Source organism: Pezoporus wallicus, unplaced genomic scaffold (assembly GCF_028554395.1).
Source record: "Pezoporus wallicus isolate ANWC-B61680 ecotype Strahan unplaced genomic scaffold, APGP_CSIRO_Pwel_v1 contig_747, whole genome shotgun sequence".
Taxonomy (NCBI): Eukaryota; Metazoa; Chordata; class Aves; order Psittaciformes; family Psittacidae; genus Pezoporus; species Pezoporus wallicus.
Window position 1 is genome coordinate 797,108 of NW_026638457.1, and position 144,179 is coordinate 941,286.

The 144,179-nt window shown below is 37.9% G+C and overlaps 1 protein-coding gene across 4 annotated transcripts; it reads left to right on the forward strand.

The window, feature by feature from the left end:
- The first annotated feature begins 11,480 nt into the window (after positions 1–11,480).
- Positions 11,481–115,755, forward strand: FUT9 (fucosyltransferase 9). 4 transcript variants are annotated; one of them, XM_057410812.1, is made up of 3 exons: positions 12,895–13,032; positions 23,505–23,630; positions 114,366–115,755. In XM_057410812.1, the coding sequence occupies exon 3, from the start codon at positions 114,374–114,376 to the stop codon at positions 115,451–115,453; it is 1,080 nt and encodes a 359-aa protein (XP_057266795.1). In that variant the 5' UTR covers positions 12,895–13,032; positions 23,505–23,630; positions 114,366–114,373; the 3' UTR covers positions 115,454–115,755. The 4 variants fall into 4 exon arrangements, with proteins under 4 accessions (XP_057266794.1, XP_057266793.1, XP_057266795.1 ...); XM_057410811.1 differs by lacking the exons at positions 12,895–13,032; positions 23,505–23,630 and adding an exon at positions 11,481–11,756; XM_057410810.1 differs by lacking the exon at positions 23,505–23,630 and having other exon boundaries at positions 12,754–13,032.
- Positions 115,756–144,179: the final 28,424 nt, after the last annotated feature.

A 144,179-nucleotide genomic window follows, 5' to 3' on the forward strand; every position in this document is an offset into this window, starting at 1 on the left:
GTTTAGTTTAGAAATAATTGGTCCTTAAAAGATTTTCAGTTTTCTATTCATCAGATCCACACACATATGTATATACACTCATTTTGTAGTAAAAATGTCATTTGAGTTTGCCACAGTCAGAATTCTGATTAAAAAGAAGTGTGACAGGTCAGTCTCCATTGCTAAAGGTCAGTTTTCACTGCTGCCAGTCATAGCAGCAGACCAGTGCCAATATGGTCTGACTGAGAATATGGCCATTGTTTCTTGTAATTCTGTCCAAAATAAACAGTTTTTAACTTTAACTTCTTTTTTCTTTCTATTTTTTCCATGTCAGCCTAAGAAGTTTCTGTTTTCTACCAGGAAATAGAAACAGAAAAGTTTCAAATTCTCACTCTTTAGTATTCTATTGTACTAAATTCTGCATTAAAGTCCCTAGGACTGGTGACAACAAGCCATCAAATTATACTTGATGGGTCAGAGCCTAGTTTCCTTTGTGTGTTCTCAAAGAATCAAAGGCCAAAGATATGCTACCCCATTTTGAAAATATGTATATATAAGTAGGCAGAATAATATTTGTTCTCAAGTGAGAGGGACCTGGCCCACTACTAGCATCACTGAATATTCCCAAAAGGCATGGCTGGTTGCACCTGCAGCAGGATGCTTTTGTTCTGCCAGCCAATATTCCAAACTGTCCACTGGAGAGAGAGGGCATGTTGTACCTCTAATAATGAGACCCTCAAATCACTTCTCTGCAGGCAACTCCAAAGCCTTTTTCTCTTGCTTCTGTCCTCTGGGAGTTGTTTCCAGGGCAATACCTCTATTTACCTGCAGTGCTTTGGCCCCTCATCAGAACAGGTACAGCATTTATCGCAGATTTTAAATGCTGAGCTTAAAAGAGTATTTCTGGGGGAAAATACTAATTCAACAATCAAGAACAGGGGGTTTGGTCAAACAGCTGTCTCTTAAGGAACTTAATTTTGAAAGTGCCTCACGGGAGTCACTTAAAGACCCACCTTTTTGGCAGCAAAACCCTTATGGAACTTAATTTAATTCTTGGCCACAATGAACTGTTCTGTGCCTGTTTTGTGCCTCAGATGCAGCGGGACACACAAGTATCTTTATCGTTTTTTAGCTATGGGGTTCTGATCTAGACCATTTGCTCTAAAGACGTGGCATAAACCTACAGGAGAAAATATCCCTGACCACACGAGTTAACACATTCACTTTGCACTGATCTTGAGCCAGGATTAGTATGAATGAATTAGACCACCGATTTAAGCATTGGCTTGGAATAAATATTTAAAATATTTACATAAATAAGTACATAATCACCAGAGACTAATATTAATGTCATATCATATCCTATAACTTGATAGCAGATATAAGATGGCAAGTGGGGGAATGAAACTTCCACCTGCTCTGAGAGGTTTAGCCCTTTACAAAATGGTACTGACTTCAGTACCTAAGCCCAGGTAGGAGTTAATGAGTGCTCAGAGTCTATCCAGACTGATTTCAGGCATCTCTGATAAAGAAGGGGGTTTTCAGCCAAGTTCTTTAATCCAGCAACTCCTCCTAATTGCCTTAGAAGTTCTATACACTGGGTTTTGTGAATCTTATTCTGAGGTACCTTTCTGGTCATTAAAGTATTTCTCTAGTCATTGTGGGGAAATTGTACTTACCTAACTTGTGGTTGGGGATGCCGCTAAGTAGAACTGAAGAGGTAGTTTGGCTCACTGCTGCACTTAGCCAAAACTCCCAGTGCAAGGTCAGACCTCTGCGGTTATCATTAAGTGGGGAAAAAAATCCTCTTTAAAATAGTATTTTCTGCACTAATTTCAGATTGATAGAACTAATTCTGAGAATTGTAAATAAACTAATGGTGATAAGGATTTAAGTGGCAAATAGAAGCAAGCTACAGACTCATAATGTAGGGACACCAGGCTCATCTAGTCTGACCTGCTGCCTAGTGCAGGACAAACAATTTCATCTAATAGTTCCTGTAGCAAACAAATATTCTTCCCTACAGTGCAAGTTAGAATTACTCAGTGCCTTACCTTGTAGCTGAGCAACAACATAGCCCTTAAGAAGACATCAGTTTTCACTTAAATGCTTCAAACTTGAATAAACCCTTGTCCAAACATTAAGGAAAAAAAACTCAAACAAAATGCAAAGAAAAACAAGTCTCCACATTGCTACTCACTGAAAGGTAAAGAGTAAGTACAGCAGTTTTCTGAATTACAAAGTTGTGAGTTGCACGAGAAGCTGTATGAGTCTAGTGTCAGCCAAAGATCTATTTCTTTATTTCCTTTATTCTTCTTATACATAATTGAAGTTTTAAAGTAGGTTAATTCTGGAGGCTAAAAGGGTTTTCCTTGTGATTCCAGTCAATATAGCTTTGGATATATTCCAAAACCACTATAACTAATAGAAATCTTTCATTGTCTTAGACATGCTTTGGAGCCAACTCAGTGTCTAAAACATGCTCTAAAATACTGACCCACACAATGGACTATAAGATAAACCCTTTATGACTAATTTTACACTAACCAATAATTAAGTATTAAAGCTAAGTGGCATCTTGAAAGCCAATTTATAACCTAGAAAAAAAATAAAGAAAAGCTTAACCTTAGTACATGGTACCTAACTTTGCAAAAAGAAGCTTCCTTCTGCTGCCACTTATACTGAAAGATATAAATAAAGAAAATGCGGAGGTAATTAAAGATTGACCACAAAATGGATCAAAATCATATTTTTATATGATATATAAAATATATATATGTGTAATACATATAGTAGCTGACTCTGGACTAATAACAAACTGCATTTTCTATTAGCACTTCAGTGTCTCTCAGAAGATACAGTGAATATGTCTTTGTCACAATGAGATAGTCCTGAGACTGTTTCAGACAAGAATTCCATCTATTGAACTAATGTGATGTGAGGTTACATACCCAAAGGATCGAAAATGATTGTCAGAGAAAATTGCTGAGGCTTCATTTGTGCTTTGAGATGCCTGCTGAGTGGTTTCCCACAGGTTATATCAATTCACCACACTAATCAACAGATGGCAATAAACAAGAGTAATTTAATTACTGTTAAAGACCACTCTCTTCCTCTGGATGTAGACAGGCAACTACCAGTGACTTTAAAAGGAGCTACTGATGTGAGCCTAAGCCTAGAATCTGATTCTATGTAGTTTGGGGTTTTTTTGTTTGCTTAATGGTTTGGCTGGAAGTTCAAAGACCTAGATCATGTTTTCAGGTGTCTGTCTTTGGCTGCAGCAAAAATGCTTTCCCAAAATGCTTCATCAGCATCCTCATGGCCTTTCTCTCAAATGCAGACATTTTCTGGTGCTGGAGTACCCTCAGCATACCAGAGCTGAACACCAAAAAAGAAAACTATTTCATTTGTGCTGGAGCACCTATTGCTGTTGTAGTGTTGACATATTTCCTGTAAGTAATAGATTCTGGTTACAGATAGCTATTCTGGTAGTTAATCAATGTAGAATGAACTATCTATGACTCCAGAATAACTATGCAATGTGGTGCAATGCAAGTGCAGCATGCTAGCAGGGGTTATGGATGTGTGGGCCTGGAGGCTTCAGGGCTGTACACAACTTACCCTTTATCAGCTACTGAGCACTAAAAGAATGCAGCTCCTGGAGATCAGTGAAACTGATTTTAGGGGTCACCAAGAGAACAAGGGAACAAGTGTCTGACATATGTAATATACATAAAAGATACATGTAATATAGCACATACAACAAATTCTATAGGAACTAGAAATTGCAGGTCAGTTAAGAAAGAGTTAGGTGTAGGCTTTGTTAGAAAGCATGAATAGCCCCAAATATGCACTTGGTTGAGGAAGAAAAAAACATCAACATCACTCTCCTCCTGGCAAAGGACTGGAGATGCTGAGTACTGAAGTAACCAGAATATTGAAGTAAAAGGGAAAAGTAAACAATGGCATACAGTGACTGGAGAAAAAAATGAGTTAATGAGTGAAAGATAAGTAGGAAGAAAAAAAACCCTGTAAACATCCAACCCAAGGCATAAGGGGACTGATTTATAAAAGTGCTGAGTGCTCACATCTGCAAGTGAAGTGTACTTGAGATGTGTTCTGGCTGTACTAAGTGCTATAGCAATTCTAAGTATTCTGAAAATAAGTCTGCCACAGGCCATATTTTTAAATATGTTTAGGCATCAAAAATTGCAAAAATCCTGCCTACAGGGATTTGCAAAAGGACCTGAGAAGTTAGAAGCCTAAAATCCATGAGGAGGAGCTAGCATCTCCTTAGACTAATGATCTCCTTGGACTAATTTGCCTACCTGAACTTTTAAGGTTTCAAAAAATCTGCCCCAAGTATCTGAAAGCTGGCAGCCTAAATAAATTGATATTTTTGACAGCATTTGCCTAAGTCACTCTCTGCTTCACTTCCTTTTGTTTAAAAAGGATAATAATACTATCTTGTGTCACAGGGCTGTCAGGAAGATACATTGAGCCAACGGCTTTGAAGCATTCAGAAACAAGAGTGAGCAAGCTATTGAAATATCTTAGCATCTGATCATGAGCAGACTTACCCCACAGTGCAGTGTTTGGATAATGTAGGCAGAATACAATTCAAGCTATACCTAGTCAGCAGAATCAAGCTTGTGAGGATGATTCTGAGGGGTGGGATCTGTGCTCTTCTTTTTCTTTCTTTTTTTTTTTTTAGGAATATGTCAATTAAAAAACATCAAAAAGTATTAAAAAATATACAGACATCTCTAAGAAACTCTTCAAATGTCACACCATCATCTGAGCAAGAGTGACTTCAGCAATGCAAGAGACTCATCATCTCATCAGTTCTGCTATCGTAATTCATAAACTACTTCGTGTTTCAAACAGAAGTTTAAAAGGCAACTTGATCGTGGCTCATAAGGACCCAGAGGAGAAGAATTCTGATATTTGGGACACTATAATCTGACAGACAGCAGCAGAACAAGATCCAGTTTCTGAATAAACTGGAGACAAAAAAGTACAAATTAGGAAGAAGAATCAAATTTTAGCAAGGAGAGTAATTAATCATTGGTGCAGCTTGCCAAGGGAAGAAGCAAATTTGTCCTAACTAAGTCTTTAATTCAACATTGAATGACTTTGCAAAGAATAGGACACAAACAATAAATTTTGATGCTAGATAGCAAGACGGAAGAATTAACTCCTACCTGCAGAGGAACATTGTCTGTCCTGGGATATGCAGTCATCCAGACCAAGTCAGTGTCATCTCCTCTAGTCTTAAAACAAATATGTCTACACTTGATTGCCTTTCATGATGAACCAAAGATGGGCACATACCATAAGATGTACAGCACGCAGTCACTGATCTTTATGAATGTAAATTAAAACACTGTCCTGAACTACTCTATCATAAATTAAGTAATAAGCTGGGCAAAAAAGAAGGAAAGATTAAACTACATTATAGTGATAATTGTTTACATTCAAGCATATGCAATTGTTTGCATTCAAGCATATGCAACGACATTTCTGGTCTTTGCTTCTGTTGTCATCTGCTTGCATTTGCTTTCAATGCCATTATTTCAAAATAAATGAAGGTTTTAGAAGTTCCAGAGCCTATAATCCTTCTCAAGGGTAATATAGATGATAAGAATAGATTTTTTAACTTATTTTTCCCAGCATTAAACATAAGTAAATATATAAATAAATGTATGCCATTAGTTTCAAAAGGGTTGTGTCCCTTTGTATTAACCATGTATTTTCATCTTAATCTGTATGTTCCTACAATTCAATACAGTTTAAAAGGCAGTTAGGAAACCTTCATAGAGAAGCCACTTTATGTCGAACACTCTATCTGGGACATTCTAGCCAATTAAGAATGACAATAATTGAGATAGTAGCAACTGATAAATGGGAAGAGAAAATTCTCATGCTAGCCACTTTGAAAATCTTGCATTTTCACATATCTTTTGGTTTTCCCCTGAATAAAATTCCAGAGGGGGATTTAGAGTTCATATAAATTCAGGCAGTGGCATCTAGACTGATTTGTAACAGGTTATTCAGTTAGGCATTTAGAAAGAACATGACAGGACGCAACCTTGCCACTTGTTATTCATGCTGCAAATAGTCTTGTTGCAGTCACATGACTCAGATTCATCAGACACAGTATTTATATATTCAATATTATTCAAATAAAGGGGAGATAATAAACTGAAGGTGGGATGGGAGTACTGCTTCTTTTCCAAATTCATTAGCTAGTTTTGCAAGAGAGATTTACTCCCTGCAGAGACCTTGCCTCACTTATGTCCCTAGGCTATCACAGCCACAACAGTAATTATACAGATTAGTACTTTTTGATTTTAAGATCTTGACTGATCTTCTGGTTTTGGTTTTAGTAATAGCTGCTAGGTTTCTGGAAAGTGTTTCCTCAGAAAAGTAAATTAAACTAGACTTTGTGAATATTTATGGCCAGTGTGACTGGTCATGTTTCAAATGCACCAATGGAGTTTTGGAGTTTGTCTGTACTCAAAATATATTCATTACTATGTGGATTTTACTCAAAACTGTAATCACTATCCAACTTGTTCTTTAACTTTATGCCCTCACCAAAAACCTGAAACTTTTCCAAATATATTTTCTTAGAAGTTTCAATCTATTAGATGCAAGAGGATTTTGTGCCTATCATTTCTCTACTGATTCATAACGTACATTAATGCTTTTATATATTTAGTTTCAACCAGCATAAACAATTTGAAATATTCTACTTGCTCTGCAAATTTGCAAAGATTTGAACGTTAACTTACCATTAAATTATCTTTGACTGTATACATACTTAAGGTGGAGGTGTCCAGAGCACCAAGTAGGGATTTTTCACCACATTTCCTGCAGTCAGCATGAAAGAAGTTTCTCAGATCCCTCTGTGGGCTACTAACTTTGGCTTGCCTGTATACACAAATTTTCATGGCCGCTTCTTACTCCATTGCATATTTTTCTTACATCAAAGGAGCTTGAGGCTTTTCACACCTCCCAGCTGTCTAGCCTATGTGAATACAGGATTTGGAGCCAATACATTCTCATTATTACTAGCTGTTATGTGGAACCATACCGGTGGACCATGATTCTGTTGTCCTACACACTTTAAAATGTGAAACAAATAGATGGTTTGTGACTCCAAACAGCTCATGGTCCTTCCAGGCGAATGAAGCCAGAAACGTTAGAGAAGACCTCAGAACAAAAAGACAGATCTAAAATTAATCATTAACCATTGTAATGAATTCTGAAGAAAAACACAAAGAGAGAACAGAGGATTAGTTCTCACGTGGGTGAAAAGACTTTTAAAGTTTAATATATCCCTCTAAGGACACTGTAAAAATGGGTACTGTGGAGTTTAATGCTTTGCTTGTCTCCAATAGCTTGTCTCATATAGACAGAACCAACATAAAAAATGCTCATTTTTCTAAGTAACTGTAGGCTCTGCCCAACCAGACTGGGCTCTGCATGAAAAGGGTGTATTTCTTTCCCCTCAGTGTTAGCAGTAAAGACTGCCAGACAAGCTGGGACCTCAGATGTTTTCTTCCAGTGAGGTGCCCAATAACATTTCCAATATTCTGCTGTCTGTATCAATCTGATATTAAGCTATACCTACATTGTAGACTTCTGCTGACATAGCTTTGTGAGTCACTGATATAACAATATCTTCCAAAAACTGCTGTTGTAAACCCACTTGCATTTAAAACAAAAATAATAAAATCCGGAGCTTTAGATCTTTTAGCAGTTGAATTTGCTCAGCTGTTTAGCTTGTTTAACTCAGAGGTAACCAAATAAAATATGCAATATTATTTTATCTTTCACAAGATAAGCTGTATCTTTACTAGAAAGAGTTACTGCTGTGGTATACTACTATAGGAATACTTTTAAATCATTCCTAGTGAAGACATGGTCCTTAGTGAACAACCGTGTTGACGATACACAGAACAGACTAGAGGTTGCAGTGTAGCTGTATTGACTCAGTTACACTAGCCAACGTTCAAAGAAAATGGTACATTCTTTATTTCCAAAATCCACAGATTTAATATTGAATTATTAAAGAAAGAAATCTGCTGATGTGTGTATGCTCCTTTTTTCCTGCATTAAGCTTAATTTTAGTACACTACTGCTGGAATATATATAGATATGTATATATATATGTAGCATCAACAGTATAATACTGGCACTCAAGATAAGAGTCAAGGCAGGAGAAATACATAATTAGATTTTTCTCAGTACATCCATCTTCATTAATCCAAGAGCCCAAAGTCATTATTATTTACCCAAGAATCTCCTTGGAGAGCAGAACTGTAAAGATTTACTGCATATCATGATAACCTGTAAGTATATTGAAGTTCCTTAGTTCCATTATTTGTCCCTTTTGCATTTGACTGAAATAGGAAGAAAGTTATACCAGTTCCTTTATGTTCAGTTTTTGATGATATCTTCTCTCTCTTAAATTGTTCTTGTAATGGAAAAGGGGCAATTGTATTTCATTTCTTCTCTTTGTTTCATTTTTCACTAGATGATATAAGCTTACCAGTAAATTTCTTTGTGTTTGGTATGGGAAAATGAAGAAATTCATGACAGAAAGTCTTAACTAGAGAAGCTGTACTTTTCACAGCTGTCCTCAGTGGAGATTGATACTTGAATGCGAAAAGTATGTCTCTATAGGTAGTGGCACCCCAGACCAGTTTGGATTAATGAAGGAAATCCTTGCTTTATCTTGGCCTGTTACAGCACAACACTTTTCCAGGATCAGTCCTATGAGCCATAGTGCAAAAGCATTTAATTTTAAATCTGTTTGTCTGTATAATGTGAAACTGCTATTTAGCAAAAAGCTTTACTCAATAAAAACGGCACTATGCACACACACACATAAACCCTCAAACCATGAAACCACCCTAGTTTACCGTAGATTATGTAATTTCACTTAATCTTTGTTTTTCCTTCATAAAACATATGAAGCAAACAAAATATTTGGTGAATTAATGAAAGCTATAATAAAGCCCACTAGCTACGTTGAAGATATTTTTTAAAGTGCTTTATTTTATTTTCTCTAAAATGAAGGCAGTAGCAGATACTGTCAATGCACCTAAGAATGGAGACTCAAACCACTTGTGTGTTGGAGTTAAATGTGTCCAACCTGCTGTAAAGTAAAATCTGAGAACATACAAGTCTTCCTCGGATTCAAATATTAGTAATATTTTGTGTTATTTTTTATACTAATCATGTCCAAAGCCTCAGCCTGGGTTCAACTCCTACTGTACAATACAGTTTCCTTCTGGATCTAGGATCCTATTCATTGTCCCACAACCCTGCAAACTGCACCAAGGTCATCAGGTACTGGCATTAGTCAATCCAGGAATTGGGGCCAAATTAAAGGCAAGCCATAACTGACGAATGTCAAGTACAGTAAGCCAAAGGATGATAGATTTTTAAATGATGCAGTTAACTCGCAAGCCAACAATCAATTACAAATAGAGAAATGCACACAGGACTCCAACGAGCAAAAGAAGCCCTGCGCCTGTAAGCACTGGTGGGGCTAACTTTATGGAAACATCATCAGTGGAAGAACACATGTTTCAGCACCGCATGTAAGTTTTTAGTAAATGCTTAAATGTTCTTATTCATGCCTTACATAAATGTTCAGACCACGTACGGTAAAAAACAAATCCTCATCCTGTTTTACATAGTTTTGATAAATATCTACTTTTGGAGTTGCGGAGATGTTAGGGGAGGGGATTGTTTCATTTTGGTTTATTTTTGTAATTGTGTTCTGTTTCTTTTGACCTTTATGATATTCTCCTTTTAAAAAAGTCAGTTTCTGTTTTTTTTTTACTTTTAAAGCATCTATTAATATCCACATTTTCCATTATGTGAATCAAAACTTTTATCAAACTGTGCTCTCAGAAAATATGTTTTGGAACCTTCAGAAAACAGCACATTTCCAGTCTGAGGTGACAAGCTCAGCATCCAGCTTTTGCAAAGGCAATTTATGTAGCAATGGTATAATCACAAAAGGCGTACATATTCTCTCCAATGAGAAAAAATGTTTACTGCTTTCATGAAAAGGTTTTATAGAAGAAATGCAATCTTGTATCTAAGAATAAAGCAACTCACTACAATGACTCTGAAATGTAAGGGTTAATGCTTGTATTCTTCATAAACAAAATAATGCTATAATTAAAAAAGAGAAAATCTTGATAAATCCTTGTGCAGAAACAAATCCTTGCACATACATATAAAGAGTATGCAGGAATCTAAAGCGAGCCCTGTAATTTCCTGGAGATCTGACGAATTTCCAACAAAATAATTTTGGTGAAAAAAAAAATTCTGTGAGCATGTATGTGCTTGCTTTGATGCAGACTCAATTTGTAGTCAAAGCTAGGAGAGAACTAAAGTAATTCATCTGAGAACAGACGGGACCTCAGTGGTTCTTTTTCTGTTGTGAATCTCAGGGAAAAAAATGTTTACACTCAGTCTCCCATTTCTCAGGAATCACTTTAACTAGCAGGCTACTATTACACTGGGCTCAGTTGGACGTACTAGAGCTGTTCATCAGCAACTACAGATTAAAAAACAAACAAAAACCAACCTATATTAACACCTGCATTAAATATACTAAAACCCCATATTAACTATTTTAAGAAAAAAAAGCTCAAATTCCTGTACCACTCACACTAGATAAGTATTCACTCTAAGATGTCATTATCTATGCAAAACCCAGATCATTCCCACTGCCTGGTTTCCCTTCCCTGACATCTCTCTTACTAGCCTAGAGCCCTTGCTGAAGGCACAAAAGGGATGGAGTCAGCAAGTATGGGGGAAGTGGCTGAAATCCACAAGTTAAAGGGGTGCTCAGATCTAATCCCCAGACTGAGACCGGAGAAGAGAAAACCACTGAAAGATTAATTTGTTGAGAATTTCCTTGTGAGCAGCAGCACCTTAAAATGAAACTTTACGTCTTGCTCCTCCTGGCTTTGCAGATGCCCAGAATTGAACCTAATATTTTCACAATATCCCCTTTTCCCCTCCCCTTGCTACTGCATATGGTGGCTTGGTTGAGCCTGTGGAAACCAGAGGACATCCTCTGGCCATGTATGTATTTTTGCCAATAGCTGTAGGGAAGCGGAAGCAGAAGCAGATCCCTTGCTTTCTCTCAACAATTTTATGAAAAAGGTGCACAGCTTGGCTTTTTTCCTTTTCCCAGCTTAGCTTGCTAGCTCTTACAGTGGCATGCAGCGCTGAAACCTGTGTTCGTCCACTGATAATGTTTCCATAAATTTAGTCCCTCTGTTTGTAGGGGCAGGGCTTCTTTTGTTAACCCCAACAATGAGCTCACAGTAGGTTGAGCCAATTCCTACCGTGACTGCAGAAATATTTGTAATTGTCTTTAGTGAACTTTGGGTCAGGCCTTTCTTTCGGAATAAACCTGTTAGAAGACCAGACCGGTTCTCTAATTGCCTGTAGCCCATACAGCAAATCAGCAGTTGGAAATGTGGAGCTGCGTGGAAAACTACCCAATCTCTTTCTTCCCTGGCTTCACAAGTGGGAGCTGTTGATACCTGCACGGCTCTTGGTACAAGGCAGAGCAGAGCATCGAAAGTTAATAATCCACAAGCCATTCAGAAACGTCTAGGACAGAGACACTGACACCAGGGAATCATATGTCTGCACTGAGCAGCTAGTAAATTGTTTACTTGGAGGGCTCATGAGAAACACACAGATGAACCTCTGAAGCCACTACTTGGCAGGTAAGGCTACTGATGTACTTTAATGAATAGCACTGTGTTCTCATGATCGTCGCTGTATCTTTTCCTCAAATGTACTTGCAGCAGTTTATTGACATTACATAATGCCCGGAGAGTTCAGAGCAAGGATAAAGAGTTGATGGCCAGCTTTGGTGTGCATGTTTATTTGACATACTTGATTTACAGGTCTCCTGTTTACACGGTGCACTTTGATATGTTGTTTCTTTTATTTTTAATGTTAAAATCATTACTCTTAATCCTAAATAAACATCCAAGAAGTCTTTTAGGTTTCGGGTGAAGATTTGAAAGACTGCTTTTAAGAACTACTCCGGTGTATGGTTCGTTCCTCATACAGTCAATGATGACCGTAATCTGTGTGTTTTCCTCTTGTTTACCGCCTTTTTTCCCTACCACAGCACTGGTTTGTTTCCTGCTGCCGGGTGGGGAAAAAAAAGACGGAAAAAAGGAAGAGCAGAGTAGAGGATGGGCGAGGGCTAAACAGGTTTTCCCCTCGGAGTTGGGGGGGAACTGGGGACCTCCTGCCCTTCAGAGGAGCAGGTCGTCCTTCCCGTGGGAACCGGGAAAGCGGGAGGGGGGGGGGGGTGGGCGCTCCGCGGGCACGCGCCGGGGGGCAGCAGCGCTCCCGCGCCCACCGGCGCTGCCTGCGATCCCGCCGCGGCTCTGGGGGTTCCGGGGCCACCCTGCGGAAGAGGGAGGACGGGGGTGGGGGTGGACACCGACCATAAGGGGGGATCGCGGCTCCGCGTGGGGGGAGCGTACGGACCGAGGAATGGCGGGATGGACGGGCGAGGGATGGAGGGATAACGGCTGGAAGGACGGACGTATGGAAAGATGGAAGGGTGAAGGATGCAGGGATGGGAAGACGTGGGAAGAAGGGATGAGGGGCAGAGGGAGAAGAGATGGAAGACCGAGAAAATGAGTACTGAGGGAGAATGAAGGGATGAAGGGCTGGAGGGCTGCAGGAGCGAGCACCCGCCCTCTCCAGCTGCTCCCCCTCCGCGCGCGCCTCCGCGCCCCCACCTCCCCCTCCCCGCTCCGCCGCTGCGCGTGCCCGCGCCCGGGGCTGACTCTCCCTCGCATCCTCCTCCGGCGGCGACGGCGGCAGCGCCGGGGATGGGCAGCGAGAGCGCGCCCAGGAGCAGCCCGGGCCCCGCCGCTCCCCCCTGTTCCCGCGCCCGCTGCTGCTCCTGCTCCGCCGCCCCCCGCGCCCCGGGGGCAGCGCCGCCGCCGCGCTACCCGCAGCCCCCGCCTCGGACGGGTGAGTCACCGGGCCCTGCTTCCCCTCCCTCCAAAAGCACCTGCCGTGCACCCCTCTCTTCCTTTCCCTGCGCCTCCCATCCCGGAGCGGCCCCGGGGATGAGGGGGGGGAGGCCCCGCGCTCACCTCTGCCACCGCCCCGGGGCAAAGGATGGGGGGTCCCGGCCCGGACTTGCGACCCTCGCCCCCCGCGGTGGCGGAAGGTCCGCGGGCAGCCGGCGTGTCTCCGCGGTCCCGGGGGCTGCGGGGGAAGCGGCTCCCGCCCCGCTGCCCGTTCCCGCGGGGGTCTCACACACGCACAGCCGCGCACATGGGCACCCCGGCAGCCCCGCTCCCATCCGGGGCCAGGACTCCCCTGACCCCATCTCCACGCCGCCGTGCGTAGCACCCCCCTCCCGGGGGGGCTAGGGGGACAGGGGGCCAGCTCTTCAACTTTTGCGAGGGACCATTTGAATGCGGGGTGGGCCCGGCTGCTTCCCCCGAGTACCACCCGGGGGGCGGCGGAGGGTCCCGGTTCACCCTCTCGGGGCCCCGGGAGCAGCGGAGCGCGGCCATTCCCGCGGGCCACGGGGGGCAGCTCCGGGTGGGACTCGGCTCTCGGATGGACTTTTTTTTGAGCCTCCCTGCAACAAACAGTGAAAGAAATGAAGCTTGGGGGCGGGGGGAAGAGTCCGTGCTTGTTTTGCTTTCGCTGCCCAGAGCCCGCAAATGATGGGATGCTGTGGCTGAAAAGCGTTTTCTGGATTTTATGTGTCATGATGCGCACGGGTGGTTGTAGGTAGTGTAGTAGCTATCCGTATCTCAATAGTTCCCTGTCGAAGGGTTGTTATGGCAGCAGCACTTCTGCTTTCTTTTATTTACCATCTCTGGCTCAGAGCAATGTTAAAGACCTGGAAACTGCCTTGGGAAAATAAATAAAAAAGAAAAACAAAACAAAAATAAAGCAACAACCTTTTGCCTCTTTGCCAAATAGCCAACAAGTATGCACAGAAAATTTACACCAAATCTTCACTCCCTTCTCCAGAAGCTGGTGCTGTGATAACACTGAAAACTGACGGAGGCTGGTGGAAATCATTCTTTTTTTTTTTCCACAATTCATGGTTTTGTTAAATTTTGTTGGAGTTTTTGCTTGGGTTGACATTGGGGTGTTTTTTTTTTGTTTGTGTTTGTTTGTTTTTCACTTCTACTTTTTCATTGTAGCCTTTCTCACAGAGGATTTCTTAGTCCTGCATTGCACTGGGTAAAGGGATTCATGGTGTTCTACATACAAGTAAAGGACAACATTTGCTGAATGAAAAGCTTGTAATTCTGTAGGTTTAGCTTTCCTGTACTTGCAGGATGATGAGTTTTCTTGAAATAGGAAGGGGAATGTGCATGATACTGATCAGAAAGGTTTCATCACATTTTAAATGCCACAGCTGGTGGCACCCAGAATCAATAAGATTTAGAGGTTGTTACAGACATAAGTTTCTCTGTCACCTGTGATGGTCAGCCTGTTGTCAGCCAAACCACAAACAGTTGTGAAGGAAAATGATTCTGATTTCAGTGTAGTTACTACTGTTCTATTGAACCAGCATTTAAACCATGAAGCCTTTGATGAGGACGGGTTTTAAAAACATATGAAATAAATTGGTAGAGGTCTATATTACTTTGTAGTTTTTACTCTGTACTTGTGTAGGTACCATCTGTTGTCTTCAACTGGACTTTGCTTGAGTAAAGGTTAAGCAGTAAATAATAAGGGCAGAAGGATTCTGTCTTGGAAGCTCCCACATTTTTATTTCAGACATAATATTTGCAGACTAATATTGATATTGCAGGATAAAATGTTATGGAATTGTGATACCTTGTTTCCAATTGTGCATTTTGCAATAAGTTTGGCTTATCAGTAGGAAAGGAAGATGAGTGTGTAACTGTTTGTTTAAGAATGAGAAAATGCTGTCCCAGGGTGATTCATGTGCTGAAAGAGACTAGATTCAGGTTAAATAGGTGAACTAAAATAATGTAGTGCAAGTGATCCATAACTAATTTTCCTTGCTTGTAAAGAAAACAGGCGCTCTTGTCATCTTCAAACTGAATTCAGAGAGATGTTGGAAGAGAGATTAACACCAGCCAGATAGATATTTTTAATGACAAAATAAACTCCTGAATAAACCTCAGATATTTCTGAGGGAATACCAGCACATTTCTTCATATAACTGTGGTCATGATTCTGAACCCAGCTAAATCAGATGAGAGGATGAGAGTCTCCCTAGGCACTGTTGTGACCAGATTCAAAGACATCTGCTAACCATTTTTGAGCAACCAGAATGTGAAAAGATCATTTGTATTTTTCCCTGTTGCCATAGCTGGAAGGATCTATTTCATGTCTCATATAGAATATTCTACACTTTACCCTTCTGGGCTGTACTCAAGCCCATAGTTCTTACCTGTCCAAACAGCTCAGCTGAGATAATTCCTGTAAGAAAGAATGATGTACATACCGTGAGGGACAGTTTAAATGAAACCAAACAGTTAAATAACAGTCAGGTTTACTGGAAAAAGGGTTTGACTTCGAATGATATTTTCATATCTGTTACCACTAAAATTTCATTTTAGGTGTTGGGAATAGCATGTTAAAATGGCATTATTGGGTTTATAGTTATGATATGAAATGACTAGCTGAATTTAATCAAGCTGGAGAGCAGATGTTTCCAACTTCAGTGATTTAAAAATATCCTTAGTGATTTAAAAATAACCTTAAATTGTAATGAAGAAAAGACAAATTTGGACACTCTGAAAAAGGTTATAGCTGAACTTACTTGATACAAATGAACCAAGAGATTGCACTTATTTAACATTATAGAGAGCTAAAATAGAGCAAAAAAATGAAAGCTGACAAAACCCAGTCATGATAGGAAAATACACAGTATAAACCCTGAGAGACTACTGTCAAAATTACCCAAGAGGTTCCAACTTTAAGGTTCTGGATCCCTTATGGCAGTCAAATGGAAAAAGCCCCATTGACCTCAGTAAGTATTAATGGCTGGAGTGTATTCTAAGAGAATGGATGGGTAAAGTTAACTAAATTAAGTACCACAAGAATTCTGACAGATAGTTCCTAAACTCAGATTGGAAATGTAGGGATTTTCTTTGTTTAGGAGGAAGTCCTGGCTCCACCGAAACTGAATTGGAGTCTTGCTATCAATTTTATTGGGTCCAAAATGTCACCCTGAGAATTATTTTTCAAGTGACTTTTGAAATACTTTGTATATTATGTTTAATTTGGTTTTAATTTGTGTGATATTCTATTTAAACGAAGTTACCTTTGCCAAGCATGAGCTATTAATTAGTTATTAGCAATCATTTTCCCTTTCCTTTCACAGTTTTTTAAATGTCAGTTTTTCAGGAATGGCAGGAAATACAAAACAGTCTGCCTGTAAGAGCGCACTCATAAACTGAATAATTCAAAGCCAGCACTGTCATTGTGCAATCACTTTTTTAATATGATGCTGTCAAAGTCATAAAAAAAGAAAATCAAATGTGACATCATAGAAGACAATGTATATAGCTGTCATGACATCCCAATGTTTTAATTTCCCCGCTTATACTTAGTGTTTAATGAAGATAGACTTTTCTTTTTCTCTTCTGGGGAAACTCCTAATACAAAACATTAAATGTTCAGAAAAAATGACAAGTATATTTTCTTAAAAAGAGAAACACCTCTTGTGAAAGACAAGTCCCCAGTGTAAAGGAAATTAAATCCTAAAAGGAGACAATGCAAAGCATTAACGGGGAAAAACAGATAATTTGTAGCTAATGAGAAAAACTATCTTCAGGTAGGTTTTCTAGAAGGTGGAAGGTATGATTTTGATAAAGGACAGTTTATTAACTGTTCCTATCTAGGTATGTACCTTTGTGTAAAAAAAGACACTAATGCAGTTTCTCCCTCAGAAATCATAGTCATTTCTGTGGGGTCTTTCTGCTGTTTTTCCTCCTAAATTAAATATATTTAATGCTAATGAAAAGTACCAGATTGGGAGAAATGGAAAATGAACATTGTTTTTACCCAGCATCTGTGAGGCATAGAGAGCAGCAGTGCAATGTGGTGACCCCACACTGAGCTGTCATTTCAGCCTGTCTTGGCTGGGTGTTTGACATGGAGAAAATCTTCACATACCGAAATCTTCCAGGTGGCTAAGGACCTCTTTTCTCCAGAAGCCCAACATATGGAAGAAATTTGCCTAGAATGGGATTTTATTTGTCATCCTCAGCCTCTGCCATCTTTAGAGAAACTGGGCCTGGCTGTGGCTCCATGGGTCCTGGGCAGATCCTGTGAGGGGCTCAGTATACTCAGTGCTGGTGCTTTTGAAAGTGCGGAGTACATTTTCAAGATCCTCTAAGAAATGGAGTGAAATACCCAGTTTGTTTCACAAGGGCTACAAACCAGCTTTTAAGTCACAATGATTTTCCATCACTACTTCATGTTGTCTGTATTTGAAGCGGTGAACTAGAGGTGAAAGGTTCCAAGAATGTGATTACCAATCTCCTGAGACATTTAGTTCTTCAAGCATATCTTACTGGAAATACTTGTATTTGTATTTCATCAATGGGGGCAGAGAGAAAAATGAATTAGTAACATACATATTTTTCTTTTGTTTTCAAAAAATCTTTCACACTTTTTTCTTTTTTTTATTTTTAATTTGGTATAGAGTCTGCTAATTCCATGTTGCCAGCTATTCAGTTCTGAAACGCATATATAATCCATGAGCAAGCAGCCCTATTGTTTATATTTTATTACCACATAATACTGTATTTTTTTATCTGACAGTAGCCAATGATTTAACATTACAATCTCATACCTGGCGAAAATAAATCATTCCAATACTAATGTTTGGTGTGTTGTATTTTTCCCCCTAATGTCTGCTATTCGGCAGCAGAAAATTTCAGAAAACATATTAAATAAATATAAAATAAAAATCTATTATTTAGAACGGATCTCTCTATATAATGGTTTATTTTGTATAAATTAAGCTTACTACTCTTTTGGAAAAAAATCCACTTAAAACCATTGTAATTGTTTTATACTGCAATCTAAACCTACTATGTAAAGAAAGCTATTGAACTAAGAGAAGCCACCAATTGCACACCAAAAGTGAACATTTAAGTGATAATCCAGATGTTCAAAGGTCTCTTGTTTTTTTCTGCAGATGTCTTCTTCTTTTAGTTTGTCCAGGACAGCAACTACAGCAGTTTCAAACTGAGAAAGTGTGTTAGAACTGAAACTGCAGGAAAACCTGTTTTCCCATTCCATGGGAATGGAATAGAGGAAGAGATCTGTAAGGAATAATCTTTGGAAGACACGATGACTTAAACATGCTTTTCTTTCAAAATTACTTCTTATGTTTAAGATGTGTATTGAAGAGTTTTAATTTTGCATTTATCTAGAGTCTTTATTATCGTTTTATTTACCTAATAAATCCTAGAAAATATTTTCTTCATATATCAACTTCCATCACAAAGCCTGTAGCTAACATTAAAGCATTAATCATCATTTGCCATATTAAAATGCCCAACTTAAAATTCTAAACAAATGACAGATGTAGACTTCTTTGTAATTAGCAAAAAAACAGTATCAAATTTTGTATAATGCTTATATTTGACTGCTGATTAGTTTGTTTTAATGCTAAGAGTGAGTAATGCTTAAATATTCTTTAGGAAAATAGTTAATGCTGAAAAGCATAAATTTAGTCAGAATGTAATACTTGATGTCTTTCTTGCAGATTTGAACTACAATTTGAGTTAGAAATCTAAACTACTTTGAACGAACTCTGCCTGTACTTAATCACTAAGCATCTGGTTTGCATTTTTGTCTTTACATTTCCTTACAGCTCCTCCTGCAGCTTTTTTTTTTTTTTTTTCACCTATTTTTTCACCCCAGATGGAAGCTCTGGGTAGGAGTTCAAAATATTTTAAAATAGACTCTGAATTATTAAGCAGTATTAACTCCCTGTATATTCAAAGACTTTCTTCAGATGAGTCGCCACATCTTAGGAAGTCAGGTACCAACAGCAGTACCCAGGGCAGACTACTAGCCAAGGACAGATGGATGCAGGTGGCAAGTAGACCATGCCAGGTACCATGGGGTGAAGCAGGCTTCATAAAGAAACAAAACCAGTTTTCTCTGCTTATCAGGGTGACATTTCAGAGGTTTTTGAAATTACAAATGTCTCCTTTTGAAATGAATGACACAAATTTAGAAGTCCTCAAAAACCAAAGTTTGTTCCCGGAATTGCTTTGGATAGACTGAAATGTTCAATATTGTAATACACATCCCAGTGTATAAGAAACAATTTAAATATTTATTTTTTTTAAGGATTTTTTTTTTGTTTTGAAACCAATACTTTAGCAAAATCAGTTCAATTTCATGGAACATTGTGATTTCAATGGAACTGCATATTCTGACAAGAGGATTTCAGTGAAGTTTCTTCAGTGGCTTAAACTACAGAAGAAGAAAGACCTTCCATAAAATTGAGTGTGCTGAATGAAGGCGTCAATCCTCAAATTGTTTATGTAAATGTAGAGCTTTAGGAATATGTGTATTCCAATAAATTGACTGACTGTGTACACCAAGTTACTCATGTGACAAGTACTCTGACATTAGAACTGAGTCCTTTCTATTTGACGAGGCAGTGGAGGTCTTGGCTTTAGAGGGAGACAGTAGAACTGATAATAGAACTTGATCTGGAATTCTCCATCAAAATTATTTTTCAGTAGAAATAATTCATGCTTTGAACTTAGAATTAGCATTAGTATGGGTCAGTAATAGAAGAACCTAATTTAATTTTGAAAAGCGGAAAATCACAAAATTTCAAAATTAAGAACTTGAATTTGAAAATATTTTATGGTCACTACTGATGAATATTGCATTAAAATGGAATGGGAGGACATTCAACTACACTTAGAAAGCAATCAAGTTATTATTATTGTTATTATTGCCTGTATTTTTATCTTTGGAATAAAATTTATCAGCCAAAGCTATCAGCCTAGGGCTATACCAATTGAGCAGTTTATTTAAGCTGGCAATACAGGATTTTCACAAACTTAACTGCGTAAGACTGTTATTCATAAATGCCATTTTGGAGCATAAGAATCTTGCTAATTCTAGAGCTTGACAGAATTATGAGAGTTTTAAGTGAGAATGCTTGCCCCAAACAACGTTTGGGTTGGGTTTAGAGAAGGAATCAAAACTCACTGCCTGTACATTCTCCACACCTCCCCTGTAGCTATTTACCAGTCACCCTTGCTGGGCAGCATGTGTGGGGAGCAAAAGAATGATGAGCTGCTTCCCCAGTAAAGCTTCCTGGGGGACACAGCCAAGATTCCCTGTGTCTTGACTTTGATGAGCCTGAATGCTCTGTGCATGCCTTCCAGACCTGCTGGACCTCCAGCGCAGGCCCATGTGTGTGTTTGCAGCAAGCAGATAGTATTTGAGATTCTAACTAAAGGATATTAAAGGAGAAAGCAATGAGAAGATTGCAAAATAGCATTTAAAATATTTCAACAGTTAAAATGCACATAGCTAGGTGAAGTGTGTGTCCTTCAGTCCCACTGCAATGAAGAACCTTTTTTCCACAGGTATCCTAGGGCAGGCAAGTGCAAGCAGCTGAGAGCATCCATATTGTTACAGCAATTGTAACAAAAAGAACATAAACTAATAATTACGTTTGGTTTTTAGATCATTCCAGGCAAGACAAGTTTAAGCTTTACACGACAAATAGCACCAGGAGTCAATAGGGAGGAGTTCCAAACTGATTGCATGTTGGAGTCAAACACAGAAGCACTGCTATGTAACCTGGGGCTGGGAATTTTTACACAGTTGTTAATATCCAGCATGTGCTTGAGAGTAATTTGATTTCATGTAATTAATGAAATAAATAAAAAAAAGTTTGGTATGTGAATGTACCTATAAACTACAGTGTGAAGAAGTCAATTCAATGCAGTAAAAAGAAAGCAGACAACCAAAACCTGCCAACTACATCAGTGGGTAACCAAAGAAGATATCAGCAGTCACATCTTTTTCACATTTACATGATTACAAAATATGGAGACAAATGCCACTCTTTAAAGTATAACTTGAAACTGGGAGACTACCTGTTATTAAAATAGGTTGCTTCATCCCACATTATCTTGACACTTTCAAATAAGCCTAAATTTAATTAGCTTTCACATCACCACATTCCTCTCAATCTTGTTATGTGGCAAAATAGACTAGCTGTGGAGACAACTCACTTTCTCAAATAATGATTTTGCAACCATATTATGCATACTGTTCATCACTGAGGAGCAAAATCTGTTTTCCTTAACACCTAAGGTACACAGGGAAAAAAAATGTTATGAGTCTGTTGCACAGTTAGTAATGAAGCATTCAACCATATGAAAATATCATTTTGTTTATGGAGAATTTTACAGTTTTGCCAGTTTTTTATTATGAATAGAACAAAAACATAAATTGGATGTTTCTACAGATTAAGAAGTTATTTTTTTTTCAGTCGGTTATTCTGCTTGTAGGACAATCTAGTTGTAGATAAATTTAGAAGATTGATTATGATAAGACCAAAACAATTTATTTTGCATGGTGAAAAACAAACACTGCAGTGGAAAGCAATTTCAGAACAGAAACTTGAAAAATATACCCTTTTCACTTCTTCACATCAATTTTTTCTTGAAATTTGCACAATTCCTAGAAATATTCTGATGTAAAAACATCAAAGTATTTTTCATTCTTCTCTGAAAATAATTCATGCAACTCTAGATCTACAGGAAGAATATGATATCTTATTAGATGCAGCTGTCTGTTTTAAGGTATATAAAGACAATAGTCTAATCAGCTGAAGAGAATCACTGTGTCTTAACCATATAGCTTTTAAGTATATATACACAATTATCACACTTATATAGGAATATACATATATATATATATATATATGCATACACACACATACATACATACATTCCTCCAGGTCCATAATAGCAGCTGAGCTCCTCAGGCACCCTACCTTTTTTTATTTTTCTTTTTTCCACCCCTAATAGAGCAATTCCCTGTGTGGGTTTATGGATTTATCTCTTTTCTTTACCTTTCTTGGACTGACCTAATTTGTAATTCTTTTTGCTCACATTACTATGCAAATAATATTTGTTCCTTTTGCCAGGTAGTTACAGAATATGTCATTTTTATGTTTGTGCCCCATTCCTGTAAGTTCTTAATGCTGTGTAATACTCATGGATTATCGGTAGTTTTCAGGTAAGTAGAGAAAATGACTCCAAAATTATGTCTCTCTGAAGGTCAGAGATGCACAGCTAGAAATGGAAGCTGAGGCACTAGGTTCCCAGTCTGTAGGTCTGGTCATGCCTCCTCTTACAGTATAAAATTATTTTTGCACAGATTTTCCCAAAAATATGGAGAACAATTTTGATGCCATGTGGGTAAGGTAATACATGATAATCACAGGCTATTTCAGCAACAATGAGAAAAGGCTGGTATAGCCTTGAGAGAATAGTCACTGGCTGGTCTAGATAGTAAACTGTGCTATCAACTGGTATGTGTATTGTTTTAACCTTTCTAAAAAGTATTGCTTCAGAATAGTATTTTCCTCCTGCTTCATTACTACCACTATCCCTTTCTAGGCCATTTACTCTTAGTTATTACTGATCTTTCCTTAACTTCTGTGATACTTTCTTCCTGCCTTTGTTTCTTTTACTCTTCAGATATGCTTTATTGCAGTTCTTAATTTCTCATTTTCCCTTTGCATAATTTACCAAATTGTCACTTTCTACTTAATTATTGAAAAGTTATTTTATCCGCCCCAGGAAAAAAAAAAAAAAAGAAGAGGGAACTTGGGGAACTTGGAAGTTTTCACTAATAATTATATGTGATGACTGAGGGCAAAATCCAGGCAGAGACTTACAGCTAAATACATTAAAGGTTTTAGGCAGCAGAAATCTGACTTGGACATATTTGTCTGTATTAGCAAGTAATTCAGCACAATAGGAGAAGACTGGTAGATCAAAGCAGCTGTTGCTGAGATTATTATATTTAAGGCATATGATCAATGTGTTTTACTATGGACTAGATTTAGTTTGGTATTTTGGACCAAATGTTACTACCTTGTATGTAGTCTGAGGCTGTTCAAAGGACTAAATACTTCAGATCCTTTTGTCCTCACTGCGAGTTGTCGTAGATTTGGTACAGTCTATAAGCAGAGCTTCTAATTTTCTTTGCTTCAAAAGAGATCTAAACCCATACACACCGAGACTGCTTTGCAAACCATACCAATGTATGGTATTTGGGAATCACTACAAACCCACACAACCTCTCCCAGTCAAATGACAGTCTCCTAGGCTCTGAAAAGTAAACTCCACTGCCACCTTGCCCCAGAGTTGCCCATACCTAACTCATTATTTAGTCTTAAAATTTGTGTTTGTGTGTGCCCTCAGAAGAATCTTCAGCTTTCTGAAGACTGGACAAGTTCAGGGACTGTGTAAACCTATCACTGCACCAGCTCATGGACTAAGTACTGCAACCAGGTACCCATTCATTGGGCAGCTCTGTCAGGCACTAAGGTGTACAGTCATTAGTCTCTTTTGTGTGGGAAAACAAATATTTCATTCCCCCATTCTGAATATAGAGACATGGTTGCTACAGGTGTGGCCAGTGTTTTATAGAATCATAGAACAGTTAGGATTAGAAAGGACCTTAAGATCATCTAGTTACAACCCCCCTGCCATGGGCAGGGACATCTCCCACTAAAACCATGCCACCCAAGGCTCTGTCCAACCTGGCATTGAGCACTGCCAGGGAAGGAGCATTCACAACTTCCCTGGGCAACCCATTCCAGTGCCTCACCACCCTAACAGTAAAGAACTTCTTCCTTATATCCAATCTAAACTTCTCCTGTTTAAGTTTTAACCCATTACCGCTTGTCCTATCAATACAGGCCCTAATGAAGAGTCCATCCCCGGCATCCTTATAGGCCCCCTTCAGATACTGGAAGGCTGCTATGAGGTCTCCACGCAGCCTTCTCTTCTCCAGCCTGAACAGCCCCAACTTTCTCAGCCTATCTTCAAACGGAGGTGCTCCAGTGCCCTGATCATCCTCGTGGCCCTCCTCTGGACTTGTTCCAACAGTTCCATGTCCTTTTTATGTTGGGGACACCAGAACTGCACACAATACTTCAAGTGAGGTCTTGAGAACAGAGTAGAAGGGCAGGATCACCTCCTTCAACCTGCTGGTCACCCTCCTTTTGATGCAGCCCAGGATACAGTTGGCTTTCTGGGCTGCAAGCACACACTGAAGCTGGCTCATGTTCATTTTCTCATAGACCAGCACCCCCAAGTCTTTCTCTGCAGGGCTGCTCTGAATCTCTTCTCTGCCCAGTCTGTAGCTGTGCCTGGGATTGCTCCGACCCAGGTGTAAGACCTTTCACTTCGCATGGTTAAACTTCATCAGGTTGGCATCAGCCCACCTCACAAGCGTGTCGAGGTCCCTCTGGATGGCATTCCTTCCCTCCAGCGTATCAACTGAACCACACAGCTTGGTGTCATTGGCAAACTTGCTGAGGGCGCACTCAATCCCACTGTCCATGTCAGCAACAAAGATGTTGAACAAGACCGGTCCCAACACCGATCCCTGAGAGGCACCACTCGTTACTGGTCTCCAACCAGACATTGAGCCATTGACCACAACTCTTTGCATGTGGCCATCCAGCCAGTTCTTTATCCACTGAGTGGTCCATCCATCAAATTGATGTCTCTCCAATTTAGAGACAAGGATGTCGTGTGGGACAGTGTCAAACGCTCTGCACAAGTCCAGGTAGATGACATTAGCTGCTCTACCCCTGTCCATCAGTTTTGTAGCCCCATCATAGAAGGCCACCCAATTGGTCAGTCAGGATTTCCCCTTAGTGAAGCCATGCTGGCTGTCACCAAGCACCTTGTTGATTTTCATGTGCCTTAGCATGCCTTCCAGGAGAATCTGCTCCAAGATTTTGCCAGGCACAGAGGTGAGACTGACTGGTCTGTAGTTCCGTAGGTCATCCATTTTCCCCTTCTTCAAAATAGGAGTTATATTTCCCTTTTTCCAGTTGTCAGGAACTTCACCTGACTGCCATGATTTTTCAAATATGATGGACAGTGGCTTAGCAACTTTATTTGCCAGCTCATTCAGGATCCGCAGATGGATTTCATCAGGTCCCATGGACTTGTGTGCGTTCAGGTTCTTAAGATGGTCTCAAACCGCATCCTCTCCTATAGTGGGCCTGGGGTCTTCATTCTCACAGTCCCTGCATCTGCCTTCTAAGACTTGGGTGGTTTGGTCAGAGCCTTTGCCAGTGAAGACTGAGGCAAAGAAGTCATTGAGAACCTCAGCCTTCTCCAAATCCTGTGTAGCCAGTTCTCCCGATAGCTTCCGGAGAGGGCCCACGTTGTCCCTAGTCTTTCTTTTATTTGCAATGTACCTTTAGAATCCCTTCCTGATATCCTTCACATCCCTATCCAAGTTTAATTCTGACTGGGCCTTAGCTTTCCCAACCTGGTCCCTAGCTTCCTGGACAACATCCCTGTATTCTTCCCAGGCCGCCTGTCCTTGCTTCCATCTTTTATAAGCCCCCTTTTTCCCTCAAAGTTTCCTCAGCAGCTCCTCATGCATCCAAGGTCTCCTGGCCCTCCTGCTGCACTTCCTTCTACTCTGGATGCAACACTCCTGAGCTTGTAGCAGGTGATCCTTGAATATCAACCAAGAGTCTTGGGCCCCCCTGCCCTCTTGGGCTATATCCCATGGAACCTTACTAAGCAGGTTCCTGAAGAGGCCAAAGTGGTCGCTTGCAGTCCGGGGCAGTGAGCTTGCTGCACGCTCTTTTCGGTGTCCTGTTTTGTACAACCTACACCTTAAAGGCATCTACTTTCAGCATTGGGAAAGTGTCTACGGTTCCCTGCAAGGAAGCACATAAGATAGATCTGTCTTTTCTCCAAAATAATTAGAACGAGCTGCTAATTGATGCCCAAATATCCACTAATTAGAGCACTTAGCATTGAGGTGGATGATCTTTTAAAAGCGTACCACACTTCTGAGTTGGAGAAAAAATTGCACTCATAGGCACTTTCAGGTCAGAAGCGTGCCCTAACTACTGACTGAATGGTTATTTTAGGATAAAGTTAGTGACATTCTCCTCTTGAAACTTTGCCAATTTTGGTAATTGATTAAATAGCTAATGGAAGAGGAACTTAAACCTGACCCCCTTTCTTCACAGAAGAGTGGACTGACATTGGTCTATGGAGTCAATTGCTTGCTATTTGGCTGAATAAATATTTAAAAGCAAACTGAACCATTCCAAGAGGGGAAAATTAAACAGTTATCTTGCCAAATAACAAGTACTTTCTGGTTAATGGGAGTCAGTCAGTCTCAAATCTAATACTCTCTATAGATCAGATTAAGTGGGGTTGTCTGTCTCCCAAGCAAGAATTTCATTTACTGTGTTTTCAGAAAGTCTTGCTTTCTTGTTTCCTACCTTTTCTTTTTCCTCCCCCTCCTCCTCCCCCCCCCCCCCCCTCCCCCCATGTGTGGTCTGGTCTGGCAAGTATGTTCTCAGAAAATGTATTGGTGCTCTCTGCAGGGCAAGACTGATGCCCCTTGCAAGCAAGTTCATACTCCAAGAACCTGGCAGGGTCAGGGCTTGAGGGACATGGCATGAGAGTACCATGAGCTTGCCCATGCGGTTGTGTGGGGGCTGGAAAGTGTTAGAGCTGGCTGAACTTAGCATTGTCAAAGTGGCAGCTAAATCCCTGGATGGACTTTATTCTTTATACTTCATTTTAAGGTGTTATAAAGCAATGCTCCTAAGCACCTTTAGAAATACAGAGCTGCTAATAATGGAAACCTTCAGCAAATGTAATGTTTTATATCAAGTGTTTAGTATCCAGTTTGTGAAACTGAACATCTCCTTTCACATAGATATAGTGCAATGAGTGATAATACGGCTTTCCCACAGTGCTTCACCACTGTGTCTCTGTTTGTTACTAGAAGGTATTCAGGTCTGTGGTAAAGGCATAAAATAAGTTAATGTCCAGAGGAGTAGAAAAATGTTAGTTCAGAGAATTATGCTTTGAATGAAAGTAAATATCTACCACTTTCCCATAGATATTAATTTTCGGCAGACTATTTACTTGAAAATGTCTTTGTTAGCCTTTTGTCACTATTTAAGATTTTTTAAGTCTTTGTGGCAGAGACTTTTGTCGTGTTTGCTCCGATATCCTTGAAAACAATATGTCTTAACATGGTAACTTGACTTAATCCAACCTATGTTATAGATCTTATTTTACAAAGCAAACTCTTACATAAGTTTCTGTGGCACTAAAAAACCTTTGATGAAGTCCTTAGAAATCTGATTTATTCAAGTTGAATTAGTCATTCATACTTCCTAATGCTCCTTGAGCCATTATCAAACCATAGATATGATTCAGTGAAAGCCTTGATGTTTGTGGTAAGTCTTCTTTGGTATAGATGATGGAAGAGAAGAAACCTTTGGAATTTATTACACCCTGATTAGACTGAAACCTTTCTGAAGCAGGAATAAGTTGACAAGAACATTAGAATTTCCCAGATAATTATCTTGTCAATGGCTGGAAATCTGTTGGTGGTAGGCAGGCAGTAGGAATATGTTTTATTACAGACTCCAACATAAAGTGTTTTCTTGCAAAAATTTAATCTAAATTGTAACACATTGGAGAGGATTATTTTTCTAATTGCAGCTTGTGGTTTCATAGCTGCATGTATAATTTTTCTATGATGAGTAGCCTGCAATTCTTTGATAGACCAATTTTGACTTGTATTCTTCTGAGACTTACAGTCCAGTGACTAGAATATATCTATTTTACACTATCCTAATTTTACAAATTATTCTTGGGTTTATGTCTCTTTCTGACTTCTGGAAAGGCTAGCTTTTCTGTCTGAAGCATATATATGCCAGAATGGTCTTATTTCCTGTTAGTCAAATCCTCGGCTGCTAATCTGTTGCACATTAATACACCCGGGAAAGCCAACTTTAAGTATTTGCATTTTGAAATCCTGAGTGTTTTTTTAAAGGCTGTGAATGAAGTTAGAGTTGTGCCTCTGACTGTGAAGTATTTAACTAATTTAAAATATAGCCTAATCTTCCATGTGAAGCCATCTTTTAGGTTTAGGTACAAACATGGCAGTGTATTTTAATATCAGGGTTTTTTTTTTCTCCTTTTTTGTCACTAGTAATCTGCACCTTTGCCTCTCATTTTCTGTATTTTCCCATCTCCTTTAGTAGTATTTTATCACTGAGGGAAATGATCCTACTTGTAATACTATAATTGACCCAAAGTTGTGAGTCTGGAGAGGTTCACTCATGAGTGGCTTTCCTCCCATCTAACTTCTGCCACCAAAACTAAGCTAACATTTGAGGTATCCTCTGTAGTTAGGAGGGAGAAAGACATCTCCAGGGGGAAATTGACTGCACTTTCTGGACTTCTGTCTTAAGGTAATTTGTCCCTCTATATAGGAGAGAATCTGTTTAGGACTATAAAGGAGCTTCAGTTGAGTACCATGGAGAACAACTTTCTTAAAAAATGCCATAGTATTAAGACTATAATTTCTATTTATATAAGACTTTCAGTTTCCAGTGTAATCACCTGTGATTGACTTGAGCTGTGTGTAGAGAACAGGAAAGGAGCCAGATGAGCTTTCTGTGCTATCCCTACAGTAGGGAAAGCAGTGGAGTATGGTACAGAGATGTTTGAGCTGGCAGTGCAGAAACCATTGTGGGACTAGAGCAGCACAGATGTGTTCATGCAGCACTGCACACTGAGTTAAAAAATGTTGCTGAAACCAGCTTCATTCACTGGCACAGTACCCAAATTTATATGAAATTTGTTTATAGCAAACAGACCAATAGAACAGTCTTTATATTTAGCAGGGTTTTTTCAGTTTACCATTTTCTTCCAGTTTCTTACTTGGTTTTGAACAAATCATCATAAAAATTCAGCAAGCTTAAACGCATCTTGTACAAGTTTGTTTTCTGTTACAGAATACATACTCTCCTGGGAAGCAGTGCAATCATTCCTTTTTTCCAGCTATTTTTATATGTAAGCTTATCTATATTAAGGGCTACGCCAGTCGTAGAAAAAGTGAGAGCATCCTGATACACAGTTCTGGAGTAGTAGTAGTGATGTAACTTAATTTAATTACAGAAAAGTCCTTTCATTAATTTGTGTGAATGAAGACAATCTGAATACTAACAGACAAGTGCATACCATTAATTACTGCTAAAATGAAAGGATACACAATACAAACCTCACAATAAATGCTCATAGCACTATTCCAAAGAAGATTTCTGAAGTTGTGCATGACATATCAATACATCTTTTTAGAACTGCAAGGCTATGGAGGATAAAACTGCAATCTTCTCTGAAAGCCTGCAATGCAAATCTGAATTTCTGTGCAGTTACTATCATTTTGACTCCTAAATGGAAATAATTCAAATTAGAGCTTGTAATATTAGTGCTGCATACTGTTTTTTAAGAGGAATTGTTTTGACTGGGTAGAATCAAATTTGTCTTTGCCAAAGGAAATGTCTTTTACATTGGGATGAAGGCTGTTCCCCATTTTGGTTTGCTACTCTTTTTCACAAAGACTGTACTATGTTATTTCACCAGAAAGTCCTTCTAGCTTGGGAAATAAAAATCTGTGTGTAAGGAAATCCAAAACCAATTATACAGAGGCTCAATTATTTTCATCACTGCTATTCTCAGCAGAGGTGTGTTGGGAGTTGATCTGCTGAGAGGGAATTGCGAATGCCCCTGCCCGTGAGCTGTCAGGACAGCATGAGCATTTGTCTATTTTCCTAAGTTAAATTTGCTACAGGAGAAGAAAATGGAGACAGCAGGTTTCAGATCCATCTCTGTCTTCTTGGACAGAAAGCTGACTTCAAGTCTTTTATATATACACAAGTGCTTTACTGGGCTTTTTGGTTAAATGTAAAAAGACATACAAAAAAAAAAAGGAACTAAAATTTGTTTTATAACAGCAGTATATTCACTTTACACTTACAAATTTGCTGAGTAATTTCTGTACTGTTTATGGGCACATGAAAAGACTTGTGATACCTAATCTTATTATTTTATGATATGTTCTATGCTTTTTTTTTCTCTTAGTGCTCCAACTTAGAAAATCAGAGCATTGCATGAAAATCTGAAAGGCCATTAAACAGAACAGAAGAGAAAGCTAGGAATATACATGGTACACTTTCTATGCATAATGCTTCTTCTAAGACTAATAAATATTATTGTTTTCTCAGTTATGTTAGCAAACAAATATTGTTTTAATGATTTAGGTTAGATGACATGTTTTAGTCTGAAACAAATTATGAACAAGTTATATGAGCATATACTAATATGAGCAATAGAACTGCTAGATCACAGAAGTTAGAACTTTCAGCTAACGGAGTGATGGGCGATGAAAGTTAGCTGTAGCAAAAGGATGACACTGGATGATGTGTTATGAATTCTAGGTTTCTAGGTGTCATGACTGTAGATGACAGCTTCAAAATACATCCCATAACAAAACAAAACAAAAATAAGAAAACCATATTTTGAAAGGTGCTTAAATCACATAATTTTGAGCAAATCTCATAGTCTCTTATAGCTTGAATTACCATTTTTTTGGGCTCTTTTGACATTTCTGCAGTCCAGTCTGTACCTGTGTGGCAGTTAAGATGGAACCTGGAGAGTCACAATGATTTTCAGTGAATCCACTGAAGTCAGATAAATTTGTGCTTCAAAAATGGGACAGGAGACTTTTTTTACACATACTTTTTATATAATTTGAAAAATCTCCAAGATTTTTTTTTTCTCACCCTTTTTGAGAACTATGAAGTTGTGCAGAAATAAAGGCATCTTTCTGGCTTATAAAAGTTTTACTTGTTGTGATAAGAAAGTAAGGTCAGTAGGAATAAAATGGCTGCATTTCTACATGGAATAGTTTTCATGAGCAAACTGTTAAGAAATTATTGTTTTGAGATAGAACTTGAACTGTCTTAACCTTGGTGAATCTTAATTCCAATTTACCTCCCATACTCTGATGATCATATACTTAGGTAGGTACTACTATTGACATCAGTGTGATTACTCACCAGCAGGAATATAAATCAGGGTGGGTAATCAGTATGGAAATCTCTAATGCTATAATTATAATATTTTCCAAAGTAGTACTTCCCTTGACTGCTCATCTTGCTTCATATCTAGAGTTCAGCCTTACACTTGAATCTTCAGTTAATATGTCTTTCTGTTATGGGATAATGTGTGGGGAATTGGCGATGCTGACTTACTATGATTTGATGCCATGAGCTGCAGCTTTTCCAGAGCAGCTGCTTTTCCTAACAAACATAATGGTCTATACTAAGCCTTTGATTTTCTGCATATTTTACTTGTTCATTAGGTCTTGCTCTTTGTTTATTACTGTTTCATTTGTTGTATTTATTCTACCGTGTGTTTCAAGATTGTCAAGTATTTTCAGCTGTGTTTTCTATTTTGCTTCTGCAGAAGTTGCTGAAAGTTTGGACAAGCAGGTTTAGATTAGAATTTAAGAAAATAATGGGAGAAACGGGTCAGAATCACTGGGTACCCAGCTGAAGCAAAAACAGCGGAGGTGCAGAAAATTAGGGGTATATGTTTTTCTACTGCAGTTTTGAGAGCTAAATGTCTGCACATGAGCGCATGCCACTTACTGCAAATTGTTCTTCTGACTATCGCTTTCACTTGGAAAATACTCAGGTCCTTGGCTGTGTACTGCCAACATTCATTCTGAGCCCTCCAAACGGACAGAGAAGGTATTGTTTAATATCTTGTGCATCTGATGATTTCCCACTTTCACAGGAGAGGTTCTTGTTTGAGTTTTCCCTAAGAAAAAGAGGTAGCAGTATTTCCGTGACTTACGCTTCATGTTTACTAAGTAATTTCTTTTATCATTAATTACAATGGATTGCATTTGAGTTTAAGCTTTATGTGTGTTTTACTGTTTTAGATACTTTTTACTCCATAAGCGTCTGTGCATTCTTATTATTAGCACCGTGCTGTAACAGATTAAATACATTATCTACTTGATAATTTTAGAAATTAAAAATATTTTTAATTTTTTCCTGGTAATAATACCCCCAAGCAATAACCATTTCTATTTTGAATTTTATTCCCATACAACATTCTAGACTATGGTATTCTAAATACTTATAAAATCAATGATTTCATGACAATATGAAATTCTTTCCAATATTTTCAGGAAAACTTTTGGTTTGCTGTATTTTATTCAGATAATTGAATTTTATGGCTTTTGTTACAGTCTCATTAAATTGGAGTCTGGCTCACAGGCTTTTATTTATTTATTTATTTATTATTTGTCAAATGGATTTTGAAAATAGAAAAGCTCAATTTGTTTACTGTGATACCTAACTAGTGTGTAGGCCAACAGCGTATCCTCTGAGTGACTCAGGGACCACTGTGCTCTTGTCCTATTATATCTATTGAAGGATCATCAGCTGGCTATACAGATAAATATAGATTTTTTGATAGATTTCAACCTTTTTCTTCTGTTACTAAGAAAGCCCGTGAAGAATTTTAAGCACCGAGTTACCATCCTTTTGTGAACCATTTCTTATAAAATGCCATTGAATGACATTCAGAAGGCTAATGCTGGACACCAGACTTCAGAGTAAGGAGAGAATATTCAGTTTTTATGTGTATTTTGACAGATTTTATGTTCCTGAATGCTAGTCATGTTTTGCAGCTCACATAATTTTGCTTCAGACACTGGCAAATATTATCAAAGGAAGCATATTTTGCTTCATACTCTTCCTGCTATTTCAGTTTTGCAGTCTTCCATTTAGGGAGCTGTGCAAGCACATAAAATAAGTGCAGGCCTCTAGGAAACCCTTCATAGCATCATTCCCATTGCTCTGTGACCCAATTTCCTTGTGGAAGGTTGTAGCATCACAGATGTGTTGGAGCATCCAGAGAAAGAAACAATTATTGGTGTCCTGAAGATCTGCGACTCCTAGCTCTTTGAAGCTCCTCATACAGGATCACAGCAGCCAGCGCAGCTACCCTGGGTGCGCCCTCTGGGCTTACTCTGCAGACACCCATCAGCTGGAGGGCTGTCATGAGGAACACACCAAAGAGAGGAAGGGAAAAGTTTAACCTCACAGTCGTTCACTAGCACTATGCCAGGCTCCCAGAATAATCTGGGAAGTTGTGGGATAGTAGATCTTCTTCACAGAGAGTGTAGAACCAGCCGTGGTCTATATGCTTGTTTTGAAATGGAGGGAAAAGGCCCCTGTAACACCTATCCTCCAAGAAATCCTGATCATCTCCTGTTCACAGCTGTTGAATAAAATTGCTTGATAAATTATTTTCTAACTAAGGAAATTATTTGTTTCGCCAAATCCAGAAGAAACCCCATCTGAAATTCCTAGCCAAAATATTCCACAATTGGCATTTGTCATCTTTGTTACATACTGTTTAAGGAGACATTTGATGTAATTTGATTTCTGTGTATTACAGCCATAGTATGGTTATCAGCCCATTCTCCAGAATTTTTCAAGTCTTGCTAAAAGTGATAAATTTAAGTCCTTGGAAATTAAGATTATTTTTATGACTCTGTTCACTGGATAAAAAAGGAAGTTTTTCTTCATATAGCTGCTTAGTGAATACTAAATGAAACTGAATTATACTGAATATACATATATTTAATTAAATAATGTGAAACTTTACATGCATAAAATTAGATCTTTAATGCTAATTTTAAAAAATTGCTTGGGTATGGTCAGCATAATCTATTTTTTATTAGCACTTCAGATTTATTCTGGTTTTGATTTTTACTATCTCTTTACAGCAATAATCATTTTTATTTATTTAAGAAAGTAATTAAACTCAGTTCCGCATATATTTTTAGAGGTAATATAAAAAGCTCCTGCTGTGATAGCAAATGCAAGAAATCTGCTTTCTGGGTGAAATTATTGCACTGATGATTAATAATCCATTTTTCTTCTTTAACTTTAGAACTTTCTTATTTATACAAATAACTTGATTAAGAAAAACCACAAAACATAAAAACACCCCCCAAAAAAACAAAACAAAATCAAATCAAAACATCATCAGCAACAAAAAAAACAAAAAACAACAAACCCTATTGTCCTGGGTTCAGCAGTAGCAGTCATTTTTCTCCTTCTTAGTAGCTGGTGCAGTGCTGTGTTTTTGACTTTTGGCCTGGGAACAGCGCTGATAACACCAATGGCTTTAGTTGCTGCTCAGTAATGTTTACTCTGACCAAGGACTTTGTGAGCCTCATGCTCTGCCAGGGAGGAGGGGAAGCCGTGAGGAAGCAGAGACAGGACACCTGACCCAAGCTAGCCAAAGAGGTATTCCATACCACAGCACGTCATGCCCAGGATGTAACTGAGAGTTACCCGGAAGGGCTGGGAGACTGCCGGGTAGGACTAGGTATCGGTCGGTGCTTGGTCAGGCTGGGTATTATCGGTTGGCAGGTGATACTGTATTCTCTTCCCTTGTTATTTCCTTTATCATTATTATTATTGGTGGCAGCAGTAGTGATTTGTGTTATACCTTAGTTACTAAACTGTTCTTATCTCAACCTGTGGGAGTTGCATTCTTTTGATTCTCTTCCCTGTCCCTCCGGGAGCAGGGGGCAAAAAAGGGGGGCGAGTGAGAGAGAGACTGTGTGGCTGACTGGGGTTTAAACCATGACACCCACCAAAACAGTTTCTCACAAAGTTTCTTTTGAATGGAGGTAGTTTATATTTCCATTCACACTGGCTGTTTTCCAAGCCTTTAAAAATCCATTGACTGAAATAGAAAAAAAACAAATAGAGCTTCAGTGATTAAAATTCTAGAAATTTTCTTAATCTTCATTTGTTTTGAATGGATTTTGTGGGGGGCTGTAGTTTGTTTTGTTGTTTGGCTTGGGTGTTTTTTTTTTTTTGCAAGGAACAGAAATTGTAATGAATAATGACAAGTTTAAGATGTAACACTTCTTTTTTCAGATATCTATAGTTTAATGTGGACTCATCAAATATTACTGTAGTTGAGTGATTATGAACATACCTGCTCTGCCATTTTCTCAAGGAGGTAGCATTTCCTTGTGAAACCAGTATGATGAAGTCTTAGTTTGGTTTGTCTGGTTCTTAAGAAAATTGAAAGAAACTTGGTTAGTGAATGACAACTTTATGTCTGAGATGATTTGTCTCTTTATGATTAAAGATTTTTATCAGGAAGAAATTACAGTGAACTTATCATTCAAAGTGGGTGTTTTAATGACCTTTCAATATTGTGCTAAGAGGTAGGGATAAAAAGACTTTTTTGCTGACTAGAAACACTGGCAGCATCTAACAAAGTGAGAATTTACATCCAGGAAAGGGTCCTAAGGAAAACAAAGGCAGAAAAAAAATGAAATAAACCAGTTTTATCCTTTCAAAAGAGAGAAGGTATTAGAAGTATTGAAGACTGCAACAGCCACTGCAGATCAATTGTTGAAACCACAATGGCTGAATTGTGGAAATAATTTCTAAATGTGTTTCCAGATAGTGAAATAGAAATTGCCTTTAAAATTAGTAAGAAAGGAAAGTAGATTTATTTAAAAAAACAAAAATCTTGATGTTTGTTAGCATAAATTCTAAGGGACAAATGATTTTTGAAGCAATAGGTGCTACATACCTAACTTATACAACCTGGTTTCTGAAGTGTGTAAATGCGCGTGTACCTCGAATTCTAGCCAAAATCGCCTTCTGAGGGTAGTCACATATTAAATACTTGAAATGCTTGAATACTTTGCTTAAAAAAAAAAAAAAAAAGGAAAAGAAAAACCCAGTGTGACTGGCAGCAAAAGTGATCATGTCCATGTCACTTATAGCAGATTTACCCAGGATTTTTCAGTGGGAAAAATGAAATCTCTTTTATGTTAAAAGTAGGTTCTTCTTTAGGAAACAAGGAAGTAGGCACTGTCAGGGAATGGGACCAGATATAATTTCCAGTTAGATGGCCATCTTTCATGTCCGTAGATATGAGACAATGCCAATTTAAAATGATAGCTGTTCCCTGTGCATGTTTCATGAGCTAAAAATTCCACACCAAATTTTTCTGGGGAACTGCAGCACATGAAGCCTAGTCATGGAGCTAGAAACATATTCTCAGTGCTAAACATATTCCTCTGTTCCAGAAAATCTAAGAAAACTTGTATATTCAAATATATTTAAAGAAATCATACATAATAAATCAAAAATTACTTTAGTAAACTTCTGAAAGTAGTCAAAGACATCAGTTTCTCTATTAGAGGAATTAACCAGACTTTCAGATTCAATGCTAAACTGTTGTTCAAGTATTACATTACATAAAAAATTATTATTTTTGTTTGTTTGTTTCATTTTAATGACATTAACAGTGACTGGTACTTAAATTGCATAGTTAAGTAAGGGATAGTCCTTTTTCTAGAGAATCTGTGGGATCTGTTAGAATCTGTTCATGCTTTGATTTAGGGATCATCATTGTCAGACACAGGAGGTGGCTAATACCAAGAATTGAAATTCTTGTGTACTAGTCATGAGCACTAGGAAAATTTTATACTGGCTGTAGAAAGTGTTGTGGAAGGGAAACCTCCAAAAACGGGATTGTGCTTGACCCTCTTTGCAACAGCCCCTAACTCGTTATGACTAGAGCTGGCCAAACAAATTAATGGATAATAAAAATAATTTCCACTAATTCTATTTAAAGCCAAATATATCAGGTGGCAAATTGTTTCTTTTTAATCCTAAATGAAAAAATGAGGCAGGGCTGTGTTTAGGTACTGAAGTAGGCAAAATATTAACTTCTAAGTCTTGACTTATTAGCAAAGACACATGAATTTTTTTTCATTCCAATTTGCCTCTTACTGATGGTCTTACTAGCAGGGAGCAGTCTGTTTAATGACTCTTCTGCAGTTGTGGTATTTTCAATCTTCCTTTTTCTGTATCATTTTTAATGATCATAGCATTAAAAGCTAGGAAGAGGAAATATCACATCATCTAGCTTGACCCACCTCCTTTTATTGTTTGATATTCAGCTTCATTATCTTCTGCCTTTAAAGGGTCAATGCTAGAGCCTGTAACTGATCACATTTGCTTTCAGCTTGGGAAACCTGAGGTGCTGTTACTGCATTCAGTTTTGTTCTGTTTTGGTGGCCTTAGCTGTCTCTAGGTAAAGCTTTCCCCATTCCAGAGAAATGAAGTGCCTCCTGTGAATAGTTCCCTTAAACAGGCTCCTTTTGTCTGAGGTTGTCTCAATCAGCAGAATCAGCAGTACAATAAGAGCGTCAGTTTAATTTTTAGTAGGAAATGCTTGACTTTTTTAACAAGAGAGGAGCACTTGGTGTTGAAAGAAAAGCTCTTTTCATGACCACTGGAATTAGTGGACAGGGACGGTGAGGAAGAGAACTAAGGGTGGGAAACTGGCTTTCTTCCAAAACAAGCAAAAGCTACATTTAAGGACATAATTGAATGATTTGGGATTCCTTTAAAGAATTAACCCAGCATAACCTTTTAAAATGAATAAAACCTAAGTGTGTAATAATCCTGTGTGAAAAATATATAAACGAATGTTTGAAGTGTTAATGGATTAATTTACAAATATTTTGAGATGGGAAAGCAGGCAACAACACAATTCCCATCTGGGTTTAAAACATGCACACAAGGCCAATTATCTACAATGAAGTAATATCAGAAAAAAAAATGAGAAAACTTAAAAAAAATTAACATCTTGTCATCACACTGACTTCACTGCTGCTTGCTTAATATAAAAGGGTGCTATCACTTCTAGTTCCTTTGAGGATAGGGAAGAAGCTATTATAGTGCAGAATCCCTTATGCCAATGAGAATAGAGCTTAAAATAGATTGAAAAATGTGTGGGAAAAGGAGGCATAATCAAAACTAGTTTCCCTACAGAAACGCTTCATTTTTTTTTGTATCCCAGCTAATGATGTATTTTACACGCTTTTCTGTTTACCTAAAGAAGATGCTAATAGTATTTTAAGTCAGCACAGAAAGGAGAGAAACTAAATTATGGCTAGTTTGCAGAGAACTCAAATTCAATAATTGCTACATAAAACATGCTTAAGCAAAGATATATAAAAACCAAATAAAAAGGGGCATTCCTATAAATGCTAAATGTCTAATTAACAGAGAATCATAGCTGAATCTATGACATACCCTGAAGGATAAATACTGGTTTGTGTGTGTAGAAACAGGCGTGGGAAGCAAATAAAATAAGAGCAATTCATCACCAAGGCACAGTGAGACTTGTCAATAACCACGCAAAGGCCACCACTCTAATCATCTTTGTAAATGATTGCTGCATAACATAGGATGATTAATGTAAAGCATGCCTCCTTGAATGGAGGTTTGTAGTTAGGATAGGTAGAAGTGACTATCAAGTGACTGGCAATATTTATCTCATTCTGATGCATGATTTTTCTGTTTTCATGAGTAGTCCTGGCTGTATGCTCCCAAATACTGAAAGTGTGTGTAATGCCCAGACTGGAGAAGTACAAGGTCAATACACATTTCAAGAGGTGGTCAGCACCAAAATGGGAATTTGGGTCTGTGTCATCAGGGAGGCAGAGATTTCTCTGCTGGTGACTAGGGCTTTTTACAGCAAGAATAAGACTGGAATGCTGAGGAGGTATTTAGCAGGAAATGTTAAGAAAAAGGATTTTGGGATGTAACGGAAAGGCACACATACTGACAACACCAAACTTGACAACCCTTTTGGTGAAGCAATTTTTCCTAATATCCAATCTAAACTTCCCCTGACACAACTTGAGGCCATTCCTTCTTGTCCTATTGCTTGTTACTTAGGAAAAGACACCAACAGCCACCTCACTCCGCCCTCCTTTTAGGTAGTTATAAAGAGTGATAAGGTCTCTTCTGAGCCTCCTTTTCCTTAGGCTAAACAACCCCAGTCCCCTTAGCTGCTCTTAGAGGGTCTTTCACTGGATTTGTTGCCCTTCTTTGGACACACTCCAGCACATCAATGTCTTTCTTTAAGCAAGCAGCCCTAAACTGAACGCAGGATTTCAGGTGTGACAACACTCCACCCAACTTGGTGTTATCTGCAAACTCACTGAGGCTTCACTCAACACCCTCCTCCAGATAAAAGCATTAAACAAAACTGGCCCCAGTACTGTGCCCTGAGCCCACCTGTGACCAGTCCCCAACTGGATTTAGTTCCATTCACCGCACCTCTTTGGGTTTGACCGTGCAACCAGATTTTTACCCATCAAATAGTACATCTGTCCAAGCCATCAATAGTCTGTTGAATCCAGGAGAATGCTGTGTGAAACAGCATCAAAGGCTGTACCAAAGTCTAGGTTGACAGCATCCACAGCCTCATCCACTAAGTGGGTCACCTCACAGAAGGAGATCAGGTTAATCAAGCAGAATCTGTCTTTCATAAATCCATGACGACTGGGTCTGATCACCTGGTTGTCTTGTACATGTCACATGATGGCACTCAAGAACATCTTTATGTGAAGATAAATTCTTGAAATAAACCAGTTTAATTGCAAGGTTAGTCTAATGAATGTAAAAAGATCAGATCAACTGTTTAACTAACTACCATCCTCTCCAAAACACCCTGAATGTTCCCTTTTCCATGCTTCATGAAAGTCATTCCAAATTCACTGGAAAAGGAAGCAGTTGCATCTTATGCAAACTGTTTTAAGATACATTCCCATTCACAAATATCTGTGTACTATATTGCCAAACTTTTGGTGATTAACATATATTTTTAAGTTTATAAATGATAGCTTTGTTTGATTATAGTATAAAGATCAAGAAAAGCTACCACAAAAAAATGGCCTCTTTATTACCCAATTTTCAATGTCTTCTCGAGCAGAATGTTGCTGAAGGTCCTGCTTTGCTGCTGAAGAGACAGGGAGCAGGTAGTGTAGCTCCCATGGGCTTCAGTAGAATAAGATTTCATTTCTAGAACCTGAATTCCATGTCAGATACGTGACACAGGAGAAGATGTAAGAGTCAGAGTCTGATATTAATCGTGAAAGGCCTACTAGTTCCCAACATTTTTTTTTTCACCTTTTAAGTTTCGGAAGTTGAATTTTCTGACAGATACATCTGTACTGCTTACCTAATAATAGAAATCGTCTGTGTAATTTGGAGCATAAAAAGAGGTGGGTAAGCCTTTGAGGAAAGCTATCTAAGCATGCAAATGCTGCTTGTAATTGGTACATAAATTTAGATGATCTTGTTGCATATGTATTTCCTGCTTAATGGTGATATTTAGAAGCAATAAACTTGCTCTGCTTCTAAACTTTCCAGGCTCTAAGCAGCAATCCTTTGATGCATTTGACTTTACATAGGTTTTACAAGGGCCTACAGCTAAAATTGACTGTTATAAATGGAATGTGTTATTTCATCCATCTGCCTTTTTCCACAAATGAGAATAATAATAAAAATGCAGGACAGTATGGAACAACAGTTTGTAAATAATTCATACTTTTTTGTCTTGTGCTGTTTCAAATTTAGAATTAAACTACACAGATTAAGCTTTGTCTCTGCTGTCTTCTGCGTAAAATGGTTTTGAGGATAGACTTTATTTAACCTCTTACATAGAACGTATTGCTTCTTCAAAACTCAAGTTCAGGGTCACTTCTGCAATACTGTCCTTCATCCTCAACACAAAGCAAGCTTAAGTGGGTTCATAAACACTGATTTAAATTTTTTTCAGGATTCTTGTTTCTTCAATTAAATATATCAGTCCCTGCTGAACTCACCAACAACTTCTTCCAACTGCAGCTCATTTTTATTCTAATGCTAACTTTACTTAGTTCTGTCTAGAATTTTCCTTCTCCTTCCATCCTATTTTTTCATTAATTAATTCATTCTGCTCTGTCCTTCTTACCTGTTAGTTCTTCTTCTCTGCTGCACATTGTGTAGCTTCCATGCTTTTTCATGTTTCTTCTAACCCTTCAGACCATGGTCCTATAACTAGCTACTCCTGTTGTTACTGTTTTCAGTTTATCCAGGTCATGGAATTCTGGTAAATCCCAAGATTGAAGTGATAGTGAATCCTAGTCCACTGATGACTGGTCACATCCTCATAAAGATTAGTAATGTTAACATGATTTCTGAGGCAGTGACCGCAGCCAAGTCTCCCTTTCTGGGCTGCAGGGGTAAATCACTTTCTGTAGCACTGTAAAGCACATGCAAGGAGCAACAATGCTTTGATAAAGCTGAAACCAAAAGAAGATGTCTGGCTGTTAGCAAGACGTCTAACATTGTTAGCAGCAATCTAACATTATATTCACTATTTCTTATTGAAACCAAAGCTCATACACACCAAAGGAGATTTGCAGAGCAAATGCTAAGTTAAGATGCAGTTAACATATATGGTGATGGTGCTAATGATCACTTTTTGTTACTATTTTTTTTACAGGTAGCAGCAGTTACAGATTTAGTCCTCATCATTATAACTCTTGACAGTAATTGTCCCATTTAGTTTGTGTGCAGGTTTTACATTGAAATATCATCGGCTGATGAATAAATGTTCCAATAACATCTCAACTATATCAATTGTCACTGCATGCAATCATGAATATAATCATACACACAAATAGTTGCATTGTCATTAAATCGTGATGGTATCCTGGGCTGCATTCAGAAGAGAATTTCCAGCAGGTCAATTTGTGTTTTGGCAGCAAATTCTGTAGCACTGATGTTTCAGTAAACTCTTTGCAACACTTCTGTTCAGTCCTGTGGTCCATAGCAAGATTATTTGTTTAAGCCATGGGACCCATCATCACTGCTACAGTAAATGATAGGTCACTGTCACCAACAGGATTTGTTTGATTGTTTGATTTACTTGTAACTAACTGGAGAGATCACAAAACCAGCAATGTTAAAGAGTTAAATTTACCAACATCAAACTACATTTTCATGGTATAAGAAGATATAAAAAGGAATCTTAATCTGCCTACATATATCCAATTAATATTATGTTTTTAAACACAGGACATAAAGAGACAATGGATTTTTTTTCTTTAGTAGAGTATAGTAGACAAAAGGTTTATTTTTATATTCTTTCAGAAAAGCAAGCATTTCAGATGCAGTTTTGACAAACTATAATTAGTATCTATTAAAATATAAAGGGAGAACAGAGAAGAAAAAAGTGTTAATATCTTAGAGTAGTCATAACTTTTTTCCCTAAAAAATACTTGTAAAAATAGGTTTGATCCATTAGTATCTTTTGAGTTTTAAAGATTATTGCAATTTGCAAAGAAAAAGCATGAGAATCTGTTTGCCATATAAAAAAAAGGAAGATAAATAAGAATGAATGATGTGTATTAACAAAGAGACCCTGATCCACTCATTGCTGCAAGAAGGTAACCTTTTTCTTCTGAGTTTTCTAACATCTGCTTAAACTCTTTATTTTCAGTTTTACCAGTATACAAATCCAGAGCCTTGGGGCCGTTCCATGTGTTCTCGGTTGGGCATGTGGTCCCAACTGCTGCAAAGCTGATCTCCAGAAGTAATACCATACCTTCAAGTGCCTTTATGAGACTGCCTGTTAGTGAGAAAGACATTACTATTGCTACGAGAAACACTATATTCTCTGAAATAGAAAATATACAGTAATTGCAATAATGCAACTAAAATATAAAAATACTATAAACATGAAGCAAGAATTTTATTTAAAAATTCTTCAATTTATAGAGTACATGTAAAATAAAGATAAAACTGAAATCAATATCTCTTTTATACTTTCTTTTTATACAAATGCCTGCAGCTCAGGTAATTTATGGTTCATGACATTGATTAATTAGTAAATAATTCTACATTGTATTGGAAAAATAGTAAAAAAAATCATTTAGAGAAAGTATGTCTTTCAAAAATTCTCAAATTTAACAATGTATCAAAACAAACAAGACCACAAACCCTTTCTCCGTCTTCCCAGCTATTAATTTCTCCAGGAATCTGATTTTTCTAGGGCAGTCTAACTGCTGCCAATCCTTATATTTTTCATATTCAGAAGCTTCCTGTACAAATAAGCATTACTCCCAAAGCATATGCCATCAGAAACCTACTTTCGATAAAAGTAATTCCTGGCTGCAGTGCTTTTGGATATTGTGTGGCAAGAGGAAGTCTTTCTGGTAGGACAATGGTGAGCTGTGGGGAATTTTGAACTCCTCCAGCTGACAAGCAGCTGATGTAGTTTACAGAGTGTTATTTCCAGGCCCATCAGCTACAGAGTTGGATTCAAAGTTGCTCTGATTTTCTGAGGCTTTTTGTGGCCAGAGCCCAGGCTATCTAAACTGAAGTCCCAGAACGAAAACAGTGATTGACGATTTAATTCTACTGGCAAAGGGAAACCTTCTCGAGGACATTAAATCTTATTAAATAAAAAAAAGTGCTTTTGCTGGGGCCAGTCTGAGACTGAGAAATTGACTTCTCCAGGAGGCAAGGACTGGCGCAAGCTTGAGTGTCACCTTCCTTTCCAAGTGTAAATTGGATTTCCTTAACCTTTCCTTCTGTAACATAAACATTTAGACAAACAATCAGACAAGCATTATATGTTGTAAAACAAAACATTGCATAGTAGACACATTTTCCCCTGGGGAGAGGAATGAAAGAATAAACATGTAACAAGCATTAGTCACATTGCTTAATGCACTACTGGAAGACACTCAAATATTCTTTCTGAGTATTCTATAAAGAGAAATAGGAAGCATAATAAATGTACTATATAACTTGTCAATCTACTGCATTCTGAATCAGCCCAAGCTAAAATGAATTTTAAGAGTAGTTCCATGTACAGTTGAGGAAGGCAGCAAAATCTCATTAGAAAGGCAATTCTGCATTTGTCTTACTAAGCCCAGGTACAAAATGTATTCCTGATGTTTTTTCTAATAGAATTCTTTAGTGGCACCTGTAACTGGTAGATTGTCAAAAGCAGTCTTGATTGGCAAACCTTAGAGGCCTACCCAGAAGAAGACAGGATAGTGTCCTCATCATCATCATCATCTGGCTGTTTCCTAGCAACCTTTTAGTATGATCTGTTTTATTTCCATTTCCATAGGGACTGATTCAAGAGCAGTTAACAACTGCAGCATCTAGACACAATTCACCTAGGAGCAAAGATCATCCAGTGGAACCTGGATTGAAGTAAATCAGAAGTTACTTCTGTGCTCAGCAGAAAGTTCTTGGAAAAACTTGCTGCTACACAGGTGAAGTTTCCATCTCTGGTTGAAAGTTCATATCTACAGTCAGTCACTTGCAGTCTGTAGTTTATAAGCATTACTTTGTTAGAGTAGAAGAGACTATTTCAGATGGAAGGGACCTAATAGTGATCATTGAGTCCAACTGCCTGACCAGTTCAGGGCTGACCAAGTTAAAGCATGCTGTTAAGGGCACTGTCCAAATGCTTTTTAAACACTTACAGGCTTGGGACATCAACTACCTCTCTAGGAATCCTGTTCCAATGTTTGACCACACTCTCAGTAAAGAAATGCTTCCTAATATCCAGTCTAAACCTCCCTTGGCACACCTTTGAACTATTCCCACATGTCCTGTCACTGGATCCCGGGAAGAGGAGCTCAGCACCTCCCTCTCCACTTCGCCTCCTCAGGAAGCTGTAGAGAGCAATGAGGCTGCCCTTTAGTCTCTTTTTTTGCTAATAAAGCCCAAAGCCCTCAGCTGCTCCTCATAAGGCATTCCTTCCATCCTTTTACCAGCTTTGTTGCCCTCCTCTGGATGCGCTCAAGGACCTTCACACTTTTCTTGAACCGTGCAGCCCAGAACAACATGCAATAGTTAAGGTGAGGCTGCAACAATGCTAAATACAGTGGGAGAATCACCTGTTTTGACTGGCTGGCTATACTGTGTTTGATGCACCCCAGGATGTGGTTTGCCCTCCTGGCTGCTGCTGACTCCTACTGAACCTGCTGTGAACCAGCACCTCCAGATCCCTTTCTTCAGGACTGGTCTCCAGCTTCTCCTCTCCCAGCCTTTATTTGTTGTTCCACCGTAGGCACAGAATCCAGCATTTCAACTTGTTAAATTTCATCCCATTAATTTCATCCCGTTAGAGCCCAGCACTCTGATCTGTCTAGATCTCTGTGCAAGGCAGCTTGTCCCTCAAGAGAGTCAATAGCACCTCCCAGTTTGGTATCTTCAGCAAACTTGCTAATGGTGCATTCAACTTCCTCATCCAGATCACTGATAAATATATTGAACAGGACTGGCCCTGGAATTGAAACCTGAGGAACACTTGCTCATGATACTTAATTACGCTTTAGAGACGACCACTATTAAAACCTCTACTCTTTCCAGTTGACCTGGGGTGTACCCCTCCAACCTTGTCCATTACACAAGTGTTTCGTACCTCATGTTAATTAGACAGTACAACAGGTAGAGTGAGCATCAATCATTCAGAAACACAGATTAGTTCTTCAGCCATATGAATTGAAGAGATTAAACACCTCACTATCCTATGTCACACCAGGGCAAATTGGTGGTCTCGGGTATGTACTAGTCGAGTCTAGGATATTGAATGTTCTTCAGTGGTTACAGATAGACACTGAGGTCTATAACTGTGCTATTCTTCCAGAATTATTTTTTCAGACATAATGGAAGTTTGTGCTGAAAACAGCAGGTTCTCTAATAGAGGCAGGTTGTTTAAGGATTTTGATTTTGTACAGGATTTTGTTAATTTGGTTGCTTATTTATTTTTCTTAAATGGAATATTTCTCTGCTTCTCATCACACCTTACCCCTGGCATGGGATTTTCAAACTACATTAGGCAGAAGTCTGCTCTGTCACAATTCCTTCCTTAGACCAGTTGGTGGTAAAAGGTCAAGCATGTCACATCTTGCCAAGAATGAATCCAATCTGTCACATTTATCTACTTTTCCTAACACTTGTTCATGTGGTGTCATCTTTAGTAGAATTTAATTTCTCATGTGCATTCCACTACAGTCACTGGAAGTTGTCATAACATGTAACAGAGACCATGAGCTGTCCCTAGAACGAAACACCAAGGCTGTACAGAGAAGTCTGCACATGTGTTTCATTGATCAGATTTGCAGAATTTTATGTAGGATCTCCAGTGCTCATTTGATTCTACTTATTTGACTGTGCTGGGCAGTTGGGGAGTCTTGGCGGAGTTATTGGCATGGTATGAGGAAGGATCCAGATGCATCATGCATCTTCAATGCTTCATGTCAGTGCTGAGTTCTACAGGCTGTGTGTTCAGTGAACTACTCAGTATTGTGGTGCTAATAGTGCTGTACCAGTGACACAGAAGAAGACAGGGCCAGAGCTTTACTGAAGCTGTGGAAAAGACAAGTGTAGCCCAGCAAGCGTCCTCTCCACTAGGGAAAATGCACACGCTAGTAAGACAAAATGGAGGGGGATGGGAGGAATTAGTTCATTAAAGTATTTACAGGTGCACTGTAGGAATTTCAACACATATATGTAATGACTCTTACTAGACAATAAATTAAGCAAGATTCTGCCAGACAGTGGCAAACCTTCCATAGACTTCAGTGGTTCCAGGATTTAATTAAGTCATTTCAAGCACCACAGAATTAATGCTTCTCTTTGAAAAGCAGTAATTCAGACTTTGAGAAGGTAAAATACTGTATTTCTTGTTTGTAATGCATGAAGCGAGTCACAAATTTTAGGCTTAAATTTACCTCTCAGCAGTGTTATAGCACTTTTTATTTGTATACATTATTTATATTAAAGATGCAGTTTCTGAGAGTGAGGTTTTGTAGGAAACTGCATGCCAACGTAAAGCACCGCTGACTTCTCTTGCTCCTTTGCTAGTTCTGTTTTTATTACCATCTTTGTCTTTGAAGCACACCTTTGAATTGACTCTTGTACAGAATCACTGAATCATTTAGATTGGAAAGGACCTCTTGAAAACACCTAGTCCAACTCCCCAGCACAAGTTCATCTTCCTTTACCATAACTGTGGTTACTTTCTACCCAATTTGAGTCCTGGGGGCACATCATCTGGGGCCCTTCCTGAAAGCCAGGAGTGAATGGTGCCAGGGGTCTGGTACCTCTTGTCCCCTGGGTAAAGCAAGGAGTATTAACCACATCTGATGGAGAAACCCTCATACCCTTGCTCAGTCAGTGTGGAAGGGTTGGGGTGGTGTGGGGCAAGGGCAGCTCTGGAGGACAGCAGGGGCTAGGGGCCAGTCTCCAGGTCTGATCTCCCTGCCAGGGTGCTTTGCAGGCCAGTAGCTCCCTCAGGGCAAGGGCACTGGGGCCAAGGGCAGGCACAGTGCAGGGGGGCTGTGCCCACACTGCTGGAGTGCAGCCCCGCAGCACCTGAACCAGCTGAGCCAGACAGGGTGGCAACAGGCCCTGCTGACAGGCTGATGAACATTAGCCAATCCAAGGCAACAATCCAGGGCCAAGGAGAAGCTGGGAAATCCAAATAACTGTTCAAGAGCAGGGCTGGAGACCCTGGAGAGTGCTAAAATAGGGACCTGTGTTGTGAGCAGGGTAGGGGTAGTCCGGGAGGATCTGGGCGGGGATAGTTGGGTCCACCAGTGCTCTCAGCCCTGTGAAGGACTTTCTTTGGCACGAGCCCACTTTGGGATGTATGAATAAATAATGATAATTGGTTGCTGCAAAGTAAAAGAGTGTTCACTGAAGCTGCGGAAAATTGAGCAATGCCATTTAATTTTTGCTAACCAAAATAACAGCTGAGAAAAAATAAATCATGACAATGGCTTGTACTGGGAAAATGAGTAAGTGATGCCAATGTAACTGCAAGGTGGTCTCATTAACAGCATGATTTTATTGAAGCTTTGCACAACAATTGATGAAGGACTTCTAATATTGCTTAGAAAGTGCAAACATACATCTCTTAAAGTCCACTGGATTTTGTTTTAACAGCGTATTCCCTGGGGAGCTGAATTATTTATTGATTTGTTAAGGAGAACAACGATCTAAATGCAAGAACTGAAGTGTATGTAATTGAGATCCAATTGGAGGGACATTAACCTGCTCACTAAATTTAAGTGCATGTTTAAATTGTGCCCAAGATTAGAAGAAATTCTTTGTCAGTTGGATTCTTTCACTGCCAGAAAGTACATTTTAAGAATGAAAACATGTAATGTTTTCCTTTTTTTAATATCTCATTCTAAAAGTGTCTGAGCAGCAGAATGTATTTTTAAAATGACCCATTACTTGCTTACTTAAGACTATAACCTCAGAGCATATTGTAAGTACCGCTACAGCTAATATGATTCACTAATGTAGCTTTTCTGGCATGTCACATGAAAACAGAGGTTCTAGGAGAGTAAAGTGATGAAGGATTTCAAGACCTGGGAAAAAAATTGTGAATCGGTATGCTTTTTAGTCTTAGCACTGGGAGAGTTCAACACATTTTGCTACAGTCAAGAGAAAAAATTATTGTAAATGATGTGCTGTTAACCTTTAAAAGTAACTTTCCTTTAGCAGGGGCGGTGTTCTGCCAGCATCTTGTTATACTGTCTGTTCCTCTGAGTAATTGAGGCTGTTAAACTACCTCTTAAAAATTAATTTCTCTTGCTGATAATGGGACCATCACTGGTCCCCAGAAGAATAAACTATACTAGAATTGACTCAGCCTGGAATTACTGCCTTCTACTAGTGCTGTTTGTTAGTAAATAGTGAAGAAGTATTTGAGCTTTTTAAACGAAAAGTGTTCTCATCTGTTTGATTTCCACAAGATCTAATTAACTGAATTCCCAATTGGGCAGTTTGGGCAGTTTTCCTTCTACAAATTAAATAATGTCAGTAGGTTGATGTCCCCCTAAACAGCTTGTGAATCCTACAGTGATGCTTGCTTTGATGCTGCTTGCAAAGCTACTAAAATGCATCCAAAGTGGTATTCTAAATGATTAGCTGGGCTTTACATGTTGTGCGTGGTCATTTCTCTGTAACTATAGGACCTTGCACTGGTAAATGATAGGCTCATATAAATGTCTTCAGTCCCACTGAAAGAAAAATCAATCCCACATTAAGTGTGGGCATAGATATGCTGTGCTAAAATTCTTTTACATAAATAGGAAACTTTAAGTAAATAGGAAAAAACTAAACAAACAAACAATGCAATGCATTTGTGGATGGTAGATGCCTAAATATGTGATATTTACTTTATTTTACTTATTTTTTACTCTTTGACACACTCCTCTCAAGTTGATTTTTAAACACTTAGTTTACAAGGCTGTGGCAGTAGTCCTGTGTTGGATAATGACACTGTATTTTAAAGAACAATGGTTAAATGCCAGTTAAAGCAAAAGGGACATGACTTTGCAAGTCCAGTCTACAGAACAGTATTTTCCATTTTGAGTGAGCATGGAATTCAAATTCAGGAACAGTCCTAAAGTAGCTTGTTATCGGCCACATTTTAAGATTAGAAACATGTACGCTTGCTTTAAAGATGGTATCAGAACCTAGGACTAGAACTGCAATCATTGTATTCATGCCTAGAAGATACATATTTTCCTTCAAACACTAAACTGTGTTAGAGATAGTTGATTTGATCAGCTTTCAAAAAGTGGGCCCCCTTCTCTTTTGCTCTCCTCCTTTCTCTGCATTCCATACAAGTTACAGTAGGGTAACAGGAAAAACCCAAACCCAAGTCAGGACTGCCTCTTCTATAGAACAGTTCACTAACACTTTCTGTCATATTCATTTTCTTACAGGTAACAGGAAGATAAAAATACAAAACTGCAAAGCTCATAAGCAAACTGACAAATTTTGTCATTTTTTTACTTTACTTTTATCTCATTCACATTATAGGTTCAAACATCCATGGCTGGGAATCAGGATTAAACAAAAGGTATTATTATTATTATTATTAGGAACAGCTAAAGAAACATGGCTTCCTTCAAAGATATAAAAAGCTTCCACCAAACTATAGACAAGCTCTAATGAAAACATAACTTGCTTCTTTCCAGATTAGTTTGCAAGCTGCTAACAATTTCTTGTCATTCTCCATTCTAGAAGAACGACTAAACATTTTGCTTCTGTGCAAACCTATTAGGTTTGGAGTAGGAATAGGTTCAGAAGGAACAATACAGCTAGCTGTGAATAATGAGGTCGCCTGATTCCAGGTGACATATTTTAAGAAATTACCATCAGTATTTATTTGCTCTGCATTTTTTGTGCCATAATAGCAGGAGTAAGTTTATATTTTCCTCCTGTTCATGACACCCTGTGGCTCAGCGCATCATCCTAAACTGAAATGTGTGGATTTTATATAAATGTCATAGATTGTGAATTGTGGCAACCCAGAGGTTGCACTTTCACTTTTGTTAGCAGTAACAGACAACAGTAGGTCAATATATATATAGAAAGACAGCAACATCTTTAAAAGCCGCTGTTAATCGGTGGGAGCTTTGACTCCATACTGATACAATAAAATGAAAATAAGGCTCAAGCATGTGTTGCAATAGCTAATTATTAATACAGAGATGTCAGCATGAGCAGAAAAGCAGTAAAAGACCAATCGCATGAGCTATATTTTCATTAAGGTGAAGTTATTTGGCATCTGGGAACAAAATTGCCTGGAGAAGGAGATGGTGGGTGTCTCAACATTGCACAAGACCAAACCAAGAGAAAATTTGAGAAGAATCATCTTCCAGTCCATCCAGCAGTATGACAGCTCATGAACTAGGTTGCATGCTGAGAACCTTAAGAAGACTGGGAGAAAGATGTGGAGAAAGAAGCAGCTTTCAGACAGACACCTTTCGTCATCAGTGCATTTCTTGAAATCCTTAAGCATCTCAGCTACACTGCTATTTTAGAGGGTACTGTTGCCAACCCATCCATGAGCTATCATAACACGTATGTATATTAATTGCCAAAGGTGTCAAACAAATCCTTCTGCATCTTGGCTTTCTTACACGACAGCCTTCACAGAATATATTTTACTTTGTTATAGGCTGCTATACTTCAAGTGAAATAATATACTGGGTTTGTGCCATTGACTTACAGCCTGTGCATCCTACTTTTGCCAGTAGATTTATGCCTTACTGACAGTAGGCACAGACCATAACTATGTATTTCCCCCTTTCGTTTTAGTGCAGTAAAATTAAAATGTCTGATTAAAATATCCACAGACTGGCAGGGACAGCGGTATCACTACAAGGGAGGTTCTTCTTGTGTTTGGAAATTACCTGAGGGGTTTCATATGGTCTTTTAATTAATTTATAATAACTTCTGAGTATAAATGACAATACCAAATCAAGTTATGGAGACAAAATGCCCGCATGACATTTGAATTTTATTCAGTAATTTGACAAGCCTAGTGAATTGGGATTGCCTTAGCATATGGCAAAGATTCAAGAAATTTCCAACATGAATAGAATAGATGACTGAGATGGCATTTTACACATTACGTTCCTTGAGACTTTAATCTACCGGAACATATGCATTACTACAGGCCAAATTTTAAAGAATGTGTGATTGACCTTGTTTCATCATTACCTGTACGTTCGAAAGATGATGCCAAGATTACCTTTGTGAATACATTTACAGGCAGTTTTTTATACCCATTTAGAACGTACTGAAGGTGCCTGCACAGTGGTGCAAGTATAATTATACACGCAAAGCAAACAGCAAAAATGTTGCATGTGCAAATTTATTTTAAAATTAGATTTCTGGCAAGTACATGAAAAAGGATTGAGACTATGTTATAATGTCTGAAAATAATTGTCACTAAATTTAATCAGTTACATGGAATGTGAATAAGTCAACCCAAGGTCAGCTTAAAAAGGAAATGAATGATTTAAGCAGCCATTGCAAAAGACCAGATGGCATGACTGGGAGTTTAAAAACAAGAAAGGACAGAGTTCTTCAAAGCTGTGTTAATTTGTTAATGTATGTATACTGGAATAATGTAAATGAAATGCTCACGGATTATTTACAAATTAAATTTACTAATTTCCTAACTGCTGAAGGGAAAGAATGGAGATAAAAGGCTTAAGCCACAAATAACTTTTTTTTTTGTTCTTATGAAGAAAGAGTCTATATTTTGTCTTCAGATTTTTCATATTGTTCATAGATGTCTACAGCTTTTCAGGCTCCCACTACTCATTTCAGAGTGCAAGGAAGAGCAGGAAGGCTGCGTGTCTGCTCCTGGACTTCCTGCTATCCTCCTTACAGAGATCTTCAAGGCTATTTACGTCTTATATCTCTTTATCCTACTTTTTAATAAAGATAGCAGAATACTCATCTAAGAATAAAGCAGGCATAATTTATGTCAGGTTTCTGTCAGGTTTCACTCCAGATTATCCATTCCCCTTGTGCTCATCTCATCATCACACGTCTGCTCCAGACAATAACTTTCTTTATATTCCTTGAAACCATTTTTGACTTTGCTGTCACTTAAGACATTTGTCCTTCTTGACACCAAAGGACACTGCATTTGTAATTTAACTACTCTTCTATGCATGAGTTAGTAGATCATAGTTGTAACGAGCTAAAAGCCAAAAGCTAGTCAGAGACATTTGTAAGAGCATTGGACCTGAAGCCAAGTACTCCTTTGGAAGCTAGCAAATAAGGGAAAAACAGCCACTGTTTGAATAAAGCATGACCAGCAGCACTTTCGTCTTTGACTATTTCACCTGATTAGACTGTCACGTAGAAAAATAGTTTTCAAAGAAGATTAAAAAGGGTAGACCAATAACAATAGAAGTAGCCTAGAAACAACAATAGCAAAGTCCTTCAGGGTCTCATGTCATAGAATCATAGAATATTTAGGGTTGGAAAGGACCTTAAGATCATCTAGTTCCAGCCCCCCTGCCATGGGCAGGGACACCTCACAATAAACCATGTCACCCAAGGCTTTGTCCAACCTGGCCTTGAACACTGCCAGGGATGGAGCATTAACAACTTCCCTGGGCAACCCATTCCAGTGCCTCACCACCATCACAGTAAAGAACTTCTTCCTTATATCCAATCTAAACTTCCCCTGTTTAAGTTTTAACCCGTTATGTCACCAGCCATAAACAGGAAGTTATAGTAACTTTCTGCTTGCTGAGGTATGCAAAATAGGCATAAATACATTTCAGAAACCAGAGGAAGTGCTGATACGGCTTCTGTATTTTTACTGTATGTAACAAGGTGTGAGTGAAGGAGGAAGATGTATAAATATGCATGATGGGAACAGAAAATGGCTTCAAGGAAAAAGACTTTTTCTCCCTCACTATTGTGAGGGTGAGATTGGAATAGTGGCTTGTCATTTAAGAGCCCTTTTCTATATTACCACTCAGTTTGTTAGCTGCATTTAAGTTCCCTCGTAGGATAACATTCCAATTTGACATCAGCACCTTAAAAATCAGGCATCTTAACCTAAGCAAGGTTTTTTTTCCATAACTTAGGCACCTTGTGAGGAAAATGAGCTCTTATGAAGAATTAAAATCATAGGATAGCTCAGGATGGAAGTGGCCTCAGAACATCTCCAGTCCAACCTGTTTTTTCCAGTTGGGCCTGGAAATCCTCTAAGGATGGAGACAGCACAGCCTCTCCAGGCAACCCATTCTGCTTGTCTGGCTGTCCTCAGCAGAAAACATTTCTCCTTATATCAAGTCTGAACCACTCTTGTTTCAGCTTATGTCTATTGCCTTTTGTCCTTCCACCGTTCATCATTGTGCAGAGACTAGCTCACTTTCTCAATGACCCCCCTGTAGCTACTAATGGGCTGCTCTTAAGTATCCTCAGAGTTGCCCCTTCTCCAGCTGAGCTCCCTCAATGTCTTCTCACAGGGCAACTGCTCCAGCTCACTCTGTGTCTCGGTGGCTTCTGCTGGGATTGCTCCAGGTTATTGATGCCTTCCCTGGACTGGGAGGGTGGGGAATGAGGTCAGGAGGAGGAAGAGCCTCAAAAATGGATGCTATATCTAGATGTTGCCTATTAAATACTGAATAAAGGAGAGTAGTCACTTCTCTTGATCTTCTGGCTCATCTCCTGATAATAAAGCCTCCAATGCTGTTGGCCTTAGCTGCCAGGGTGCACTGTTGTTTCACATTCAGCTTCCTTTCTTCCAGGATCCACAGGTCCTTTTCCACAAACGTACTACCCAACCAGTCTCCCGTCTGTATCATCATAAGGGATTCTTCCTTCACAGGTGCAAGACTTAATATTTTCATTGAGTTTTAAAGGTTCCTGCTGGCCCATTCCTCCAGCCTGTCTAGGTCCCTCTGGATGGCAACCCTGCTTTCAAGTGAAAAGACCTGTGTCCTCCTTTTTGTGCCATACGCAAACTCGATGAGAGTACACCCCATTGCACCCCATTGCTTCATCCAGGTCACAAACAAAAATGTTAAAGAGGAAATGTCCGAATTTGGACCCCTGTGATGCTCACTTGTTACTGGCCTTCAACTAGCATATAACTTATTAAATGCCATCCTCTGAGTCTAACCCTTCAGCTATCTTTCTATCCATAAAGTTTTGCACCCAAACAGACCATGATGTCCTAATTCACTACAATAACACTATCAGAGACAGTTAAAAGCCTTCCTAAAACCCATGCTACTAACATCCACTGCTCTCCCCTTGTCTACAGATCCATTCACTTTACTAAAGAAAGCAATCAGGTTAGTCATGAATGATTTACCATCTCCCTACATCGACTGTAGAAGTTTACATTGATTACTGCTGAAATTATATATTGCTGAAATTTTATACTGCTAAAATAAGATCAAACAGATCCTCAAATCCTAAAATTGGTCTTTCATAGTTCTAGGAATTATTGCTCCTGTTGTCCTTTGTAAATACAAGATTTTTCCTCACCAAGTGTCCAAACACTATCAGCTCTTCTGTATCAGCAAATGAAGTGAAGAGGTTTCAAGTGAAAAAAGTGTGGTATTGTTTTCAAAACAGAAGGTCTTCTGACAGACTGCATAGTAATTGTAACATTAGGTATCCTGCCATTCTATTGGCTCCTCAGTACAACTCAACTTCACAGAGCTATCAGAAACACAAATGCTGATTAATCATGTTTAGAATTTTTTTCAAGTTTCCCATTTTATCTTCCTTTAGAATAATTGGTAATGCTCCCATAGCTTTTTGTGAAAATTAGGTTAGGCTATTAGAACAATTCAGAAAACCCACCAATGTCTCATTCGGTTTTGCAGTGCTTGAGAACAGTGGTTTAAACTGGAAATTGGGTTGTTATGAAAGAACAGAGAAAGCTTTACTCAGAAAAGGACTGCTCAAAATCTAGAAACTAATTTCCAAATCTAGAATAGAGAGTTTACTGGCCCTTGTGAAATAGGACCTCTACAATACATTTGAGGAGAGTATAAGGACAGAAAATCAGCCAGTGCATTTACCTGAGGATTTGCTAAGAACATTCCAAGCTTAGACCTAATTTCTAGCACTTAATAATACACACACCCCCCCCAATTTTAAAGTGTACACTAAATAAAAAAAGTTATGTTGTGTATATACAGCTAAGTACCAAACAAGACTCAAAAGCTTATATTGTCTCTATAAATCAAAGATCTCTAGTTTACAGTTCCAAAGAGTAGGCTGAAAACCCAGCTTGAGCTCTGTTACTCAAAATAATAAATCATTGGACTCAAAGTCTCCCTCTCATAAGGAAATATTGGAGAAAATAATCTATCTATAAGGGGAAAAGTAAGGAGACAGACCTATAACATAATAATAAATTAGGATTATGCAATAAGAGAGGTCTAATGGGTGTCATGTTACTTATAGCTCCAACAAAAAACACCGCCTACGGGTTATAGATAGGCACATTCAAAGTTGAAATATGAGACGCATTGCTATCATTGAGAGAAAATAACCATTGGGGAAATTTATGAAGCAAAGTGGTAGATTTTCTGTCCATCATACAACATTTTAAAATCAATATTGGTTTCTTTCTAAAAGGTGTACTGTATTAAACCACAAATTCTTGGACTTGATGTAGATGTTATTGGGTGAGGTCTTACTGCGTGTGTCACATCGTATCCTGGACTAAATGGCTGCAATGTTCTCTTATGGCCATAAATGCTATGAAGTGATCAATGACTTTCACAGGGCTGCAGCTGTGGAAAAAAGTAATGATTACTTATGGTTGAAAGGGAAAGGAGACACCATGTGATCTGATAAGCCTATTCAGTCAATAGTGGCTTACGGAGACACTGCATACTCCTAAGGCAAAAAGTGACCATAACCACCCAACCTGTGCTTTCTGCTTTTAGATTCAAATTTTAATATATATAAACAATGGTGCTTTTACTTCACGTAGTTTGTGATCACTGCTCTATTTTACTAGTTTTCTGATCTGTCCCTTTCCCTCTGAATACCATTTCTTTTTCTTTCCCCCTCTCCCCCCCAACCTTTGGACTAATGCATCATTAGCAACTTTGCATTTATTTATGATTTAAGGAAAAGATGGTTGAAAATATGATTGAATGACAGAACTCAGCACCTCTCTCAGTCATAGAATCATAGAATAGTTAGGGTTGGAAAGGACCTTAAGATCATCTAGTTCCAACCCCCCTGCCATGGGCAGGGACACCTCACACTAAACCATGTCACCCAAGGCTCTGTCCAACCTGGCCTTGAATACTGCCAGGGATGGAGCATTCACAGCCTCCCTGGGCAACCCATTCCAGTGCCTCACCACCATCACAGTAAAGAACTTCTTCATTATATCCAACCTAAACTTCCCCTGTTTAATATTTAACCTGTTACCCTTTCTCCTATCAATACAGTCCCTAATGAAGAGTCCCTCCCCAGCACCCATATAGCCCCCCTTCAGATACTGGAAGGCTGCTATGAGGTCTCCACTCAGCCTTCTCTTCTCCAGCCTGAACAGCCCCAACTTTCTCAGCCTGTCTTCATACAGGAGGTGCTCCAGTCCCCTGATCATCCTCGTGGCCCTCCTCTGGACTTGTTCCAACAGTTCCATGTCCTTTTTATGTTGAGGACACCAGAACTGCACACAATACTCCAAGTGAGGTCTCACGAGAGCAGAGTAGAGGGGCAGGATCACTTCCTTCGACCTGCTGGTCACGCTCCTTTTGATGCAGCCCGGGATAAGGCTGACTTTCTGGGCTGCCAGAGCACACTGAAGCCAGCTCATGTTCATTTTCTCCTCGACCAACACCCCCAAGTCCTTCTCTGCAGGGCTGCTCTGAATCCCTTCTCTGCCGAAACTGTAAGAACTCATTAAAGTTCATGAGTTCAGTATAATCTCCTTTGCACTTTACACAATATCAATAGCTTCTCCGAGAAAGAAATGAAGAATTTATTTATAATTTTGCTTTGAGGTTGGAATTAAATTCCTTTTGAGATTCATTATTCTTCAGTTTCCTAAATCTTTTGCATGTGTTAGGACTCAGATAAGGTTTTTTGTGGGGTTTGGGTTGTTTTTTTTTTTAATAATACAATGAAGAATTAGTGTTTTGTTCAGACAGAAAAACTCTGGAAAGACCACAGTCTGACCTTGTATGTTGTAGAATCATAGAATAATTAGTGTTGGAAAGGACCTTAAGATCATCTAGTTCCACCCCCCCTGGCTAAATCATATCACCCAAGGCCTCGTCCAACCTGGTCTTGAACACTGCCAGGAATGGAGCATTCACAACCTCCCTGGGCAACTCATTCCAGTGCCTCACCATCCTAACAGGAAAGAATTAACTGTTATATGCTATCTTAATGTTATATGCTATCTTAATTACTTTAGCTGTAAATTAGCCATCAGGACTTCCATAAAGTCTGTCTAAAAGGTCACTTGAATACTAATAAATTCTCTTGTCTTCTTTAACTGTTTTTGGTACACTAGGCTGTGTAATGAGAAGTGACTGAACTTCCTTTGCGACGTTGACTCTAAACCAATTTTTCTCATCAGAACTGTGTATTACATGGAGCTTAAGGAAAGTGCACATTTTAAAAATATGAATAAGATGTTCTCAGTATTACTGGTGAGGAACCTTTGTATTTTTTTCATGATGAATATCAATTTTTCCTATTGTGTGTATGGAACTGTGACAATATGCCAGTGGAAGATGTATTTACATATATTTTATATATATATATAAATATTATCTATTTTATATCTATTTTATATATAATACATATATATAATTCCAGGATCCTGAGGTGAAAGGAGATGGGAAGATGGAAGGAATAGCTCATATTTCTCTGCTGCTGTTGCTGAATGTTGCTGAATGAGGAAGACTATTCCTTGCCTGATCTCACTCAAAAATGTGTTTAAAAAATTAAGTATATGGCCTACCTGCCTGAATTGATATCTTTTCATGTTTCATACCTCACAAAAAGATTTCTCAAGCAACTGCATAAATGGATCTTGTACATTCATGGGAATTACTTTGAATTACATTATTATGATAGGCTGAGAAAGTTGGGGCTGTTCAGCCTGGAGAAGAGAAGGCTGAGTGAAGACCTCATAGCAGCCTTCCAGTATCTGAAGGGGGCCTATAAGAATGCTGGGGAGGGACTCTTCATCAGGGACTGTAGTGATAGGACAAGGGGTAATGGGTTAAATATTAAACAGGGGAAGTTTAGGTTGGATATAAGGAAGAAATTCTTTCCTGTTAGGGTGATGAGGCACTGAAGTAGGTTGCCCAGGGAAGTTGCAATGCTCCATCCCTGGCAGTGTTCAAGGCCAGGTTGGACAGGGGTGTTGGAACTAGATGATCTTAAAGTCCTTTCCAACCCTAACTATTCTATGATTCTACGATTCTATTACCATAATGTACAGATGTAACAATCACACCAAAATCCTGCCAGTCTTAAAAGAGCTGACAATTCAGACATGATTTATAGAAGTGCAGATAAAACAGTACAGTCTTACTCTGTATTGTATCAGCGATGTGTAGTTTAAATGATTCTTAATAATATGCTTTTATAATACATGATAACAGGTCTTCTTATAAGGATTACAAAGTATTATATGAATCTATGCCGTTACTGTCTACATAGACTGATATGCTGTTAAACTGCCAAAGATGTAGCTCATCTGCATGGACCTCACACCAAACAAATTGATAGAATTCCATGAAAAGTTGGGCAGAATCGTTTTACCTTCATTTAAGATTATAAACCTATATAGTGCAAATTCTGAAGGACTAAATAAAAGAATAAGCATGAGTGCATTGTCTGATTAATTATTCAGTATTTCCTGTAATTTTACCTGGTTACTGGAACTTTACTTAGCATCTGTAATAATTATTTGTGGGGGGGAAAAATAGAATCAAAAAGATATATTCATAGCTGTTGCTCTAAAGGGTATTGAGAGAAATTTAAATCCTGAGCCTTGTGAAACCTGATATATGTGTAAAAAAGATCAACATAAATTGATATAGGAAGAAAAGATTATGTAAGAAAACTTCATCACAGGTGAGACTACTTAGTAGAAAGGAAAAAAAAAGTTTTGCAGTCAGAATCCATATATGGTCAATAATTTGGACATGCTGTGATATTTGTTTTAAATAGCAGATTCATCTAAAAGTAGTACCTACGAGGCTAATTAGAGCACATCTCATTCTAAGCATGAGCAGTAGCATCAGCTTAAACCATACTACAGTGCTTTCACTCCTGAGTGTTTGGTTACAAAGCCACTGGTACTCACAGGATAAAACAACATATGCATCCTCATACATGATATAGAGCAGTAGGGTAACCATCTGTGCCACAATGCTATTTCAAACAACACTATGAAAGGTATGTATGCAGCTCACTGCTGCATCACATAGAGGTTCCCAGCTCAAAGAAGCAAGCTCCAGAGCAAGAATCATCAGAGTGGTGACATCAGTTTAGCCAAGTGCCACAGTAACTACACTACATATCAGAAGAGTAAATCTCGTAGGCATATTCTCTGATGTTGAAAGCATCATAATAAGATCAGCAAATAAAGGAGAGAAGTGAGTCACATGGATGTTTGGTGACTTGCCATAGACTTCTCTATGAGTGCTGTCAAAAACTAGGCTAAGGCCTTTCTCAGTACTGACCTTACTTTGGTCAAAATGAACACCACCATTATTCTTCAGTCCTGCTTCATATGCTTTGTCACCAGTGCCTTTGTACTCATGGATTCAGAAGTGACTGTACTGAAGTGTCTTGAGCTGATCTTCTCATGCCCTTTTCTGTTGAGAGGGAATATTTGCATTTTGCTGAACTAGAAGGGAAACATTTGCTGAACCTGAAAAAGAAGGGGAGACTGGATGACAGGACACTAGGGCTACATCAGAGCTAGTAAAATAAGTGAGTCACTAGCATGATCCTTCACAGCTCAGTTTTTACTGTGCTCCCTGCTTTGATTTTACCTGGTGCTAATAAATTCCAAAACATGGTTTGCGGACTGGTAAAACGCACAGAACTAGCTCAATTAGCTGTATTGATAAATCTGCTCCATTTTAAGAGAAATAGGTTTGTGCACAGCCATCTGAGCATAAGCCATTCTCAGGCTCTGGCTTGTATGTGACTAGATTCATCGCAATAAGCTGTCCTTGAATCAGATACTTGAACTGGGTCTTCAGTGTCTGACCATAATCCTCCAGTTCTGGGTTAAAGATAATTTAGACAGGAGGAATCTGGTCATGCTTCTAGTTTTGACCAGAGGTTTTATTCTACAGCATCCAGATTGCAGAGCACTTCCCTAAAAAAAAAGAACATTTCATTGGATTTGTTGTTTCACTGAACAGCTTTTATTCTGACAACTCATGATTTTCTTGTAGAAAAATACAGATTCCAAATCAGCTCCAAAGAGCTTCATGTTTTGTTCTAAGAGCAAAACATTACTTACGTTTGAATTACAGTTTTTTTTCAACTCTCTATCCATATTTACTCCTTTTATTGTGTGCAAAAAGCAAAATTGTATTTTACTGTATGTATCTATTTTTAAATCATGCACTACAAACTTATTTTGAAGTATTATTGATCAGCCACAGCTCATCATTTTGAAAAAGGAAATAAAAGGCATAAGGTCTTCACTAATGCTGTTTTGTGACTCAGCATTTATACACAACAGTCAGAAGTTGGCTCTCAGAGTTGCTGCAGCACTACCACATCTGAATTTAGGACCCTCTTTGGTAAAGACATAAGTATATGCTTGCATGTACACTGCCAAATATGATTCTAGTGTAAGAAATATGAAAAATACTAAACCAGTCCATCAGCTGCTTCCATTAATCTGCTATGTTAAAACCAAAGCTCACTCCTCTATACATCCGTGTTGCTGAGTTAACATCTAAGGACAGCATCTGTATCTCCCAGCACTGGCAATATATGGCATCTGAAACTAGAGTAGCCAATACATTCTTTTCTAATGTCTCTTTATTTTATTTTATTTTTTTCAGGTGACCCAGTATTTTGTATCTCCTCCAGCAATTCTCGTTACTACCCTTCCGTATCTCTTACGTACTCGTTCTTTCCTCTTGCCTTACAGCCTTACAGGATTTAATAGACTATAGTACTCATGGCAAGTCTTTTTAAGAGTAGGTTGGATATCACAGAAACTATGCTAGGTTGTTTCTAAATCATGTTCTATCTTTTGTAGTGAAGTCATTTTACAGTTTAGATACAGATGTAGAGCAGAACTACACTGGGTCTACAAGATGCACTGTCTACATCTAGTTCCCTTCTAGATGATTCAGAACTGAAATTAAACTCCCTAGTTGACAGCCAACATTGATCATAATGTTGACTTTTAAGGAACAACTCTCCTCTTCCATCTCAGGAGATTGTTCTAATTCCTTCACTACAAAAAAAAAAAAAAAAGAACAAACCAACATGTGGTTGGTTCTACTTATACATTATTTTTTCTCTATGGATCATCTCCGCCAACTAAATAGTGCTATGACCTTGGAGCACTTCTTCATACATTCTCCTGTCTCCTTCTGGCCAAGCTGAAACTTTTGTCCCTTCAAATTCTCTTTATTGAAAAAAGTGGTGTATCCAGGAGACGTGGTAAACAGATGCAATTTGACAGAAGTAGCACAGCATAGCATAGCATAGTATGGCATAGCATAGCATGCATAGCTAGCATAGAAACGGAACTTTATAAACCTTTATATCTTCATCGGATATAGCTCTGATACTTCTCAATTTAAAGGTCATGGAGTTTATATTCAAACAGGGCTCAAGGCTTCAGAAAATACCCAGAAATAGAGAACTATGGACACAATCTACATTTAAACTCTATATTCATATTGAAATAATACACTTACCAGTACACATACCTTGGTTTCATATGCATGTCTTTCATCAGTACACACATTTACAGAGAGTAAATCTTAAGCATAAAAGAGATAAATTCAGAAATTGATTTTGTCTTGACCAGTTTTATTATAATTCACCCTGTGCTACTGAAGCAAATGAAGTTTTGCCTTAGACTCTACTGAGAGCCATTCTGTAGACTGTACCAGTTAGTAACTGGGGGAAAATGAGGAGAATTCAGGTATTATATCAGAGCAGGCCAAAGGTTTCAGTGAGACTGGGATGAAATAAATAATGCATTTTAGCACATCAGTCATGGCTGTAATTTAATTCACATCATATTCATAAAACTAGAGTATTCCACAGCCTCAGAGGTATTGATCTCAGAGTTCTACAGAAATAGAGCTTATATTATATTTATTTAGAGTTTAAGTTATATTTATTTCTCAGCAAGCTCATTAGAAATTTACTGGTAATATTCCAGGAGAAAGTTGTGGTGGATAATTATATGTTGATATGGATTATTTGAATAAAAATTGTATTTATCAAAATATATGCTATTAAATATGGTACACATTTATCCAGATTAGTTACACTAATAACTGTTGGCTGTGGACCAGAAAAGAACTTCAAGAACAGCAAAAAGAGCATATAGGATATATTATACACAGCACACAGAGCAAGATTTAATTTTAAAGGCTGAGTGGTTTCTTTCTCTGTTGGTTACCCTTTGTCATGTTCAGCTAATGTGCTACCTACTGCCCACCCCTTTCACTGTTCAAGACTTTCTCTGAAGTAGAATGAAAATTGCAAGGCTTTCTGAATAGTTAACTGAGTTTATTTGACAATAAGTCTAAAATAATTTCAATAATCTACATTGTGAAGGAATCTTTTTTCTAACAAGTTAGAAACATCTGTTTTGAATTGTAAGAAAAATTAAATCAGTTTCTGAAATTTCATCTAGGAACAAAATTTAGAAGGCATTTAGCTTACTGGAGCTCGGGCACTTACTAGGATCATAATTTACAGGAATTCCATTATGAACTGAAACTCTGTCTTAACTGGGGAGCTCTAGTTCTCTGTCTTCTCTCCCGTTGGCCCCCACCTTTATTAACACATGTGTTTACCAGTGCAGAGTAGTTCCAGAACAGACATAGACCATCACGGTTCTGATGGTGTAGGTATTTACACCAGCTTAGCAGATGTGTGAACAGTTACATGAGATGTAATATAGTGAGATCAATCCTGAACTGATCATGTTTGCATATATCTTGTGTCATTTGATAAAAACGGAATAAAAACAAGACCTACCATAGTCATTGCCATTACTACTTACAACATGAAAAGTCCTGGGGCTTCATGTTTTGAGGCTGAAACAAGTCTCTAGCTGTAAGATATGGAGAAAAGACCTAAGTGAGGAAAACATATTTGGAAAAAAAAACAGCGTGTTTCTAAAATCTTTCTCTGAAGTACTGTAACATTGGTTACAAAAAGAAGCAAGCGATTGCAGCAGAGGGCCCAGGAATCTGCTATAGAACAGTAATTCCTATTTCATCTGAAAGCGCTTTAGAGTTGTAAAGGTCATTTTTTTGCAAACTGATACTTTTAGGACTAGATGACCCAGGTAAGTAGAGTATAAATGTAAATCAACTAAAGAGCATAGATGTAAATTGAAGATAAAGGATCAGCCCCTTATGTAGTGAGCACTGTTAATTAGAGTCACAAAAAAAAAAAAAAACAAGGAATTAAAACAAAAACAAAAACAAACAAAAAAAAAGACACAAAACCAAACAGCTTGGAGGTAAACTGCAACATCAGGTTAATGGCACATATCAACAGAACAGAGAAGTTCAAAGGTGAAAAAGGAAGAACAGCTTTTTCACTTGGAACAGCAAAAGCGATATAGACAGGTATTACCCACAAGCAAATTGGCTAAGGCACTGACATTAATTTGAGAAATGACAGTCTGGTTATTCCTTTGCTTGTTTTTTTCTAAACTCATTAGCTAGGTGCTTGAGCAAATTCACACTCAATAATAAGTGCTTAGTAAATTGCTCAGTCCCTGTGACATGTTATGGCCCAGAACCAGAGTTAAACAGAAAATAGGATTTTTGGAGCTTTTGAACAAATGAAAATGTGATCTTGAATCCTTTAACAATGTTTTTTTAATTAATAGAACTTACTTGCTGGAACCAAATTTTTTAGGCAGGTATATGAATTAGACTTACCTTTCATACCTCCGTACTCATAATCCAAAAGTTATGGGACAGGGAACAGGTATTGGATCTGGGATTCACTGAGCAGATGAATAACTTCATCCCCATTAGCATCACAGCAAAGTTGATTGCAGTACCAGATGGTTATGAAAATGCTTGTTTGAATTCACTCTTGACGTGAGTTCAGGCTCTTGACCTGAGTGAAGACAAGACTGTGTCCCTTTGGTTTTTATTTTTTTTCAGGAAATAGCACAGCCTTAGATAAAGTCCCTTTTTTGGAAACTTTTTAGATTAGTGTTCTCTGGTAAACTAACATAGTAAATGAAGCTAAATTATTTGAAATGAAATGTCACAGTTGTAAAGATTCCACAGGTTGAAACTAATCATACATACCAGAATCCTTGCATTACAAGATTTCTGTATTCTTGTAGTGTTTTGTATTTGAATAACGTTGCTCAAATCAAATATTATCTCAGGCACTATTCCCTCTTTATCCTATAGGCAGACACTTGCACATATTCTTGGAGGACTACATTTTATTCTGTGCCCAGTAAACAATTCCCCTGAAAAACCTCAATAATCGGTCCGTGAGTGAAACACATTTCCAACTCACCATATAGGCCTGTAACACAGTATCAGTATGACAGCCCATTTTCACATTGCTCTTTAGAGCAATGTATTTAGAAATGAATTGCAACTATATTTTCTTCAGGAGCTATTTTCCTTGATACAACTTGCTTCCTAAAACCTGGACATTAAATGATGTGTCTTTGCACTACTTGTTTATGTTTCTGGTTTTTTTCACACAGATTAAAAATCTACAAGCATTTGTCACTATTATATTTATTGTTATTCCTTCAGTTCTAATTCCTCTTTGCTATTCCCAAATTTTGTGCTCTTTTTCACTGCCATTAGGATTATACATGTGTGCACTCCCTCCGTTTTATTAGCCTACAAGTGCAGAATTCAGTGGTAATACAGTCTGCATGCTCTGTGACTACCTCAATTTCTTCAGTGTGGGTACCTCAGCCTCAGCTTCTTGGTCTCGCTTCTTCCATGACCCTTTCTTTCCTCTGTGTTCTGCCTATATACCATTATCAAGATAGCTACAGATCTTCTACCCTATCCTTTAAATCCCTTCTCAATAGCTTCATTCTTCTGGGATGCCCGCAAAAATCTCATCCATTGTTTATCTAATTAGCCATGTTTTATCCATTCAGATAGCATGATAAATAATCTTGACTTGGATTATCCTGCCAAACATTAGCCAAATTGTGACAAATGTCTGATCCTGGTATGACGTGAACACTGCTATTCTATTGTTGCGTCTTTCTGCCCTCATTCCTTGTTCTCATATTCATTATATTACATGGAAAATAATTTGGCATGTTTTCTTTGAATAATGATCCTTGTGTTTCAGCACAAATATCTGATTGTCATTAAACTGCAATATTAATTAGTCTTTGCAACTGAAAACATAAACATGTCAACTTGAAAAGATGAAGTACATTTTTCCTTATATTTGCATTCCTCTAATTATAAATATGGCACTAAGTATATATTTTTAAATGCATTCCATTCATTGAATATTTTAATAATATTTTTAAGACATATTCAGTACTTTGAGAAAGTAGTGTCTACTGTTTTCAGTCAAGAGAATAGATAGCAAAGAAACCCAAAAAATTATGCTCAGTATACTCAGTATTTGAGCTACACAAGAAAGAATTATGAAATAGAATATTAGCAGATTGCAGGTCAGATAGGGATTTATCTGCAAAAGAGAAACATTTTCTGCTAATGGTGTAAGAAATGTACACAGTGACAATTACTAAAGCATGTGTCAGAACAAAGGGAAGATCACATGAAAGTGATCAATATAAATTGTAAAAAATGTGGTTCAATATGAAATGTATTTAGAACTATGAAATGTAGCACTAGCATAAAAACATTAAAAAAAAAGGAACTAAAAAAGGTAGGTTGCATAATTACAAGATCATCTGTGTAGGGCTGGAGGTATAATAGCATTTTATCTAAGAAATGGCATGTGATCTTACAAATGAAGACACCTCTCATCGCACTTCAGAGAACACGGTGAAAATGTTAGCATTTAACTCCAAGAACACAATATAAAACTTAAAAGCACTTTTGAAGCACTGCTTTATCTCATGGAGGTCTTTCTCTTTTGGGATCACAACATCCTAATTAAAATGCCTTTGCCTACACATACTCCAAAATGTGTCAGGAATGCAATTTCAAGAGGCAATTTTCCTTTTAGTAGAGTGTGTGTTGAGTCACACAACAAATGTGTCTTTTCTTCCTCTTTTTGTTAGTGTGAACTACCAGTGGGATGGCTCTTAGTCAGCAGGACAGGACCTGTCCCTTCCCCCCCTGCATTGTCAAAAGTCCATTTTATCCCTAGTGACTATGAGGGAAGAAACACATGGGACGAAAGGGAAGCTGAGGTCTTTTGGACACCATTGAGAGTCTGGGATAATTTGTGCATGATGGCATACATTGATGTCTCATCTTTCTCTTCAATAAAGATGTTAATAGAATATTAATGAAAATGATGGCTATTAGGGATCTTAAAAAAAAAAGAGATGAACAGAATATTTGATTAGGGTCTAATGTGCAGGACAGTTGCTTGCAAACATCTCTGTGGAGTTATGTTGTGTTTTTCCAATCTGAGCTGTAACTTACCCATTTTACTGAGCATTTCATGTTTTAAAAGCTTTCTGTTCATGGTATGTTATCCCACACCTGCTCATTTAATTAATTTTTAAAACCAAATTAAATTCTGATGTGGAATTTCAGTACCATATGGCCTGAACAGTCTTCCCATAATGGGCAGTATTTCTTTCTTTCAGGTATGTGCTTGCCACTTTACTTAAATTTTGTTGAAGCATGATCCCAAATTGTCTTGGAAAGGCTGGCTAATACAACACCTAGGGCTTTACATTGCACCCATGGAAGTAGGGTATGACCACCTATTGTATTAAAATGTCAAAAATGACAATTCAAATCTTTGTGCTTTAATATCAGACTTGAAAGAAGATATTCCATGTTTTAAAATCACAGCATGTCTCTATGTTAAAAAATCATCAGTTTGAGACAGAAACCAGGCATGGTGACTTACATGCACCAATAAAACCTGTTTTCCTCTAACTTAGTTTATTTCAATATTTTCATCAAAAGGCATGCAGTACTTCTGTAATAACTTGTATATGATGTATAAGTACTTCAAGTGCTCATTAAAAGTATCTTTTCAATCCCCAGTGCAAATCAGTTCTTCCTCTCCTGAATAAATCTTAGTAAATATTTTGCAAACAAAATGTCCTCATTACTTGTGACAGTGACTCCTATTATCCTTAATTACTTGCTGGATTTTTTTTTAAATCCTACAGTATAGAATTTGCAAATTACCCAGTTTTACAAAAATAGCTGTCACCATCTTTAATGTAATATGAAATTAATTTCAATTTAAGAAAAGTGATAATTTTTGCATTTTACAATGCAGGTATTTCATATAGTAACTGTTTCATTAGAAGTCTGAAGCATCACAACTCTTCTGATAAAAAGTATATACCCTTGTATTTGACTATCATTCCAGAAGCATGTTTCTACTATGACTTGAGAACATAGCTGTAATAAATAGTTTGATACCTGGTGTTTGTGTATAACTTGCATGTAATTACAGTCTTCTTAGAATGAAAGTTAAGCAGTGCTGTGACTTGTTTACTTTTCTGTTTTCATATTCCAAGGGGATGAATTCCATAATTAGAAATTTGTAACATCTTCCACAGGCAATTTAATTTGCACGTTACTCATTATTTTAGGATAGTCACAATAGTCTCTTAATTATGCAGCCTGTGGTGAAAGCATGCAGTTGACAACCGAAACACAGTGTTTAAAATTAAAGATCAATTCTGATATCAAATTATACGGAAAGAAATATTAGAGATTTTCTAGCTCTGAAAGCAAAAACTCAAAATATAATAACAATGATGGCTCATATATATATAACATTTTAATTATGATATTGCCTTCCTCCTGTCTGTCTTGAGCAAGGCCTCTGCTGATGTTTCATGACACAGGTGTTCCATTTATCAGTCTTAGAATCCAGATATCTAAGGGAGGGTGAGGACTGTTCCCTTCTCAGATGAACCAGCCTCCAGAAAAACTGAATTTTTCTCCCTTCCTCTTTTCAATAGGCTGCATGCTTCTCCCACTCCATGCTGTTATCTCTCATGAGATATTACAGGTTCCAGGACATCCAGTCCTAAGAGTAATGAATGTCAAGTCATGGATTAGAATAAAAGGGAGATGAGTCTGTACCAAAGAAGAGAAAGGAAAGAGGGTGCTGGAGAGTAAGCAGAAAAGGAATGTGCAGTTCAAATATAGAGATAACATGCATAACCTCCAGAAGGTAAAAGGAGGTAAAGAGAAAACACACATAATAAAGGAAGCATTCAGAAGGTAAAAGGAAAGAGAATGCACAAAAAGAGGATTTTAATCCATATTTATTATTGGTACAGAGATTCATAACCCAGCACAACAAACATAAAGGAAAATCTGTGTCCACTTTTAAACCAAGTTAATCCAATTCATAGCAAATTTGCTTTTGCACCTTTGTTATAATGATAATGTATATTAATATAGTATGTACAGATTTTAAATGTAGATCTTCCAGGTGCACTGCAAGTGCCTTTCAGTTCACTTTATAATATTTTTAGAAGAGAAGAAGATAACAAGAAAAAAATATCAGCAGCTTTTTTCTTTTGGCTAAACCTAGGTATAAATTTCATAACCTTGATAAAGGTAATTACAGGATAAAATTGAAGTCCTTTTATTTAAAACAGTTTTGTGGATGGCAAATCAAGCAAAAAAGTTAAATTTTATAGTTTCTGAAAGATGTAGTTTCTTCCCTTCCATATCTTTACTTAAAACAGAAAAGACTACTTTGCCTTCTGCATTGTTATGCTTGTTGGATTAAATAGATTCAAAATGAAGCCTGGGGAAAGTGCTGCTGCATTGTCAGTCATTTGAGCATGATTTACTTGCTTTTTAAAATGACTTTGTAGCATAACAAGAGTTCTGTATTGCTTGATTAAATAATACACAGAATTAATGGGATGAATCATGTTCTGGGGTGCAATTCATTTAAAAATGTATTTTCTTTTCTTTCTGCTAAGACTTTTTGTTTGTTTGTTGTTTTTTAGAGATTTTATAAATTATACAGGTAAACCAGAAAAGAGTAATATCATTTCCATGTGCAGCTCATTTTCCCTTGGTTGCACACTGAATCATTTCAGCTGCTACTAGGATATCACTGAAAGTGCTCCTCTTCGCATAGACAATAAGATGGAAAACCAAGCACTTAAGTCACTATACCTGTGAGCAGAAATTAGCTTACCTATATATACCTATATATATATACATATATACATATATATATACACATATAGTTTGGTTTTTTTTTAATTTTTTTTAAATAAAATGCAGCTGAAGTCCTGAAATTATTTAAGTCTATGATACATGTCAACAGATTTTGGTATTAAATCTAGTACTCTAACAAATTTCGTGGTTACAGTCCTCTCTGATTTCAGCTCAATCTAATACTCTCCTTTAAGTCCGTCAGTATATTCCAATTGCATAGACCGTGCAAGATGTCCCATTTGAACTTGCAGTTTCATAGAATCATAGAATGGTTTGGGTTGAAACGGACCTTAAAGGTCCACTACTTCCAACCCCCCTGCCATGGGCAGGAACATCTCCCACTAGACCAGGTTGCTCCAAGCCCTGTCCAATCTGGCCTTAAACACTTCTAGGGGATGGAGCATCCACAACCTTGGGCAGCCTGTCCAGTGCCTCACCACCATCATAGTAAAGAACTTCTTCCTTATCTAAATCTAAATCTCCCCTCTTCAGATTAAAGTCATTCCCCCTTGTCCTGTCACTACATACCCTTGTAAAAAGTCCTTTTCCAGATTTCTTGTAGGCTCCCTTTAGGTAATCCTTCCTGTGCTTTGTACTTCCTCAACATTTATTAAGAACCCTAGGCTAATTCAGGTAGAAACGGACCTCATGACATTTATAGACCAATCTCCTGCTCAAGACAGTCTCAGACCTTATGTCATGCCAGTTTGGTCAGGGTTGTGTCCAGCTGGGTCTTGAAAACCTCCCAGGGATAGAGGATGCACATCTTTGAGAAGCATGCTCCATTGCTTGCCTGTCTTCAGCATGAAAAAGTTTCTTCTTCTGTCTAGATTGAGCCTCCTTTTTCAGTTTATGCCCATCATGTGTTGTTCTGTCACCATGTACCACTAGAGTGGTACATAGGTCTGGGGTGCTTCTAAGTGCCCCAAAAGCCACTTCTCCAGGCTCAAAAAGCAAGTCTCTCAGCTTATCTTCACAGGGCAAGCGCTCCAGACCCCTAAACATCTTGGTGGTCCTTCAGTGAACTGACTCCAGTTTATCAGTTTGTCCTGTACTGAGGGACCCAAAACTGAGGGACCCAGACACAGAATTTAGGTGTCATCAGGGTGCAACAGTGGGGGACAATAACTTCCCTTGATCTACTGGCTATTCTCCCATGCAGACCCAGATGCTGCTAGTCTGCTTTCCTGCCAGGTCACACTGATGGCTCATGTTCAGTTTGCTGTCTGCCAAGATCCAGGTTCTTTTTGGCAGAGCTGTTCCCCAACCAGCCAGTCCCCAGTATTTTGCTTACTTGTTCCCAAGGGAAAAAATAAAGTTTTACCAAAACACCCCTTACCAAGAAACACTTTAGTCATATAGACAGAAGTCTTTGAAAACTTTCCCAGTTGAAGAGATGACAGAGTCTCTTGTCATAGGAAATTTGGCTTTCCTGATACCCGGCTCATAGAGAGTTGCTGTGCTACATGTGAAAAATATCAGCACTGAACACTGAAAGAACTTTATTTAGGTTATGGTCTGGGGCACAAACATGGCTTTATGGCTTTACAGGCACAAGAGACTCCTGCAGAAGGAGTTGCATCCTGTGTGAAGTGCAGCAGCCTCATAGATGGTGTAGCTGGTGTGCATGGGTAGTGGTTTTCAACAAATCAGCTGAACAGTGAGAACTGGAGAACTCCAGAAGGCTAAAGGCATTCTTAATCCACAGTAACACAAATTTTTATTGAAAGTTCTATTTTGGATGCCCCCAAATGACCATCACTGCTGAGTTAGCACACCTTTGGGATTTGCTTTTCTTCAGAATGGGGCTGTTTCAGAAAGACGCAGGATCTGAACTACATTTGTTGAAAGCTGTATCAAGTTTGTTTGAATTATCTCTCTTTCCTAATATGCTAAATCCCACTCATTGGTTTTTCAGTGCCAGAAATCCTGGAGCCATGTTTGCCATTGGCAGACAGCTCCATTCATATACATGCAGTGCTTTTCCCTCACTAGAGTATTCAAGGAGTCTCTTCTCATCTGAAAGAGAAAAGGTGAACACCTTCCTCCTGGCTTTTTTTCTCCTGCAGATGTACCTGCCAAACTGCAATTCGTATGATAAACCTAGGAATGTCCTCTTTTACAGTGCGTTAAAAGATCTTCCCATCAACTCAAGACACCAGAGAATACCTTCAGTATTTCATTTCAGGTCAACAAAAGGGTTTTTCTCCAGCTGACGCAATGTTTCTGTGGTCACTAGAGTGAGATGTCCTTCATTTGTCCCCATACAATAGCTGATTATGGCAGATGAATTCAGAGACTTAAGCACTAATTACAGTGACCAAGGTTCAGTTCTTTCCACAGTCTCATGCACTGAATTTAGACAGAATTTTTCCTGTCTCACAAGCAACTTAGCATCGTAGATATGTTATCCTTGCCCAGTGCAAGAGATGATCACTGAAAAAAGGCAACTGCTGCAGGCTAAGGCCAGCCACTATAGCGTCCAGCACCACCAATTCTTTCTTCCAGCTTCAGTTTAACACAAATCTGCTAACAAGTCTGAAATTAAAAATTTAGTCTTGTTGTCTCTGTATGGCTATAAAGCATGCCAAATTCCATTGCTGTCTTTCATCCTTAGTCACTGTTTAGCTATAGATTTGTTTTACCTTTCTGATCTTTCTCATAAGTCAGTTCCTCCAGAACTCTTTATTAATTTGCTTCCACTTCATGTCTTGCTCTGTTTTCAACAACACCATGTCCAGAACTGTGCCTTCCCCTGAGGTACAGAGAATTATTCTCTTTTTTAATTGTTTTTTTTTTCTTCTTTTATTCTTTTTTTCTTATAGTACATCTTCAAAACAAACTGTTTTTTACATTCTGAGTTTATTTATCCTAACATGAAAACAGGCTTTACCTACAAAAACATAGAAAGTAGTCCTGAGCTAGAGTATATTTTTATTCTCTGCTAACCCTGAAAATTCTGGCAGCCTCTATTCTCTTCACTATGGGTGACAGCTTTGCTCTTTGCAAAATAGACACTTTATTTGTTTGTTAGCTGGTCAAATACACTACTGGCAATTTCGGAGAACTTTGTAAGACTAAGCTGAGTTATACTGAGGAAGAACTGAGACAGCAGTGTTCATTTTGCATAACGATTCTAGGTCTTGCATTAGCTTTATTCCAGATTCTTGAGGCACTAACTAAACATCTAATACCAACTCACAAAACTCAAACAAACTGAAAAAGAAATCTGAGACTTTTTTTCCATTCAGGTTTTGAGGAGTGAGTGGTATTTTTAAATATTTTTCTTGTGTCTTCAGAGATTTCCAATTAAAATTTTGAGGAAATCAAACTAAAAGAGCAGTGTCTCAAAAATGAGAGAAATGTAATGTGTTAACCTCTTATCAGTTCTTCCAAACGTAATGATTTCATAGTAATTTCTTCCTAATTAAAGTGTCATCCATGTATTTTTTTTAGAGCTTCTTTTTTAGAGCTGTTTGCTGTCATCCATTTTAACCGATGTCAGTACCTTGTCATCTTTGTCACAAGCTCCAAACCTTACAGTTGCCTGAGCTCCTCTCAGGCAGTGCAGTTTCCCCAAAGTCACCAGGGACCTCTGTGAAATTGATCAGGAATTCACCAACAACATACTTTTGTTTGAAATCACAACCTTAACATTGCCTTTTTTTTATGTGTGGAATTATTAATTTTCAGTGGAAATGGTAAAAATGCCAAATATCCTTTATCTCTATTAACATTTGCTTTCTTGGTGCTCTATTTTTATCTTCTCCTTTGTGTTCTCTTGCTGATTCATGTTTTATAGTACATCAGACACAATAATGGTCATATGCCTCGTACCTGATTACTTTTGTGTTCAAATTTGCTGCAACATTTGCTGGAAACTTTCCTGCATTACAAGGGCAACAAATAATCTTCATAAAACAGAACAGATGGCAGGCACCTTTGTCTTTATTATGGCATTGCTGCTCTAGAAATCTACAGGTCCACTTACTAAGGAAAAGATGGAGCTTTGTTCACTGAGACCAATATCTACTGCTTGTTTCACACTGTCTTAAAATTATGGTAAATTTGTCATCTTTTTATGGCCCGGTAGCTTGGGTTTATATGTGCAACTGCCTGTTTGCTTTTATTTTCTCACTTAATTTTAATAAGACAATTGCAGACTCAAATGTAATCTCAGAATAGTAGCATTTAAAAAAAAACCATCCTGTTGCTATCTGTTTACAGCTAACAAACTCATAGTCAGTTAATATCCATCAAGCTGTTGTGGTGAGTGATGAGAACTGAGCAAGGGTTCCTTATAAGAGAGAGGTCTCAGTTCCCTCAAGGCAGGGTAGATCAAAAAAGATACGGTGATTATATGGTCCTTAGGATTTAGCTTACATAGATTTATAGGAGTATATTTTTTGCTTCAGAATGCAGCCAATTACACCAAACAGGCTCTCTTCTACCAAAAACTAGCATAGCAGAGTAACAGCATATGAAAATCCCTCCAAAGTTGCTATTGCTCTGCCTTTAAACTTCAAAGCTCAAATACTGATCTCTTGCAGACTAACTTGGAAATTCAATCAAGTCACTTCTGTAACCTGCAAGCTGAATATACAGATAGCCACAGATAAACATACCTGGAAGATAAATAATTACAAGCTATGATGAAGAGCAGAGGAGTTGCCTCAGAGGCACAGAAAAATATAGAGAAACATGATGATGTCAAGTCAATGCATTCTGACAGCAAAATAGAAAAAGTTTCTTAGCCTATATGATACACAATGAAATCACCTTCTCTGGGAATTTTGCAACTTTAGAATTTAGTTCAGACTATTCCTTTGTATGTATCACACTTCCTACAAATGTTCACTCACACAAATCAGTTCTTGACCCACAGAATATAGGTTAAAGAATGTCACTTGGTTTCGAAAGCCAAAAACACTGCCAGGAAGAAAAGGCCAGAATCAAGGCTGTTTGTCAGTCTTCAATCTACCCTCATATGAATCCATTTATTAAAACTTGAATTACATGATTACATCCTATTTTCCCCAAATGACCTCTGACTCACTCTGCATAGAAGTTGTAAAGTGATTGAGGAAATAAAGCATCAGCTGTTCAAAAGGCACTATTGTCCTGAAAGAAAGCTAAAGTCTTTTTAGCCAATAACACAAAAGTGATCCAAGAGAAACTGATTTTCATTTGACAGAGGCGGAGTGGGAGAATATTAAGAAGCGGCATCAAGGTGTCTAAATACTGATAAATATTTGACATGGAAGTTGATTGGAATTATGGTTTCTTAAACAAGATTTTGAATATTTGTGTACTTACAGAAAGTTTTAAAAGGATCAGGATGTATGACTTCTATTAATGTCAATAGTAGTTGCACAACTACATGCCTCTGCACCACCACAAATATTTCTCCATATTGTATTTGATAATGGGGAATGTCATGCACCATTTGAAACAAATGATAAGACAGCCCAGTTACACAGACAAATTATGAAGTAATTGTCTAGTTGTATTTAACTGCTACTCAGTAAGGCAGCTAGAGAAACAAATGTGCTGCTAATTTTAGTGCTAGGAACATAGAGCATGGCAACACTAGGATAAGTAGATTGTGGATGATCAGGTAGTTCATTATATGGAGCATGACTGGAAGATCATTAGATACAGGAAAGTATCCTGCTCCTATTCAGCCTCAGATGACAGCATTTTTCTCTGATCATGATTTACTGTCTTACTACCTTAGGAACATTATTCACCATCTGGAAAAGTCCATAGATCACCAAACTCAGGAGACAGGATCTGAAAAATAATGCCAAACACTTTGATCACTTAGTCCAGAATAAACCGTGGATGAATCAAAAGCAGTCAGTACCACCATCCAGAACTTTTGACAATGTCTTCTGAAGGCAAAAAGAAGAGGTGAAGAAGTGGCCTTAGAGTCAGCTTGACAGACCTTGACAGACAAGGTCATGTCATTTCTAATAGCCAGAGCTAATAATTCATATATTCATGTTTGGGTGTTTTGTGTTTTTTTTTTTTAGTTCCTTGCCAATTCATAAAATTTCAATCATTTGAACTAGATTTTTCTGGCAAAAACCACCCAAAAAAAAAACAAAAAAAAAACCAAAACACAAAAAAAAAAAAAAAAAAAAGCAAAAAATCCCCCACGCAAACCCTAGTTAAACCGATAATGTGACATGCCAGACCTGTGCAGACCGAAAAAGACTTAAAGACTTTCTCTTTTTCTCCCAGATTCCACAGGTCACCCAGCACTGTGACACTGGGGACCGAGTACAGGTCTTGTCTCTTGTGCATATTCTCCAAGTTCATAATGAAGTTGAGGGCTGATTGCAGTAAGAATTGCAGTAAGAGACAAAATTAATCCACCTTAGATTATTATTATACACATTTCATAAACTGGAGGTTTCTTGGACATTTCTAAGCTATTAGGTGCTTTACCAGCCAAAGCTCACTTCTATCTGTTACTAATCAGCAGTTTAACATCCACCATAGACAGGCCTAGTCAGATTGATTCATGAGTGCCTCACATAAAGTCTGACTACTCTGCCTTTAATCTAGAAAGCAAACCTCCCAGATCAGGAAGTCTGTTTTAAAGATATTGGGTTTTCCAGCTAGCAAACCATTATGTTATGAATGTACAAACTAGTTCTAAATGAAAGGAAGAAAAATCTTCTGAGGTAAGACAGTCATGTGGTAAAGTTCCTGCAAATGATTTAAAACATAAGGATAATAAGTGTCATCTGATTGCTGCGCTTGCAGAATCTGTTAGAGTGAAACAAAGAAACTTTTACACTGTGCATTACTCCATTAGTTATTTTATGTCCAGCTATGGAGCTGTTTCATGCTTTGAAAAATAGTTATGCTTTCAGTTGAAATACCTGAGCAATCTTTGCATTCTGCTATTCACAGGCATTTAATCAGTAAGCAAACAATTTTGTTTGTCTTCCCAGTTTCATTGTAAGAAAGATTTCTTCTGTGCACGTCTTTAAATGAGTCTCAAGTTTTCTGTATTGCTACCTAACCTGTTGGTTTGGTTTTATTTTGTCTTCAAAAATTTTGACCTGCATTATTCATTTTGTGGTTTTCTTTCAAAACCAGTTACCATGCAGAGGTCGCTTCAGTTTTATTTTAATAAGTCACTAAGTAAGTATGAATTTGAACTACAACTTTAATTATGTGTGTTAGTACAGAGTATTTAACAAAAACAACTACAGAAACAGATGGTTGAAAGAGTAGAGAAGTTGACCCAGGCATGTCATGTCATTATTGTTTGAAATCTGAAGCAGGTAAGCTTTGATCCTGCAAAGGCATGCTCAGAGGTTTAGCTTAACTAACATCTCTACAATGCAAAGTGACAAGAAGGTGCATAAACCTTTCTAGTACTGTAGCATAAATGTGTCCATAATTAAAAATTAATGTGAAAGGACACAGTGCCACTGTTTAACAGTTTTGAGAGAAAACAATGGAAATCACTTGTTAACTCCATGTTGTTCTCAGCTTATTTTACTTGTTAAAGATAAGTTTCATAGAAGTAGATGTAAACATAATTCTCTACAAGTAAAATCTTCTGTATATAAAACCTATGTTACATGCTACCTGTGTTACATCACTTAATCTTTTTAGGTAGATAAGAGAGAAATACATCAAAAAGTCACTTGTGCTACTTCTAATACTGCCAACTCATGTGTGTCACATGTCCCTGTTTTAAGGAAAAATAACAGGAAACAGTGAGCAGAATGTAGTTGTGAGTTATATAGTTTGCCCTAATACATACAGATTAAAATTCTAGGACCCACACAGGTAGCACTGCTGAAATATAGCAGAAATATAATGTTGCTGTGTATCCCAAGACAGTAGTTCTCAAATTCTAAACTAATATTTTCCATAAATGTCAGCCTGTCTTCACTGTTTGTGTAGAGTATTTTTTCCCTCTAAGGTCGTGTAGCGTTGGATAGTTGCCAGCCTCTTGGTAAATAACTTGATCATGCAGTCCTTATTCAAACAAATCTCTTGTTGATTTTTATTAAGCCTGTTCTGCTATCTATTGTATTTGCCTACAAGTAGCTGCAGTGTCTTGAGAGAACACAGGACACAAACATGTATGCTGGAGCAAATATTCATGTAAACCTTGATTTGGGAATTGATTTTGGAATTTATCATAAACCATTCATGCAGAACTTCCAGAAGGATGTCATGTCATTTCTTTAATATATTATACAATGATATTTTTCACGTTACAGCTACCTAAGCAATATTCATTTTTTTTAGATGGAGGTGACAAAATTATTAGCACATATATGCAGGTGTGAAGAAACACATGTGTATGTGTCTTAGTTTTGCTTTTTGCAAACCAAAAATCTGGTGCTTGAATTCAAATTGTTCCAGAGCAGTGTTCTCTAAATATGTACACAAAGATTATTTTTGTCTTAAAATTATTCCTATGAAATGATTTTGCATGTAGGTCAGTAGAATTGCAAGAATACATGAATGTAAATGATAGTTCCTTTAGAAATTTAATAAAATAAGGAACAGTAACAACTTTATGGTATTTTGAATTGTGAGAAATACAAAGTGATTCTAGTTATTAATTTATAGAAATTGTTTGCCTGCTCTTGCAAACTATACTAAAATCTATTCTGTGTCTTGAAGTAACTTAGTCAAGAAAGTATCGTTAAACCATCTTTTTTATGAGCTGGGTAGATATATATCATAACCAGTTAAATAAAAGCATATGAAATAACATAAGAAAAAATATTACGGATTAAGAGAAATAGCAAAAAAGATCAGTTCTAGGAAAAAAAAAAAACAACAATAGGATCAGACTAAATTGAGACAATAGAAAAGAAGCATAAAACTGAAAAAAAAATCTTAGATATGGTGAATGCCATTTCAACTAGAACGATACAGGAAGTTATTTGATCTTTTTAAAGTAACAGAGAAGAACTTGTGGTAGAAATGGCTTTCTGAACTTTTCTGATGAAAAATGTGGACTGACTGTGAATCAGCTTAATAATGCTGAAAAAGAAATTACCTGAGGTTGAAGCAGCAGATTTGTTTTATAAAAAGACTAGAATTTCACTTTAGTCACAAATTCAATTTTTTTTTATATGATTACTTGCATTTATATGCCAGCTGAACGCATAGGCAGCAAAAGGAGATAAAATGTTATACAGTTGTAAAGCATTTGGTCTTAACAAAGACAATTATGTAGTGTAGCATACCTTTTTGTAATAGAACACTGGGAAGTCTTACTCAGTTTTTCAATGATATTTAGACCATCACTGGATTTTACAGAGACGTTTATTGGTATTTTTATGCCTGTGTGAACCAAGCAAGAAATCATCAATAACCACCACTTTAATATAGAAGGGCTTTCAGGTCTCAAGAGACTAGTCCCATTCTAGAAAGTATCATGCAGCCTCATTTCCATCAAAAGAATTTACATAATGTCAAGATGAAAACCAAATAGGTTTTCTTGGATGAAGCTGGAGAAAGTGAAAAAAGGCTTGCAAGACTCACAAAGGTCTTTCCTGAAGAGAGGCTTTCCCAGCAGACCAGAATCAAATAGGAACCTCGTCATTTGGAGCCAAAGTAGTCATGCCAGTTGTATATATGAGTTAGAAAGTAAGGGAGATAAGTCTATACTAACCTAGATAGATGTATCTTGAAATTCCTATCTGCTACTAATCATTGTGTACCTGATTTTGTGTCCATGGCCATCCAAATACTTTGTCTGTGCTCAGTGCTAAATTCATGAGTAATTTTGCTGATTTTAAGTGTAAACATTCAGAGGGTTCAAATAGAAAAAGATAAACATCTCCAGGTAGCAACTAAGCTTCACAGGCAGCTTCTGTTTTAAAGATGAGTGTTTCAAGGCAATGTAACTGTGATGCCTCCTCCTCAACACAGGGCAAATTTACTTCTTATCTCTTCAATTATCTCCAGGTCAAACAGTACATTTACTGAGTAGTCACAATTGAGCACACTGGCAGAAGACCTCTAGCATGCACTTTCTCATGCGAATGTTATAAACACAAAGCTCTGTGTTCCCAAGATATGCAAGATACAAGCCTTTCAAGCTTTGGTTTTGAACTAACATCATGTCTTTTATATTCTTGGCCACAAGTTGCAACAGGGAGAAAAAAAAATAGGAAAAGTTACCTCATCAACTTCTTTCCACAATGAGTCACTGCTTTTTGACTTGGACAATCTTCTGCGACTACTTGTTCCAACTGAGTACTCTAGTCATGTGTCTTTCACATCATAGGAAGCAAAGACCAGTCAACACCCACGCTGGTAGCTAAGTTCAGGTGCTGGGCTTCAGGGTTCTTATTCTGCTTTAAGAAATATGACTACCTATCACCTTAAGATGCCTACTTGTAACAAATAGAATTGTAAATTTGCCCTGCTCTGGAAAGGTTTACGCATAAAAACGTTTCACTTTCTGACAGGTGCAAATCCCTCTTGTAGGCTTCTAGACATCTTGTTCATTCAAGGGAGCATGGACACCTGACTTCCTATTGCAAACCCTGCTCCAGATTCTCCACTTGTTAGCAGCACACTGCACTTTTCACTGCAAACATTATTCTTGGTTCCAAGTGTGTAACTTTTAGGTATCGCAGCATTAAGCTGTAGTTGCCTGAATCCTTTTCTAGTTAAGACAAGTGACACTGAGCACTGTATTCTTCCATTCTCTAGTTTTCCTTTTCGCTAGAAAAAAAATAATTACAAAAATTGTCATGAGAGTTGGATTATAATCAACCTATTGCAGAAAGAAAAATCATAATTCTACTGAGAAAAAACAGAAAAAAAGTGGTCACTCCACTGCCTGCAGCAATTCATAGAAGATGTATGAGTTCAGAGCAGAGGAAAATGCACTTAACTCCTGTGCAGAATTTGTTTCAAAAAGTGTTTAAGATGATATCACCTAGGAGACAAGTGTTTAAAGTGAAGAGAAGGGAGTAGTTGTAAGATGGAAAGCTGATTTGTGAAATGTAATCTGGGATGGAAATTTTCAGTTTAGGGAAGATTCTAGTATGCTGGGGTAATTTTTAGGGCAATTTTGCATTTAGATAATGTACCTGTGATTCAACAGAGAAAACTGATGGGAAAATGAGTAAGGAAATTATTTAAATCAGGAGCAATGTAATTATTGAGACACAATTCATAGAAATAACACCCATGGGATTAGTTATATGTGTCTTTTAAACTCTACTTGTTGAGTATAAATGCCTCTCATAAAGCTCTTTCCTTACCTGTACACAAAGACAACATATCCTGCAGGGAAAGCCTCTTCATTGAAAAATTCAAGGTGAGAGCGACTTCTCTGTTATGACCACACTACTGAACTCAGAAGAGATGATGGTGGCTTTTGAGGCAGCCAAGACAGTATCCTCTCAAGTTCTAACACCGCAGAAGCTATGTGCAAAGCTAGTTGACTGCTCAAAAAGCACTGAGCTAATAAATAATGCAATTAGGATTAAAGAATTTGGATCATTTCAGGGATTCAGCAAGCACTGAGCAAATAGAAATCAGCCTGGAGAGACTTAAGACCATACTGGGGAATATTTGCTACATAGAACAATTATAAATTACACCGGAGAGAAAGGGAATAAACTAAGGAGCAGTAGTGAGCGCATTGACTTAGTGTGTGGACATAAGGACACTGTGTTTCTTTTACACTATCCCTTTTCACCATTAATCTGGATTGACACAAGGCATTATTTGCAAAGTGTTTGGACAACCCAAATGGTATAAACAACAGTGACCCTTCAACTTGCTAGAGAAAATATTCAGTTCCTCCTTTTCCATTGCCTTTGTTGTCATGATAAGGCCATCCATGGCCACTTGTTCCTCCAAAGGAATTTACATTGTGTTTTCTTGTGATTGCTGCTAAACCTCTTACCTTGGGTTTTTAACTAGTCTTCTCAGTGCACATTCCTGCTCCTAAAAAATAGAGCTGCCAGAATAGTCATGTCAGTCATTATGGCAGGCTCACCTCTGTACTGAAGCTCTACCTTCTTGCCCTGTTTCCTACCACGTCAGGGTCAGCCTTTGTGCTTTTGCCATTGCACATCACCTTGGAACATGTCCATCCTCACTCCCTTTGCTGTTATGGCTGGTGGCAAACATCTTCCAGATTCCTTCTAAGCCCCTTAATGCTACAATAGATTCCTAAAGTTGATCTTCCCATTAACATCTAAGGACACACTGTGTGGAAAGAAACCTTTTTTTAAAAAAAAAAAAAAAAAGCAAACAAAATAAGTACTGGAAAAAAACCACCAAAAAAAACAACAAATAAAAGGTAAAAAAAAGAGTAGTCTGATGTGAATTTACCAGCAATCAGGATGGTTGATATAGATCTATTTTAAGCTTTCTAAAGCAATTTGGACATGCATAATTAAACACATGATCTTGTTGACTGAAAAGAGGATTAGTGCCCAGTGTGCAGTAACCCAATTCACACACTCAGGAGAGATAATGTGTTTATTCAGGTCTGCATGCTCGATGGATCTTTTTACAAATCAAGCACGCCAATGCCAGCTTTCTCGTTACATATATACACAGAAGTTACAAAGTAGCACACTCCCAGTTACAATGGTCTAAATCCATTGTCTACATATAATTATAACGTTTGCTCTGTCATTCCTTCTAATCACCATGCATGCTCAGAGGAGGGGTCTTCCCCTGAACCAGGATCATTTAGACCTGTGGGTGTGATTTTTAGTATTATAATGAAGGCAGTTCACTTCAGGACACCTGAAAAGTTAGTTTCATTGCCAAGTCAGGTAATCAAAAGGCCACTTTGCCAAACTGTCAAATAACTCATCCTTTAGTACTACCAATCCCGAATTTTCTCCTTTGATCTTTCAAACAACACCAGGATCTGGTTTTGCCCATGAATTCCTTATTGTTTCAAGACGTTCACTTTGTCCCAAGCATAAGATGCAGTAACCATGTCACTATGGCTACCAATTGCAGGTGCACAATATACTAAATAATCATAGAACCATAGAAGAGTTAGGGTTTGAAAGGACCTTAAGATCATGTAGTTCCGAACCCCCTGCCATGAGCAGGAACACCTCACATTAAACCATGTCAACTCAAGGCTCTGTGCAGCCTGACCTTGAACAAGGCCGGGGATGGAGCATTCACAACCTCCCTGGGCAACCCATTCCAGTGCCTCACCACCCTGGCAGTAAAGAACTTCCTCCTTATATCCAATCTAAACTTCCCCTGTTTAAGTCTGAACCTGTTACCCTTGTCCTATCACTACAAGTCTGTAATGAAGAGTTCCTCTCCAGCATCCTTGTAGACCCCCTTCAAATACTGGAAGGCTGCTATGAGGTCTCCACTCAGCCTTCTCTTCTCCAGCCTGAACAGCCCCAACTTTCTGAGCCTGTCTTCAAACAGGAGGTGCTCCAGTCCCCTGATCATCCTCGTGGCCCCTGTTCCAACAGTTCCATGTCCTTTTTATGCTGAGGACACCAGAACTGCACACAATACTCCAAGTGAGGTCTCACGAGAGCAGAGTAGAGGGGCAGGATCACTTCCTCTGACCTGCTGGTCACACTCCTTTTGATGCAGCCCAGGATACGGTTGGCTTCATGGGCTGCAAGCGCACACTGAAGCCACCTCATGTTCATTTTCTTCTCGACCAACACCCCCAAGTCCTTCTCTGCAGGGCTGCTTTGAATCTGTTCTCTGCTTTGAATCTGTTCTCTTTGAATCTGTTCTCTGCTTTGAATCTGTTCTCCATGCAATATGCTTGATATACCAGTCTTACCTCTGTTATCTTTGTCTTATCTTTTGCTGCAATCCTTTATTGTATCTTAGCTCAGGCAAAACTTTCCTTGTGGCAAGTTTTCTGCCTGCATGTGAATGTTCTTAATGCTAATACAATCAAATTTCTGTTCTGATGGGGTCGTCCAGGAACTTGCCAAAAGATATTTCTATGGTATTTTACAAACTGTAAGTGGCACATCAGCTGGACAAACTCATACACCTTTATAAAGGGGAGGATTCTGTGCTCATGCATTTTTTTGCAAAATATTAAAGAATTTTGAGCCACTTCATGACCCAAATCAGATCAGTTATGGAGTAGGCTCTGTCTATCATCCATTACATAAGGTAGACAGCACTCTTAATAGAAAAGTTCAGGGCAGATTTCACTGAACTAATAACATTCATAATAAAATATATTGTATACAAAGAAGTATTTCAGGTTTCCAGATGATTGAAGTCATCTCTGTGTGGTATGGGGTGGAGGGGAAGAAAAGTGACAATTTTTCTAGTAATATATAGCAGCACAGATTAGAGCCATCAGGAAATGACAAGTTACGTTTGCAGTCTTAACCTTCTTTTCCACGTATGTTTTATAGTACAGTCACTATTTCCATGCATTTCAGTATTTCTCAGGTAATGTAATGCCCTCTAACTCTATGTCTTTTCTATACATATTAGCTAACATTTAAAACAAAAGAAGTCTTTAAAACAACACCACAAAAAATCTTAAAAGCCCAGTCTGAATCCCCAATTTTGCAGATACCGCTGAAGAGACTTATCTTTAATTATTCCATTTATGATCTCTGAGAAAATTGAGCTTGCTAACTCAGTTCCCAAGCTCACATTTACACAGTCAAAAATACCTGAACAAATGCATATATTAAGCAACCTGACCTTGACTCTGTACTGTCTACATTATACTAGTGATGTCTTTGTAAACTGCTGTTTCAGCTGAGCTAACGATTATGATTCCTAGATGAGATCAGACTGAAAGTTCATGAGAATGCAGGCGAATGAGAGCTAATACGATATGAGATGAAGCAAAAGAGAACAAAGACACACACTCACTTTTTACTTCCCTGGCGGGGTAAACAGGGACACTGAGATAAAAGTCTGTTGGAGCAGAGGGAGTGGAAAAAAATACTGTCTGTAAATGTAGAGAATTGAGAGGTTTTGTGCTGTAATTTTACAATATTTTGTGTTAGAAACTGCTCAGGGTATCCAGAAGACTTCTCACTGGTAAACCTTACTGTAGCGAGTAGCTGTTAATTCCATTTTAAGTTAGCATGTTTACCTGCAGTACAATTTTTACCTTATAAGCACGTGTCTAATATATGCTCTAACCCAAGAGTTATCAACTGCTTGAAAGTAAGGGTGTGCAAAATCATTGTTATCTCCTGGAGCTGTGCTCCGAAGCGTCCTGTGCATTTGGTGCATTTGGCACAAGCCTAGCTATATCCTTAGCAGACCAAAAAGATGCAAGCTTCAATACTCACTTGAAATCCTTGCCCTACACAGCAGCAAGCTGGGAATATTCAAAAGACTTTGACCTCAGTTTTGAAAGAGAATGTGGCATAATCCAGAGAAAAACAAAGACTAATCAAGAGCAAAACTCAGGCATGTACTGAGATAGTCAACAGCAGTGAACTAAGTGAAATCTTTTAGTGTGTATGAAGCATACAAAAATCAACATTTTTCATATTTGTAACCTTTACAAATGTAATGAAGTTTGAAAAGACCTAAACTACAACTGAAGTACTTAATGGGTTCAAAATGCCTAGGAAAGGGTAAAAAAAAATTGGAAAAGAAGCTATGAGTCTGCAAAATAAGATACCTGATGTTTTGCATGTTTGGTTGTATTTCCTGGAGTTTGTACTGGAGAGGTGTGACAAACATATGGGAAACTTTGACAGAACAACATGAAGAAAAGGGATAAACATGTTGTGCCTTTTCGTATTCTAATTGCGTTGCTTCCTTCTGTTACTTCAAATCACATCTGACAGTTAAGATTAATCTGATAGATTGCAAATGCATATCCAAGGCTGTAAATGTAATTGACGTGTTAAAATATAATCATATTCATTTGACATATTGGCAACTTGTCCTCCTAAGGGCATCCCCAATTTTCTGACCTGTAAGTTGGAAATAGTGGAGATTTTTCCTTTGCATTCTTAGTTTACAGAACACACTTGGACTTTATTTATTTTGCGGTTCAGATCTGTCATTTTCAGTTGTCATGGCCCGTGGCTCTGATGTCCATAACTGTCATTCAATAATATGAAATTGTACTTTCTTCCTCCTTTTTTGTGAATTTCATAATGTTCACACCGACATATGTTTAATTCTGTTTGAGCTTGATATAAAAGATTATGATTCTGTCCTGAAAAGACACTGTTTTTCTTCGTCACGGTAAAACTTATTTATAGGTTTACATGTTACTAAAACCATTTTAAATGATAAAAATGAAATTATCATTTTAATTAAGTAAACAGTAATCTTTGTTTCCTACTTTATAATTATTTTATTCTGATATTTTCTTTGCCACATCACTATCATAAAGCGTATTTGGATCTGTGTTTGTTGTGAATAGCTTTAATTTTCTGGTTTGTTTTTTTTTTTTCATTTCGTGTTTACAATGTCCTCGTGTTTACACGATGGAATTTAGATCCTGGGTTAGTGCTGGGAATTAACCAATAACAGGCTCCTCGTAATCTGCAACACAATAACTAGTGACACTGTCTTTAAATCTTTATTTTGAAAGAAGCTAGATAAGACATGTACAGACAAAAGGTGTATATACACTACCCTGCACCTTATACCAGTTCAATTTATACAATTTAACTGAGTCTATAGACAAGGGGTAGAATGCTTCTGATGTCATTTCATTTCATACTTACTACTCATGACAATACATCTTAGATATTTTATGTGATAACATTAGATTTTTCTCTGTGCCAAAGAAAATGCTTTTTATAATGATATTAGACTTTTCTGCATGAAGATGTGGATTTCTTTTCTTTACTGGACAAAAAGATGTTAGCCCTAGGATGACTTTTCACATTGGGGAATCACCACATCTGGGATCTTCTTCTCAAGAAGCAAAAGCCGGCAGGATTTACTTAAGAGATCTTGATCCTCAGATTTCATAGGCTCTGAATAAGGCTCTCGGGTGGGCTTAGCTGCCCTCAAAACATGAATTTCTCTTCTATGTGAGGAAAATATAGTGAAATTTCATGTTACATTTTTCTGGCTGCCTAATGTATGGTTTTCTCTGAGCAGCAGTCATACCAGAACTGAGCTGATTCAGAGCAGCTGGTTTCACTCTTTTTCATGCTGTAGAACTAGCAGGACTTTGTTTGTTCATCAAGACCAAGAAATAAAAGTTTCTTGGGCAGCTGGGGAAGAGAATCCATGTTTACTGCAGGGCAGGACCTAGGGTTATCAGAAACAGTTTCTGAGTTCAAAGGCAATACATATATGTAAAGTACCAGAAGAGATTCAAGTCACAGGTGGAAGATCTTTCCTAAATGGTATTTACATAGGTGAGGGTATTTAAAATTATCTGTGTTTATACCGCCACACTCAGAAATGGTGGTCACAGAAAGTAAAAAAATAAGGAAAGTCATTTAGACTGTTCAAGCCTAATTCAAGCTTCATGAACCCTTATAGACAGATCCTTTCATATAGTGTAATCTTTGCTTGCACCAGCATTGCAAGATCATAGGCTAATTCTTGTCTGTTACCCCTGGTTTAAACATCACAGTGGATGGTCTCCCAAGGCTCACGCAATTAATCTTCCTTTCACAGGGGATCTCTTTGTTCATGAAGACATGAATCAAGTGCATTTGTAAAAATTTCATATTAAGCTATGAGGTTGATGTAACACCCCCCCTCCCCCCTTTTTAGTGTCATCATCCTCACACATAAGAGTAGCATAGGTAAAACTGTTGGATTTCTCTCATCTATTCTAAATCTGTTTGGTGCCTTCCTATGAAAGAGTGGAGTCTTGCTTTCTCTTTTTTCTCCAAAATGATTGCATGAGTTCTTTGTTCTCCGAACTGTGCCTCAGCCCTACAGTAAAAACCACTTTTCCTTCCACGTATGTAGGAGGAGACCACAAATGAGCTGTAAGCTAACTCGGGCTTTGCTGTGTGCCTTGCCCATAGTCAGGAGCAGGACGTTGGTGTGTAGGACTCATCTTAGGATATGGCCAAAGATATATCAATCCTATACTCAACACCTCCTTCATTTTAATACCAGAAATGATACATACCACCTTTTTCTAGTGTGTGTTGACAAATCAGGTGGGAAGTTAAACTGTTTCAGTACTTGATGCAACCCTTACATCAGGTGTTTAAAGAAGTTGAAGACCTTTGCCAACATACCCCAATCAAAGTAATAATTCATGAAGTACAGGCAATAACATCGGAAAGTGTTTGGATTAAAAAGACCATTTACCTTTGTATATTGAATTTTCAAAGACATTTTTGATAATTACTTGTTGGTTCAAAATGAGTTCTTGTAACACCACTCTGAACAATTCATCAGTGTCAATTAGAGTGCGTTTGGCACACCTCTGGTGCATATATGGGGCCTTTTTCTTTCAATTACTGCTTGAGAGGTTTGCTTAATATGCTATCTGAGGTAGCCAGATTCAGCAGCTGTGTTGGCTAGATCAGTGTTTCAGAAGCCCAGCATCTTCAAAACAATTTTTTTTCTGTTGCCTGTGAGCATACTCTTCAGCTCTGACAAGCAGCAGAAAGTTGGGTTTTTTTTCCACCTCCTGGACCTACATGCTAAGCCTGCAGTCAATGTGCTCTCTGTTGGTTTTGGTTATTTTTTAAAATGTTAGATTATGCTAAGTATACATTATCCAGGAGATACCCTGAACTCATCCTTCTGTGGAAATGGCAGGTGCAAGCAACAAAAGTAGGCTTGCACATTACTGATCTCTGTTGCCTCTAAGAGTAATTTGGATATTAATTAGATTTAAGAGTCAAGAGAAGAACTTTACATTTGTTGCTCAGTACATTTCAGGAAGGGTAGTTGTTGGATGAAGGGCTATAAAAAATGAAGATTTTTCTACAATAAATTAGCAAGGCTATAATTTCAGATTTTGGTAATAGAAAAAGAATGTTAATCATCCATCATAATCTGCAATTCTATGTGTACTCTATCTGAAGATCTAAATACTAAATAATTAATCCCCACAACCTCTCAGCAAGTTGACTGTCCTTATTTCCATTTCATAGATAAACTGTGGAGCAGAATAATTAAATACTTTAGTCAAGGTCACACAGTAAGTCTGCTGAAGATGTGAAAATAAACTCAAATTCTGCTGATTCTCATTTGGATCTTTATCCAAAAAACAGTCTTTCTTCTGCAAAGTCTCTCTCACTCATGACACATCTCATGCATAGTCTAAATTAAAAGCATCATTAAAAAGTGAACTACCTTCTGTCCTTTAAAAACTATTTGCTGATTTTAATATTGAATATATTCAAGCAGTCTTCTCATGTGATTATGATGGCAAAAAAACAAAACACAAATCTGAAAATAATCATGCTGTTTTTTCATGTTTTCTTGGTAAAAACAGCCAATAACACCCACAGAAGACAAAGATTATCAAATACAGAGGTTTAATTAGATTCCACTTTCAAACGTATCAAAGCCCTAAAAGACTAGCATTTACATTCTCCTTTTTTATTTCTTCTCCATAACATTCTATGCAAACCTGTTGTTATGAAAATTAAAGCACTGTTTGAAACATCAAAGGCTCTATATTTTTCTGAAGAAAGGGGAAGGTAGCTTTTAAAAGCATGTTACACAACAATTTCTAACCTCTCATTTTCAAAAGTAAGTAGAAGGGTTGGAAAAGGCAGTATTTGAAGGCATAAATGCTAATTATTGAATACAATAACACCCAGAAACTATAAAATTCACCCTGGCATGTTCGTTGAATTTTTAAGTTCTGACATAAAAGGAAAACATTTGACCTATAGGCACTTCATGTTGCTAAATTCAAGCATTTAGGCACCTGTGAGACATTACACCCTCTCAGCTGCCACATAGGATTCCCCTGTCTGGAGATCTCTGCATCCCAAGATTTTGTCAGTGGAGTATTCACCTTAAAAGTCCATATATTGGCTCTTGAGCTCTGAGGAAACAAAGCACCCTTTTACAATTATTGAACAGTTGAAAGCCCAGGATTATACAATTACCCTGCTAGGATTCTCAAATCATAATGAGTTCTTCCTGTGTTACCTACATCCTTGGGCTCCATTGCCGTTTTGGGAGCACGCCTGAGCTTCACGAGTCAGCACGGAGAGAGGGGAAGGATATCTGTTTGACATGTAGCTCAAAGTGCTCGCCTACAATTCCATGATGTTTAAAATCTGTTTTATTTGAAATTTTGAAGCAGAGATTTACGCCTTCTGTAGGCTCTCACATAAAGCTGCTGTATTCTGGGATACTTCACAGATGGAGGACGTTTGTCGCCACAGCCACAGTTTTGGTCAGGTTCATGTTTTGCTACAGTAGTGAAACAATTAAGTTTCACCTGGAATGCACGACGGCCTTAATTTCTATATGTCTTCTAGGATGTTAAGCTTCTTTACTAGAAGATAGGAAGCCAAATCAGACATAGAAGGGGTTTGGATTTGATTTGCCTGTTTTCCAGACCAGTGTTACAGAGAGCTGCTCCTTACATCCCCTACCTGCCAACCCAGAAAGGACTGACCTTGCTTCATACACTTGACTCCAAGAGGATTGATGACTCTACAGCCCAAGGGGAAATAAAAAATAAGTATCTACTCTCCCTCCCAGACAGTTATTTTATGATGAGCTGAATTACTTACTGAGATGTCTAGCTCTCTCTTTTAATATAAGAAGTAGACTATAAAAACAGCTTTGAACAGACATCTAACTTTTTTTAAGAAATTGAAGACTCTAGGTTAATTAAAATGCCAAGGTTTTGAAAATAGTGGTGGATTTCTAAACCATATGGATGACAAGATAAGTTCATAAAACTATATTATGAGTTTACAAGCAGCATATTCTTACAGATTTGCAACGGACAGTTTCATTGCAAGGAGCTACCGGTGATCACATCTGTAATTGCTCTGAATTGGAAATCATGATCTGGGGAAATAATCTGAAGTAGCTGAGAGAAGAGAACTAAGGAAGGAAGTAGGGCTAACTTTTGCCTTATGGACAGTAGAGTCCATCACAACCAAAAACTTAACCAAACAAACAAAACCAACCAAACTTAAACAAACCAAACTTTACCAACCAAAAACAAAAATAATCTTTTTCAAATTATTCCTTTGTTATTGTGTCTTAATAGCAACAGGCCGCAATGGCATAACACAACAGTAACACGCACTAAAGAGTTAAAATAGGACAGATGTCCATAAATACTTTCTTTTTTTTTAGTACTGCATATATGCCACACTCTACTGCTTTTTCTTTTTTCTTTTTATGTTTTCTCTTTTCTTCTTTTTCTTTTTCTTTTCCTTTTTTGTTTTTTTCTTTCTCTTTTTCCTTTTTCTTTTTCTTTTTTCTTTTTCTTTTTCTTTTCTCTTTTTCTTATTTTTCTTTTTTCTTTTTTCTTTTTCTTATTTTTCTTTTTTCTTTTTCTTTTTTCTTTTTCTTTTTCTTCTTTTTCTTTTTCCTTTTTCTTTTTTTCCTTTTCCTTTTCCATTTTCTTTTTCTTTTTTTTCTTTTTCTTTTTTCTTTTTCTTTTTCTTTTTCTTTTCCTTTTTTGTTTTTTCTTTTTTTCTTTTTCTTTTTCTCTTTTTCTTTTTCTTTTTTGTTTTCTTTTTCTCTCTTTTTCTTTTTCTTTCTTTTTCTTTTTTCTTTTTCTTTCTCTTTTTCTTTTCCTTCCTTCCTTCCTTCTTTCCTTCTTCTTTTTTTAGATCCATGCAAACTAAAAAGCAGTTGAAACATCTCTGAAAGTAATGAACAGATGAACAGAGACTGCTGATACTATCTACTCCTATGTTTCAGAAAATGGAATGATAAATTGGGTCATTTTCCTGTGATGAATATATCTTTACTTAACATTTGCTTTTTTATAGCATATTGTTTGTATCTTCACAAAGTCTCTAAATACACAATCTACAAGGGGAGACGAAACATAAAAATAATAGCTGTACTGCATATCAGCTTGGAGTGTATTTACCTACTCTGCTCTTCCTCTGTATCCATCTATCCTTTCTTAGTATCACCTTGAGAGTAAGAATGGTTTCTTTCAAGCATTCAAGTCATATTAGAATTTATATTAGAGGTTATATTCTACCAAATATTAGAGGTTATATTCTACCAAATGAAAAAGCTTGGTGTCCATCAAAAAAGTGCATGTCAATCTTTCTGATGGCAAAGCCTTTACACTTAAGTGCTATGTAGTGTACTATTACCAGTGCATATGTTCTGTGAGCAAAGTTCTGACCTACTTGCCCTCTTGCACAAATTAATAGAACTGCTAACAAACTATAATTTCTAAGGACTGTCACAGTGTTTGTGCTGTATAAGTTTTATCTTGTATAACCGTTCTGGCCATACTCAAGAAGCAAGCCAGCTCTGCTCCGAGTTGTGTTTAAGGGCATCAGTGCAGACAGTCCTCCTGAAGGACATAGATTATAGCTTGTGCTCACATGATATCTGAACCTAAATGGCTTACTTTGTGCTTATTTGGAGGGCACACGTGCCAAGGCTACGATCCAATGATTTCATGAACTTGACACTGATATTAGAAAGTAAATTGATTGATTACTTTTCCCTTTTTATTTTTCCAGTCTCCTGGATCTCATCTGTGCTGATTTGCAAGCCCAAAGCTGTCACAGATCCCAATTACTCAATAGAGAATTCAATCAGTACAAGGGAACCGGTCTTGGTTACACTGAGATAAACCTCTCCCTGTTTGTATAGAGGGAGATTTTATTTGTATAAGATAAATCTTTTCATTCATAGCAAAATTTAATACCAGCCCAGTCATTATTATTTCCACAGTTACTTGGAAAAGGAGGCTTGTTTGCAGGCTAATTATGCCTTTGATATAGCAGCACTTCCAAACCTATGCTGTAACAGTCAGCAGTCCTTTGGAAGCAATTTTAAACACTGATACCTTGATTGAGTATTAAGATTGAAAATCAGAGGAAAATCTGTGGAAAAGAGTAGAATGTGAATGGGGAACACACACATTTGGGAAGACTTGCTGCAGATCAATGACCTATTCAGAACAGAGAGTTCTGATGGATTCCTGCCCAAGAACAGATCCCAGATCTCTTTTAGCTACTTATAGCATAAGCAGCTTTGAAATGATTGGGTTTTTTCATTTCAGGATAACTTTCCCCAGAAGAATAAAAGTTCGATGTATTTTTGCACTATCACAAACTAAACATTCTTAATTTCACCTCATGTTTTAGAAGTGAGGGCAGTGATTTCAGAATTGCTGGCAACCCACAGGCATTGTTTTCTTTATCAAATGGCAATCCTGTGCAAACAGCAGTGGCATACATTCTCAGGGAGGAGAAAAGCTTAAGCAGCAAGAATCTTTGCTTTACCAGTGTCCTAGTCCTGGAGTACTAAAAAGAAAATGGGACTCTAAGCTACAAAACTTCATGGCTCATTTTAGGAGGAAAAAAAAAAAAAAACAACAAAACAACAAAACAATCCACCCAAAACTGTCCAGAAAGTACATCACAGCACATCCCAAATAGCATAGCCCTGACATGCACTAAAACATCATGGGATCATCTAACCAATGGCAAATTTCTCTAAATTATAGCAGTCATCCTGTGCCAGTAATAGTGTTAGAGCAGTTCAAACCATATCCATGCCATATCTCTGATGAGTTCCAAAATACAAAGAATTTCATTCAAGCATTTTTCTTCTCTGGGTCTACTCAATTGCTAAACCAGTTCCTAACGAAGCCTTGCAGCCAAGTGTATTCAGCCTAATTTTGCTCAAGACACAAAGTATTCTGCAGTCATGGTTTGGATCTGTGTGACACATAAGGAAAAGAAAAAAAAGTTTAAAAAAGAGCATTTGTTTGAGACTATTTCAAACCTTCACATTAAAAGTCCTCTGCCTTGAGAGGACAAGAAGCAAGTTCCTTAAACTGTATTGAAAGTACCAAACAGTGAAACTCCAGAGCTGCTTTCCCACAGTCCCATAACAGGATTTCTTTTAGTCAGTACTGTGTTTTTTTCTTCTCTAGTTTTTGGAGTGCACCAGGTTAATTTTTGAAACTTTGTTCGACAGCTGCGATTCCTAGAAATTTATTTCTTCAGGAAAATGGAAGTTCTGTGCATTCACAGTGCTGCAGAACCCAGGAACATAAGGCTTCCTGGGGAAAACATTTTTAATAAGCCTATGGTGTGGGAATTTTTTTGTGGGAATCCATTTGCATGTATGCAAGCACACAGGGAAGATGCCAACTGACATAAATTATATTTTCTTGCTGTTTCTTTACCATCATTCAATGTTATCAGGTTCCAGGGGTGAGATGCACTGAAGTCTGGCAATTCTCATGCATATTTAATTTCTCCTCAATAGCTATCTAAGCTAGAGCAGTTCAGAGTGATGTGTACCTTCCTGCTGTATTTAGCTGTTCAAATCTATGTTCTACAGTGCAGTTGGGATGTTGCACTGGCTAAGATTATTTAGAGATGTTGCTCGGCTGCCTGATTGCCATAATACTACTTGCCTCATCAGAGATATTTTGATTGGAAATCTGCAGTATGACTCACAAAGGACAATGTTGATGTAATTAGGATGCTAAAATGACAGTGACAGAGTGTTAGTCGAGCTGTGGGAATGACATTCAAATAGTAGGTTTCATCCTCTGTATTTACAATGGAAATACACCTTCAGACTTATGATGTGTGGTAGTAAACATCTGCCACCATTAATACAGAGAAAGTGGGCCTTATTATTCAAGACATAACAACAGCTTTCAAAGCTGCCAAGCAAAAGGTAAAGTGCTGATTGAGGACCAGGGAAGCCCACATTTGTGGGAGATGTGCCCGTATCTTTTGGCACTTACAAGAAAGTCCTTCTGGTACCCCTCTTTATCACACCATTGAAATTGTTCTGTTTAGGAGACTTTTCCACCAAAGTCCAAAAGCACAGGGCTAAGAATTGTCTTCACTGTATAGAAAACTGGCTGGATGGCAGCACCCAAAGAGTGGTGGCAAATGGTGTCACATCTAGTGGGCAACCAGTCACCAGTGGTGTCCCTCAGGGCTCGGTATTAAGGCCAGTCTTGTTCCATATCTTCACTGATGATATGAATGATTGGATTGAGTACAGCCTCAGTAAATTTGCAGGCGACACTACGTTGAGTGGGAGTGCCTGTCCCTGCATTTGGGCCACAACAACCCCATGCAGTGCTACAGACCTGGCAAAGAGTGGCTAGAAAGCTGCTCAGTGGAAAAGGACCTGGGGGTGTTGATTGATGCCGGCTGAACAGGATTCAGCTTGTGCTCAGGCAGCCGAGAGTGCCAATGGCATCCTGGCTTGTATCAGAAATGGAGTAGTCAGCAGGGCCAGGGCAGTCTTCATTTGCTTGTACTGGGCACTGGTGAGTCCGCACCTTGAATCTTGTGCTCAGTTTTGGTCCCCTCACTACACGAGAGATACTGATCTGCTGGAACGTGTCCAGAAGAAGGCAATGAAGCTGGTGAAGGGTCTGGAGAAGCAGTCTTATGACGAATGGCTGAGGGAACTGGGGTTGTTTAGTCTAGGGAAGAGAAGGCTCAGGGAGAACCTTATTGCTCTACAACTACCTGAAAGGAGGTTGCAGTGAGGTGGGGGTTGATCTCTTCTCCCAAGTAACAACTGATAGGACAAGAGGAAAGGACCTCAAGCTGCATCAGGGGAGGTTTAGATTGGATATTAGGAAAAATGTCTTCACAGAGAGGGTGATCAGGCATTGGAACAGGCTGCCCAGGGAATTGGTAGAATCATCATTCCTGGAAGTGTTCAAAGACTGTGTAGGTGAGGCCCTTAGTGACATGGTTTAGTGGTGGACTTGGCAATCCTGGGGTAGCGGTTGGACTTGATGATGTGAAACTTTGCTGATTCTATGATTTATTTTCAAAGCCTCCTTTTCTTTGCTGTATCTGAGTGATTCTTCTCCTTAACAGCTACAGCAAGAATTAATTTAGTGTGCTGTTTTCAGCTGGATGTCAGGCCAGAGCATGTCTCTGGTATGGGCTTACTGAGGAGCATAGGAGGAAGTGACTTGGTGGTTCAGAGCAGCATTATGTGGTGGCAGCACTGTCACCTGCATCTCCCAGAAGACCTGAGAAGCAGGGCTAACTGGGGTTAGAAGCAGTCAGAGCTGAACAAAGGTGGAAGAACATAATGCCTCTTATTTCCAATGAGGCATTTGCGTAGTAATCTACATGAAGCCTGCAACCTTAGGTGCAGAAAATATATGCAAAACACCGGTATTATAACTAAATTAAATGGATTTTAATACATGCTCATTAATCAGGCAAATTTTTCACCTGAAACATCAGTGATCTGGATCCTGCAGACATTTTTAACTTTAAATGTCTGCTGCTGGGGGAATGAGGAATAACTCTAATAATGAATAATAAGCAGAGCAAGGCTGGTATGAAATGCATGTAAGATTAAGAAATAAGTTTGCAGGAAATGTCACGGATGTAATACATGCTGCACCGTATCTCCATGAAAGAAACTAACACCCTTAGTCAAGTATATACTTGTAGGAATGGAAATTAATTCTGCATGGCAAATAACACAGTAAACCCATAGATCTTCAATACTGAATTGATAATACAGAATAAATGACACAGTAGGAAATCTATATAATACAAAATATGTTTAAAAAAACAAATAACACTATCAAGAAACTGCCTCTATTCTTCAATCTTTACTCTGGGACAGTCTAGAGATCCTGTTTTTCCTGAACCTCTTGAAGTCTTAAGGTTTCCAGTTCTTTATCTAGCTCTAGTTATCTGGGCACTGGTAATCTTTCCCCTCTCTGAGGAGTAATACCAGAAGAAAAAATAATGCACTGCTTCCAAGTGCTGTTATCCCAGCCTTCTCACAGGACTTTATTCCAGGATTTCCATATGTGTAATAATTGTTGGATTAACATGCTGGGCCCTATCAAGAACACTCAAAGTTCTGTTGATATGCCTTAAAATGGGCAAATACACAAGAAATAGTAAACTCTAAATCAGGACAAAGGATAGGAAAAGTGACACTGGCCATAGTATTTGATTAGTTCAGTAAGTTGTTAGGATATTACTGCAACTGCCAGATTTCCCTAATTCTGATAAAGGGTGTGATATTGCCCCAAAAAGGAATGAAGTAAAGATGAAGATAGGGTCAGAGGATGAAGAAAAGATCTTTTTTCAGCAGCAGTAGAATTAAAAAAGAAAGAGGTAGGTAAGTAAGAGAGGGGGTCAAAGATGTTCTTAATAAGAATCACAATGTCTGAGACTGAGACCATGAAGCTATCATTATCACCATCCTGTTTTGGAGGTGATCAGTATAGGACCAGTGAGGAGACTGAAATTTTCAAAAGGAACCTATCTCAGAGGTATTGTACATGTGCATGTTACAGGTACAAGCTCTTTAAGGCACATCCTTTGAGGTACCCTTATCTAAAAGCTATGGGGACACTGGGAAGCATGGTACTCTTCTGGGTGCTTGCTGATAGAGCAACAGTTGCTGGATTATCTACTGATGGAAACTACTCAGGCTACATCTGTATCAAGGAGAGCTATGTTTCTTCTACCCTTGCTTTGCTTTAGAGGGTGATCCAGTTGTATAACTCAAGGAGAAAAACATGGTGGTGTTGTCATATCGATACTGACAGCCCGTGACACTGTGTTCCTGTCCTCCAGGCTTGACGGGGGGTGAGAAATCTTCCATATGATACCCTAAAGGGTATCATAAATTGATAGGTGGAATGATTTCTTTTCCTCTGAAAATTGTTGTGATATTGAAAATGTTCTAATTTTTATCACCGTTAAATTTCAAACCATTTCCTCCCTGATGAGGTGAGCAGGTATTAAAGCAGCTATGGGCTTCCCTGAAAATTTATTCAAAATCTTACAAAAAATATCCCCAAGAAAATGTTAACAAACATGACATTCTCAAAACAAATTTTAGTCTTGACGAACTGACAATGGACAAAAAAACCCACAACATTTTGTGATCAAGTTTCCTTGAATTTTCATAGATCAAAATATAGTTTTATGCCTAGTTCATCAGAATCCAAAATCATTTGAGAACCAATGTATGGAGAGAGAATAGGAAACAAAGGGCACTTAGTTCACCTTGTCCAATGAAAACAAGAAAGTAATTCCCAACATAGTTTATAGAAACTGTCCAGCAAACTTGAGCTTGTCCTCCGCTACCAGAGAAAAACAGCTTATACACTGCAGAAATTTGTAAAGTAATAAAAATCTTTCCTCTGCATTTCAAACAATAATAGCAGTGGAAACACTGCTATTGTTTTTAGCTTTTGTAAATCAAGTTATTTCAAAGCTAAATTCTGTACCACTTTGCCTGAACACTATCTCTTTTATGTAGTTTCTCTTATATGTGGCAGTTAAATAAAACAGTGATGTAAAATCCCAATGGAAAAATAAATCTAGCTACAGCAATCATACTATCAACACATCAACTCTACAAAACTCTGTCTTGCTTCCTTGCACAAAATGACAATTTAAAATATCCTTCCAGAAGTCTCCTGGGAGATTATCATATTTTATTCTCTATTTAGAAAAGAAAAATAAAATCCTTGAGAACCTATTAGAAGTCTCCTAGTGAAATATTTACAATTCAGCTCAGCATTATACGACAGTTTCAGAGAAGATGAAATGTAATTTATTTCATTTTACTTTCATCAGCAAGTAAAGGTCAGCCATCCAAAACCAGCTTTTCTGGATGCACACATTTCCTTTGATATCATCTTAAATAACTCAGAAATGCAGTCAAATTCCAATATCTGTCAATCACACACAATTTCTGTTAAGTAATCTTTTACTCTCTGTTTAAATGCTTACCCCATGGACATTGAATAAATGCTTGCTTGGCATTCAGACAAACAGCTTAAAGCAGGAAGACTTCCTTTGAGCTTTAAGGAATTTTATAAATATTTCATTAGTACCTGAAAATCTGTGTCTTGCAGTTAATTTTACAGTATTTGGAAACTAGAAAAAGCATTATGCACATGTAGTTACACTTAACAATCTGAAGTAACTCACTTTATAGAAGTACTCCTCAGATTTTTAAACATAGACTTTCTCCTCCTCTGTTAATCAATTGTTAATAATAGGTGTCACTGGGAGCTCACTAGGAACTGCAGGCAAGTTCAGAAATAACTTGCAGATACACTATGCTAATATACTATTAAGCATACACCCAATATATCAGGGGTTTTTTTTTGTTCCTTTGGCAAACATACTAGGTCTTGGCATATTTTACTGTTGAGATTGTAAAAAATAATCAAGCATGGTTGATTATTCTTGTGACTGCTGCTGTGATTGTCCTCTGCGTAAGTGGTCTGCTTTGAAGCCATATTGCAATTCTGAAAAGGATTCCCTGACTGCTTTCCCTCACTGTCTGTTCGTTCAGTTCTTAGACATTTATGTTTGCACAGACTATTAGAATCATAGAATCATAGAATAGTTAGGTTGGAAAGGACTTTAAGATCGTCAAGTTCCAACCCCCCTGCCATGGGCAGGGACACCTCACACTAAACCATATCACCCAAGGCTCTCTCCACCCCGGTCTTGAACACCGCCAGGGATGGAGCATTAACAACTTCCCTGGGCAACCCATTCCAGTGCCTCACCACCCTGACAGTAAAGAACTTCCTCCTCATATCCAATCTAAACTTCCCCTGTTTAAGTTTTAATCCATTACCCCTTGTCCTGTCACTACAGTCCCTAATGAAGATCCCTCCCCAGCATCCTTATAGGCTTTGTTTCAGAATTTCTCTGTAGCTTCACAATGATATTCAGCTCCAAACGAAGGTGAGGGCTAGACCACCCTGGGGTCCTGCAGCATTAACCTTTCCTGCATTCAGCAACAGTGCTTCCAAACCAGCCAGAGCTCCTGCAGGAGCCTGAAATGGTTCTCACGCTTTGTAAAGGGCCATCCGATTTCTAACATGCTGTGAATGTTTTCACTGCCACCAGCAACTGCATCTTCAGGCTCTTTGCCACTCCTTCAACATCCAAGAAATAAAATCATGAATTCACTTTAATTATGTGCTCAAACAGATTGACATAAGATAGAAATGACTCACAGCTAGGTTTTCAACCTCAGGTTTCTAATGAATATGTCTGGTTTCTAACAGTTTGAAACACGCATGTTTTGTTCTACTTGTTTAAAGGAAGCAAAATGCATTTGGTTAATATGCGTATTACATATGGTGTATTTACCTATTACGCAGCACATATTAGCTGCCACCTGATGATTATTCCATAATGGACACCAAAGACAGTTATGAAAACTCCTCCTGCCAGCATCTATATTCGCACAATGCCTTCTTTGTTCCAACTTGGCCAAACTTTCTCTAGTGGTAAATCAGTCTGCAGGATGAATAAAGCTCCATGAAAGAAACCCTCTCTGTTGCTGAAGGTTGTGGTCTGTAAGAAAGAGACTGATCCTACACAGAAGCCGAGTTCTGCTGAAGGTACATTTCCCAGGCAGGCAGCTAGTCTTAACAGTGCTAAGAAAGCAAACTGTATGTGTGCATTCAGGTCATCCTCTTCTTGCATGCAGGACAGAACAAAACAACCACCTCTGTGAGTACAGAATTGTTTAAATAGAATTAATTCCCATGTATTCTATTTACATTTTAATCTTCCCTTTTGGCATTGTACAGCATGATTATGCAGAACGGTAAATTACAAACCCAGATGCTAAGGTGTCGAGCATGACATAGGAACCTGAATGGAATAATTCAGAAAATGAACAGAAGATACTAAGATTACATGAAAGCAGGCAATATGTTGAAAAAACAAACAACAAAAAACTCCCCAAAAAACAAACTTTGAAAGAGTTTATTCTACAATGTCCTTAGAATTTTTTATTTAAAAAATAAAACCAACAAACTAAACATGAACGTAAATCTTAGACCTTTGTATTGCAGTTAATATTAAGCCACTAGAAATAGCTGCTTGAAAATAATTATCATAGTTGTTATATTCATGACTCAAAACCTAGAAGCATAGAAAACTTTAAAGAAACTGACTGGTAATAAAAATTGAGCTGATTATAATTGCTGATACTGAAAATACAAAAAGGGGTATAGTACAAATGGAAACTAAATTGGATTTTAAGAATCCGTTCTCTTTGAAGCTTTCTGTCTATATCAACTGTGTCAATAAACATGCTTGTTTGTTTATTAGGAAAGATTCTTGAGTAAATCCACCCCATTCCCCCATGTCATATTTCAGCAGCAGCTGCCTTCTATTCCTTGCTAGAGTTTTTCCAAAAGTCTAAAGGCAGATTTCCCATCTCCAGGTATTTATACAGAGGTCTCATGCATCTCATGCTGTAAAAAATCTTCAGGACTGCAGTAGTCAGCTTGCTGCTGTGCTTTTGCTGAAGTATTTGAGAGCACTGCCTTGTGTCATGGCCTTTCTGGTAAAAGAGTTAAGGTTCATAAGACAGAAAAAGATATTATTTCTCAAATAATAATAATCCTCGTCTCCACTTTCCACCACCTCTTCCTTCCCTGCCTCAGTGCTTCAGTGAATTCAGTGCTCTGATTCTCTCCCTTCTATTTGCCAGTATGGCAGTAGTAGTCGCTCCATTGCCTTCTGCACCTACTGGCTGTCACATTGCAAAGCAGTAGCACATCTCACTGCCTCTGTCCACATGCAGCAGGTTGGGCAGTAGTTCCCTAGGTATTCATTAAGCATACGTGTACAGTACATGTGTATATACTACATACATACAGATAAATGTAAGGGTATGCCTACGAAGAAACATAAAGCAGAATTGGTAAGACACATTTCAGGTGTCTTTAGATTCAGGGAATCTAAAGACTTAAGTGTGCTTTAAATACCACATAAATGGTGTATATATTTATATTTTTATTTATATTTATGTTTATACTTATGTATATTTATATTATTTATAAAATGGTGCAGGTGTGAAAACTGTGAAGCACATTTAATGGATGATTAAATCTTTCCTAAGATTACAGATTGTGTGTGCCTGTGTCTATGTCTGTATATGGGAGTGTTTATTATTTGTAACTTGTTCCAGTGTTTAGGTTCCCTGAGCTCTGACTTACGTCTGTCTTGCTGTTTCCTAAGTTGCCTTAGGTTTTTCATTTCTAAGTTAACTTTCATCACAAAGGAATATCTGTTGAGCTATTTTTCTCACTTCTGATATGTTGCTGCAATCAACTGAAAGAGCAAAACCTTAAGCATTCTGAAATTAATAGGTTTTGCAGTGTTTCTTTGAGAAAGATTGAATCTTTGATACTTCTTGTCTTTCAGTAAATCCAGCTTTGCTGACACTTTCAACTATAGCTCTGAAAAAGAGTTGTGGTTTCTGTGATTGTACAGATCAAGGTGTCATTGACTTTAATCTGATTAAATCTTCCATTTCCCTTTACTAATTTACTGCAAACAAGATTAGGATGTGTTTTCAGAGATTTGAAACAAAAATATGTGCCAGATCTGAATAAATGTGATATGACTAGGTTTTGGTGACATTTGTTTGAGGGAAAATATTCAACAGACAGACTCAACTGTTTTGATGTAAACTGAAGTCATCACTGTCAAATATCTGTTAAAATCTTAGTGATATTGTGAAAATCACTTTATCTTTCTGGGACTTGATTTCCATGCCTCCTTTACTACACATAAAGCAGTTTCAGGAATAATTTTCTAACTGTGCTGTGATTAAAACTTCTTTACTGCTTGTAAAAGTCCCAAAAATTCTTTAATGGAAGGCATTTCAGAAATGGAACTATTGTTATTACTAGAGCAAGATTTTATTTTGCTTGTAACTTGTAGATTTCAAAGGAGGAAATATGTCATTAGCATCATGTTATATGTCTATGAGATAGAAAATTATTGACACTTAAATTAACATAAATTAAATCCCACTCAGCTAAACTCACATTAAACTGACAGAAGAGCCAGGAAGTCCTCGTACCACTTTGTCCTCTGCCAGACTTGTCAGAGCACTAACAGGCTCTATAACTGCCCTGGTAAAACGTACAGTACATATATTCCAGCAGAAATTCCATTTATCTTGTGTGGGGGGGGAGACTTTGTGGTATTTTAATCTTTGTTCTGTGAGACATCTGACCACATGTGATCATGCAAACCAAAAAACTGCACTCAAAAAACAGCTTGTGCACCAAACATTAGTATGTCTGGCTGTCTGCCCAAAAGCCTCCTTAGGCTGATTAGAACACCTACCTAAAACAGGAAATAATTTAGGCACCGAAAGATGGAGACTTGCAGCACAAGCAATGTGCTTGTGAGACTGCCGAGAATGGCACATCCAGTGCTCTGAAGGAGTGGGATTCAGAGCTGGGAATCCTCCCCTGAGACAAGGTAGCCCCAAATCCCTTTCTTTTATAAAGAAATTAGGGAATTACACCTTTTGGAGCACAGTCAGAGGAGGATTCACAAAAAAAAAAGAAACCCAGCCCAGTTTTAGTGAGCTTTCCAAAAAAAGGAAATTCAAACCACCTCTGCCATCGTTAGAGGGTTGTCAACTGCACAGGGAAATAAGTTGATTCTGCTCTCTACTGATGTAGTTGTGGCCCTGGAAATAAATCATTAAGGAGTCAACAAGCAATAGACAGAAAGATACCAAGGGAAAACATCAGTTTCTTGATTAGCAGCTACAGCTCCATTAAGGAGGAAGGATTCTTCGTCTCTAATCCTAAAGCTCCTCACACATTTTAAAATTGACAACCATTTCTGCCTGGGAGCTAGCAAATCTTTAAGGAAAGTGAAATAACTAGGTCTGAATTACTATAGGCTAAAGTAGGATTCCATATCTAATACGTTATAGCTTTAACTACTGCTTAAAAGGGACTTCATCCTATGTCTTTTTCTTTAAAAATCAGACAAAAAAAAATAAAAGTTGTTACCACCACATATAAGAGGAAATCTGCTCTTGTAGGTGCAACTACATCGTTAGGGCTGAGAGCTGAGTTAATAGCTTGATTCACTGATTCTGAGTGGCCCTTCCCTCTGAATAATGAGCCCCTTCTGGGGATGTGCCAGCAGCAGGCTGCTAAGTGCACAAGAGCCTGAAAGGCAGAGGGCCAGGGAGAGTTTAAGCATGACCACACTAAAAGCCAAGAAGCAGAGGTTTTCAGGGTTGCAGTTTCAGAGCCAGATGCCAGCGTTTCCCCTGATCCCTACTAGTATTGCCTGTTTCAGGGCTTGGGGTAGACTAATCAACCAGAAGTTTAGGTCCCTCTTACTATTCTAGTCATCAAATCATTCCTACCCACATTTGCTAAGCTGTATTAACTGCAGGGATTCACAAACTGGTTGCAAAAGCAACTGCCTGACATGATTTTGCTTTACACCGCTGTCCTTAGAGCAGAATACAGAATGAAATAGAGTTCTGCTGACCTCTTATCTAGCTCCTTTTTTACCCATTTCCAATTTATTTCTCTTACTCTCTCTTTTTTCCCTTGTATTTCCTCCTAGCTATCTCAGCTGACTTTCCTTAGAAAGTTACTTTCTGCTTAAGATGGCTATATAAATTCTTCCTCATGTAGGAACAAAGGAAAACTCTTTCTTTGCCCTGTTTTTAAACACTTGGTTTTCTTTTGTACAGTAGGGTTGTAGCAGAGAACAACTATGGGCTGCAAACCTTAAGATAGGAAAAAAGACTGCTTGGCAAATTGTATTTCTAAGATATAGAAAGTAATTTTATATTAAATTGTTAATATAGTGGTAAAAAATTTATTAATTCATTGTGGAATTTTTGCTCTATTAAGAGTAGAATAATGTATGACAGTAAAACCCAGTAACTGAACATCAGAATTAACTGCTTTAACTTACACCACAAATATTTAAGCTAAGAAATAGCAAATAGCTTGAGTTTTTTCAAATGAAGTATGATCTCTGCACTAACAACTGTTCTGCTTTGTACAATGTACTGTCAACAGCCTGTGCAGAATATTCTTCATTCCTGTATTCTAACCTTGAGAGTTGCTCTCAGAGGCATCAACGCAAACCAGACAGTAAGTGGTAACAGGAAGACATCACCTTAGAACATCTAGGTGTTTGTAACTACCAGTGGATTTTTTGACTGTTGTTCCTTCAGCCCATTCCTCTTATGTATTTACTATTTCTGACGGATATTCTTTTCTACACAAAAAGTCTTCAATGACTTTTTGTTAAGCTTTGTATTTCTCAGCTTCTCATACTAGTAGTTCCAGCACTCTGCTCTTCTTTTTGTGATGCACACAAAAAGACACGCAAAGAAATTGACCATTGTTTTCTCTCAACTGTGATTTTGCTTTCTCACAGAAGTGTGCAGTGTGAATGGTTTAAGTGTTGTTATTTTTGCTGATGCTACAACATACACTATCTAAAATATATGTTCTGTTTAAACTATGCTTTCAATCTTTGTATTTAATGTTTCAGCTTTTGGAGGATTTTATTTGTGTTGTGTGTATGCATTTACTTAAACTTCTCATAATATTATTAGGAATGATTCTGAATTTACTTTGTATGGGTTCTTTCTTCTTATGCATGAGGAAGAAGCCACTTGGACTGGACTCTTAAAAGTCTTCTGTTCTTGTTTGCAGTGTCTAAACTTGTCTATTCTTTGTAGTGAATTACTTATTTGTTTGCTCCAGTAAGACAAAGCACTTTATTTAAGAGTCTTGTTTTAGAATCACCAGCCTCTTTCTTTAAAATGCTTAGGACTACCAATACAAGGCACCTTAAATACATAGCTGGTGGTCTGCAATGGGAAAATTATTTTTCCAATAGTCCATTAATTTAGTGCTGCTATATTTGCGCACACATGTGCTCTACATCACTTAGTTGAAATGCACTTTTCCCAGATGGAAAATAACCATCATTTTTTGCACTCAGTATGATATAAAGGATTTTTATTCTCTGTACGCAGACTCTAATCTGAAACTTTGAGTCACTAATGCTCTTACACTGAAAGAGTAGTGAGGATGTCTGCTTGAGTCATTTAGACAACAACTAGTAGAACATGGCTAAAGTCTCTTGGCTATCATGAGTTCTGTTGACCAATACTTGGTTACTTCTTTGTTCAGAGTAGACAAGAGATTCAATTCAGTTGAATTGAATTCAGGATTTCTAAACCAAACGTCCATCTTTCCACCCTGTGAAGGGAGGAGAAAGGGAAAAAAAAATAAAATTAAAAAAGTCTTATTTGCAAAGATTATGGACATATTTAAAAAAAAAAAATAAAATAGGCTTATGAATCATCACCTCTCTTCACCACGTTTCTTCTGACTGTATTAGTAAATGCCATTCTCCCTTTCAGCCATAGAGCATATTGCAATTGGTTCGAGTACATTAGGTGCTTTCTTTTCTTTCTAGGGCAGATGTTATCTCTCTGGTAACTAGTACCCATAGCACTTACAACTTTGCAAATTACAGCAAGAACATTGACCCGCATCCTAAAAAAAAAAACAGTTACATCAGTAGGGATTCTAAACCAGAGCTATAATCAGTTTCATAAGGAAAAGGTGCTAGGCAGGCAGAGAAGTGAAATGTTAAGTAGAGATTATGAGGATTTTATGGTATTTTTTTAGCGGCCTCTCGGGATTTCTTTGTAGGCTACAGGGCTGTTTCAGGAGTTATGCTGCCACTGGCAGAATCATCCAGATCTATGCAATTGTATCTGCAAAAAACCGAGCATTAAATCCCAATTAAAATTTTTGAGTTTGCCTAAGCAGCAAGATTCAGCAGTGTAACTACGGCACTCAGTCTAATCATACACAAACAGCTGCTGCTTAGAGCTCCAAAAGTCTTGCTTTGCCACAGAAGTCATGTCCCCTACAGTAAGTGTTCACTATTATAAGCAGGCACCCTTCTGCTCTTTCCTGATTCTGATTTGTCTGATTTGCATGGGGAGGTGTTTCCCATTGTACAAGGAACTATATACCAGGAAATCAGCCAGAAGCAGCTATGATCCTAGGATGTGGACTTGAGACTTGAGCACGCATACACAAAAGCCTATGATTCTTCTTCTGCCACTTCATGCTGCCTGTTTGGCTTAGCTCACACCATTTTCACAGTTACTGTGAGTTAACCAGGACTTTCTGGTGGGCTGGTGACGATCACAGATACACAGCTTGTGCAGGTATGTTATTCATATTTCAGCTGCTTGGTTGCAGTTTTACAAGCCAGCCACAAAGCTACAGAAGAGCTCTTTCTGCAGTTCTGGCAGAATCAGAGAGAACAGCAGTTTGCTGTCCTCAAGCCACATGGAAAAGAGAAAGAAAGAAACCATTTGCTTCTGGAGCAGCTTTTCTTTGTTCAGCTTCATTTTTTTGCAGAGCCCTTTCAGGGTTTTTGAAGGAAGTGTGGATTGTCTTATTCTGCAGCACTAGGATGAGTTTTGTCTTCACAAAGATAAAAATCTGGCAAAGCAGATAAAGTTAGCTACTAAGCTATTGTGGTGAAAAACTCCCTTTTCTGTAGCTAACCAAGTATGGAAAACCACCACTCCTTTCACAGAATGCTCAGTCATAAATTAGCTGTGATGTGAGCAAGCCAATGTGGAAGTTAGGATAAAAAAGATCCTGTATCTGTATGTTACCAAGGCTGCAATGCTGCTGAGGTTTCTGATAGCTTTGTGCTATGCATGTATTTTCCAGTTGTGCCAAACGGGGGAATGGAGAGTATCCATGTTTCTTCTGAGACAAACCTAAAAGGTCATAATTACAAAGAGGCACAACTACATTGTGAAGTGGGGTGTCCTGACACTAGTACCAGATTGCCTGGAAAAGTTCCTTATTGATAGGATTTCAATTTTTATTTTTTTTTAATTTATTTTGATATGTGGCAGTGGGGGTGAATATGGGGTCACTCCAGTATGGAGAGCAGTGCTGCAGCTATTTAGTCTGTTATTCTGAGACACTCTGTATGCCTGGCTAATGCCTTTTGCTGTACAGTTGGATTGCAGAAAGGAACCACTGAGCTGTTGCCTAAGCAGCTGGAGAGTGACAGTGTGTCGCTGCCTTGGGGAGGAGAGGGTAGATGACAATCACAGGGGAGGGCTTGGGATTACTGAGCCATAGCAGCATGCTGTGTGCTGAACAGCAACTGGGAGAAGGTTGCTGAGAATAGGGTTTTCCTCAGTAAAGCCTGAGGGGACAAGATTCAGAAACTGTCTAAAATCAGCAGTATCCCAGCTCACAGTTGCCGGGACGCTTTACATTTAGCCTTTGAAAATAGGGGCTTTTTTATTGTTGTCCATGCAATTTTCAGCTTCCTTCACATTTTCACTGTGCACAGCATAGTTGTTTCATAGATTGCAATACAAGTTTCAAGATGGGAGAATTTTTTTACTCATTTTTTCAGCAATTCTTTGAAGTTTTAGGCTGCCAATTTATGCTACTATTAGGTGAATTTTACAATAATCTGTGGTTTAATATTAACACTGAGCACAAGGCTTGAAGGAATCAACTGACATGGTTTAGTGGTGGACTCAGCAGTCCCAAGTAAAAGTAGGACTAGATAATCTTAAAATTATTTTCCAGCCTAGTTGATTCTATGATTCTACAGTTCTACGATTCTCTGAAAAGTGAGGTTATCTAGCCCACCCTCTGGACCTGGGGGCAGAGTCCGATGTCTTATCGTTTAATGGTGTTTGTGTATTCTGCTCTTAACAGTCCCCAGTGGTAGGTTCAGCTCTATCCCTAAGCAGTCTATCTTAATGGCTACCTGTCCTCAGGGTGCTCTTAGATAATTGTTTTAAAACTGTTGAAAACAAAAATTACCACTATTGTATAAAATGATTCTGTGCTGTTCACAAAGTGCAAATACATAAAACTGGAATCTGTGGAACTGAACAAATAACCAAAATACAAAGGAGGAGGAAAGGGGAAGAAAAAGAATGTTGCAAACAATAGAATGAAAACATGCCATCTGAGGTTAGCAGCTCATTCATCTTTCAGCCTTTAACTCTATGCAACTCTGTCAAATCTTTTCATTCATACTGGGCTGCTTTCAGAAATCTGTGGGACAGGAGTGGAAAGAACTGTGTTTGGGTAGTGGGGTGAAAATCCACCATTCCAGCTGAAACAGATGAGCAATAAGCAGGAGCAGTGAGAGTTAATTCCAATAAAAAGAAGCATCCTTCATTCTCAGAGGGCTAAAGCAAAGCAGTCTGGGGCACATACAAACAGCAGCAACTTGGAGATAAGAAGTCCCACTAAGTCTATCCTGAGGCAATCAGTTTTCGTTTAGTACTGCAGGTGAAAAAGCTCCAGTTAATTGGAAGTGTGGTCTAAGAAAACACAGTTCTTAGCATAAATGCAGATATGCCATGACCAAAGCTGATGAAACGTGCCAGAGGACAGGGAGAGCAATTTCAAACAAGCCTTCTTTCTAACAGTTGTTTGCTTGTGATTTTTATCAGTTCCCACTGCATTTGACTGTCCTTTTACTACTTAGAGCATCTACCTAGCTACCTGTTTGCTTCTAAACAGGCCTACACCTCTGTTTGCCTCTGTGTTCTTCTGCTCCAAAATCTTCATAAGTCCTCTGTGCCAGAAATGCCCTGTTTGATGCCAGGAGTGATCTTCAGAGATTATCTTGAGGTTTTTAAGTATATCTTCTTGAGTTATCCTGAGACCCAGTGATGATAAAGATCATTTAAGAATTCTAAGATGAGAAAAGTAAGAAGTGATTTTTTTTTTTATTCATTATTCAGTATCCATGATTTCAAAAATCTTTTCTTCAGCTTACTTTTAAAATTATGCCTTTACCTTCGGAAAATCTGTTCTAGACTAGCATATAGCTCTGCAAGTAGTGATATATTTTGGGCTACTGGCAAAACCTTGAAGGTATACCAGACAAACTGATGAAAATATATACCAGGGAAACAGGTATTGATTTTATTTACCAAAAAGGGTTACATTTTCTCCCCTACACAGTGTTAACATAATCAGAAAAAAACCCTCCTGTCTATCCCAGCTGGAATAAATGAGAAGTCACTATTGTAATGAAGCCAAGATAAAACAGTTTCCATAAATTTCCATTTTATTTCTTAGTGAACATGATGCTTTCACAAAATAGACATATTTTTGCAAGCCTTGGCTGGTGTACTTGGGGTTAACACTGTTGGTACCCCATTATTACCTCCCTGTCTGTGTTGCTAGTAAATGGAATTGCTTGCTGATGGAACGCCAAGTTTTGCACTTAAAAAGGAGCCTTGCTAGGTTTTGTACTGAGAAAAATAGTCTTATACTGATGAAATAGTATACTTTCAACTTGGAAAAAAAAGCATCTAGAAAACACTTGTTACGCCATAACACTCTAAAATACACTTTAAAACAAAACTATCAAAAATACCAAATTCTTCCGGTTGGCAAAAGTCTCAGTAAACACTTTTTTTTTTTTTTTTTTTTTTTTGGACAAAATTTTTTTTTCAGAGTGGGTCTGGCATGTCAGAAATTGATGGGGGAGGGGATCCACAAGAAGGAAATTTGTGATTCTGTGGTAGAAGGAAAACCATGGAAGAGGACGGGTGAGCTAAGGTTACTTGGCTGGATGTCTTCTAACTAGTGTTTCCTTAGAGACACCTTTATTGTGAGAATTACTGCAGGAGATCAGTAGTTATCTTGGGCATGAAAGAGAAGAAGGAAAAAAGAAATATGGAAAAGACTCCACATTCTGGAGAATATCGTGAAAAAGATATTCCATGAATTCTAGTGGACAAACAAAAAACTGCAACTATACTTCCTAACAGTACAAGTTACTTCTCAAGATAATAGTATTTGTCAACGGGTGTTTACGTCATGCCTTCACGGTATTGTGCACAGGACTCAGTCTCAAAAGCCATGAAGGTAGAGTTTGCTGGCCCATTCCATAGGTTCTTCAATCTGCTTTATAAAGCACAAAAGTTATTGTATCTGAGGTTAGCACTTCATCCTGAAAGCTATTGCTATTCCCAGTATACAACTTCACAGTTATTACTAGAGTTAGCACAAAATGGAATAGAAAAATAGAATTTCATGACAAAATTCTGTCCAGCTCCTTGGGGTTTCCGAGTCTGCTCAGGTCTTCTGCTTCCTTTGCAAATTTCTCATTCCAGGTTTTAATGGGTCTTGCTTTCACAACCTTTTTCGACCATCCCATTAGCAGTAGCTTCAAAATGAAGCATGCCAGTGATGCCTATACATCTAGTGGATGAATGAGTCTGCATAATAAATGATTAGTTCTCTGAATCCAAAGGATGAAAAACTAGAAAATATTACCCTGGCTGTAGGCCAGTGTTTTGGTGAAAGGCAAAATATAAGAAACACGATCCCTGGTCAGGAGGGGGCACATGAGTTCACAGGACAGCAAAGCAAAGTGAGAAAACAGATCTGGAAGGGGTAAAATAAGGATATTCACCTGTTCAGTGTTGCGAGATGTTAATACTTGTATTCTGGGTAACGCAAACAGCAAGTGTTTATCCTCACATTGGCATTGCAATTCAAAAGCTTCCTACACAAATGCAAAATCGTGATACACTAGAATTTAAAGCAGAGAACAGACTACATAATATCTGGTTATTTCTGATGTAGCAAGAATTGCCGTGTGATGATGCAGGGCTTTTTATTAGTTAGGAGAAGAGCTTAGTGTAAAATAATCCCTATCAGAGATGCTTGTGTCAAAGGACTATTAGCTGGAGGGTGACTAAGTTACAAGGCACAATGTTAGGGCCCTTTTCTGATTTCTCATCCATTTAAATCCTCAGAAAATGATCAGTCTCTGTGAATAGAAACCTTTCCAAATCAATTGTTCAGATTCAGCTCATGCTATCTGTTCATTTAAAAGCTATACCTATTCTGTGTGTTGGTTTCAATACGACAGAACTGAAGAACGAAGTTACACGAAGATTGGCTTAGCCTCTTTTTTTTTTTTCCTTGAGCTTCATCTCCTAGAGCTGCTCAACATAAATCCCTTCTTCCTCAGAGACCCAGTTCTGACTTCCATTATAATAAGGCAGGGAAGCAGCCTCTTGCTCTTGTAGGTCAAAATCTCCCTTCTAGACATGTTTTCGAGCAAAAACCAAAATAGACTAAAGAAAGCCTATGTGATGTTGCTGTAAACCCACGTCTTTCTTTCAGAGGTATTTAAACTGATGAGGATAAGTGCAAAAGCCATGGACGCTGCAGTTCCTCCCTTTTAATCCCTTCAGGATAGTTTTGCTAAGAGCAGAGAGGACCTGCTAAATTATGTCCTAAAAAGAAGGGCCCAGACAAAAGAGACTCAACATGCCAGTACATTTTATATAACCGTGTTGCATGTTCACACCCAGTAGGGGCTACCGGGGCCCCCGTGAGGAGAGACCAGGGCTGCCCTGTGCAGGACACAGCCAGTTCCAATTGACCCACCAGAGGTCATGGCTGGGCCCTGCAGCCAAGATGGTGGCACCCCTGGGGAAGTGTATTTGAAGGCAGGGACAGGCACTGAGGAGTGAAGGGAAAAAAATGTGAGAAACAACCCTGTGAGCACCAAGGTCGGGGAAGAAGGAGGTACTCCAGGCACTAAAGCAGGGATTTCCCTGCAGCACAACCAAGCAGTACCACAGTGGAGCAGTACCCACACTGCACCAGAGTGAGGGGATATGCTCTGAAGGAACTGCAGTCAATGGACAGTCCACACAGGAACAGAGGGTTTTTTCCCGAAGGGATTGTATCACATGGGAAGGACTCATGTTGGAGTGGGGGAAAAATGTGAGCAGGAAGAAGAAGCCCAGAGGAATGTTGTGGACTGACTGCAAACCTCCATCCCCATCCCTCTGCACTGTTCAGGGGCAGGGAGGAGGTAGAGGAGTTGGGAATGAAGAAGGAAGTTGAGCCTGGGAAGAGGTTGAGGGAGGTATTATGTTAACTTTTGTCTTTGTTTCTCACTATCCAAACCTATTTTAATTGGCAATAAATTACATTAATTTTCCCAAGGTGAGTCTGTTCTGCCTGTGACAGTAATTGGCAAGTAATCTCCCTGTCCTGACCTCAACCCACAAGATTCTTGTCTGATTTTCTCCCCCTTGTCCTGCTGAGGAGATGTTGGAGTGCGTTTGACAGCCAGCCAAGGTTAACCCACCACAATAACAAAAATCAGAATTAAGACCATTTGCTGTCCCAAAACAGATAACACACTGTGGCTAATTCCTTTTTCCTCAAGATATAATGTTAGAGTAAAGCTAAGCTTGATATTTCCTCCTTTTTCATTTCCTCAACAGCAAATTTGAAAACATTTTGATGTAACTGTAAGTGCTACACTCACACATTAGTTTTCATGCTCACGCTCTTTACATGGTTAAATGTTTTCATTTTTAGAACACCTCCAAGTTACAGGACTACATTCAGAAGCAAAGGTTAACAGTAAGCAACCACTAACTTTACTAGATTTCACAAGAACCTTGTGGAAGAGAAGTTTGGGAAGGAGCTTTATCACTTCCCTTGGAAAGAGACAACCAGAGAGAGGATAAAGGAAGCTATGAGAACTCCTCACCTCTTTTTTTCCATGGAAAAAATGGTAGCTCACAAAGATGCAGCTTTATCTCTACTTTCTCTAATTCTTAACACAGAACTGTGGCATAAAAACATAAATACTTAAGGACTTTTTTTTTACTAATTTTTCTTTATGTGGGAACTATGGGAGGCTGCATAAGGGAACAGAGAGAGAAGCTGCCCTATTGCTGCTCAGTTGCTGCTTTCCTTCCCTAGCTAATTCAGGAGTCCTCTGGAGAAGGCACGAATGTTCATCCCTATGTAGCCTTTAGGCACGAACTAGTTTTCTAACAGTATTACTGATTCCAGAATTAAGTTCCAGTCCTTTCCTTTTTCATTCCTTTAATCCTATATCCTCCATACATATATGCACACAAATATGGGTGGACAAAATCTGCAGCATGTTATCTCTTACAGGCACAAGGACAGAATCAAAGGGTAATTGTGTCTGCTTTCTCTGTGTTTCTTAAAATTCTTGGCCTAGGTTCTAAGCAAAAAGACTTCTCAAGATACATACTGATTTATACCAAGTATAAAATGCATTAAAATTCTGCTTTTAATTAATGTCAATTAGCTTTTAATGTGAAGAGGAGAAATATTGTAACTTTGTTATGAATAGAACCCCTACCGTCTCCACTCAAAGGAAATTTCTGAGGTTACAGCTTGGTGATACCAGAATCCTATCCATTTTGATGTCTGATATCTGATTGCTCTAACCAGACATATAATATAATTATGCCATTATGATCATATTTAATTTCTATAGTAAAATATATTTCAATTATAATTATTTCATTATACTTTAACAGGACATGAAATTTAATACCTGATGTTATTTTCTCTTTCTTTTCTTCTCTTTTTTTCTCAGAACAAATTATGACATCGACATCTAAAGGAATTTTCCGGCCATTTTTTATTATCTTCATTGTCCTTGGCTGTTTCATGGCATTGATACTAATTTATATCAAACCAACAAATAGCTGGATCTCTGGTCCCATAGAATCAGCCAGTTCAGTTTTGAAAATGAAGAGCTTTTTTTCTTCCAAAACTGATAATCTTAATGAAACTACTATTTTGATCTGGGTTTGGCCATTTGGTCAAACATTTGATCTAACATCCTGCCAAACAATGTTCAATATCCACGGGTGCCATCTGACTATTGACCGCTCATTATATAACAAATCCCATGCTGTTCTCATTCATCACAGGGATATTAGCTGGGATCTGACTAACTTACCTCAACAAGCCAGGCCACCATTCCAGAAGTGGATTTGGATGAACTTGGAGTCTCCAACTCATACTCCACAAAAGACTGGCATTGAACACCTCTTTAACCTGACCCTGACTTACCGGCGTGATTCAGATATTCAGGTGCCTTATGGCTTCATGATGGTCGGTACAAGTTCTTTTACATTTGAAGTGCCAAGTAAGGAAAACTTGGTCTGCTGGGTTGTAAGTAACTGGAACCCTGAGCACGCTCGAGTCAAGTATTACAATGAGCTTAGCAAATACATTGAAATCCATACCTATGGACAAGCCTTCGGAGACTACGTCAATGACAAAAACTTGATTCCAACTATTTCCACTTGCAAATTTTACCTTTCCTTTGAAAATTCAATCCACAAAGATTACATTACTGAGAAACTTTACAATGCTCTTCTGGCTGGATCAGTACCAGTTGTACTGGGCCCTTCTAGAGAAAACTATGAGAACTACATTCCAGCAGACTCTTTCATACATGTGGAAGATTTTCTCTCTCCCAGAGAGCTGGCAGAATACCTTCTGATGCTTGACAAAAATAACAAGATGTACCTTAGTTATTTCAACTGGAAAAAGGATTTCTCAGTACACCTTCCTAGGTTCTGGGAATCACATGCATGTCTTGCTTGCGATCATGTGAAAAGACACCAGGAATACAAGTCCGTTGGAAATTTAGAAAAATGGTTTTGGAATTAATTAATTGGTGTGTGTATGTGTGTGCACTTTCTTGAAGAAGCCAGAAGAAACTTCAGTGCAAGTGGAGAGGAAAGAGAAAGAAAAAAAAAAAAGGAAGGAAAAGAGAACATTATGTCATGGTTTATCAGCTATCCTCTCTTGGCTATCCTATTTATATTTTGTAAGAGATTTTAAAAGATCAGCAGCAGCAGTCATCAATACTTGGTTTTAAATTATAATGTACATACTAATTATGTGCACTGAAGAATACTTGATTGTTTACTATGATTTTTAAACAAGATTTTTCTGTGAAATATGTCCCAGTCTTACACTTAAAGTAGTCATTTTTAACAGTTCTCTTTTTTTTTTTCTTTAACATTACATTTGCTGTTTAACCTATCTGGAAAATGAGGACACAACTTTAAATGCCAGAGAGAACTTTAAGAACATAATTTGCTGTTCCAGTCTGAAATGTGTGTAATATTAAAAAGACAGTATTTTATGGTTCTTCTTACATTTTAAGAACACAGTAAAGTTAAATACCTGCCATTAGTCCAATACGATCAATTTCACTCCTTTTTAAGGGTGAGAAACCTAGAAATATAATTTCTAAAAGGTATGACAGCAGTAGACAGTCTTTGTTTCTAAAAATAAGATGTGTTCTAACAGATCTCTCCATTAAGTTATGTTAGGAATATGTCTGTTCTTAGTCTTTGAAGAATAAAGTCAGATATAGAGAAGATGTACAACCTTAGTGGCCAAATCTCAGATTCATCCAAGCTTTGAGTGCATTTAAATGCAGCATGTCCTTAAGTCTCATTGTGTCTCAAATATTGTTTACCTGAACCAGGGCTGTAAGTGGTATTACATTGATGATACAGAGACAAACAGATTTTAACATAGGTGTTTGATTACATTAGCCTAATGCACTGAATTCAGCTGGTAGTAATGGATTTTTAGAAATAGACTGTTGAAAATTTTATCAATTTCTCTCATATAATTTCTCAAATAATTGTGAATTTGTCCCCAATTCTGCAAAATTGTATCTGTTGAACTTTAATTGTAGCTGAACACCTTGCTGTTATGACTGATGAATGTGAAGAAACAAAAAAATGACCAAAGAGTTTATTTTCTGAAAGAAATATGCTGAAATTCAGTAAATAAGTTATCAGGCTGACACATTCAACCATCAAACTTATTAAGCTAATGAAATTTGAGTTTTGAAAATATTTTATGTGACAGGTATAAAAAATGCACTCAAGAGCACCAGTTGAATTTTGAATATATAAATAGGTTCTTAAGTGTCAAGTTTTCTTTGATAGCAAATACAAAAATGTGATGATTGTCATGATTGTTTAAAATGTCTGCTTTTCTGTGATTTTATTACTTATTTGTTTCAGCTAGAACAAAAATATGTGATTGCTATATACGTATTCATGTGTACAAGGCTGGTTTCATGACATAAATGTACAGACGTGTTTTGGTATCAAGTGAAAGCTTGTTTTTTCAAGTCAGAATGTGTTACAAATCACATCTTCTACTGAAAAAAAAAAAAAGTTTAACTGGAAAAGCACCAGTTTATGTGATGTATAAGACCCTGATCAAGCAAAGTAGTTGGTCATATATTTCATTAAGATTAAACTTGTAGAGAACATTGCTGAAGTAAGAAATAAGGGATAAACTATGATAAACATTTAGCAAAAGATATGGTGATTTGCCGGATTTTTTTTTTTTTTACCCCAGGTTGGAATAGAAACACAGAAGACTGTAAGAGAAATGTAGTCAAATTTCTAAACCAGGAAACTCCACAGGAAGGTTATAGAAACACTTGTGCTCTCCCTATGGCTTCAAAAGCTGGATTCTGATCGATATATTTATTTATATTACTTATTGTTGTCTTTAAAAGCCAGTTTGCAATATATACTGTGAACCTCCTAAACTCACCAGCATTCCAATACAAAGCAAGAGAGCTTACCTTGCAAATTAATGCAATATAATGAAACCAGACTTCTAAAAACAAAGTGCTGGTATGGATGTATATGTAGGTAGATGTGAGTAGTATTTCCATCATTTTTAAAGCAAGTGGCTATTGCTTACAGTCTGTCCTATAGGATATAACACCTTTTGTTTTCAGGAGGGCAGTGAAACCCTCTGTCACTGAATATGCTACTGCTTTGGCTGAATAATCTGATTCCCCTGATGCTGGAATTTGGAAGTTATTTGCATTGATCTCAGTGGAATTGCATTCACCCCTTGGTGAATGTGCACAGTCACTTAATTCATTCCTCATTTCAGATAGTGGGAGTTGTTTTGTGTGTCACGAGGCCTTATATCAAATCAGATTGGTTTCTTGGCATCAAGATTTAGCCAATAAATTCTTATATTAATAGCAAGTAAGCCCAATAATAAGATATATGATTTGTTACTACAAATATCAATCAGTGTATGCACAGGAAAGCTTTGAAATACATGCTGATTTGTAAGCCTGTAAGTAATGTCATTACCTCTGTGAGCACTGGATCCAGTCAGCATGGCTAATCTGAAATTTTAAGTAATTGAAAATCTTATGATGGAACAGGAAGGAGAGCTGTTCTCTTCACAGAAACTCCACACATGGCCAGTATACTTTGCTTTTGGGACACATTGCTAAAATCATTTCAGAGATTAATGAAACAGGAGAGAAATCTAATCCAGATTGAAATGACCAAGAATCATGACCAAATTCTAAGCAAGAGACATGAAGAGACATGACCTCACCTTCACTGACATTCTTGGAGTGTGGGCTGGACCATAAGTAAGCCAGGCATTTATATTAAAGTAATCTGCATCTGCAGGTATCAAACCTTAAGCAGTTCTGGATATGAAGAGCTTTGATGACAGAAGATGAATCACCTTAGGGCATGTCCAGCCTATGTAGTAAATGATGTGAAGTGAAGGATGTAAAACATCTGAACTCCTTGCATGGATAAAGGCAGTCTACCTAAACATATATGCCTAACTCACAGAAGATTGATTCCAGTCTAGATACGTAATATTGTGTTGTGATGTCTGTGCTCACTCAGTGAGCTACCCTACATGAACAGCCTAGCATAAATAGATTCAAATAGTAAATCATTGTGAAGGAGAATGGGCAAAACCAATTAAGTATGGATTAAAATATATAATTAATATATGGAACTAGTTCAAATAAAGGATATGATATTATTTACACCTTGCTACCACTGGTAAAGAAGGTAGCTGTACAAGAAAAGAGAAATGAAAGATGAGAAATCACACCAATTCTTACTATCTTCTCAACAAATTTATGTCAAGTATTCAGTTTATTTTATTTGTCAGTCCACAATAATCTTCCATATGCACTTGTCACAAGTTAACTCAGCAGTCACTGAAGACAGAGAGTAATCATTATTCTTCCTTTTACGACTTCTTTTGGATGATTTTAGGCTCTATGTCATGCACAGAGCTATCAAGATTACTGCCTTTCTCAGTGTGGAAAGTAAGACCCAAACCAGATAAAATACTAACTGCAGATGCATCACTACTCTGCTGAATGTGAACATACATCAGTCAGAACTAGCAGCAGATCTTTCTAAAGCAGAGTTTAATTTAATTTCACAAACATTCAGTGACCATAGTACCTCTTGCTCAGCAGATCGCCATCCGTTAGTGAATCCTGGTTGCCAGTTTCTTTGAATACTTCTTGCTAAGATGGCTGTACTCACAATGAAGCAGCAGTGTGACCAAAGCCCCCAGAAGTTGCAAGGCACATCCAACAACATATTTGTCTTTTAAGAAATATATCAAATAAAATGAATGTTGGACTGAGCAAGAATGTATGTGGAGATATCTAGAGTTCATGCAGGCTGAGCAAGATATGTGAAACTGGCACTACTCAGCACAGTAAACAGCTACTTACTGTTTTCTTGCTACTTATGTATGTTTAAAAAGAACCAACAACATAAGGTAATTTTCTAATCAAACAAGCTTCAGTTAAACAAGCAACAACTGTTGCTGATTATTCAAGGGTGGGATTCCTGCTTGCTTTGTGTTACCTCCTTTATTAGACAGAAAAGTAACTTTCAGGGGAAGAGTGAAGTCTGTCAACAAGCTATAATATATTTATTATCTGATTTCAAGAATCCTATTCTTTTCTTTTTTTTATTTTGAAATAAATCTTCCTGTCCTTATGCAGTAAGATTTTCTGGACTTGATTCAAGAATAACCTTCAGCACATATGCATATGATCCTGAGACTCAAGCATGGGCTTAAATTTAAGAGCATCTTAAATGTTTTAATGCACTGGGGCTTCAAACAGTATGTTTTTACTGCCTTTGGAATTGTGCCAGAGAATACAGTCTGTAAGCAACAGAGGCTGATTTGTACAGCCTTTTGCATTATGTGTGTCCATTCTATGAGTAGACTGGCTATTCCACACTGAAAACTGTTTGAACCAATTCTGCCTTAGAGTTTATCCAATATGTTTTGGCCCTACACTTCTGCTTCAGCATACTATATATGCTACTGTTGCCTCATGCCATTCACTCAGCATGGCACTCCACCCAACCTCCTGCCTGTGCTGTGGAGGGTGAATGAACTTGCTGTCATGTAAGGAGCTGAGAGGAGCTGAGGCTTGCTGAGATAGTATTTCAAGGACCTGGCCATGTGTGCATTCTTTTAATCTGGACTGAGTGTGCCCTAGAGAGGGTCAGTCTCAGCCATACCTCATTTTCCTTTTGGAGGAATATATTTGATTCAGCCTAGATGGGACTCTGTGAGGGATCAACTGTGCATGAAGAGTGGGAACAAGAGTTGTGCCTGTACAGGCTGATAAGGAGGCTTCTCACCTATTTAAACTTAACAGTGAAAGTTAATCAAATACTCAAGTTTTTCTTGGTCAAAACTAGTACATTACTGAGAAGACAGTCTAGGGGAAATATTTGTTTATCTACCAGTTGGTAGGCTTTTTCATTAATAGTGACTGACAGTTCTGTTTTGTTTGGTTTTAGTGTGAGTTTTAATTGTTAGAAGTCAATCAATATGATTAATAGAAAATAGTTATTTCAGCTTCATCTTTCACTCTTGCTCAGGCAAATCTTCCATGAAAGTCAGCAGGTGATTTGGGAAATTTCCGTGCTAGTAATGCACTGAGCCAAGGGTGGAATGGCTGGGGTAAAAAATCACCTTCTTATTCATGGATGTTTCTCTTCTAATATCTGAATAACTAGCTCAAGTGCTATAACAAATTCTACCTTCATAAAATCAGTATAAAATTCATACTGGTTAGATATGTTCATAAAAGGTACAGAAACACCAAGAAATTTATTAAATAAACGGTGCAGCAGTAATTTTAATTGATGGTACAAATGCCACAGATTGATACATATGATAAAAACATAAACTCATGGGAAATTATTAGGTCAAGAGACATCAACCTTCAGTTTTCATATTGAAAAAAGTCACTTCATTACTCCTTTGGAAAGATAATTAATTTGGAATATGTCACCATATTCTCAGTTAACTGAAACCAACAGTCCCTGTGCAGTGAACAGTTCAGAGGTTTGCTCATGTGGCAGACAGCCTTTTACCTCCAGGTTAATAGCCTGTATTATGAGTAGGTTGGTATATACAGCTGCTTGGCAACCTCTTGTAGGTGACTTGGTGATCTCAGTCAGGTTTCTCATTCTTGCTTTCAGCCAAGGAGGCATAGAACTGAACCAAAACTCATCGGACTTCTTCTGTGTATTTCTTGACACACTCACGGGATGACTTAGGACACTCTCACTCCTGCAGTCTGTACCATACCTGTTTATGCAGAAGACTTCACTGTTCCAAGAAATGAACACTGGTATTTTTCTGAGTTATGGTGACAGTCTGTAAAAATGAAGTATTTTTACAGGGGGAGCTCTTTATTAACATTCCTAAGTAAATAATTAGTAGGAAAATCATTGCAAATTGGCAGCAAAAGTGATTGTTTGTTATTCTTTATATGAATCAGTCCAGTCAAAATCAGGCTTTGATGAAACTTTATCCCCATGGCTTAATACAGCCTGATACCCACACATACATGATAGCAAAATTTGAAAGATATAAAGTAAACTAACACTTACATATATATAAAGTTGGCATAAATTTCCTATAGGGCTTTAAAGCTCTAACTAAACACTTCAGCAGTCACCAGATGAAAAATGTTCTCATCAACCCCTTTATAACATGATAGGAAAAGCCCTCCTGATATATGCTCTTTGGCAAATAACCCAAAATCTACATATTCCTTTGCTGTTTTGTTTTGTAATACACGTTATAAGAGATGAGATTTTAAAATCTGGAAAATTAACTCCTTCGTGCAATTTAATGTTTTAAAGATTCAGTGGATATACTGAAGAGAAGAAAATGAGAAGCTTTTCCATCTATACAAAATCCTAGCGTGCCAAACTGTTTCCAGTGAATGAGCAAAACAGTTAAATATACTGACTTTTTATTAGGATTTACAAAACCTTCTATTAACACACTGTAATTTTGCACTATTTTGTAAGAAAAAAAAGGAAAATGAAAAAAGGAACTGAAAAAGAAACAAAAAAAATCTAAAAATAGATGCCAAATGTATAGTTTGTAAAATACTATTTTTCTTAAATTAGGTGTCATCACATTGTGAATCTTACTGTGTTATAGTAAACTGTGAAAAACTGTGATGTACTGTTGTGACACCGCCTACCAAGGGCCATTTCTAACAGACAGAATAGTCACCTGGACTTGTTTATATGAAACATAGTCATAAATCTGAGATCACTTTTATACTTATTTTTTGTAGACTATTTTTCCACATTTACAACACAACTGTTATTTTATATCAGACATTAATTTTGCTTTAAAATATTATTTTAATAGGTGGGTGGATGTCTTAAATGTGCCAGATTCAAATCTGTAACAAAGATAATTCAGAAACTCTTCTTTGCCAAACTGTAATGCTACTGAAATCAAAGATGTTTTGTTGAACACACAGGCTTGTGTTGTCAATTAGTTTCTATTCCATGATAATGCTAATAATGTTATATTTTTTAGATAAATGCCTGGTAGTCATGAGCTGCATTTCCATTCTGTCCTTCTCTATGTTGGGGAAATGAAACTGAGTGCCATAGCTGAATGTCATAGATATTCAGACACTCACATAACGTGCCATGGACTTGACCTCTGAAATATATTGATGAGAATTAGGAGAAAAAAACCTTTCAGCTGCTTGTCCTGATTCAAACCCATTTTCTGTGGTGGGTTACATGAAAATGGGATGGTTGACACATACAGGACTAGTATGATCTCTGTAAAGACAGTAAGGTTCTGTATGTAGAAACATGGGGCCACGTTTACTTTCTCAGTGCAAGATCAGGACCAAAGTCCCTTTCTATTTGAACTTACACACATAGCATTGAGTGGGATCTTATATGAACCCTTGCTTCATGTTCTCAGCTAATGATATTCCTTGTACTGACAATTTAATATTTTATGTGTTTTACATAGTATATACATGATGCATAAAGTCATGCGTAAGAAATAGTAACCATGGAAAATTGAATTTTATTTAAAAAAAAATGAAAACCATTCTTACCTGCAAGCACATTTTAAGATGCCATGTTCAAACAAGACCTTGTAAAAATCTGTATTTTTTATTGATTGTATATTTCACCCCATGATCTAGACATTTTATAGCAAAGATTTTACCAAATTTATTCTTTGTTCCTTTTAACAATACCATCATCCTGAAATGCATCTGAAAAATGTAGGGTTTCAACCACTGATGTTTTTCAGAATTTTGTTTTTTTTTAATTTGATGTTGTTGTTAACTTTCTTCTGATTCCCTATAGCTATGTTTAGAGTTTTCAACACAATCTGACTGCAGTCAGAAGATACTCACTGTATGAAACTACAGGAAACTGTAACCATTTCAAGGACTTTAATCATCTATATGAAACTAATATTTCAGAACTCTGATTCCAAGATGGTTAACAAGCAGCTCACTGACTCATATTTATTCAGCACTGGAATTCTCCCCAAAGGATAAACACTGAATTATGTAAATAGTAGCGCTCTATATAAGCCTAACAAATTATTGTAATAGGTATATTTAAAATAAAAAGAGAACATTCCACGTGTACCATAGTCTTTGATTATTATTTCATAGGCCTAACATCATCCTTTTTCCTCTTGCGGTAGTTCTCATGAAGAGCCTGCGCTAAAGATTGTTACTCATTCCCATGACTTCTGGCTGAGATATCACAAACAGCATTTTAGTTTTTTTTAAGGTCTTACACATGAAAGTCTTGTAAGCATTTAGGGTCAGACTGAATTCATATGGACTGTTACATTCATTTGCTGCGTACAGCAAACAATACAGCTGAATCACTATGGTACTACAACTTACTTTGCCTTGCTTTTAGCAACATAATTATGGAGCACTGTCTGAGCAATCATTTGATTTTTCTGTATTTATGTTTGCTACTGGAAAATGGGTTTGCCACTGAAATAAATGTAATAAATAATGCAGTGGAACAGAGCATTTGGTCCCAGTGATCACAAAGTTCATCCAAGAAAGAACAATATGTCTGACTACTGTGCAGCTTGAAGAATGAATGGATTTGTGACTTCAAAAATCCTTTTCCTCTCTGTCAGACGGGCAAACTTGCTTTCCTCCTGAGCTAATAAAACTTTGCTAACTTGATACATTCTTTAAAAATGTGTTTAATTTATGCCATTTACTCAAACCAAACTTATAGTCATCTTGAACTCATCCTTGATAAGTACAGAGACAGACTTATGTTTTTAATAGTACATGGGAAAAAAATCATTGCCACATTTATTCTATTTCATTATCCCCCTCCCATTTTCTCCTTATATTCAAATACCACATCAGAAAGCCAATGCAGGACAGAACATACAACTTTCTGTCTAAACCAGAACTTTTTTTCTGCAATTATCCATTTCTTCTTCATCTTGCTTGCAACCTCCCCCTTGATACACCAACCTATTGGACACAAAGCCTTTGTGTGTTTGGAAGGCCAGGTCTCTGCCCCTGAAGGTCAGAAACAGTCAACCTGATGATCTGCTTCTGAAAGCACAGCACTGAGGTGAAATCAGAAAGAAAACCATGGTCATGCCTAGAAGGTGCGCAGGTTTTTAACACTGCCAGCAATGGAAGGCTATTACAAATGCCGAAGCCACATTTGTGGGTGATAAGGATGATGTAGCACAACTTCCTGGAACAGTGAAGCAAGCAGTAAGCCCACATAAGCTTTACACAGGTTGGTCCTTCAGCACAAAACAGCTCATTGAACCAAACATGCAGTCAGTGTGAGTCTGAGAGCAGGCTCGCACCTCTCAACAAGGCTAATAAAGAAGGTAAGACAAAAAATTATGCTGTTTCTCAGCCCATTAGCTGGTTGCATCCTGGCTCACCACAGTTCAAAATACACCATGTGAATTCTCACTCTGACTAAAACAGCAGCTTCCATTCAAGGAATATATTGCCTCAATATACATTTTAACCCCAGTGAAGTCTTTGCATCAGATAACAAGCCTTTAGACAAAAAACATGACTGTAGTTTGAGTTATCTCGGAGCAGACTTCTACATGTAGGTGTATAGAGGCATAACAAATTTCTAAGCTCCCCCTACATGTAAAGGAGTCACAGGTTTAAAAAAGTAAATGGAGGCCAAGAAAAACTCACCTACACGGTGTGTCTTCATCTTTAATCCTGCCTAAAATCACACAAAAAGAAAATAACATGTTAAGTAGCAGTTCTATGGCAATCATTATTACAATTGATTTTGATCTACAAATCACAAAAAATGAAAGAGAACAAAGCTGCTTGTGTTGAAAGGTGAAAATTTGCCAGGTTTCTTTTTTTTTTCAGTTAAAATTAGTTGCTTGTGATATTTGAATTGATACTTTTATGAAAGATCAAAATCATTCTCAAAAAATTTTGCATTTAATCAAATATTTAAGTTTTCAGTAGTAGCTAAAATAATATTAATTTGGGATATTGTATACTAATTTCAACACTTCTTACCAGATGTTTCTTTTTCCCAAAGGAGGATATTTTTCAATGAGAGGATTCTTGAATGAGGAAAATGACATCAACTGCATTTTCATTCTTTTCTTGGGTTCTGTCATCAGAGTTCTGTCATGTGAAGAACACATACTCAATGGGTTGTGGCTAATCAAAATGGAAGAGTTGTTGCAAAAGGTTTCAAAATAACTTCTATATAGTCACAGACTTGCCGCTATACCATAGTCATTTTGTTCCTGCAATAGGAGCATTCATCTAATAGCTGATCTCTCTTTCAGATACTCTGAAGTTAGCAGTTCACTTTGGTTTTTAAGCTGCTTAGTCCTGTTATTAGCACCATTACAGTGTCTGGCATTTGTTGACATTGCCTCCACCTTATGTCCACTTGGTTTCCTCAGCCATATCATCCCCTCTCTACATTGACTATATATTTTCACATTCTCGGTCAGCATTTTGACGTAGGAAAAATATACATTTCCAGCTAAAATGATTCAAGCCTCTGCAACCTTAATCTAGTGAGCCCCATATCCTTACACCACTATTCTTTCATTGCCACTAAATTCAATTTAATTCACATTAGATTTAATGCACTGAAATTAAATGTAATAAGGTACATGGGCAATCAGGTGCTTTTTAATGAGTTCTGCTTGTCAACCAAATAAATTGTAATGCAACCAACTGAATGTGTCAATTACATCCGGAGTGGTGGTTTCACCCTTGAAACCTTTTTTTCTAATACAGCTCAAAGGTATCATGCAGTTATACCATACTAAACCCAGTCCTGAGCAAAAAGACACAAAGTGAGAATGAGGAGACAAACTAATAGCACAGGATAACCATCTGCTGAGGTGTTATTTGATTAATCCTGATTAATAAGGAAAAAACCCAGATATGGCTAGAGATATCATATCATCTACTACAGTGATATCTGGCTGCACAGGCTCAGCTCAGGTCCAGCAGGGTTTATCAGCTCTGTCTCAGTACATCCCTTGAAGTCTGCACCTAGCATTCTGGCTTCTGGCTAGCACAGAGCATCATACAGACCCACAGAACTCTCCAGCGCCCTGGACAAGCTGCCCATCAATTATACAGTGCAGATGCATCTCTAGGCATCCCTGAGAACTGGATAGCACTCCCTGGTGAGCAGGATTGAGCCTGTAGGCCACCCATTGGCTAAATGAGATATAGGTCAACAAAAGAGTATGTTCAAAGTGCAGCCTGCTTTGTCTCCATCCTTTTTCATGTCTTTCATGTTCAATGTCTGAAAAATTCTTTTATCTTCTATTTGTTTGATATTGAAAAGCATCCTCTTTCTCACCAGCTCTGAAAGCAATGGCACTTAATATTATCACTCAAAACCTCTTACACAAATTATAGGACCAAAACCTTAATCTTTGTGGTGATTTCACGTGTCTCTGATGCATTACATTTTAGTCTGTGTTCAAGATTAATGCTTTTCACAGATAAACATATTGTATAGCAAGGTAAAGCTCATTTACCTTTTTTGTAAAGCTCAAATATGTATTTACAAGTGAAAACATGGTTCATGAGCTCTATTTTATCAGCAAAAAGATGCAGGAATATGCACCATAATGATAACAATTGTCACTGCTACCAATCCTATTCAACCAAGGAGATCAAAGAGTTAGTGAAATATATCTGACCCTTCAGCATCTATAAAAATGCTTTTCCTTGGTGTTGCAAATTGTAGACTTAAATGGTTTTGAGACTCCTTCCCCACTTAAGTAAAGCATCTGCTGCAAGTGTTTGCATAATTCAGGCCTTTACTTTCCAGACGAACTGGCACCTTGAATAAAAACTCATGCTTCCATCTTCTGCATTAAAGAGTCAAGGCAGAGTTTATGAATGACATACTACACTTTGGGTAGCTGGGCCACCTGTACAGCCCAGTACGATCACGAGCAGAATGCATGCACAGCTGTACAACAGTATAACATGCCTGCACTGTCCCAGTACCTGAGCAAGCTCACTTCGAGCCATTGCACTTCTGCAAGGGATCTGCTAAACCTTTGCATTCATGAAATATTTCGAATCTTCCATGCAAGTGAAGTTGGTCAGAAAACAATCCTTCGGTGGTTTTCTAAAATTTTAATCTTGTAATGAAACCTGTGACAAAATTACCCTGGAGCATTTCCTTGTGGTGGATATTAATGCACACCTTTAGAAAGCAGTTGACTTTACAGATGACCACATAGTTAAAAAAGATATCTCAGAGGTTCTTCTCTTAAACTCTCAAAACAATCATTTTAAGGCAACTACAACTTGTCTTCAATGAAACACTTTAAGGTTTTGTAAAACATTTAATGCTAATATCCTTATGAAAAGGTAGCTGTTTTCTGCCTATGAATTGCTTTTCTACTCTGCAGCCTTATATCTTTCTTCTATAACCCAACCTGATATTCTAAGATTTACGATTAGACTGGAAAGGACACATTCTATGCCAGCACACCCAGAACTATCAATTATCAGCAAATCTAAGCATACTAGTCATAATTAAGCTTAAAATTTCTTTTCGAAGCAATTTTTTTGCACTGGAATCTCAGTGCTTGTCCTGGGTTTAGCAGTAACAGTCATTTTTCTCCTTCTTGGTAGCTGGTGCAGTGCAGTGTTTTGACTTTTGGCCTGGGAACAGAGCTGATAACACTGATGTTTTGGTTTGGCCAAGGACTTTGTGAGTCTCATGCTCTGCCAGGGAAGAGGGGAAGCCGGGAGGAAGCAGAGACAGGACACCTGACCCAAACTGACCAAAGAGGTATTCCACACCAAGCACGTCATGCCCAGGAGGTAACTGGGAGTTAGCCGGAAGGGCTGGGACTGCAGGGTTGGAGGATGTATCGGTCAGAGCTTGGTCGGGCTGGGGGGGTGAGTTATCGGTCGGCTGGTGGTGAGATGTATTCTCTTCCCTTGTTATTTCCTTTATCATTATTATTACTGGTGGTAGCAGTAGTGATTTGTGTTATACCTTAGGTACTAAACTGTTCTTATCTCAATCCATGGGAGTTGCATTCTAGTCGATTCTCCTCTCCATCCCTCCGGGAGTAGGGGGAGAGCAAGAAGGGAGGGAGTAAGTGGACAAGCCCTCTGACTGATTTTAAACCACGACAGTGCTTCAAGTAGTTAAATTATTCCTTCTTGTGGAAGCCCATCTCATCTTGTGACAGCACTGCTCCTCAGCTAAAGAGGGGGGAAACTTTTCCTTAAGCTTACGTCCATGATGTGTTTTCATAGTGTTGCAACCCTTCTCCATTTTTAGTTTGCTCTTCTATTTGCTCTTCACATCATGGTCTTGCCGTGCCCTGATATTCTTAGCTGTCAAGAGGAATTTATCCTTTCTGAATCTGAGTGACTAGACATCTATACAGTATTTAAGATGCTTGGTAAAAGCAGCTTCAATAGTAATTCTCTAAAATTATTGATTCTTTTTCCATCTTCCTCCCCAAAGAGTCCTTTATTGATGATGTCTTTGATCTTATAGTGATTACTTATTGTTCTCCCAGTAGTTGATTGTTTCAGTTTGAGAGCATTTTCTAATTACCTCCCTTTAATTTTTTCTCAGTCCCTTATTCCCACTACAGGAGAATTCCCTTCATTCATTTACCAGCTCAGCACCCAAATGTTATCTAAAAGCCTTACATAAATTTTGTTTTCTTAACATATTAACATAATATAATTGAAATTACATGTGATGCCCAGAAACATTAATTTCAAGTCATTGTTGGTTGCATTGTTCTAATATGTGCAGTAAAATCTCCATTGTATGATACTACATCTCCCTAAGAAAGAAGAATATGTGTTTAATAAGCTTTCTTATCTCCTCTGAAGATAATTGCCTTTATGGGTTTTGCTTCGCAAAGCATTCTGGTTTTAAAAAGTTTCTCAAAACATCCCTCTTCACCATCGTTCTTACCTAGACAACATGCTGCTCTTTCTCACTCTTTATTAAACATAACAATACTGCTCCACAGCAGTCTTTCAACAAAGTCTATAACCAGGCCCATCCTCTTAAAAGACATTTATTTCTTTTAAGATTCTCTAGTAGATGAAGCAAGAAAGCTTAGTTTTGTGAATTCAGGTCTTGTAGTTTGATTCTCTAGCATATAATTAGTTGTGATGTCTGATTAAAGATTTTCCCACAATCAGGACACACATAATAGCTGTATCTTGCAGATTCCCAGACATCTCTGAGGGGTTGCATTTATAAGTCAGGGTTTTTTTCAGAAGGGAGACTTTACAGGTCTATTTGAACTATCTAGTTACCTAATTTCATTAACATTATGTAAACATATTATCTTTGCATCCATTAACACTATGAAATTGACTCATGATGATAAATTATGAAGTGTGAAAGAGAGAGACAAAAAGAGAACAAAGGTAAAGACAGGCAGGGTAGGAGGCAAAGTTATCCCTTAAGCCTCATATCCTTGGAAAATGACTAAAATATCTAATTCTGATACATATCTCCTTCCACTATGCAGCAGTATAAATATCTGTCTTTTGCACACCCTTAGAGAAACACAAGTTCACCCTTCTACCTTCCTTGGAGAAACATGAAAGACAAAGTCACTTTTTGGGATGAAACAAATGCTGCTTCACTTTTCATCCAATTTCAAACCTCTTCCTTCTTCTACTGTCTTGATTTTATAAGAATTGTATTAAGTTCCTTCCACATAATATTTCTCTTATCTACAAAGACTATGTTCCCTGAGTGTCCAGATACAATTTTTTAAACGTGAGAATGACAGCTAAGATTTTTTGCTGATAACAACCATCCCCCAACTGTTCACTCCAACACAAGCTGCTCACAAGTAACCATGCAGCCAAACAGCCATGAAAAAACAATTCTTAGGCAGCCTACCATACTGCGCATTTGGACATCTGCTTGTGTCTGTGCTTGGAGATAGACCACCAGGCTAGACAGACTCCTAAGTATAACTCAGTTTAATCTTTCTCATGTCCTCACACAGGAGTGCCGTGGTGAGCTTTCCATGACAGCACTTGAAAACTGACCGGCAGGTGCCCAGAGCTTTTAATTCCTGGAGACCAATGGCAGCACCACATTCACTGGCCAGCTTCTAAGATACCTTCCTTAGATACTTATCAGTCTGGGTGCACTCTTCAGGCAATCACAGTGGCACACAACTTTCAGTCAGCCCTAGATCTGGCAGCAGATGGTAGTTTGTCTAATGGCGTTTATTTCAGTGAAAGTCTTGTGTGTTAATTGAAAGCTTATCTGGCCGTACCTGCATTAACTCACAGAAGTGCTAAACATGCTGCCAGGAATGTGCAAGTTAACTGCACACCTCAGAGGCAGAAGTGTGTGGACAGAGCTATCTCACGACTACTCTCAGCATCAGGACATTCTGTGTGGATAGAGCTATCTCACTACTACTGTCAGCATCAGGACATTCTATGTGGAATCACAAGTAGACTGTTTGTTACCATATTTTTTTGTAAAATACAATTCCAGAGCCAGCATTAGCCTCTGGAAGCTACAGGTGAGTGAAAAATTCCTCAGTCCTCTCTCATGAACATCAGAAGATTTGCTTGTGTACAGGCTTTCCCGCATATTTCAGGCCCACCAATATGCTTTCCTCGCCTGCCCTTAAGGTGACATGAGCACTATCAAATTTCTCTGAAATCTGCCTTACTATGGGCCAAATCTTCAAATGTAGATACAGTCAGAATCAGATATGTATGGTCAACTTTTCTGTCATGCCCCAGACTTTGTAATCTGATGTATTACATTGTTAGAGCGATTTATATTATCACATTGTTAGAGTGAACCCTGATACAACGTATGCCTCAGGCCAGCTGCTGCACTCCCAGTAACCTCCCTATCATATTTCAGGAGTCATTTCATGCTGATAGACACCTAATCTGAGACTATTCTGTTCTGGAGGGTAGACTTGACTAGTGTGGACACTGGCTAGTCTCAGGGAATGGTCATGAACTTATTTCACTAGTAAAATGCAGTTAAAGTACAGATTTAATCATTTAATACTATGTACTTAATTAAATTCTTGAACCAAGTCTTTCTCATGAACTATAACAGCATCACATCCCACCACCTGCAAAAGGCATTGTCATATTCTCTGGGGATAGTTATCATGTTATGCTGAAAGAGCTATAAACTCGTTTAGGAAAAATCTTTTGCTGTTAAAGTTCAGTGAATGATCAATTTGGCAGCATTATGAGAATTTACGCTCCTGTATTTAATGTGAATTTATCCTCTTTTTGTGGCAATTTCTTCATAATGAAACCAAAATTTTACAACCACTATTACATAAAATGAGAACCTAATTTGTATCTAAATTTTGTGTGGTTTGATGACATTCCTTACCTTGATTACTATAAAAGTCCTCCTGCAGAGTTCAACCATGTGAAAATGAATTCTTGTTCAGATATTTGGAGAATAGGCAGATCTCAATTAAAGAGTTCATTCATTAAATCCCAGCACACAGTATCTGTTCAGGGATAGAAATTTTTCCTCCCTAAAAAGGATAGCTTCCATATAATTGAAATAGAAGGCAAGATTCTGTTCATATTTCAAATTATGAGCTGCATAGAACTGGAACTGATAGGCAAGAGAAAAAAAAAAAAAAGCAAGCAGAAGAAATTCTGCTCTTTTGATAAGCATCTGTTGAAAATTCTTGAACCTGGGCACACATTTTTTAATGAATCTAGTAGGGATTGAATACATTTATAGAAGCAAAGAAGGATGCACTGTGGCAGGTCAGAGGCCCCACATGAAAGGATTTTAATGAATCAAATTAAAATTTGCAGTGTTTGCAAATTAACTGAATGGAAGTTCAGAGCCCTTCCAAATTCACCTATTATTTCACATATTGCACTCACTTTTAAAAAGAAAGTTAGGAAATTAATTCAATCGCTAGGTAAAGATGCTGTACCTTTTAGACAAAAATCCTGAAATATACAAATTACAATAGTATTGTAATAGTTTTAAATGCATTGTTTCAGCTAGGGTTTTTTTTGTGGTTTTGAGTAAGGAATGTGAAACCTAGTAGATCTAAAATTTAACATCTAAAAGTTGCCCACATAAAAAAAATGCATTTATATTTTGTTTATGAACCCCACTACTATTTCCTTATGTTCTGATTTTCACTACAGTACAAAAAAATAAGATCCTCCGTCCAAAATTCTTCACTGGCACAACATTCTTCTGTAAGGTAATGGGTTATGGTTTCATCATCAAAACTTGGTAAAAGAAATATGCATCTCAACACAGCACCACATAAATATGAGATTTGGTTACAGCTGTCTAGAAGAACAATGGCTTTTATGAAAAAGTCAGGTTATGCTGAGCTGAGTTTGCATCCAGTATCCCAAGCGGTACTGAATCAGTCTGATGCCAGGAAGATGATGCTGCCTGATATCTAGCATAGTGCATGAAAGCTACATATTCTGAGATTTTTATTTAACCTGTTTTTTAAATCTGACCCAGATCCCATCTTTCTTCTTCCATTGTTTGGCAGAAACCTCAATATCATGACAAGGCCCTCCTATTTCATTCTTGGTATGGCAACATTCAATTGTGCCCACACTACTCAGAAGCTTTGAGGTCATGCTGAGTGTAGGGATGGGATGTCTTCACTTACCTTTTTTCCTGAATGAACCTTGTTTGACTGCCACATGATTATAATATTAAACCTTCATACAACTCCAGGCAAGACTAGGAGCTAATTAATTATTGTAATTCTATTTGCTTACTTTTTAGTTTCTCTCAAATTCATCAAGGAAAATACGCTACTTGGTCTTTTTTGTGTATTTCAGGAAGTCCAGTTTCTAGGTGTACTATGCCTCTGAACCCACTGGCAATTCATTCCAACAAAATTCTTTATCCAAGTTAAAGTGGCCAAGCAGCTTTTTAGGTGAATAGCTGGTTTATTCACTAAGGATCATCACTAGCAGTGCATACGGCTATGACATGCTAGATTATCTGGCAAAGGCATAGGATAAAAATAAAGTCTGCTGAAGAAAACAGATTTTGGTTCCAAAATGATACAAAGCTGTTTTCACTAAATTTTGTTCTAAAATTATTCCAAAGTATCCTTTGGCCTTAGTTGGCTTTTGTTGGTTTTTTTTTCTTGTGTGTTGATTTTTCAAAGGATACCCACCTATTTCTCTATCAAGCGTATAATCTATGAGTAAAACTGAATCTGCAGAGGTATGGGTCTTCTGTTGGACAAAGCTCATCACCTGGTAGGCATAAATTATAATTTAGTAGACACATAGCAAGAATAAATTCCTGCCCATCTGTTTCATTCTTTAAATATTTTGGAAGGAAGATTTTGGTAAAATCCCACAGTAAATTATGAGTAGAATAAATAATCTTCCATGTTTTTCTCTTTGTATTTGCATTGTCTCTCAAGTTAGGACAATCTGTATTTATCTCTTCTAAAACATTTTTCACAGTAACTAAATAAAACAGCCACTATTCTTAATGACTGACTGGTTTCACAGATTTTGTTATAGAATCAACACCATTTTTGTCAGGGAGGCAATTTAAGAACTGAGTGTGGTATCTGGAAGTAAACTGATTTGAATGACACCATCTCAGCAAAATAAAATGCTAAAAACCATCCAAGAAGCACCTTCCCATACTCCAAAGTGGGAATAAACCCATTTTTCCCTTGAGTAGTTGCCTTGAATTTTCCTCGCTGCAAAGTAACCTTTCTCTTGCCACTGATAACTGTGGAGAATGTCCTTATGCTGACTTTTTGGTAGCCACAGCCTGCTGCCATGCTGCCATCTGTTCTCTTCTTTAGATTAAATAAGATCAACTGCTTCAGAAGTGCTTTTTTCTTTCATTTCAGTATTCTCTTTTTACAGATCCTTCTTTAACTGTATTGCCCAAGTTCCAGTTTTTCACCAGTACTTAATAGAGGAAGTAATTGGTTCCTTTATACACCACCCTTGCTAATACATCACAGAATGAGATACACTTTTTTCTTTTCGTTATAACATCCCAGCAGGGATTCATGTTTCATTTGTGATCTCCTAGAACTCTCACAGCCTTCAGTGCCATATCTCTGACAACTGACATTACTCATTTCGTACTTACACCTTTGATTTTGTCTTCCTAAATGTTGAACCATACACTTGTGTTCAGTGAATTTTGTCTCCTCAGTTTTAGATTATTTCTTCAAGTCATCAAGTGTAAGCGGCGAGGAGAAGCAGACAGGCCAACCCAATATGGGTGATAAGCAACTTCTAGTTTATTTGTGACGCAGTTCCCACATATATAGGAGTGGTATTCAGCCACTCCTTCTTGGCACAACAGTATTGGTTAGCCCCCACAGCTTCCTCCACATTCTCCTCCCAGGTCCGGTCTCCGGCCACCTGTGGGGGCCACCCCCTGCCTTGCTTGCACAGTCCTCCAGAACTCTATGGTCCTGCTCTTAGAGTCATTCTGCAACAATCAAGAACTTTTGAATTCTGATCTTTCTGATTCTTCCAAAGTGCTTTCAAAGCATCCATCTTGGCATTATATAAAAGTTTAATAAGCTTATTCTTTATTCTGTTATCCAGATCATCAATGAGGATGTCTTAACAGCATCAGAAAAAGGCTGAGTGACCCAACCTGAACTCTCCTCACAGACTAAAAATCCCATTCTTTATGCTGTATTTCTGTATCACTTGATGTGGTGAAGACTTGACAAGTAAACACGCATTGCATCACAGTGTGAGATTAACAGGCTGCTTCACAAAATTTAGCAGGTAGGAAAAACAAAAGATTTAATGCAATCTGGCTTTTCTCTTTGGTTACGTTGTTCTTTATTGCTATGCTATTAAATTCAGCAGATTTTCACTGATAAAATTCAAAAGCAGCTAAAATTGGAAACCTACATCATGAGTTTCTCTTTGAAGTTATCTGTCTGATAATATGGTGAGCTGGACTGGATGCCGTGTTCATCATGCACATTCACCAAAGGATCCTATTGTCTTATGAGGTGATGACTATTTTGGCCCTGATTCAGTCCAGGTGATGGAAATATGAATTTAATAACTCTGTGTGGTCGGAGGGGTGAAAAAGAATTGTCACACATCACTTGTCTGCTTGCTCCAGGAAAGGGTGCAATACAGCTGAGGAAGATCATGGGCCTAAACCCAAAGCCTATGTAATTTTCAAAAGTGTACTTGTAGCAGATATGTGAATAAGACTGAATGTCTGCAACGGCGTAAAGTAACACAAAATTCTCTCTGATGTCAAACCATGTGGTAAGGGAACTCTTCTACCTATCACATTCTCCCTCAAGCTCGAAGGGTTATGATGCACAGCTATAGTTAGAGAGAAGACACCTACTGCTGAAGCACCACAGCTCAACACCAGCTCCCTGCCTTTTGCACAGGAAAAAGGCATAGATTTGGACTGGGAACACAGAAATTGCAGTGTCATAGCAGCAAAGCAGGGAATGGGACAGTTTATGCTATTTTCATTGCTGGTGTAGAGCTATAAGAAGGAGGAACAAACACTGGGCAATTGGGATTTATTGGATAAAAGGAGTAAAAATGATTAAAAGTTATAGAAGTCAGACAGGTTCAAACAGAAGCATCTGACAGGGAAGTGTAAAACAAATAAGACTTTTCTTAGAAATTACCATCCACAATCCACAAAATTTGCTATTTCAAAATTACCAGTTCAGTCACAGAAAAAAAAAAAGTAAAAGAAAGAAATGCTTAAAGAGGAAAAAAAAAAAAAAAAAAAAAAAAAAAAAACCACTTTTACTGCTTTGTATTGTGCTGTCCAAACAGAACACGCATTTTTATCAAGCTATTTCCATTTCTTTTAATGACATAAATAATATAGGGTCAGTACCTCTTATGCTATTCCCTGCATTTGTTCCATACACAAAATTTCTAGGGATAAACATCAACTATTATGAAAATCAAAGCTCTTAAAAGAAAAAAAAAATCTAGCTCATAAGCAATGTAAACATTCAGTAGCTGCGTAGATGTGAGAAACCCTGAAGAGATCACTTTTTATGAAATTGTTATGACTTTCCTATGTTATTCCTCAGTAAGAAGCTAACTATTCTAGCACATCCTCAATTATGTTAGCTGATGTGAATTCGACTGCCTCTCACCTCAATAGCCAGCAACAGGGATGTCTGAAAATATCGTTACAAAATGTGATTTGGCTTAGGAAAAAAAAATATGGAGGAAGTAATTTGGAAACATATAGGGAATAGTGGCCTCCCAGATGGAATGAGTGTATGAGAAGTTAGGAACCAACTAGATTTTTAGTACAGTTGCTTCATCTCACTTAACTTTAGCTGTCTTAAGGTTGGTCATGTAGCTTTGCATCTTATTCCTGCCACCGAGACTTTCTCCTTTCAAATATCTCCAAGGAATAATTAATGAGATACATATCTTAGATATGTAAGATGAATATATACTTGATGACGCCTGTCTCTCTCCATGACTGTAAATGAAGTTTAGATATTAATTCTGGGCAGAATTCCTACCTTAGAAGTCTAGCATGAAATAACATCATTTTGATTTGCACAGTCTTTTCAGTCTTGAATGACCAAAGAACTGTTGCAGTGTGCAGAGAGGATTAATGAGTGAAAGGGGGGGAAAAGGGATTACAATATGAGTAAAACATAAAGTAAATTGGAAAGGAAGATTTTCTGGGGAAATGTTAATTTTCTGGAGCAAGAGGTAGAATCAAGATGCACACACCTTTCTGCTTGTTAGTTTTGAAGGCTGAAAGTGAAGGACGAGTTGTACGTGAGAGCTATTTGGAAACTAAGAGAATCCACAATTACCATTATAATGTTTAAGATGAGGTTAATGTCAATTATCTGGACTTGTGTAAAGTGTTTGACACTGTCCTGCATGACATCCTTGTCTCAATTGAAGAGACATCGATTTGATAGGTGGACCACTTGGTGAATAAAGAACTGGCTGGATGGCTGTATGCAGAGTTGTGGTCAATGGCTCAATGTCCGGCTGGAGACCGGTAATGTGTGGTGTCTCTCAGGGATTGTTGCTGGGAATGGTCTTGTTCAACATCTTTGGCAGTGACATGGACATTAGGATTGAGTGTGCCCTCAGCAAGTTTGCCAATGACACCAAGCTGTGTGGTTCGGTTGATACGCTGGAGGGAAAGAATGCCATTGACAGTCTTGAGAGATGGGCCAATACCGACCTTATGAAGTTCACCCATGGCAAGTGCAAGGTCCTACACCTGCGTTGGAGCAATCCCAGACACAGCTACACGTTGGGCAAAGAAGAGATTCAGAGCAGCCCTGCGGAGGAGAACTTGGGGGTGTTAGTCGATGAGAAAATGAACATGAGCTGGCTTCAGTGTGCGCTCACAGCCCAAAAAGCCAGCCATATCCTGGGCTGCATCAGAAGGAGCATGACCAGCAGGTCAAAGGAGGTGATCCTGCCCCTCTACTCTGCTCTTGTGTGACCTCACTTGGAGTATTGTGTGCAGTTCTGGTGTCCTCAACATAAAAAGGACATGGAACTGTTGGAACAAGTCCAGAGAAGGGCCATGAGGATGATCAGGGGACTGGAGCACCTCCCGTATGAAGACAGGCTGAGAAAGTTGGGGCTGTTCAGCCTGGAGAAGAGAAGGCTGCGTGGAGACCTCATAGCAGCCTTCCAGTATCTGAAGGGGGCCTAAAAGAATGCTGGAAGAGGGACTCTTTATCAGGGACTGTATTGATAGGACATGGGGTAATGGGTTAAAACTTAAACAGGGGAAGTTCAGGTTAGATGTAAGGAAGTTTTTTAATGTGGGGGTGGTGACACACTGGAAATGGGTTGCCCAGGGAAGTTGTGAGTGCAGTGTTCAAGGTCAGGTTGGACGAAGCCTTGGGTGACATAGTTTAGTGTGTGATGTTCCTGCCAATGGCAGGAGGATTAGAAATAGCTGATCTTAAGGTCTTTTCTAACCCGAACTATTCTATTATTCTATGATTCTACATAAATTAATGGTGATGAAAAGGAAATCTCTTGCTGTACCATTTCTATAAGACAAAGTCAAGTCTATCCAAGCTTGGTTTTCCTTGATGAATTGTTTTTATAGTGGCTTTATCTCTGAAAAATCTTTGAGATAAAATGCTGAATGGGTGCAAATCTGTCCACAATTTGTACATTTCCTCCAGACATATAAAAATGCAAACAGCTGCAAGCTATACAGAACAAGCCATTTAAAGAGCTATTTAAAAAGTATGAGTGATAACATCCTTCATATGGCATACAAAGCAGTAACACATAGCGGTTGATTTTTGTGTACTTCACTTTTGAATTATGAAGCACTCTTCCTGCAGAGATGGTTTCCATTTCATTCTCTGTGCTCTGAAGCCTATGTGAAGCTATGCTGTCTGATGGGCACTTGACTTTTATTTTTTCTTTGTGTTTTCTCTTTATCTTACAATAAGGTAATAATTGGGCAAAGTCTGTATACAGGAAAATATAATTCTAATTGTTGAAGTAAATAATACTATAATCCCTATTTAACTTTTGGTTGAAAAGAAGTAGCTATGTCTGCTTCTAACTTAAATTTTTTTTTTTTTTTTGCTTTAGCAGCATTTAAAATTTAGTCTTGTCTTAAAAATGGATTTATGAATAAAACATCGGAGTTCTAAAAACACCCTGGCTTTGCAGTGTTGTGAATGAAGAGCAGACATAACAAATTAGTGTGTTAGAATTTCACCTGGTGTTTATGGGTTTAAGCTGGTTTAACATCTGAATCACCTTAACAGTAAGGGTAGCCTTGAGAATGACATCAATAGTTTTGAATTGGCCTGACTTTATTCTTAGCTTTCGGTTTAAAGTGGAGTGTCTTTTCATGGCCCCATTTAATTTCAAAATTTTATATTTTTAATAGGAGCAGTTACAAATGGATTGTTAGAAATTACAGAAACCAGCACCAATGCTTTTCAAAAGAATGACTAAGACTAGAAACAAGTAGGATTAGGGCTAAGACAGAGTTTCTTTTCCTTTCCTGGAAGACATTGTGGTTTCTATCTATTTGGTCTTGGAGAAGCCTGAGGGCCCTCAGCTTTGATTGACTTTGAAATGAGATATAGATATCCAATAGTTCACAAGATGGCATCCTTGCTAGCATGTGGAAATAAATCTCTCCATTGCTGTCCTACATGAGCGCCTGTAGGGGTGAGAAAGGTGCAAGTTGCAATAAGCTGTACTGAAGGCTCAGGAATTCTGAACTCTACAGAAAGAATACAGAGCCACTATGAGTTACGAAACCCCTCTTTACAGGGACTCCTGGTATGGTCATGCAGAGACCATCAAGTCTCCACCAACACCATGGCAAGACACACAAGGCCATAGCAAGACCCAAGCACTGAAAAGGCTAAGTCAAACAGAAAACTCAGCAAGGCCTCATTTGATATTATTTTCTGGTTCAGTGTGAACAACTGTCACAACCAGTTGCTGCTTTTCATTTCACTTTCAGTACCCCCACATACACAGAATTAGCAGGTTTTTATGTCTCTCTGGTGTCTTTACCTGAAGAGCAAACTGCTGCATTATATAGAAATGATCTTCCCCTGTTGGGCAGCCCATGTATTGTTCCAATACACAGCTTATATATATTAGCTGTGCTGGCATTTTCAGAATTGAGAGCTATTTCACAATGGGGTGTGTATGTTTCCCAGGAATTTCCTACCAGTGCTTAAAAGGAACATGTGCAAAGAAAATCTGAATGCTTTCTGTGGCTTGAATTTTCATCACACACCCCATTGTGCAGGGATTAATCTCTGAAGTGAAATCCTGTGTAGATCTGTTTAGACTTAGTCACAATGTATATAACATCATAATATATATAAGCTGGGGAACTATCATATGGGATGCTGTTTAGACCACATTCATTTCTTGTAATATGTACATTGTTAAACTCAATAATATTTGGTGCTTGAGGGTAGAAAAGGATTTAGCTTTGCAGGCTCTGTTTCTGAAATGGTGTGCGGGGGACCTGAGGGTTTCTATCTGATTTTCATACAATCCTTTGCTCTGTGAGGGATTTCTGTGATGGAGAATTTCAAGACCAAACAGTGGGAAAGAGAAGGAAAAGCAGCAACTGGTTGTGACAGTTTTTCATTCCCCCCACTCAGTGAAGGGAGCCAGCATGAGAATAGGAACAACAGAACATTACTGTATCATAAGTAATGCCTTGCTGAGCTTCTTCTGTTTGACATTTTCACCTTTTTTGTCAAATATGACCCAACCAGGAAACTAAATCTCTCATTTGGCATCAAATACAGACTTTGCATTGTCCTTTTTTTTTCAGTGAGAAACATGAAAATATGCTTATTTCAGTTAAACACACATGCGTCTTCTTTTCCTTCTTTTGCCTTTTTTTTATTCCTCCTAACATTTAATGTTTCAGTTTAGCTACCGAAGCAGAAAAATCAATTGTTCACTTTCATACAGCCCAAGCAGAGTTCAACAGTTAGAATTAAAAAATGTAGCAGTTCACTTGAACATATACAAATTCTTCACCTACATTTCCAAAACACATCAGCTTGCTTTGTGGAATGCATGTATCACACAAGTCAGTATTTAAGAGACCTTAATTGTCCAAGCACATGTAAAGATTTATCTTGAACAATACAAAATGTAGAAGTCCCCCAAACCCATATAAAAAAATCTTTATATACATCTAATTTCTATTTGCCGTTACAATAAAATTCTCAACACATCTAGAAACAGTCCTTAGTTCCACAAAGACAAGGGACTATAACAACAAATGCAAATAACTGTAAGCACGCCACACTATTTATTTCTTGCCACAGTTTTGTTTACTGCTTTGTTGATTACCAGTGTCAAATAGCTAACCAGGGAACCCCCAGCTCCTTTTGCTTCATTCTTTGTGATCCTTCAATACAGGAACATCACTGTGGAACTTCCTCAGTTTGACCTCTGCTTCTCAAGGCTCAGACTGTAAGGTCTCTTCAAGAATGAAATTTCCTGTTACACAGAGGTATTATTGGATGCCTTAATCTCCTTCCACTTATGTAGATACAGATATGCAGTTCCTCCAAGGCATGGTCCCTGGTTCAGGAATACAAATGAATAGGAAAAATTTCATTTAATCATGTAAGAAAAAGTTACAACCAAAAGCAGCTGTGCACATTCACCACTGTGGCGCTGGTTTTGCAAACACTGTATACTCAGACTTGTAGTATATTCAAATAGTTCATTTAATCTGGGACCAATTAATGTTTCAAAGTTAAGCAGATGCTTAATTGCAATATTCATACAATAGTAACAATGCCTAAATTTAATGGTCCCTGACAGCTTTTTATTTTAATCCTCGTTTTATGTAAGTTTTCTTTCCCATGCCTCATTTATAGCAGGTGGTTTCTTATAAACCTAGCCATTTATAGATTGTAAAGCCAAACTGTTCTATCCTATTTCTTCAAGTAATGAGTGGACTAGGTTAAGTAAGTGTTAGGTACATTCAGCAAAGAACTTAATTGGACTTACAGAAAAGTTGTCTCCCTGGCCACCTAGCTCACAGTTCAGGTATATTTTGTAGCACCTTTCTCAGCCTTGACCCTTCATTGTCCAAACTGGATTATGTGGGAAGTACACCAGGGTCTTCTTCCCCTCAGTAGTATAAATTTCATTTCATGGAAACCAGGGTCAGGGAGCTCTAGGGGTGGTTTATGCCTGTCTTCTTTTCCAGCAGGGAGTTAGGTTGTGGCTTGGATGTGCATTTGCTCTTAGGAGCAGCAAACCTGCCCCAGATCCCACAGTATTCATATAATGAAGTATCAATTATTTTAGTAAGTGGGAGCAGTGGAGATTCTCTGGCACAGCCTGTCTCTTATTCCCCAACCACATTTCGTGGCATCTTGCTTTTTAAAAGGTTCTGTGAAACCTCAATGTATTGCATAATTGTGTTAATGATAACGCAAAAATTAAACCACACCAAGTCTGAATTCAGAATCTAAGCAGCCTAATACTTAATGGCTTATAAGCTTTGACATTTTGTAGGTCTTTTGGGACACTTATGAAATACCCATCTTCATTTGTGAAACTCAGCTGAATATTTTACTGCTATTCTTCATTAACATTTTGTACTATTTGGAGGTTTCCTCAAAGGATTTCAAAGGATTTCTTGTAGGCTGCATTTATAATTCTTCCTCCCCCATCCTTGTGTTTTATAGCTGTAATATAGATAGGCTGCTTACAAGCAATGACAGGCTTACACTAAAGAACATAGTCATCATAAAAAGTAATAAGCTAAAATTCAGAATTCCTTACTGGATAGTATCAAGTGTCTATAGTCACTAAATAATTTCTCCAGTGCAAGACTAAGCCAAGCCTTATAAGAGCTCTTTCTTGTAGCAGCTGCTAAATGATTGATATTGCATTGGTAGATTTCACATGAGAATCTGCTAAATAAAGTAAGCTTCAGTGTATATATGAAGTTGAAATTCCACACAATTTGTTTTAGAATCAACATACAGTATTGCATATTTCATGGTTCCAAGAGGAGTGCAGCATTCATTAAGAAAATACATGATCTTCAGATAGCTAACAAGATTTCACACTCATTTCATTTCTCCCTGCTGTGCAACCTAGAGCGAAAATAACAGTAACAATGAACTCACTATGGCTGAACCTCAAGGCTCATTTCTGCCAAAATATCAAAATCCTGAACTGATGTTAGCAGTCAAATTCCACCAAGTTTAACAGAGCTGAGCTATTTACAGCACTTTGAAATGTGTCACTCCAAGAGTGTCTTTTCTCATGTTAAGAAAATCCAGCATTTTTTAAGGGCGAGACTGTCAATTTATGTTGAGCCATGAATAGCCAGCAGCATGTAGCTGTACTACCCCAGAAGCACAGCAGTCTGAATCCTGAGACCCAGAGAATAAGAATTCAATCCTTGCTGGTTGCCTTGCTTTGCGAGAAAACAACCAAATCATCACTTTAGTCACAGAGACTTTGTCTTCCCCTTCCATAAGCTGCCCTACAATCACACAGTGTGGAGAGGCAAGAGGCAGGACGAGATGAGGCCTTGAGTATCAGAGTCTAACCCCTTTGCTGCACTTCTCTGCACAGCAAGACCTAATCTGCATTCTGCATACTAATATTGTATGGAATTTGTGGAAAACAACACATAACAAGCATGTTTTGCTGGTGTGAATCCACTCAGGAATAATTGATTTGTCTGACAGTTTTGCTTGGCTAAAGCATAAGGATTTCAGGATTTCTTCCCACAAGATTACTGCCTGCAGTAAGAGAATATCTTATGAATGATGCAAGCATTGTTGTGGTTTAAACTCAGCTGGTAACTCAGCACCACACAGCCGTTCACTCCCTCCAGGCAAGATGGGAAGGAGAATCTATAGAATGTAAAAAGGTTGAGGTAAGAACAGTCCAGTAACTAAAGTATAGCACAAAACTACTACTACTACTAATAATAATGATTGATAAGGCAAATAACAAGGGGAGAGAATATAAAACTAACGGGAAAAAACACAATAAACACAAGCGAGGCACAATCCAGTCACCACCCGCCAACCAATACCCAGCCCTACCCAAGCAGCAATCTGCCCTTCTGGGTGACTCTCCGCAGTTTATATACCGGGCATGACATGCTGTGGTATGGAATACCCCTTTGGCTAGTTTGGATCAGGTGTCCTGTCTCTGCTTTCT

Bases quoted from the DNA above. Each gene is read 5' to 3' on its own strand.
- FUT9 (XM_057410810.1), top strand. From the start codon at position 12,888: ATGGGCAGCGAGAGCGCGCCCAGGAGCAGCCCGGGCCCCGCCGCTCCC. The intron at 13,033-114,365 runs GTGAGTCACCGG...TTTTTTTCTCAG, and splicing joins GCAGCCCCCGCCTCGGACGG to AACAAATTATGACATCGACA.